The following is a 130,000-nucleotide window of genomic DNA, read 5'->3' as shown; positions in this document are numbered from 1 at the left end:
TCACCCTCATGCCAAATGAAACACAGGTGAAATGTGTTAGTCCGTATATAAATGATATAATATAACACACAGGATATATAAATGATATAATATAACACACAGGGAAGTTGCCAGCACAAATTGGTAGCAGCCTTCTCCAAAACAACTGATGTCAATGGGGATTTTCTTTAGAGTTCCAATACAAAAACACAGCTGAACAATCTCACTATGAATAGAACGACCTACCTACGTTATTTGTTGCAAATCAATCAGCTGTAGTTCAGATTTGTACTGTCTTATAGCCTAGAGTAGGTCTTTTTGGAACTCTGAGGAACATGGTCCCCACTATTCTCGCTGGCCAGCCTCCCCTCCCTTCCGGGAGAGGAGGCCATGCACGGAAACAGGCTGCTGGCATAAGCCCTCCCCTGCTCTACAGCTTCTCTCCCATTGGAGGTGTCCATTTCAGACGCTGCCTGATTTCCACTCCACGCTTAAGAAGCTCTGACATTGGCTCCGTCAATCAGAGCGGCTTCCGCTCCCTCCTCCCTGTGTGTCGCTGTAAATAGTGCCCTGCCGCTGCAGTGAAAACAACAACGCTAACTAGCTAGCAAGCTAACGGCAGAAACCTACACACTAGCTCGTTGCTACACGCTGAAAATGGCAAGTTGGATTGTTGGAAACTATTTTCCAAGGGCACTGCTGCTAAGCGCCGCCCATCGCAATTCCAGAATGGTGACCAGCGCTGCCAGACTCCTCTCATGGAAGGGAGGGGAGGCTGACCAGGAAGACTAGGTCCCCACTGACTTCAACTGGCATGAGGGTGAGAGGAGATGACAGAATTTTCATTTTTGGGTGAACTATTCCTTTAACCTGAAACAATTTGAAGACATTCTGATGTATGAATATATTAATTATGACTATCCTGAGGTCCAATGGAGAGTTTGAGTGTCCCAATGATGGTCTACTGTAAATGCTGTTTCAGAGGCCTTTCCACCCTGACAACAATATAATCCTGGGGGAAACATTAAAATACTCTTTACTTTTTGGTATGAAAATAATCACATTGATTGATGAATGATTGATTGATGAATATCAGTACAAAATTGCATATTTGTCAAACCCTAGTTGTGTTGTGGCGTGTTGAGTATGTTTGTGTTGTGTGTAAGAAGTCAACTGAGAGAGACTGAGAGAGAGTGTATGACAGCATCACTTCTCACTCAATGTGCTTCAGCCTCTGGTCTCTCACTGTGTTTCTCCCAACGCTCTCCCTTTACCCTTAACTTTACCCGTTACCCTTAACTTTACCCTTTACCCTTTACCCTTAACTTTACCCTTTACCCTTAACTTTACCCTTAACTTTACCCTTTACCCTTAACTTGACCCGTTACCCTTAACTTTACCCTTTACCCTTAACTTTACCATTTACCCTTAACGTTACCCTTTACCCTTAACTTTACTTTACTTTACTGAGCTGTACACTTTTTACCCGCAACAATCTTTTTGCGTTTATTTGATGTCAAAGCCCCCCCCCCCCCCCCCCCCCTTATTATCATTTAAAATCCTTTTGCTTACATTGAGCTTTGACTTTTGACTTTCAATGTCATTTGAATTCATTTTAAAGCCCCATTATGTAACTCTTTTACATTAATATAACAGCTTTTTAATCATTTTGATGGTGCAGTGACTTCTAAATAGGGAGAATTCCCACACACTCTGAAAGCCTGTTTTGGTCTCTGCAACCTGACAGTGTCAAGTTGCCTGGAACTTTTAAGTCCATTCCCTGCACAGCTCCTTCAAATTAAAAGTTTTCCGCTGACAAACTAAAGGGATGTTATTTGTGAACTACGTATAGGAAGTGAACGGAATGTGTTTCGCTTGCTAGCTTGATTAGTAGAGAGTACAGCAGAAACAGTATTCACGAGTTTCCTGGTGAGACAGTGGGCGCTTCCATGACACCCTCCCTCCCTGTTTCCAGCTGCCGGTTGCCTGTTTCCGCCCAGGACCGTTCATAGCGAAAGAGACTGAAAATAATCATAATAATAGTTGTGACTTTGTACCTACCTATGTCTTGTAATGATGCCCCCCAGCACAATAATTTCACACGTGCATAATTGTACAACGGAGTGACAATATCTTGAATCTTGAAAGAGAGAGACCGTAAAGCTTCGTTCAATGACCAAAATAAGAGTTCCGGTTTGGACGTTTAGCCTTCAAAACAAAAGCTGCCGCTATGCAACCACATACTATTTTTTAGCAATTTCGGCTAAAATAAGCCCATATAGTACGAGTGAATTGACATTCACCTCGTTTTTGTAAAATATCGCCGCTATGCAACCACACAACGTTACTATTTTTAGCCATTTCGGATCAAATAAGCCAAACGTTCCCACTCTTTGAGAGCAGCGCGCACGTCCTTGCTAGTGAAAAAAATGTAAACAGGAAGTCGGCAACCGCTGAGGATCATGGGAAACGTAAGTCCAGGAATAAGGTGAATAAGGCTGACACAACACGGAATTACAACTTTTGAATTGTAGCATTTAGGTGGGGACGCAGGTTCCCCAAAAAGAAAAAGTGGGGCTTTAAATACTAATTATGATTATTATTTGATAGGAGGTCAGGCCACAATATCAGTAAGATAATAGATAGATAGATAGATAGATAGATAGATAGATAGATAGATAGATAGATAGATAGATAGATAGATAGATAGGTAGGTAGGTAGGTAGGTATGTAGATAGATAGTAAGATTTTGAGGCTTGGTAGATGGGTGATTTTGTAACTGTATAAGTATGACCAGCAGTATTTTGACATTGTGCTTTTGTTCATCATTGATTTTGTCCCTTCTTTGACCTCCATCCATGCTTAAGGCAATATTGCCCATTGAAATTGCTTCAAAATGACCTCCTTCAAACTCAAACTAGAGAATCAGAGTTGTCTTGCAGGAGGGTAGCAGAGCCATATATCTTGAAGAGTTGTGCTACTGGTGGAAGCTTTCATAACTTCAGAAATGTCCAAACATTTTTAAACCTTTGTTGGAGCTAAAACTCTGCTTCTAGCCAAAGGTTTTTTTCTGTCGTGCAACTCATTTAGATAGACAGTACAGCTCTAAAGGATGTTGAGCATTCAGCCAAAAGCCTGTTTCTGTGGAGAGATTGGATATGATTATGATGAGGACAGTTATTTCGTTTGTGGTGTGTGTGTGTGTGTGTGTGTGTGTGTGTGTGTGTGTGTGTGCCCGTGTGTATGTGTGTGTTAATGCATGCTTGTATGCGCATGTGTGTCCTTACCTTTGTATGTTTGTGTATGTCTGGGCTGTGTGTGTGTGCGTGTGTGTGCGTGTGTGTGTGTGTGCGCGTGTGCGTGTTTTCCAGTCCTCACGCAGTTCCAGATCGCCTGCGTCTCAGAGTGAATTGGATCAGCCTCCAGGAGTACGACAGACTGCAGTACGACAAAGAACGACTACGAGACATCTGTAAGACTGAGTGTGGAGGGATGCTGCACCATATTTTTTTTTTTCTTTTATGCGATTATGCTGATCTTTTCCAACTCTTTTGGCCGTTCTATGCATGCATTTTCCCCGCACCTAATTTCAGTGAACTTTCCTGTAGTTCATTGGGCAAAATAAGCAAACTTAGGTTATGTAAAACATGGCATTTTTATTTAGGCTATGTAACATTTTCTTTCAAACAAAACTGTAAGCCGGGGGACATGGCATCTGGTCGAACATTTGGGCATAATTAAAGCGTAATTTGTCATACCGGCCTGGGTGTGGCTAATAAACAATTATCTATCTATCTAAATGTTCATATCGGGCAGAGGCCAATATTTCATTGTAAAGTCTTTATCGGCCGATACGATGCTGTGTCAATACTATCGTGCACCCCTGACTCTGTGTGTGTGTGTGCGTGTGCGCATGCGTGCGTGTGTGTGTGTGTGTGTGTGTGTGTGTGTGTGTGTGTGTGTGTTCCAGCCATCCCAGTGGGCATTGTGGTAGTGAGGGGGGACTGTGACCTGGAGACATGCAGACTTTACATTGACAGACTACAAGAGGTGAGTCTTCCTCTAAAGTGGGATGTTGCATTAAACAAGTGTGTGTCTCCTGGGTGAAACAGTCACTAACCATGTTAACACCAGTGTGTGTCTCCTGTGGGAAACAGTCACTAACCATCTTAACACCAGTGTGTGTCTCCTGTGGGAAACAGTCACTAACCATGTTAACACCAGTGTGTGTCTCCTGTGGGAAACAGTCACTAACCATCTTAACACCAGTGTGTGTCTCCTGTGGGAAACAGTCACTAACCATGTTAACACCAGTGTGTGTCTCCTGTGGGAAACAGTCACTAACCAAGTTAACACCAGTGTGTGTCTCCTGTGGGAAACAGTCACTAACCAAGTTAACACCAGTGTGTGTCTCCTGTGGGAAACAGTCACTAACCAAGTTAACACCAGTGTGTGTCTCCTGTGGGAAACAGTCACTAACCAAGTTAACACCAGTGTGTGTCTCCTGTGGGAAACAGTCACTAACCAAGTTAACACCAGTGTGTGTCTCCTGTGGGAAACAGTCACTAACCATGTTAACACCAGTGTGTGTCTCCTGTGGGAAACAGTCACTAACCAAGTTAACACCAGTGTGTGTCTCCTGTGGGAAACAGTCACTAACCATCTTAACACCAGTGTGTGTCTCCTGTGGGAAACAGTCACTAACCAAGTTAACACCAGTGTGTGTCTCCTGTGGGAAACAGTCACTAACCATGTTAACACCAGTGTGTGTCTCCTGTGGGAAACAGTCACTAACCATGTTAAAGGGATAGGCCAACTTTTTGGGAGATTCGCTTATTTGGCATATCGCCCATATATAAACAAGATACACATGGACCTGAGGAGGGTCAAGGCTCCGGTGACCCCTGTTTCAATCCACGGGGTCAGTGTTGACATAGTGGAGGATTACAAGTACTTTGGAGTGTACATTGACAATAAACTAGACTGGGCTAAGAACTCTGATGCACTCTACAAGAAGGGGCAAAGCCGTCTCTACTTCCTGAGATGGCTGAGGTCCTTCAATGTTTGCCGGACCATGCTGAGGATGTTCTATGAGTCGGTAGTGGCTAGTGCCTTCCTGTATGCTATTGTGTGCTCGGGCAGCAGGCTGAAGGCAGCGGACGCCAACAGACTCAACAAACTGATCCGTAAGGCCAGGGACATTGTGGGGCTGGATCTGGGCTCTCTGACTGTGGTGTCAGAGAAGAGAACGTTGTCCAGGCTACGCTCCATCATGAGCAATGACTCGCACCCACTCCACGGCGTGCTAGTCAAACACAGGAGCACGTTCAGTGAGAGACTTCCACCTAGATGCAATACGGAGAGGCACAGGAAACCATTCCTGCCTGTGGCCATTGTTAAAAGAGCACCTCGGAGACAAGACTGAGCCAGCCGATAGGTTAACTGTGCCTGGCTGAGCCACGTGTAATGTAAAGGGCAAGCCGACTTAATATAAGTCCAGTGTGCAATAACTGCAATTGTCAGGTAATGTATACTTACTCTACTTATTTTGCTTACTTTATACGTACTCTACTTATTTTGCTTATTTTTGCTTACTATCGCATTTTACTACTGTTTATTTTATGCTATGTTGTGTTCTGAGTGCGAGCTACTGTAACCTGTCCCAATTTCCCCCCGGGGATCATTAAAGTCTTTCTGATTCTGATTCTGATTCTGACAATAATGTCTTTATCATCACTCTGCGTGCAGTATACAGTGAGATACAGCCGTCCAGTTAGTTAGTATCGCCAATGAATTGGAGGAAATGGTACAGCTGTTCAAGTCACCAAAAACAAAAAGCTCTATGTACATGTTGTCACTCGTATACACACCATGAGATGAAATATTAATCCAAAATGCCAAGAAACTTTTTTTTTTAAAGGTAAATAGATAGCCGGAACTACTTTCTAAACATGGCCGCCGGGCGCAGTGATTTCACACTGCGCCTCAAACAGACCAAAGCCCTTTTCCCACATGCGTACCGGAAAATTACCTGTAAGTCAATATCGGACATTTCCCTTCACACTTCGGCTCGCGCATGTGGGAATCTATCAGCGAAATTGCCTGTATGTGGGGGGGGGGGGGGGGGGGGGGGGGGGCGGCACTGCAGAGCGAGTGGGGGAGTGACGTGTCGGCAAAACTCTGAATGGTGAAATAAGTTTGCTTGTTTATCCGTTCACCTGCATCGCGTTGAAGCACTTTTTACAGACTGGCTTCATTTGATGTGTCCAGGCTTGCCTTCGCTGTCGGCAACGTAAGCAAAATACTTCCACTTTCGCTTCATGCATTTGCCCTGTCGGGCTGTGACTGAAGGAGGAGGACGGACTGTGGCCAGAGAGCGAGCAGAGAGGAGAGGGGAAAATCAGCACAGCACACCCACACATGAAGCTGACATAGGCTACTGCTCTTATTATCACAAGATCATTTCGCCAGTTTGCTTTAATGTGCGCGAATGATTAGATTATGCCCGCTGGAACATTAAGCAACGTGTGTACACCTCGCCCATGAGAGTGTCGCGGAAAATGACTGCACCCGTTTCTCACTAGTATCCGCTAAAGCGCATACCGCTCTTCTGACAGGCTGGAAAGTGGTGAAATCTCCGCGACGACGGGGTCGCGCTTATACCGGCACGGTGCCTTTCTCACATGCAGGCATTAGACCACGTACCGGTCATTTTGCGGTACAAAGCGCATGTGGGAAAAGGGCTAAAGAGTAACCGAGTATGACTGAAGTTACTTCCTTGTTTGCCTGAGGTGCTGCATACAGCGCATGTGCTGTACACAGGTGCATGCGCTGTGTACAGGCAAACAAGGAAGTAACTTGAGTTTATCTTTGTTTAGTTCTCGGTGTGTGGATTTACTACGGATTTTACTACGGATTTTCACGTAACTATGGATTATTATTTCATCGCTTGGTGAGTACACGAGTCACCCCATGTAGTGTTTGTGTTGCTGTTAGAATGTGTGGTTTTGGTGACTTGAACGGCTGTACCATTTCCTCCAATTCATTCGCGATACTAACTAACTGGACGGCTGTATCTCACTGTATACTGCACGGAGAGTGATGATGAAGACATTGTGTATCTTATTTATATATGGGCGATATGGCAAATAGGCGAATCTCCCAAAAAGTTGGCCTATCCCTTTAACACCAATGTGTGTCTAATAACCAAATTAACAGCAGTGTGTTTGGTGGGGGATGTCTTGGCAGGGTATTTTTTCATGGTCGGGCCCACTATGTATGCCTGATACATAGTGGGAAGCCGGATTTGGGGTACTGTATGTGTCCTGGTCGCTGCACTAGCACCTCCTCTGGTCGGTCGGGGCGCCTGCTCGGGGCGGAAGGGAACTGGTGGGAATAGCGTGATCCTCCCACGTGCTACATCCTGCCGGTAAAGCTCCCCACTGTCGGGTGAAAAAAAGCGGCTGGCAACTGCGCATGTGTCAGAGGAAGCATGGTGCTAGTCTACGGCTCTTCCCAGGTCGGCAGAGGGTGGAGCAGCGACCGGGGCAGCAGGGGGAAATTGGCCAAGTACAATTTGGGAGAAAATGGGGGGAAATCACAAACAAACAAACAAAGAAAAAACTGTTTTCAAATTGGGGGCCGGGGCCGCCAGTAGGGGGCCTAGCAAATTAATGGAGATGTTTTAAAAAACATATTTATGGGGAAGGAAATTATTCCGTTATATTTGTTACAGTATAATAAATAAAGAATATAATATATATTTCTTATTATATTGTATAGTTATATTTATTGTAGTGTTAACAAGTATAATTTAATCCTTTCCTTCCACATAAAAATCATATTTGCCATGCCCCTCTGTCTAATTGCCTGCCAGTCGTCCTCACAGTCATTATCATTTTCCCCTGGTGTGGGTAGGTAATACAGTAGCCTGACTCTGGAACAATGTTTATAATTGAAAACAGAAAGGAAAATATTTGAGATACAAATGTAATTATTAGCTTATTACATTAATAAAAGTAAGGACATATATTCTGAGGATGTATGCAAGTGATTTTTGACATTTTCAATAGTATTGTCAATGTTTTTTTTATATATTTAAATCTTTTCAAAAATATATTGTGACAAGACAACATACCAAACAACATAAAGTACACAACATCAAACAACTATACAGTACAGGTAGATTGAGTAGGTCGGGTGAAATGAAATGAAAATAAACATACATATTTACCCTGTGGGAATCGGGCAGGAGGGGGGGTCAGGGAGGCCTACTTCTGCTGTTTAGTCACAAATTCATGCTCAAAGTAAAAGAGATGGCTGCCAAACTTTGAAAAACCTCTTGGTTGAGCCTCTTGTAGAGTATTTAATTTTTTCCTAGCTTTAAATATGCCATAACACTAGTAGTGAAGAAAAGGCCAGTGCTCAATGGGTCAATGGGTTTTTAAAGACATATTGCAATAGGGGGGCTGTGGCCAAAGACTAATGCTATTTGGGGGGCCTTGCCTTGGCATGGAACATTTGTGGAACCCCTGTATTCATGGTCATGCAAGCCCAAATTCTGAGAGGGCAAAATTCGGTCGCTGGCGGAAATTGGTGGCTGTTTTTCTAAAATGTTGGCCGTTTGAAGCCCGATTTAGAGGAATATCTCATTTTATATTAACATAAGGATTAGACTGTTGTGATGTCATTATTCTGTTTTAACCATCAATATTTGCTCCTTTTCTCATTAGGGTATTTATTCACATAAAAAGACTACCGGTATATCCACAATGCTCATTATTTGTAGAGAACTGCATCTTGACCTGGAGACATCAAATGGAATTCAGTGTTTTGCTAACTACAGTATAACCTGTGATAGTGGTGGTAAAAACTCATAGCTCAATGCCGTAGCAGCTCTACATGACATGTAAACAACATGATTGGATGGCTAACATTACAATGCTAAATTTAGCTGTCTGGTACAAGTAGCCAACTAACTTGCTATGCAAACTATGCCTATAATAACTAACTATAATAAATAACAGCATTTCATGTCCACATGTTTGAAAAGGGGATTGATGCTCTAATGACCGTGACTACTACTACTGACTAATGGCCATGAATTTTGCATTTCCCCCGTCCCCAAAAAAATCTGAGGGGGAATTGCCTCCTCAGTTTCAATGGGCATGATGCCTTTGCCTGTATTAACCTTGAAACATGTCTCCTGTGCTTGATAGGATTTACACCAGGCTCCATCTACTGGCCACAGAGTGCACTATCAGGTAGAGAACGTCTGAGTGTCTGTCTGTCTGCATGAAGGAGCTCTATAGATTTATCCTATAGGGTTCGACCGATATGGGTTTTTGAAAGGTGACATTTTTTAACAGATGCTACTGTGTCTTTAATCTGACCACTGCGATCCAAAAAAATAAAATTAAAAACACAAATAAGATATTTCTCCCAGACTGTTATTCTTAATACACAAGCCCTGGAAAACAGCATAGAGTAAACCATCATGTGATACTAATCATATTGTTTTTAAGTGGATGTTCAGGTCCTTAAAGAAGTTTGACCTGCCTATTCAATGGTAGAGAAAAGTCTAGGTCTAGGATATGGTATTGACTTTAAATTAAGAATTAACCTAGAAAAACCCCCAAATACATGTAATAAATGAATGAAGAAATAATTGCAAGACACCACTGAAGCTGTTGACACACCACACCACACCGAAATTATTAAAGAAATAACAATAAAAACATATTCACTAACTGTGGTCAGGAAAGGAACCTCTCTTATATCAGAGGGTGATGACATGACTGACTGATTATTATTTTTATTGTTTTATAGAATTTTGTAATAAAAGGCCAATTGTCGGCCACGGCCTGATATATGAGTCTAATGCTAATATGATGACAGAATGATGGTGTGTCATCATTGTCCTGATCCTCTGTCATGTCATAGATTTGGTCCTGCTCTCTCTGTCTCTGTTTGCTTCTGCCTTGGTTGCTCTGGTTTCACTTTGACTCTCTGTCTATCGAATTGGAGTAATTCTCCCTTTTTGTGAAATATGTACACTTCCATTTTTGTGTAATGAAGGGATGTTTAAAGCTTGACTGTCTCACTGTCTGTCTGTCTGTCGTCTGTCTCCAGGATGAGTGTCGAGGTGTCCCCCGGACCAATTCAACCAGTAGACTCTCTCCCAACTGGAGCTTCCTGGACTGTGAGTGACTGAAACACACACAAAACACTTTCACTATCCAAAGACTACCCATATGTGACACAGGTATGAACCTGCTCGCCATAAAGTCACAACCACAGTAAAACAATCACATTTTTGTTAGAAATGATGTAGTACTTGTTGGACATCTCTTTTCCAGGTTCTGAGTCAAAATAGTTACTTCATGACATTCAGGAAGACTGTTAATGGCTCCCATTAAAAGTGACACCATTTTTAATGTAGAATAAAACCAAAAACATTGGACACCATTTACAGTGTCACAAGTCTTCCTGAATCTCATGAAGTACTTATTGGAATTTAATTGGAATTAATGCAATTCTACTTTCACATCAATTTCATGATTTTTTTTTCTTCCACTTCGATAGGAAATAATTGTTTGCATAGATCCCAAATAGATCCCATTTTCAACTAATTGTGTAGCACAGAAGAAGAAAATATGCAAAGAGTCAAGGAGCCTGAATATTTTACCACTGTAAATATGACTCTTGATAAAATGTGTGCAAAAACTAGAGATTATGTAAATAAACATTGAGGGTGGGGCAAAGCGGGTAAAGCACTCAGATTCCCATCCAAAGCACATATTTTTGAGCAAATCTGTTTTGTATTGTCATGATTTTAGCCAAGTCCACCTTTACATATCTGCCTGTCTGCTGTCAGCAGCAGCAGACTCTAAAATGGTGTGAACTGACGAAAGGAATAAAGAGAACATAAGAGAATAAAGAGACGGATAGCAATACCTACATACTGTAGTTAACTTTATTGTCTTTCCACCTCACTGAAGTGAAACCAACAAGTTTAAATCATTTGTTAGTCATACTGTAACAGTTGACTTTGTGCCACTAGGGGGGCAACATTGACAATGAATGGGGACTCATCAGTGGTAAAGCAATACAGTTAAAGTTATCATAGATAACATAATAGTCTAAACACGCTACACAATTGGAGACATCAGCCTGGGTTGACGTGTTGAAATGATGAAATCATTTTTATAAATTGTATTTTAGTGTACATTGTGTACAATTTATATTTATTGTGTATTGTGGTTCTTATATTTTGTATTGTATTGAGACAGACTCTACTCACACGATTTGATGTACGTTTACGTACATTTTATTTTATGTCTGAAGAAGAGCGCAAGCTCGAAACGTCACAGGAATAACTCGAAGCAAACGGGAGCTACAGTGTGCTGCAGTGCCTCTACTCTTTTCATTCATGTATGTTTACTGGGAAATAACTGTACAATTTCTGACTCAAAGCCTCGTTCACATTGAAGAGTAAATAATGCTGCCATATCTGGAAATATATCTGGATAAGCCTTTGTTAATGATCCTGTGTGGCTCATTTATACTGTACATACACATTTCTTCATATACGCATTTAAAATAGACACTTTACGCCACACTTGTATGTACAGTATATTGTAGTTAATGCAAAATTCTGTAAATGTTTAAATGTGCATGGTTGTTCTAACTTGTACATACCTTTTTCTGTGTGCGAGTATTTGAGAGCAACACAAACCGCAGTCAAATTGTGATTCTGGTGGAGGACACCATGACTATGTTATCCTGTTATCCTGACCTGTCTGTTGTACTATGTTATCCTGTTATCCTGACCTGTCTGTTGTGTCCCCAGCCACATCAGCAGACCGCTTCTACCGCATTGACAAGGCTCAGGTAGGACAAGCTCTGTTGGCCTTTGGCAGACTACTGCTCTGTCTCCTAACCCTGACACCTCTGCTCTGTCTCCTAACCCTGCACTATGTCCTGTCTAGTAGTAGTAATCTACCTCGTAAATAAAGGAAATTAATGAATGGTACTACAGCAAAAATAACGTCACAGGACTGATTTGCGTTAAACTGATATATTGGGGCATTATCTGCTTCTGTGTGTGTGTGTGTGTGTGTGTGTGTGTGTGTGTGTGTGTGTGTGTGTGTGTGCGTGCGTGCGTGCGTGCGTGCGTGCGTGCGTGCGTGCGTGCGTGCGTGCGTAGGAACACCTCCACTTTGTGACGGAGATCTGTCAGGATGAGGTGTTTATCCTGGACCACGAGGGACCAACGGTGGGCCAGGGCTCGTCCACTGGGATGCCCGACCTGGTGGTGGAACCTACTGCTGGGTAAGAGAGCACGCACACACACACACACACACACACACCACTTTAACCCCTGTGTATGGAAATATTTCTGATGAGTAAGGAGGAGAAAATGCAGATTTTTTTTTTATTATTATTAACCATGGATTATTAATTTGCCATATGCCCAAATTCACATGCTCTGTTAATGAAATGAAAATATATAGGGAAATACATCATCTAGTCGCGTGTGCTGATCAGAGTTGTGATTAAAGGGTTCCGTGTGGGCCCCGGAAGATTTTCAGATTTCAAAGTGGGCCCCGGTGTTCTTAAGTTTGGGAACCCCTGAGTTAGGCTATTTAGTTACATAAATACTGTTCATTACATCAGTGGTTACCAAACTTGGGTACGCGTACCCCTAGCGGTACATGGAGGTACTACAGGGGTGCTGGAAAATGGAAAAATTGAAATGAAAATGTTAAAATGAAATGTTAAAATAAATCTACTCACCACTGCGTTACATGATTCAGTAAAATATCTCTTTAATTTCTCTCTCCAGTGCTCCATTGACTTCTGAGGAACAAGGTAGAACACACGCGCACACACACACACACACACACACACACACACACACACACACACACATTTTTTAAATTTCCTTTCAATTTAAAAATGTCTCAAATGTCAATGTTTCCCTGTGGATAAGTACCTTCTTTCTGACATGTCCAGACATGTTTCAGATACGTGAGCCAGCTTGGAGCCATACTGTGTTTTTTTCCACTTGCTGAGTCAAAGCCTTGAAGACGTAGATAGTTTCACTTTCCCTTCCTTAAGGGGGTTGTTACAGTGCTTTCCTCTCACCATCTGTAGATGTTTTGGAAATGCTGTTGTGTTGCAATGCAAGAGCGCTAGTAGTTGTTGTAAATATGTGTACGGCATATATTTATATATATATATATTCTCATGTGTTTTTGGTGTTTTTGCTATAAGTCTATCTATCTATCTATCTATCTATGTACACTATGTATCTATATCTATCTATCTATGTACACTATGTATCTATCTATCTATCTATCTACCTATCTGTCTGTCTATATCTATCCATCCCCCGAAGATCCCCACAGGGCTTAGTGTTAGTGATGGGAATTACGGCTCTTTGAAGGGAGCCGGATCTTATGGCTCCGTTCCTTTCTGAGAGCCGTTCAAAATAGCGGCTCCTCGTTCATTTTTTTTAATGGGGCGCGCACTACTGTTTCTCTGAGAAATCACTAATATAATGATATGGTATGATTTGGATCAGATTTGATTAGACCCACCACTATTTCATTTTGCATCAGTGGACTGCAGCAGCATTAAATTACTCATACAGTATTTCCAGACCTAATGTCAATAAACTGCATTGTAAACATTACACAAGGTGACACCATATCATCTGCTTATTTAGTCAGTGAATTTACTGACTAAGCTGAAAGTTGGCTGTCCTTGATGCAATTCATGCAACACTTCGCTACCCAGAAGGTCGGCAGATGCACTCCGGTTTTGATAGCTGAGTCCGCTCACCCAGGCCAGCTACAGCATGCGCCTAACGAGTGCACCCGACCTATCCTCCCTGCCCCATGCTCCCTGCTCAGCGGACTAGCAGAGGGAGGGAGGGAGGTCTAACCTGTGTGTGTGCTGGGGAGCGGCAGGCAGTGAAATTTGGGCACAGCATTAAAACGAACGGCTCTCAAGTAGGACTCGGTTCCCTTCGTTCATAGCAAAGAGCCGTTCAATAGATTTGGGTCGTTCGCGAACGTCACAACACTACTTAGTGTGAGTAACTCTAGCTAGCGGGACACCCCACCCTAAAACAGAACTCGTGCTTTTCCTCTTAGATAGTTACTCATGTTCACTTGTCCTAACGTGTGTGTGTGTGTGTGTGTGTGTGTGTGTGTGTGTGTGTGTGTGTGTGTGTTCACTTGTGATCATGTCCTGTCATGATCTTTCTTATACTCTTCAAGAGGAAATGGGCAAGCAGCTTTAAACCATGCTGGTCACTATCACACAGTAGCATTACCCTTCACACTTCCATCTGGAAGAAACCCCCGGGATGGAGATCTGCTGCTTTAAAATGAAGAATAAAAAAAAGAAAAACGTATGCAAATCGAAAGTCTGTCTGGAGAGATTTCGTTTTAACCAATGACTCCAAAAACATGCCAATTTCAAGTCCTTTAATTTCAAACAAGGCCTACCAAACAAAGCCATTGAATCTGATGTCCAAGTGCGTTTTGGAACCCTGCTTTGTGAGTTGATCAATCTTACCTGAACTTTGATTCACCACCACTCACTTGTTCACTCTGAAGCCCTCAAACTTTTTCACATCAAGGACCCCTAAACTGACACACATTAGATTAGACCACAGACTTCCACTTGATCAGATTTGTCCCAGGGACCCCCGTCTGTTTTTGTTTTGTTTTTTTTTGCTTTTAGAATGTTTTATTACAAATAAAACAAATTATTTTTACAAATTAAAAAATAAATAAACTTAAAACTTAAAACTTAAAAAAAATTACAGAAAGTGTATGAAACCCATGACCAAAATACTCATACATTCTGTCATTGTGTAGTGTTACTAGTGGAAGGAATTATAGTGAAAATAAATGATTCCCCCTTTTGCTGGGGACCCCCCTCAAGGACCCCTGGGGGTCCCCGGACCCCACTTTGATAACCACTGCCCTAGTCTATAAATGGTTCACTAACATACACAGAGGTACATGCAAGGCAAAGCAGAGCCAGATACTGTGTTAGTTACCTCCGCCAATGCATACACACACACATGCATGCACACACACACACACACACACACTCACACACACACACACACACACACACACACAAGCTTGCTTAGTGATGAGTTGGATGGCTTTCTAAAATCCCTGAACTGTATTCAGACTGTGTCATCAGAGCCGGTGCGTGCAAAGTAAACAATGGAAAAGATATGTAGGAAGGTACTGTGTTTACAGCTAGACGAGAAACTCACAACTCACATGACATCAAGCTTGTCTAACCACTCTGTGTGTGTGTGTGTTGTGTGTGTGTGTGTGTGTGTGTGTGTGTGTGTGTGTGTGTTGTGTGTGTGTGTGTGTGTGTGTGTGTGTGTGTGTGTGTGTGTGTGTGTGTGTGTGTGTGTGTGTTGTTCGTTGTTTGTTCCACAGCATTGCTGACAGCTGCCAGTTCCGGGGATCTTTCTTTGGTAATAACACTTGATGTATTCACACAAACATACACATGACTGCACGATGCACCTGTCTGTATGTGCTACACACCACTGTCACCTACAGACAGGCCCGTAGCTACCATTGAGGACACCGAGGTCATGACCTCGGTATTTTCCACACACACAATTATTATTATTTTTTGTAAAGTGATGTTTTTTGTAAAGTGATGTTTGTGTAGATGGGCCATTGTATTTAATTGAGCAGTATTCTGCCATGTGACCTGTATGCAGAATATAAATTATATTATATGGGGAGACATTTCTTTTTTGTATCATTTTAAAGCAACAGCACAGTAAAGAGGATATTAATCTAACCTGATGTCTGTAGTTCTTTATAGATCTAGCCTCTTAATTTTGCTCTCAAAGTGCACCAGATTGAAGCATTTCACTTTAAAATGGACAACATTTTCTATCTGGGGGGGCACAGCCCCCCCTGGGCACACCACGCCGTGCTAAAATGACCTCAGTATGCCTACAGAGACTCACTTAGGCAGTCGGTCATACTTGGGTACCTCTTACCTTTACAATTTAAAGTAATTATTATATGCAGTGCATGTATATAATATCACTGTATGATAATTATTACTGTACATTCTTTTTTATATTTACCTACACAGTTTGCAGCTGCAGATGAGAGCTCTGTATTTTCCCCAAAACAGTTGTAATGGTTGAGCTGCTGCAGTGCCGGTGGTGAACAGGGCAGACAGGGCCTTCTGTAGCTACAATATAACATACAAAGTAACTGGTGTTTGTCCTCCCTCTCTCTCTCAGCTGTCAGAGTGTGTGTGTCGCGGAGTCACTTTGTTGGTTCGGGATTCACGTGGCTTTTCAGCATTACATATGGCTGCCCAGAACGGACACACAGAGCTGGTCAGCTATATCCTGCAACAGGGTGAGTGTGTGTATGATGTTAGCGGTGCTGTGTGTAGCATTTTATCATCAACAATCATCATTACCACATTCATTTCCACAAACAACCACAAACAATCGCGACCATGGCTGAGAGGATTGACAGCCTCTAATCTAGCCTCTACTCTACTCTAGCAGAGTAGACAGTAGAGAGTAGACAGCCTCTACTCTAGCCTCTACTCTACTCTAGCCTCTACTCTACTCTAGCAGAGTAGACAGTAGAGAGTAGACAGCCTCTACTCTACTCTAGCAGAGTAGACAGTAGAGAGTAGACAGCCTCTACTCTACTCTAGCAGAGTAGACAGTAGAGAGTAGACAGCCTCTACTCTACTCTAGCAGAGTAGACAGTAGAGAGTAGACAGCCTCTACTCTAGCCTCTACTCTACTCTAGCAGAGTAGACAGTAGAGAGTAGACAGCCTCTACTCTAGCTGCTGGGTGGTATTTGGCATGAAATCTGCTGGATTGCTTTACGGCACAAAACAGGAAGAGGGCGCGGTTCTTCCAGAGCGAACAGAGCTAAAGCTTTCCGAGTTTCTGGCAAAGGTAGATAGTGGAAGGAGTGAAAGGCAGATGAAAAAATCTCCTCCATGTTTATCCTCTTCAGCAGAGGGAAGCAGAAAACTTCTCACCGAAGAAGGAACATCTTCTTTGTGCTAGGAAGCAACAGGGTTTGTGGGGAATGTAGGCTTAATATTGAGAAAAACAAGCACTAACAATAGACTGTAAATTGTGTAAACATTAAGGATGCACCGATTGAACATTTTGGCCGATACGATAACCGATATTAACATTGGTGGTATGGCCGATTTCTATGATAATAACATTGTGTACATACTGAAAAACACATGTATGTAAACACTGAATTTGAAAAAGTTATGCATTTCTTTATTTCCAAAACATTTGGAAAAGCCCATAAATCATAGATTTATCACAATGTTTCCTCTCAATGGGGACATTTTGGCTCATACCGATAACCGATATTGCAACATCGGACCGATGCAGTGTAAGGCGAGCTCTATTCTACAACACTGTTCCCATCCCTTACACAGTGAATTCCAGCTCCTTCGCTCTGGCCGGCGGTTTGCGGTCCCTCGCTGTAGTAGGACCAAACGCTACAAAAGCACTTTTGTACCTGCTGCCATTGCACTGCTAAACAAAGCTGTTACGGGATGATTTCCTTGTTTTCGTTTTGTTTTCTTTCTTATTCTTTACTCCGCACATACTGTACATGATACTCTGAGCGTCTCATGAGTATCATCACTGAGGATACGTCCCAGTTGCATCCATGCAATGTTTTCTCTTTATAAGTTAGCCTGGCTTAGCCAGTGACTCATAGGAATAGACTACATGACAACCAGGAATAGACTAGTGACCACTGGAGAGACAGTTGACAGCCGGAACAGGGACGGCACCCGGGTAGAAGTATGGGTTAGCGCCCCAGCCTGCGTCTTCCGTGAGGAAGAAGCCCAACAATCCACGAGAGGCCTTTTAGGAGGGCCATTCAAGCCGCAAGTGGAGTCTGCAGTGCCACCAATTACTGGTACTGCATGGTATCCACCAAGATACCATCACGTCGGAATGAGATGTTTGGAGCGGGGGAGTCTGGTGCAGCGCACAGGTCCTAGACCTGGTGAGACGAGGGAGGAACCCGGCCGGGTGGCAACCCACAGAGCCCGGTCCCTCTACGTATCAGAGCCCTTCTCCCCCCCGGTCCCGGCAGAGTAGTTCCGGAGCAGCGGATTGAGTGGCCCTGACCACGTGACCACCTTCGACCCTTCCTAGAGGGCTGACCGTGGGTAGCTACTGGGACGTAAGTTGGGGCTTGGCCAGCCCCGGCTGGGTCACCTGGGCGAGGGTGTATGATGTTGCGAGACCCAAAACATCCTATGACCCCAGGGTACATCACTGAGGATACGTCCCAGTTGCATCCATGCGATGTTTTCTCTTTATAAGTAGCTACAGTACATGTTTGTGTGTATGTGTGTGTGTGCGTGCACGAGTGTGCGCGCACAAGCGTGTGCAGAAGCACTTTAGTCTTTTAGCACTTTAGTCTCTTGTCACAAAGCACTTTATCATGGTTTTACTTTGATCTTACTGTATTTTAATGTGTTCTATTGTAATGATGCTTGTTTTAATGTCTTGTGATTTCGTATGTTTTGTTTTTATCTTCTGGACAGCTGAACTTCCCGTCTGCATAACTATTTTACCCTCTGGTACTAATAAAGAAACCTTGAACCTTGAACCTTGATATGTTAAAAAATGACTAACATCTGCCCATACCCATATGATTGCCGATATATGGTGCATCCCTAGTAAACATCCATTACTTGCATGCTTACTACTACAAAATAATAAGCCCATATCTCTTCCTCGTGTCTCCCAACTCAGGCTCCAAAGTGTTGCTGGATCTGACCGACAGAGACAAGTATGTTATCTTCTTAGTGTTACAAAATAACACTTTAGCATAGTGAAAAATACTTTTATTTGTGTCACCTTTATCTGTATTTTAGCCCAGTATCATGCCTGTAATGTTGATCTGTGGACTGCAGCAGTTCATTTGAGATCTGAGACAGTTGTCACCCTTTACATGGCCTTATAGCTACTGTACCACCGCTTATCTGATCACTGATGATGTGTGTGTGTGTGTGTGTGTGTGTGTGTGTTTGTGTGTGTGTGTGTGTAGAGGGGACACTGCCCTGCACAGAGCAGCCTCAGAGAAGCAGCATGTTGTGTGTCGATTGCTGGTGGAGGCCGGGGCTTCCCTCAAAAAGACCAACTTCCAGGTACACACACACACCACACACACACACACACACACACACACACACACACACACACACACACACACACACACACACACACACATCCACATAATTTCGCTCCTGCTTCCAGTAGGTCCACCAGGCAGATGACTCATAGTACTGGAGTGCAGCATGACACTGTTAATGATCTACTGACCAATCAGATTACAGTTTACAGTTCTGACTCCTGCTGTTAATGATCTACTGACCAATCAGATTACAGTTTACAGTTCTGACTGCTGCTGAAACCAGGCAGGGTGCGGCAACTTCATTTTCATATGCAGTGTGTGAAAGATTTGCACCACATGAGTCAACAATGTCTTGATAACATAAAAAAGAATGCAGTCTTTTTTCTTGCTGACTCTGGGAGAAAGTTGCCATATTTTGTCATATTTTCCATGTGATGCATGAATTAGGGGATGCATAACACAATAGCATCTGCCAAAGGGTAGAAATAACAATGAGTGTCATTATGTGCCGCTGAGTAGCTCTTTACTATACTTTTGTATTTGACTGAATTTATTATCTCGCCATAAACGTCACACCAAAAACTGGCCAGTTGCAATCATGCTGACGAATCAGATCGATTAACGCTTTAATTTGTTTAGTAAGGTAATGCCTGAGCACATATGCAAAGAAAAAGAATTGAGACCATTCATTTATCTTTTCATGCATTTTGCAATCAAAATCTAAAGTTTTTCACGAGCCATAACTCAGTTTCCCTGGTAACACCTGACTAATACCACAATCAATAGGTGCTTTGGGACCAAACAGTTCTGGGGACTCCCTGAGAGGAACTGAGGACTGGGAAGGTCCCCTGAGAACTCATTCCTTCAAGAGCGCCAATACGTAACGTACTGTAAGCTGGTAACGTAACGTAAGCTGGCCGATGGTTAGCATGCTAACCGCTACTAGTAGCTTCACATTAAAGCACGTGAGAGTTCACGGGGGATTTGATACTACTTTGGCATTAGTAGGGATGTCACAATATATCGTCCCACGATATATCGCGATATCAAAACGTGACAATATGTATCGTTGAGATGAAATCTCATATCGTGAGAAAAAGAAGCTGAACATGGTGGCACTGATCTGCATCTGATTGCATGCTCGCTCTCCTTTTCATTGCTTTGTTTGAACAGACGAGGGACGTTACAGACACGGCGGGTGAAAATGGTGAAATTACTCAAATTAGCGTGGAGGATGCCCCCTCAACTTACAAATCGATCGCAAAAAAATATTGTTAAAATATCGTATCGTATCGTTATGGTGAACCCAATATCGTGTATCATATCGTGAACTGAGTGTATCGTGACGCCCCTAGGCATTAGTGATGATATTACCGCCTCGGGCATTTCTAGAAGTTCGACCAATTAACGTACACTTGCGTCTGGACCACTAAAGGTCCTTCTTGTGCTGGTAAAGTACGATACATACCCTGAAGTAGGAGCTGAAAAAGTCCCTCAAAACGGCATTCTCAGAACTACGGTGGTTCCCAGCTCCTGCAGTGCGGAATTTCACTAACAAATGAGATAGGCCATGTATATTGTCGGCAACAGCAGCAAGTTCAGTTAGTTAGTCACCAGCCTGTGGTGTACAGAGGAAGCACTGGACTACCCGACAGCCGCATTCATTTAGAACGGTGAACAGACAGTTTCACTGGAACTACTTTGTCATGTAGATGTCCATTATCAGAAATTAATTGGACACCCTGCAGCCAATCAGAATTGAGTATTCACCCAGACCATGGTATAATGTGCTTTATTTAATTAAAAACAAGATTACCAAACACTTGTGATTGAGAAAAAGAGGATGGTATTTCAACATACTGTATCTGTCTCTTTGTTTGTCTCTGTGCGTGTGTGTGTGTGTGTGTGTGTGTGTTCATGTTGCGTGCGTGTGTGTGCGTGTGTGCATGTTGCGTGTGTGCATGTTGCGTGCGTGTGTGTGTGTGTGTGCATGTTGCGTGTGTGTGTGCATGTGTGGATGTGCGTGTGTGCGCGCGTGCGTGTGCATGTAACCAGGGGAAGACTCCAGCGGACTACGCTCAGGTGGAGGGAGACTCTGAGCTGGCCGTCTACCTGAGCACCCAACAACACACAGCATCTGTCACTAGCGAAGACCTGGAGACTGCCGTTTGAGACACGAGCATACACACTCACTCCAACACACTCACTCTGTCTCTCTTGACTCTGCACACACGCGTAGTGGAGAAGAAGCTCGGAGACGGGCTCTACAGATGGAGGGATGAGTCTGTGGAGGATAGAGGGATGACTCCAGACAAGAGGGCGGGATGGGTCTGTGGATAGAGGGATGACTGTCCAGACAAGACGGAGGAGTGAACTGCTTCAGGTTACAGCAGCTGTGCAGCGGAGAGAACCTTTCATCGGTCGACTATTTATTTGTATTTATTTATTCATATTCTATTTATTGGTTGGTTGTACTGATGCGAGTGACTGATTGTAGGAGAGTTAAGGGTTCAGGCTGCAAGTGCACTTTGATCAGCCGTCATGGGTCGAGAGTTCACCTGTTAAACCGAATGAGAAATTTAGTCTGTCATCCTTTAGTGGACTCGTTTTGGGTCGCAAACCATAGCTTAAGAAACTAGGCGTCGTGGGGTTTACTCGGTAAGAGGTCTACCGTTGGAACCCAGTTGACAGTGGGTTGCAAAGGGCTGAAACAGTTGAAAATGGTGAAAATTAAGTAGAAGCCCATTTGAGACCCGGTTGAAATCATGTATGTTTACCCCACAACACCTTTGTGGATTTCTCACGTGCCAAAGACACTGCGCTGGTGCAGTGTCACATCTATTCTGTTCCCACCACAGTATCACAATGGTCTTCAAACTCTTTTCACATTGGCACAAATCCCCAAACTAATTAGGCAATATTATAAGCCTATGTAATCAAATGTATCCAGTTATTTAGAGATAAGCCTGTTATCATATGCTGTTTTATTTAGCATACCTGAGATTACTGGCTCACCGGACGGTCATGGCCACATGAAGCCAGTTTTTTTTTTTTTTTTTTTTTTTAATATACTGATTTCCCCTGTAACTGTATTTTGGGCCATTGTTTTAGAAAACCATCGGATTTTATGGTTTCCAGTTTGCCCGCCTTCTTTAAATAATACGCACAACCTATTCTTTCTATTCCATTCCACCATGTCTGGGCCGTGTTGGTTACACAGCAGCAGGGTTTTGACCCATATAGGTTTTGAAGGCCGATACTGGAATTTTTGGGGTAGCAGCTGCTGATAGCTGATATTTTGTGCCGACATTAAGTGTCTTTAAACTTGACCATTGCCAGTGCAAAAAAAAAAATAATGCTAATATTCGGTGTTTCACCATAGTTATACAGTATTCCTCCTGACTGCTGAAACAACATTTAGACCATCATGGGACACTAAAACCCTTTAGAAATAATAGAACCCGCACACACTTATGCTCCAAAGAATGCTTTACTTAAAAATCAGACAACGTTTTGAGCCTCAGCTCTTCATCAGGTCATCTTACAAATGATGAAGAGCTGAGGCACGAAACGTCTGATTTTTAAGAAGTAAAGCATTCTTTAGAGCATAAGTGTGTGCGGGTTCTATTATTATTTCTACTTAATTTGTATCTAACCCAGCACCCCTCAAAGTGATGTGCGTATTTTTTCATTTTTCAGGACACTTAAAACTCTTTAAAATGTAAATTCATGTATGCACTTGTGTGGGAATGTAATCATGTCACATTAGAACCAATTCAAGTTAAGGGGTTTGCATAGACAACCAGTGTAGTATTGATCAATTCTACAATCAATATGTAATCAATCAAACTGCATCATATCATAGGTGGGCAACACTGACTGAACCAGATCTGATTTTGAATAAGACACCAATATCGGCCTTATATATCGGCAACAGTGTCGGGCAGTAATAGTAACGCACAGTAATATTACTTTCCCCAGTAACGAGTAGTGTAACAAATTACTAATACAATTTCAGTAATAACATTATAGTTTGTATGCCTCCGCCAGCGATAGCCAGACGGGAGGCATAATGGTTTTGGGTTGTCCGTATGCCCGTCCATGAGTAACGAGTAATGGGTAAAGAAAAATAGTAACAAGCCCAACAGTGATCGACAAAGCAACATATCTGTTTAACCCTAAATCATACTACAGGTGTCCGGGCGACATCAATAAGCTGAGCCAGTTGGGTTTGGAGGGCAGATCTGGGTGTCTCGAGCATAATCACCCTCCAGTTAGTTAGCAGCAGGCGCTCCAGCTGCACTGCTCACAGCCCCTCCACTCTGAGAAGGCTTTTCACAGGATTCCATATCACTTCACACTTCTAACTGTCATGGAAACAGACTCAAGCAGAGGACAAAGACGCTTTCTGCCCTCTGTGCAGCATGTACATAACTATACTGTGGTGTATTCTAAGTGTGTGTGTATGTGTGTGAACATGGGAGAGTGTTTGTATGTGTACCACTACCTGTGTGTGTGTGTACGCATGCCTGTGTGTGTTTGCAGTGTGTGTGTGTGTGCAGCATTTATCCAAGAAAGAGAGAGACAAGAGAAATTCTGAGCCATATTCAATGCAATATGAATGGATGACTTCTTTTTGCATTTCTCTATTTATCGTTTACATTACATTAATGTTTTTAACATTTGTCCATTTAGCACCAAGGAGTATTGAATGTGCAATTTTACTACTGTGCTGGTTGGGTATATGATTGTCTTGTTCTTTTTTTTTCTTTTGTGTGCATGTATGTCAGTGGATTGAAGTAAAAAAACAACAACCTGTGAGATCTTTTGATATAACCTATTGTAAACTAAATTGATATACAGTAGTAACTACATAACTACATTCCTAAGTGGATGTGGGGACAATGATCATTTTAAAGAGTTAGATGTAGCCATTGTAGAAGTCCAAGAAGAGCTTGTTTCTCATCCACTATATGAGACCAAAAGTTTAATTTTTTTTTTATCTTTCTTTTTCTTTTGATGTTTTTCTCCCCAATTGTACTTGGCCAATTCCCCTGGGTCTGCTGTCCCAGTCGTTGCTCCACCCCCTCTGCCGATCTGTGGAGAGCCGTAGACTAGCACATGCTTCCTCCGATACATGCCCGCTGCTTCTTTTTCAACTGACAGCGAGGAGTTTCACCGGCAGGAGATAGCGCATGGGTGGATCACACTGTTCCCCCACCCCTGAACAGGCGCTCTGACCGACCAGAGGAGGTGCTAGTGCAGCGACGTAGGATTGTAACGTCTGACCAAGCTGGGAGCACCGCTGCCGGGAATTGAACCCGGGTCTCCGTGGTGGAGAGTGCTTTTACCTCTGACCCAGATGCCCCTACGGTACCTTACAGGATTTCTGTGTTTGAAGTTCATATTCTTCGACAGGACAGAGAGTTGTGATGCAGGACTTCTACCATGGCTACCACTGTAAACATCCAGCTGAGTTTAAGGAATAGAGAAATGTCTACAGATGTCACTCATTAAGGTTAGGGTCTAACCCTGTAAATGGTGATCATATTTTCTATGACGTAACTGTATAAGCTAGGCCCATTCTGAATGACATACACACACACAGTAATATCAAACATGACTTTTATTAACTTGTGTCACTCATCAGCATTGTTTATGCATGATGTTTTCTTACCTCCTTGGGAATACTTTCTAATAATGGCATAAAGAAATGGCATTATTATTGTTGTTTTAACTATTCTTATTAAATTATTATGGTTTTAAATGTTTTATACCTCAGTTTCTGCTTAGCCTGGAGATGTGTTGGCTGTTATTTTTGGACTTTTGTATATACATATTTTTTGTTCTGATGATGATGATGATGATGGGATTACTTGAATGTTTGTTTTATTTTATTTTTTAACTCTGTAAAAGAAGACGTGCCGCTGTAGTTTTTGGCTCTGATATTGTTTCTTGTTTGAGTGGTGAATGGTTATTTAGGAAGGGGCGACAGTTAAACCCAAACAAACCAAACACCCTCCTGTTACCCCACTCCCCCCGACCAAAATGTGTCAGAGATGTCATGCAAATATTCACTGCAAAATAATGTGATTTTATGTTCTTTTGTGACCAATCAGAGGGTTTCCAGCCAGTGTGCAAGCAGTAACAGAGACTGAGTCAGTTTGACTTGAAGGCAGGATTACCCACTCCCTATTTGCTGTCAGATAAAGAGGAGTAGAGGACATTGCAACAGACCTGCGTGAAATATTATTTGCACATAAATCTAGTTTGTTTTAACCTACTTTGAGTGCCACGTGGGGCGGGCGGGGGGCTTATGCATCTAAGGACAGTTCAGACTTTCAACTATTCTCCTGAGATTGTCTAAACTTTCTGGCACCTAAGTAGGCTAAAACAAGCTATACAATGATAGCCTATTATAAAGACTATTTTACCCAGGGTCATCTTAGTTTTCTGCTTTAACCTGCAAAATTGTTCTGAAAAGGTTTCAGTCTTACCAGGTCTCAGGCTGGAATGCTATCAGGGTCAAAAGGTTACTTGGGAATTGTAAACCGATACAAATGACTAATCGCCTGTTTATTATTATAAACTCAGTAATGCAATTACTTCCAATAATGACCTCCAATATCCACAGAATATGCAGCTAAACATTCAATTATCATTTAGAGACTGAAATTTGATTAACGTTCTCATAATCGTTACCAACCATTATTTCAGGGTGTGTCAAATTACTTCAGTTCCGATTATCTTACAATCTAAATGCTATATTCCCTTCAGTTACCTTCTTTTTCATGAGCACCTATGATGTGATCACTTCTTTTTTACAGTGAATGTAACAGATGAGAACCCTGTAGTCCCTTTACTGTACATGTCATTTACTGCTACACTGAATGTGTTTACATGTACGTTTGTGTTGTTTGGGGGTATTCAAGTTGGCACATGTAACTACCATATCAAAACTTTGATAAGAGCATAACCTGATGATAAGAAGGCAGAATATGAGGTAGGATAGCTGTTATCTGTTACCATGTTAATATTCAAAATATCCTGTTTATTATTTGTGAGTGGGATATGCAGATTCATGTAACATCTTGTACCAGTATGACCAGGATATGAACTATTGCCCAGAATGATCTAGTCTACATGTAAACACGCTCAGTGTGACAGGAGTGTGTGAGATTTCTCACATGGTCGTGAAGATGAACACAACGTCTTCAGCTATTTGACGTTCCCGCTGTCACAGCTGGGATTCCCAAAAGCATTTGACCACCCAGTCATCTTTTGTCCACATTGAGTCATACAGCGCTTCCCCTCTAAACAAACTTCCAAAATGCAGCAGTACAGTATGTTGATGAAATATTCAACAAAGATAAGAGTAGGTGTGACCGGTTAAGAAGTGTTTCATTCAACCTGATTTAGCAGATATATTCATGATATATTCATGATATGAGTATTTCAGTGAATTACAGCACCAATTACAGGTTTACAGAGTGGTAGCCTATCATCTAATGGATGCTTTGCGAGGTCACACAAGGTGCCAGAATGTAGCAACCTTTAATTCTGTTGAGGCAGACATACCCAAAGCTGTATATTATACGAGTTTGGCAAACCTAATAAAAAAATATGTCCAAGTAATTTCTAAGATCTCTATCACTGAAAATAATGTGCAGTGTGTATGATTTTCAACCTTTTTATTTGAGATATGGCTCTTTGAGTTCACGAAGCAGGTTTGCGTAACTCGGACAGCCGGTTAGATTGGTGAGTCATTCTGACGACATGGCTTGGTTCATGTCACATGGGCTGGTTAGTCATGTAGGCTATGGAAGGTCACAGGTGTTTTCCTCCGATTTGAACCGAGGAACTGTGCCCCCAAGTCACCAAATCCAACAACCAAGCTTGCAGCATTGTGATAGATTATTTTTCCATTTCCTCTAATGGAAATTAAGTGTTTCATCATTTCTTCCAACAAGGGGTTGCCTCCACCCTCCATCCTTCATCAAAACAACCTGCCCCTGTAGTTTTAACAGCTTCAGGTGCAGAAATGAATGCTGCTCCTAAAGTTTTCAGCATCACACCCAGAGTGTATGTGTGATGATTTTTGCCCTAGTTTGAGAATGCAGCTGTGTGGTGAAATGTCAGTGTGAAGATGTAGAATAACTCCCTCTTTTCATTTACACACTGATTGTCACTTTCCATTTTCTACAAGGACTCCTTAGTGCCATATTCAGAATATATATATATTTAAAAAAAAAAGTATATATTAAAAAAGAGTAGCTATTTTGGTGTTATTTTATCACTGAAATCTGATGCAAACCAAAAGCAACTCTTCACTGTTTTCCCCAACACTAGAACATTCTAGAAAGTTCCCAAAACAAAATCCCCAGTCTTTATCCTGATGTCCAGCAGGTGGATTTTCTTTTTTGAATATTTGTGGAAAATATATATACAGTATATACATTTGAGAGGCATAATGACAAAGCATGCCAGATTGTACAGCTGTAACATCAACTGAGTAACCATCATTTTAGAATAAATAAAATCAAGTTTGAAACACTTGCTTTGTCATTGTTTGATGTTGGGTTTCACTTTCAGTTGTCTGTCATATTGAAGATCGTCTATGCTGACGATGCCTCTTCTTGCCTACTGCAGTTGCGTTCACATTAAAGACACTACATTTTGTCACATTTGTATTTGTTTATTTAAATTGGCATACTAATCTGCCACGCCCACGCATAAAGCAGACTCATATTCACAGACTAGACGAGAGACGAATTAGAATATGGTCCGTTTGGTTGTACCCCGAAATGGCGACTGAGTGAGACCTCTTCATACCATCTTACGATATCAGCCGCCCCATGACGTGAAAGAAGAAGAGTTTGTGGAGCTCCAGGCTCCAGCTGACAGAGAGAAGTCGAGCAGCCAGCGAGCAGGATAAAGAATTCAAACGAGACATTTACACATCTTTGTTTTACACATCTGTTCACCTACGGCGACTGTAAGTAGCCTATGTTGTCTGTGTTGACTAGACTCACTGAAGTTATAGATTTAAGATGATTATTATGATTATTCCATTCAATGGAATAATCTGGAAGGCTAGTTATCGGGCAATATTGGAGTAAAGTAAACTTTAACGCGGTCTCAACTTTTAGTTCGTATGCCACCGCCCACCCGGCGGTTATAACTTATTTTGGTGAATGTTGTCGGAATAACCGCTGAAACAATTTCCATACAGTATGTTGATATTTTGTGGATAACACGCACGCACACGGACACACACACACACACACGCACACGCACACGCACACGCACACACACGCACACGCACACGCACACGCACACGCACACGCACACACACACACACACACACACACACACACACACACACACACACACACACACACACAGTGTACACCCGCACACAAGTCCTTCGATACACACTTGGTTTTTGAACGTAGTTGTGAGAGAGCATAAAAAACTGCTATGCCTATATTCATTTTGCTACACTGGTTTATTTCTTAAGAAATAAACCAACATAACTATAACTATAATTATGTTGTTTTTTGTTTGTTGTTGTGGTCTTCGTGCATTGTAAAACTGTTATTTGCCTATATTATTATTATTACTACTACTACTACTACTAATAATGATAATTATTATAATTATAATTATAATAATAATAATTAAGAAGAAGAAGAAGAAGAAGAAGAAGAAGAAGAAGAAGAAGAAGAAGAAGAAGAAGAATGTATTTTCCCCAGATTAAAATGTATTTACTCTAGACACATTGTGGGGTAAACAGCCAGAATAGATCTTTGGCACAAATTAAATTAAATCGTTTAAAGAGGCAAAAAAAATGCACCAAGTTTACATACTGGTTGATCTGTCTGCAATATAAGTTTCAACACAGACGAGTCGTATGGTTTACAAAGTATTCAGGCAGGTACTTCTTTCTATTCTCAACGATGCTTGTGTTTTTACATTCAAACAAATCATGGTGTTCATCCCACAGTCAGTTTTCATTACATAAATTACAAAACCTTTTATTCCTTTCAGACCGTTCTATCTTCCTGTTATTTGAGGATTTCTGCTCAAAAATTAGAAGCTCAAAAATGACAAATAGCCTGGCCATATCTCCTGTTTTCACAAAGTCAATACTTTTCAAACTTAAAATCCTCTTTAAATTGACAAGATAAATCACTTGATGGCATAAAACTGAACTTTTAACATCTGCTCAACTGCCGGCTTCTTCTCTTAATATGCAGTCACATACAGTATGACTGGCATGAGTCACAGCTTCTCCTTTCTCAGCAGAAACAGGAAGCCAGCATGGACCTGGGGCACCCGGGCGGCCCTGCCAACAACAACAACATCGACCGCATGTCTGAGCACAAACCCAGCTCAGACGCAGACAGCATGGAGGACACCGCAGAGTTCAGGCTCATGATGGCCTACGCACAGAGGCGACAGCACAGAGGGGACGCTGGTAGGGCTGCAACAAACTATTATTTTCATTATCGATTAATATGATGATGATTTTCTCGATTTTCTCGTTTGGTGTATAAAATGTCAGAAAATGGTGAAACATGTCGGTCAGTGTTTCCCAAAGCCCAAGATGATGACCTCAAATGTCTTATTTTATCCACAACATATTCCGTTTACTGTCATAGAGGAGTAAAGAAACCAGAAGTATTCACATTTAAGAAGCTGGAATCAGATCATTTTACTTTTTTCCTCGTAAAAAAAATAAAAACGATTTATTGATTATCAAAATAGTTGTCGATTAATTTTCTATTGATCAACTAAAGGATTAATCATTGCAGCTCGAGACGCTGGGTCGCCAGATGCCCAGATGGGCCCAGGTGTGTTGTCGCCCCAGAGCCCTGCTGAGACAACAACAGACATGAAGCCGGACAAGCAGAGGAAGAAGAGCGTTTCCAAGAAGAAGAAACTCCTGCTGAGGCTTCTCCCATGTGTGCGACCCCAGAAAGGAGAGCCAGAGGATACGAGAGGGGAGAATGGCAGAGCAGCTGGTGTCGGCTTCAGATCCGGGGATGGTGAGTATTGGGGGGAAGGAAAGCTGACTGTCGTATAGCAATATGTGCTAAGGCTCCGATGACTCCGGTCTGTTCAATTCTCGTCTGTATGGAGAGAGAATATCACACCAAACCGCATTCAACTGGACCAAGGAAGGTAGATGGCAGAGGAGTAGTCTCACGTAGTCAGACCCACCGTCGACGTCATCAAGCTTCCAGCGACGGAGGTAGATATCATCTACGGTTGACACTGCGAGACTAGCAGAGGAGTCACTATTGCAGGATCAAATAAACATTGAATCGTATTCCCACAATACTCTTCTACCAAAATGTACCATAGCCTGTCTAACCTGTCATGCAAGCATTTTCAGGTGTCAAACCAATATCAAATACTATCTGTGATTCTAACCACATGCAGTGTTCGGCCTAGGGCCCAAATTATTTTGCATTATTTTTGGTTTGCCTTTAATTTGAAGAAAAGATGATCTCTTGTTCTAATCTATGGGAAAGCAAAGAAACTTATTCTGAGTCAGCAGCACCCAGAATTGAATTGCTAAAATACTAGTGTCTGTTCCTGTGAAGGAGCTATTGTTGTAGTCTTCTTCTTATCGTGTCCACAAAGAAATGTCAGTTACAATGCTAGATGTGTTTCAGCCACAGCTGAACACACTGCTGTCCTTTCTCATTAAACTCTGCCAAATCCGATGCTGTGCAGGGGTGTTCCAGCAGGGGGCATATCAGGAGGTGCTGCATGGTTTGTGGTTCGGTGCCGCAGTCACACACAACGTCCCCGTCGTTCAAATATCCCCATTTTGCGAGAGTGGCTTTTGCTCGTCCAACACCAGATCTTAGTCTGTTTAGGCATTTCCACACTGCATAGTTTGTGTCTGCTCGAGGGGGCAGTGCCTCGCTCGCCTGGACAGACTGGTGAACAGCTTCTTCCCAGAGGCAGTACGGTGCTTAAATGAATAAATAGCACAATTGCACCTTTTTGTTTTAATCTGTTATTTTTATCTTATTTTTATTTATTTTTAGATCTGCTGCTATTACTGTACTATTTTATTATTTTATCCTTTTATTTTTTCTTATTTTTGCACCATGCAAGCGTGCCATTATGGCCTAACAGCACTTTATTACGTCGCCTTATAATTATATTTTGTACTTTTACCATGCACTGTGCCGACATGCTGAATGTATCCATGTCTACCATGTTTAGTGTCTGTCATGTGCTCTCTGTATTTGTGTTTCTCTTTTCATACCACGATGGAGGTGTGGCTTGTGAACAAGAATTCCAATGCATTTTAATGTAAATTTCTATGCAAATGGAAAATAAACTAAACTTGAACTGTAGCTCCATTGTTGTTGCTGGTGGGAGGTTGTTAAGTCTTTCTTCCCACTGAGTGACTCTTTCACTGCTTGTGCTCGATGTTCCGAGCGGCGTGACACTCGATCTTTAGCAAGCTGTTTCTAGATTTAAGGCGGCTTTTGGTTGGCACATAATAATATATATAATAATAATTGGATTTATATAGCGCCTTTCCAAGTGCTCAAAGCACTTCACAGAATCATTATTCGTTCACACCATTCGTACCATCATTCATGTCTACATTCATATGAGGCAAGGAGGGTTAAGTGTCTTGCCCAAGGACACAACGACAGCAGCTGGGAGGGAGCGGGGATCGAGCCGCCAACCCTTGCGTCATTGGCCGACCCGCTCTACCTCCTGAGCTAAAGCCGCCCCACATGGCCGAAGAGAGGATGTTTTGGATCTGTAGTGTTGTAGTAATGCTGCGTATGAGGACAATGTCAGAGGTCAGAATTTCCCAGTTGAAATTTACGATTTCTGACCTCCAAGCGTTCCAGGTGCATGATACTGTTGTGTGTTGTGTGACGTCAGACAACTGATTCTCTGTGAAATCAGCGTAGATGGATTTACCCCAACTTTACAAGTAGGAACTCCGACTTTGAGTGGTTTTCCAGTGTACTTTTTCTAGTAGGAGGTAGGAAAATCTCAACCTCTGAGTTGTCTGGAACACAGAATAACTTAACCTGTAGCAGAAACGTGCGGATTGGGTCACGATGACTCATGACAAAGTGATAACACCAAAACCAATTTATCACAGTCATGATTAGATTAGATTAGATCTCTTGAATGCTGTTCTGTTGTTTGAATGGGGAAACCCATAGACTAAGGATCAGTTGGTTAATTCATTAGTTGATCGAACTGATTGATAATCGATTCACATTTTCGTAATTTATCAGTTAAACATTTGCTGGTTGTAGCTCACAAATGCTAAGATTTTCTGTTTTTCTCGGTTTCTATATAATTATAAAATAAATATTCTACAACGGCATGAGTGAATACTGGATTCTGATTGGCTAGCAACAGTGGTAAATACGCCAACAATAGACCCTTCTCACGGGGGCCATTTTGGGTCGAAAAGACAGGGTAAACACAGGTGCAAGCAACACACTAATGAGGGTTTCCAACTTCCATTGATTGGAATTTGGAAACCCTCATTAGTGTGTTGCTTGCACCTGTGTTTACCCTGCCAATTTGACACAAAATGGCCCCCGTGAGAAGGGTCTATCTACAGTTCGGCTCCAACCGCAGTATCACTCCGCTCCCTCTGACTCCGTTCCCTGTGCTGACTCCGCCCACTGTTAGCCTGCAGTCTGGAAAATCTTCAACAAGGAAATGGCAACACAAGGAAATGTCCGATTTCGTAGTAACGTTTGATTTACTGGGTGGATTGAGTTTTGAGCAGTGGTTAGATGAAGATGAAGGTGAAGTGAACAAAGAACGACATGGTGAAATTGGGGAGAGAGAACTGGCTGAGCTTGAGTTGTCACGAGTTCGGACTAGCGGGAGGTCGGACTTGCGGGAGGTCCGACTAGCGCCCGGACCCCGAACCTGGGACTGTCAAACAAACAAACGCCCTCTGCCGTCACCAGATATCAACACACCACCACCAAAACGGGCTGCTTTAGATAACTGTTTAAATAACTGTACTTTTACAGGCAATGTATCAATAACTGTGAATCCCGTTAAGGAATAGGTTAGTTGTTTTTTGGCTCAAAGGCAACTAAATGTTTAGTGCAATCATTGATCTTGTGTATGGAACTATATTCTGCGGCGGAAGGATAAATGTATTCTGAAACCAGTAATGATTATAAATAAATGAATTGGATGTTACAATTGTGTATTTTTTATATTATTTGGTAGCCGTTGTAGAAAACAAATTTAACACTCGAGATCGGGGGTTGTGGGCACATTTACCACTGGAACAGGGTTTATAGCACTCTGCTTCGCCTCGTGCCACAACCCTGTACCAGTGGTAAATGTGCCCACAACCCCCTCTCTCTCGTGTTAAATTTGTTACATTTTGGTTTTTGGGCTGCTGGTCAGACTAAAGTCGCTTTTACATATAAGCTGTTTAGTCCGCTTTAACTGCGCCAGAGTTCCCTCGGATAGTGCGGTTCGTTTGGGGTGTGAAAGCGCAAACGAACTCTGGTCCGCTTGAAAACGTGGGTCTCGGTTCGCTTCCAAGTGAACCATGGCACGGTTCGTTTGTTGTGTGAAAGCAACCCGGACTAAACACAAGAGCGCCAGTGCATCTGATGCAGTCATGCAGTGCATCTGATGCACTCATGCAGTGCATCATGAGTAGAAGATAGTGATGTAACATTTGCGAACGATCCAAATCTATTGAACGACTCTTTGCTATGAACGAAGGGAACCAAGTCCTACTTGAGAGCCGTTCATTTTAATGTTGTGCCTAAATTTCACTGCCTGCGCTCACCACCAGGCCACCACACACAGGGTAGACTTCCCTTCCTCCCTCTGCTAGCCCGCTGAGCAGGGAGGATAGGTGCGCTCGTTAATTCCTACCGGCGCATGCTGTAACTGGCCTGGGTGGGTGGACTCAGCTTAATATCAAAACGGAGTGCATCTGCCGACTTTCTGAGCAGCGAAGTGTTGCATGAATTGCACTCAAGGAAAGCCAACTTTATTTACACAACACATTTCATAGAAGAAGTAAATTCTCTGACTAAGCAGATGGATAATGTGTCACCTTGTGTCATGTTTACAATGCAGATCATTGACTTAAGGTCTGGAAATAATGTATGAGTAATTTAATGCTGCTGCAGTCCACAGATGCTAAATGAAATAGTGGTGGGTCTAAGATCAAATCTGATCCAAATCGTACCATATCATTATCCTAGTGATTTCGCAGATAAACAGTAGGCTAGTGCCCGGTTACATGCTGCCACTCCGACGTGCTGCCACTCCGACGTTCTGCCACTCCGAAATATCGGCACTCCGAAAGGGGGTCTATATTCCCCGTTTTTCACTAACCTCTCCCAACCCCCACGCCAAACCTAACCTCCCCCTATGCCTAAACCTAACCTCCCCCAGACCCTAACCCAAAACCTAACCTCTCCCACCCCCACGCCTAAACCTAAGGTCGGCATTGCGGCTTCTAAGGTGAACGACCGCCAGTCCGAATGATGGAAGTTAACGTTCGGAGTGGCAGCATGTCGGAAAGGCAAAGGAACCCCCTAGTGCCCGCCCCCTAAAAAAAGAAAAAAAAGGGGAACGAGGAGCCGCTATTTTGAACGGCTCTCAGAAAGGAACAGAGCCATAAGATCCAGCTCCCTTCAAAGGTAATTCCCATCACTACTCCCAGACATGCCCAGACATACCCTGTCTCCTGCCCTCCTCCCAGACATGCTCAGACATGCCCTGTCTCCTGCCCTCCTCCCAGACATGCCCGGTCTCCTGCCCTCCTCCCAGACATGCCCTGTCTCCTGCCCTCCTCCCAGACATGCCCTGTCTCCTGCCCTCCTCTCAGACATGCCCAGACATGCCCTGTCTCCTGCCCTCCTCCCAGACATGCCCTGTCTCCTGCCCTCCTCCCAGACATGCCCTGTCTCCTGCCCTCGATCCTCCCAGACATGCTCTGTCTCCTGCCCTCCTCCCAGACATGCCCAGACATACGCGGTCTCCTGCCCTCCTCCCAGACGTGCCCAGACATACCCTGTCTCCTGCCCTCCTCCCAGACATGCCCTGTCTCCTGCCCTCCTCCCAGACATGCCCTGTCTCCTGCCCTCCTCCCAGACATGCCCAGACATGCCCGGTCTCCTGCCCTTCTCCCAGACATGCCCGGTCTCCTGCCCTCCTCCCAGACATGCCCGGTCTCCTGCCCTCCTCCCAGACATGCCCTGTCTCCTGCCCTCCTCCCAGACATGCCCAGACATGCCCTGTCTCCTGCCCTCCTCCCAGACATGCCCAGACATGCCCTGTCTCCTGCCCTCCTCCCAGACATGCCCTGTCTCCTGCCCTCCTCCCAGACATGCCCAGACATACCCGGTCTCCTGCCCTCCTCCCAGACGGTTACATGCTGCCACTCCGACGTGCTGCCACTCCGACGTTCTGCCACTCCGAAATATCGGCACTCCGAAAGGGGGTCTATATTCCCCGTTTTTCACTAACCTCTCCCAGCCCCCACGCCAAACCTAACCTCCCCCCATGCCTAAACCTAACCTCCCCCAGACCCTAACCCAAAACCTAACCTCTCCCACCCCCACGCCTAAACCTAAGGTCGGCATTGCGGCTTCTAAGGTGAACTACCGCCAGTCCGAATAATGGAAGTTAACGTTCGGAGTGGCAGCATGTCGGAAAGGCAGAGGAACCCCCTCCCAGACATGCCCTGTCTCCTGCCCTCCTCCCAGACATGCCCAGACATGCCCTGTCTCCTGCCCTCCTCCCAGACATGCCCTGTCTCCTGCCCTCCTCCCAGACATGCCCTGTCTCCTGCCCTCCTCCCAGACATGCCCAGACATGCCCTGTCTCCTGCCCTCCTCCCAGACATGCCCAGACATGCCCTGTCTCCTGCCCTCCTCCCAGACATGCCCTGTCTCCTGCCCGGGGACACCTCGGCATTCCGAAATGTCGGCACTCCGAAATACCGGCATTCCGACAAAATTGAGATCTGTCTCGCCATTGCGAAAGAACCCTCCCCCAGACCCTAACCCTAAACCTAACCTCTCCCACCCCCCACGCCTAAGCCTAACCTAACCTCTCGGCGAAACATTTTTTGGAGATAAAAAAGGGCCGCCTCTCCGAAAGCATAGAAGTCAATGATCGGAATGCCGACACTTCGGAATGGCGAGGTGTCCCCCTCCTGCCCTCCTCCCAGACATGCCCTGTCTCCTGCCCTCCTCCCAGACATGCCCAGACATGCCCTGTCTCCTGCCCTCCTCCCACATGCCCAGACATGCCCTGTCTCCTGCCCTCCTCCCAGACATGCCCAGACATGCCCTGTCTCCTGCCCTCCTCCCAGACATGCCCTGTCTCCTGCCCTCCTCCCAGACATGCCCTGTCTCCTGCCCTCCTCCCAGACATGCCCAGACATACCCTGTCTCCTGCCCTCCTCCCAGACATGTAGGCTAGTGCACGCCCCCTAAAAAAATGGGGGGGGGACGAGGAGCCGCTATTTTGAACGGCTCTCGGAAATGAACGGAGCCATAAGATCCGGCTCCCTTCAAAGAGCCGTAATTCCCATCAGACGGTAGAAGGGAGCAAAACAAACACTGCGGCGTGCACACGTGTACAGTACCTGCGCGCCGCGTCGTGACGGGGACTGCCCCCTAGTCCGACACCTCACGAGACCGAATTTGGGTTAGGGTCTGGGGGAGGTTAGGTTTAGGCGTGGGGGTGGGAGAGGTTAGGTTTTGGGTTAGGGTCTGGGGGAGGTTAGGTTTAGGCGTGGGGGTGGGAGAGGTTAGGTTTTGGGTTAGTGAAAAACGGGGAATATAATGCCTCTTTTTTCGGACTCGTGAGGTGTCGGACTCGTGAGGTATCGGACTCGTGCCATGGCACCGTCGTGACATACGTCGTCATAACAACAACACATCGTTTCTCAACAGCTGGCTTGGCTATCTCCTTCGGTACGTAGGCTACTTGTCTCATCTGTAGAATGAAATGTTCAACAGCTTTCTGCCTCATCTGCTACTCATATTGGGCACATTCTTGTCAAATATTGATTTGATAGTAACACCAAAGTAAAACAAACAATCCCAATATTGCAGGTGGTGTTGCTCCATGGTTTGTGTTTTGCGGATTCACTTGTGTTGTTCAGTCAGCCCTCAGCCAGGCAAGAGCGCGTAGCATATTGACGCTTTGTCCCGTCCCTTGTGCGTCGCTTGTTACTAACATGGTACCCTTGAGCGACACATGAAACGACTTGGGCTTTCCGACTAAACTCAATGCAAACCCATGGAAGTAATCTTTGACGCTTATGGCAACTGCTCTCCCATTAGCCTAACTGCTCCCCCATTAGCCTAACTGCTCCCCCATTAGTCAACTGCTCCCCCATTAGGGTCTGGAGGAGCTAACCTCTCCCAGACCCTAACCCTAAACCTAACCTCTCCCACCCCCCATGCCTAAACCTAACCTCCCCAAGACCCTAAACCTAACCTCTCCCACCCCCCACGCCTAAACCTAACCTCCCCCAGACCCTAACGCTAAACCTAACCTCTCCCACCCCCCACGCCTAAACCTAACCTCCCCCCAGACGCTAATGAGGGAGCAGTTGACTGATGGGGGAGCAGTTAGGCTAATGGAGGAGCAGTTGCCATAAGCGTCAAAGATTACTTCTATGGGTTTGCATTGAGTTTAGTCGGAAAGCCCAAGTCGTTTCATGGGTCGCTCAAGGGTACCATGTTAGTAACAAGTGGCGCATAAGGGGCGGGACAAAGCGTCAATATGCTACGTGCTCGGAGTGAGAACGTGTTGGATATTTCCCTTCTCTATTCTGTCCAATAGACGAGTGACAGTTTCGACCACGTGACATAGTTTAGAAAGTTTGGTGCGCTTGTGACAAATTGCTGTGTGAAAGAGAACCAGACCAAATGAAAATCGCAACAATGTTGCAATTTCACCCCCCTGAATCGCACCGAGTCCACCAGCTTATATGTCAAAGCAACCTAGGTAAGCAATTTTAAGAATCAGTTTAGGCTCATTTGTCATTATTTGTGACATTTTATAGACAAAGGACTAATTAATTAACTGATAGATTAATCAATAATTAAAATAATCATTAGGTGCAGCCTGGGCCGGATTGGTCATTGATCTTTGTGTGTGGAAGTGTGTGTGTTCAAATGCTCTGTGATTGGTTTGGTGTTTTTTCCAGATGGAGGCAGCGACGGCGAGAATTTGGAGAAGGTGGCTGACGCACTGACTAAGATAGTGGATGATGTCCCCCCGCCCACTCCTTCAGATATAGAAGCAGATGGAGTAGAAGGTAGGTTATGGGTTTCTGTCTTTGACCTTTGAGCAGCAACAGAGCAAAGACATTCTCTCCGTGTGTCCTTTCACTTTCACTTTCATTTGATTGCATCTAGGGGTGGCCGACAGCCGACTCTCATTAACCGACAATATGGAATTGTACTACAGTAGTTAGAATGCTGCTGCATCGTTCCCCCTGCTGGCCAAGTTGGCTCGGCGCTATTAGTGCCTTCCAACCCCGGACAGCTGTTCCCCTGGGCGGCGTGTGTGTTTCAGTGGAGGGACTGACTGTCACCTGGCTGCAGGGTGGTGTGTGTGTTTCAGTGGAGGGACTGACTGTCACCTGGCTGCAGGGTGGTGTGTGTGTTTCAGTGGAGGGACTGACTGTCACCTGGCTGCAGGGTGGTGTGTGTGTTTCAATGGAGGGACTGACTGTCACCTGGCTGCAGGGTGGTGTGTGTGTTTCAGTGGAGGGACTGACTGTCACCTGGCTGCAGGGTGGTGTGTGTGTTTCAGTGGAGGGACTGACTGTCACCTGGCTGCAGGGTGGTGTGTGTGTTTCAGTGGAGGGACTGACCAGGGACGTGCACAGAACATTAGAGGGGCAGGGGCTCAAATTCATAAAAGGGCACTACAGCCGCCGTCCGGAGGGCGGAAATTTGAGGCAATTTGAAGGCCAATTTAGGGGTATAACTCATTTTAAATATTCCGATTTTAACCAGATTTAGAGGAATATCTCATTTTAGGATGAGACTTGTCACGGAAAAATAACTCCATAACTGAATAATATTAGTATATAAAAGTTGCATGCTGTTGCAATACTGTTGTGAAATCATTTAAGCATCAATATGTATTTGCTCCTTTTCTCCCTTTAGGTTGTTGTACTACAACAGATAGCAACACAGGCAGAAACATTGAACGATACTGAGTGAGGCTTGTAATATACCATGCATTTTAACCATAATTCTAAAAAGCAAGACAGAAGATTTAGATAAGGTGTATTAGATTTTTTTTTATTTTTTGCGGATTCAACAACACAACATCCCTTTCCAATAGTGTAAAGTAAAAAATATTTTCAAGAGCAACAATTCTGCATTTGTTCCCTATATTTTGGTTATTTATTTATTGGGTGGTTCATTTATTTATGTATTTATTTATTCATTCATTTTTGGGTTCATTTTTGGGTTGGTGCCTTCAGGGGCAGTTTAGAAAAACACTGCTCCATGCAGAGGCCTATTACAAATGGTGCATTCAAGGCCAAGAGAGCTCGGAAAAGGCATTTCTCTTTGAATGCTGCCTTCAGTGACGGCATGGAAAGGGCAATTTCCATACAAAGCACCATTAGAAATGCATTCATGGTCAGGAAAGGGCACTTTTTATTTTATTTTTTAATGTGTCTGAGCTGTTTGTTTTGTTCATGTGTTGTTGGAATGAAAATGAAAAAATGTATTATAATTAAAAAAAAAAAAAAAAAAAAAAGGCACTTTTTACAGACTGAAAAAAAGGCAGGGGCTCAAGCCCCCTTTCATGTCTATGTGTGCACGTGCCTGGGACTGACTGTCACCTGGCTGCAGGGTGGTGTGTGTGTTTCAGTGGAGGGACTGACTGTCACCTGGCTGCAGGGTGGTGTGTGTGTTTCAGTGGAGGGACTGACTGTCACCTGGCTGCAGGGTGGTGTGTGTGTTTCAGTGGAGGGACTGACTGTCACCTGGCTGCAGGCACACTAGACTAATCTCTGACTACATAGATACGCTCTTGCATAACGCAAAGCCACTAACATTGAGTGCGTTTACATGCAGACAATAAACGGATAACTGAGAATAATCAGTTTATGGCAATAATCTGATTTCTGCGTTTACATGCACTTTAATAATCCGACAATAGGAGAAACCCGGGTTTACATGATTCAGTCAATTAGTCGGATTTTTCTCCAGAAAGGCAGCATTAATTCCGCAATAAAACAACAGAATATAGTTGCAAAATGCAAAATCACATTTTCCTAATTTATTTGTCCAGCGCAGAGGATGGTTTAGGTGAAAATTAGGTTGTGTATCTCGTCTACTTTACTAAAATTGGAATAGGCATCGCGTCGCTTTGGAAGTGCATCTGTCAATAATATTTCCAACTTTACCGAGCACACAGCACAGAGGCAGGCAGGTGAGGTGACTCAAGCACGTCAAATGTTCATGACCCACAACGTGTGTTGAATTGAAATACTCTACCTGTCAGAAAACGGACAGAATTTGTCACGGATATTAACGTTATGTGTGTCTTGTGTTTTGAACGACTGAGTCTGTTGTCCGTAGGCTACGTGTTTTTTTTAATCTGTCATCTGAAAAACATCGTCACGCACGCACCTTGGACAATGCGTTTTATTAATAAATTCATCATTCTATTTGCAATCCGAGACAAATGTTCGTCCCTGTAATGTTCACGGCATGGCACTGGGGACTTTATTCATGCAAGCAGACACCACAGTCGTCTCCTGTAGAATATCGACATTTCAACATGATAGTGCAGTGCAGCAGCGGTGCCTGTTAGAGGGACACCGGGGGAGAGAGAGCAGAGCTCCCCGCTCCGCTCCGCTCTCCCCCCGCTGTGGCCGGGGGAGAGGGAGGAGAGAGGGGCCAGTGAGTGCAGCGCGTCTCTCCCTACCTCACGCGCTCCTGTGCATCTCTCTCCCGCAACTCGTACATGCGCAGATATATAAACCCGAAAGAAACCCGGTTAAGGTGTATACATGCAGAGAGAAGACCGATTATTGGCCAGAAACCTAGGTGTGTTTATCGGTTTATTCATAACCCGTTTATGACCATAAACGGATAAAGCTTATCGGTTTATGCTGTTTACATGACCACTTGAATAATCAGGTAACTCAGAAATCCGCTAATAAACAGTTTATTGGTGTGCATGTAAACGCACTCATTGTGTGCGACCCCACCCATCCCTCTCATGGACTTTTCTGCCTGCTTCCGTCTGGGAGAAGATATTGGAGCCTCCGGGCCCGCACCACCAGACTAGCTAACAGCTTTGTCCACCAGGCTGTCAGGCTGTTAAACGCTCTCCACTCTCTTCCCTCTGCCCCCAGTCTGGACTTGAACCCATATCCACACTCAGCACCAGTCACTTTATGCAAAATGACTGTGTCGCTTTGTTCATTTTATTGCACTTTTCTGCCATCACTGTTTGCACTATCTGACTTTTATTACAGTGATTACAGTGACCTTATTATGTAGCCTAGGTAAACCCAGCCTCCACGTGACCTGCTCTCTCAGTTCCCAGTCAGAACAGGTCTGAGAGCAGGTCACGTGGAGGCTGGGTTCACCCAGGCTACTTATTATGACCCCTACGGTAGTATTTTATTGTATGTTTTTTTTGTTATCTATTTTATCTTCGTATTTTATGTCATGTGTTGTCTCCTATCTGTATATGGAGTGCACCGTGGATCATGAGATACGGAATTTTGATGCTCTGTATGTCTTGTACATATGGTAGTGATTGACAATAAAATTTACTTTGACGTTTCAGAAGTCATAAAAGTGGTCCGCGTTTGTGAAGATTATCTTGCTGAACACAAACTTCGCTGTTTGATAAACATTCATTAACCACAGTCTGGTACCATATGAAGCTAGAAGCCCTAAGGCATCCCTTGGTACCAACATGCCATGCTAGCAAAGGGGGCTAAATGACGCTACAAAATTAGGCTAAATTCTGAAAATTGTGTAGCGACTTGATGACTATGGAAAAATGAGGGTCATGAGGCTAAACCAGTTGAGAACCACTGTTCTAGATGATGTTGATCCATTCTGCTCTCTGTGTTTTCTAGACGACGTGGAGAAGCTAATCGGCCTGCTGCTGAGGGAGAAGGGAGACAAGTTCAATGAGGAGGTAAAAAGTAGGGTTGTCACGATACTAGAATTTGTAACGATACCCAGGAAAATATCGATACTCCTTACCATTTTTGATACCGGGGGGGTGGGGGTGTGGGCGGGGCGGGTGGTGGGGTGATGACACATCAAGAGTCATAAAAATAAAGGAAGACAGATGGACAGACAGACACACTCTTCTCCATAATCTAGGACCGATAAAACTCATTAAAAACTTTACACAGCAGATGACCCCATGTATCAGAACCATTTATCTTGTTGAAGCAACAGATACCCACCAATGATAGGGAGGGCAAAATCTGTAGTATGTTTGATATGTCATTAAGAGAAAGTACGTAAGTGTTTTAGTATTGATACTGTTGCAAATGAGTATTGTATCTGATACAATCTGTATCTAGTACTGTCCCCTAAGATTTTGCATTATGCATAGGAACTGCTTGTGGAATTCATGAGACATGGTAATAATACCTTGGTCAAGTTGTTTCCACAGGCCTTCACACGGCACCAGCGTTTGCACAACATGCCCATATTACACCATGTCTAGAGTTCACAAATGCCTCTGCTTTTATTGCAGCGCACCGCGTGTTGTTGACTGTGGATGACGTCATGGTCATGAAACACTAGAACACTCCACTTGTCATGTCGATTTTGTTTGCACAAATCTAGAATCAATCAATTAAAATAAATGCTCTTTTAGATGGGCTTGTATGTGGCCCATTGATTGCTCACCAGTTATGACACATTTTTTAGTTTACCGGTATGTTGTGAATTACTGCTATAGTCCACTAGGTGTCGCCAAAGTCTCACACTGACTACCTGTCAATGAGAAAAGGAGCAACAAATGTAAAAACTAAAGACAGAAATCCTCTCCTCTTTCACCAGATGCTGAAAGACGCCTCTCTGCCTGGGCTGTTTAGGAACTACAGCATCTTTGAGAGCTTAATATCGACCTTCCTGAGCAGGATGGGCTTCGGGACCTTTGACTCCGATACTCTGGGGGATCAGGGGTCACCCAAGACCCAGATCGCCTTGACCTGTGAGGTAATGATGTACAACACTGTATTCATATTTGAAGGGGATTCATTCTTAAATGCTTTTTTATCCCTTTTCATGGTAAATCATTTTCAGTAATGCAGTCGAATAAATCCTCTAAAAATGTGGCTGTCTGCAACTAGTATTTCAAAAATATGATTCCGGGTGGAAACACTGAATCCTGATGATTGTTGGAATAAAAATGATTAAATGTGATGCAAAATATTGTCACAAAATAACAGTTTCAGTTCAAAAACCCACACTGGTTAAGTTCTAGTCAGAATCCAGAGGATGAGTTGAGCTGTTTTCATGCTTTCTACGCAGGTCTGGAAAAGTGTTAAAAATGAATTTGATCATTTTCAGGTCTTGAATAGTTTGGGAATTTGAAAAAAAGTTCTGGAGAAGTATGGAAAATGTGGTTCAGACACACACACACACACACACACGCAATTCTAGCTTTTATGATGATGTATTGTAGACCCACTTTAAGTCCACACTTTTTGCTGATGTGAAGAATAATGTTCAGCCACTGCATTGTATTAAATACCCACCAAAATCAAATCCAGTCAAGAACATAGGGTCTGTGAAAAATATGGAATTTTATGATGAGCCGACTGTTGGGCTTCAATAACCACTGGTCATATTCCTCCTCAGGTCACCAGCCGTCTGTCGGCGGTGGACACTCTGCCGATGAACCGACTGCTGGGCTTCGGAGCCAGATACCTGCAGGACCATTACTCCATCTGGGCAGCACAGCAGGGGGGATATGTATGTAGCACACACACACACACACACACACTGATTACACCACGTCGAGATGATTCACCTTAAGTCGTATCCAACACAAAGAGTTTTACAAATGTCCTCCGATAAAACATTCCCATGTCTTTCTCCCGTCCGGGCAGGAGGAAGCCTTTCATAGTGATGATGATGAGGAGGAAGTCAACTGAGCAGGAGTAGGGTTTCCCCACCTAGCTCCGCCCTGATGATGATGATGAGGAGGAAGTCAACTGAGCAGGAGTGGGGTTTCCCCACCTCGCTCCGCCCTGCAGCACCAAGTGCCAAGCACAAGCTCAATCCAATCCACTCATCCTGACACTTGACACATGGTCACAACAAGACACTCACTGCCTTTGGGCCTTTGGCCAGTTTGACACAGAGTGGACTCTTTGGGCTTTTGGCCAGTTTGACACAGAGTGGACTCTTTGGGCTTTTGGCCAGTTTGACACAGAGTGGACTCTTTGGGCTTTTGGCCAGTTTGACACAGAGTGGACTCTTTGGGCCTTTGGCCAGTTTGACACAGAGTGGACTCTTTGGGCTTTTGGCCAGTTTGACACAGAGTGGACTCTTTGGGCCTTTGGCCAGTTTGACACAGAGTGGACTCTTTGGGCTTTTGACCAGTTTGACACAGAGTGGACTCTTTGGGCTTTTGGCCAGTTTAACACAGAGTGGACTCTTTGGGCTTTTGACCAGTTTAACACAGAGTGGACTCTTTGGGCTTTTGGCCAGTTTGACACAGAGTGGACTCTTTGGGCTTTTGGCCAGTTTGACACAGAGTGGACTCTTTGGGCTTTTGACCAGTTTCACACAGAGTGGACTCTTTGGGCTTTTGACCAGTTTGACACAGAGTGGACTCTTTGGGCTTTTGACCAGTTTGACACAGAGTGGACTCTTTGGGCTTTTGACCAGTTTAACACAGAGTGGACTCTTTGGGCTTTTGGCCAGTTTGACACAGAGTGGACTCTTTGGGCTTTTGGCCAGTTTGACACAGAGTGGACTCTTTGGGCTTTTGGCCAGTTTGACACAGAGTGGACTCTTTGGGCTTTTGGCCAGTTTGACACAGAGTGGACTCTTTGGGCTTTTGGCCAGTTTGACACAGAGTGGACTCGGATGTGGGAAATGTTCCAAAACCGTACGTAGGATTAGACCGAGGTTCTTCCTCTATTTTACACCTCAGGGATCGCCGTCGAAAACCTGACAGGAAACAGATCTATGAAACTATCTCAACCTGCCTGAAGGAGCTGCTCACCCACCGAACAAATATTGTTTTGGTATCCGTTTCAGTGTCCCATGACAGTAAATGTTGTTTCTACCCTGGCAGGGATTATTATTGTTTTGTTTTTTGCATGAAAATGGTCAGAATTTAAGATGTTAAAATGTCAAAAGGTTCAGCGATATCCAGAAACCCGTCTCAGGTCAACCTTAACAGCAGGGACTTTGAGTGGTACTGTGGGGTTGCTGGCTTGGATGAGGAGTCATCTGATGGCCAGTGGGTATCGAGTGTTCGTAGTCCGGTGGATCACTTGACAACTTGCTTCATTTGTATTCCATGGTGATTGTGTGGAGTGGCTAAGGAAGTCAGGAAGCAGGGTCTGGGTCTGAGTGCATCTTGTAGTAAACGTGATGCAGATTCAGTTGACACCGCTCTATGACCTGACCAGCGTTGCCATATCAACACTCCTGTTCTTGAAAGCTTTATGTGTAAGTAAGAAAAAATCAATCATCTTTTTCCTTTCATTTTTTTGACCTTGACAAGACAAATATCGTATTTATTTATTTTATTGCTCAGGTCTTTCTTTGATGATGCCAATTGCATCAAAGGAAAAAAATGCACATAAACTGTGTCTAATTCATTTAGTTTTGTCAGTGTTGTCAGCGTGAGAGTTGGGATATGCATATAATATAGGGATGTATGAATTTGTTTATGAATGATTTGGGGGCAGGACTCGATAAGCCTAGGCTTCTTCCTGCCCCTTTTCAAACAGTTCGCCTTTTTTATGTTTGAGTTTACGTATTTTTTATAGTAAGTCTATTAGACTTATGTTTACAGTTTTTTTTCACTTTATGTATTGTTTTAACTGTTTGAAATAAATCGTTTCAATCAATCAAAAAAAGTGTTTTACATATATGGATTAATGCTTCAGGAGGGCCAAAAAAAGAACATTTTACAGGTGACATTTTGCCACATTTTTGATGAATAATTAAAGCTAAATGCTTTCATAACTGTTGTTTCCAGGTGGTGTATCTGTTATTGTTAATGGTCTTGTATATGGAAGAATTACTGTTCATACCGTTTCATTAGTCTTATCAAAACGAAAGGGTTTTAACGTGGCTCTTCCATGCTACCCATGTTAAAACTTGATGCCACCTCCTACCCATGTTAAACCTAACATGCTACCCATGTAAATCTCCCTGCGTCTTCCAAGTTTGAACCCGGTGGCCCCGGTCTTTGTGTCTAAAGGGCAAGGAGTAACACAGCCAGGCAGGTGCAACTGCAAGCAAAATATGAATGAGGGTTTCCAACTTCCAATCCATTTAGGTGCCAGGGTCCTCATTAATGTTTTGGTTGCAACGTTTACTTCCTGGCCTGCCTTTGAGACACACAACGGCTGCTGTGAAAAAGGCGAATGGTCCGTGGACGTCTGTCACTGAATTGGCTACAACCTATACAGTCTATGCTACAACCCTTAAATACAGTCAATGAGACCATTTACACCTGGCACTAACATGCGTTTTCTGTGATCAGATTGCAATCGGATAGTGCTTGACCACATTAACCTGATTTCATTTACACCTGGTATTGATATGTCTTTTGTGTCCCCTTTGAGATCCGATTGCGATCGCATCACGCAAGCTCCATAGTGTAGAGCAGCAGAAAAACAGTGGCGACTGCTGTTGTATGTGGATTGAGAGGACGTATTGTATTTACACTTGAGTGCAATGTGGTCACACAATGCACACGACCCTGACCACCTCCAGAGGTGGTATGGCCGATCAGATTGCAATCCGTCCTCAATGTGTCTTGGGGGCGTTTACACCTGTACTTTCAAGTGCTCAAGCAATATCCGATTACAATCTGATCACAGAAAACACGTCAGTGCCAGGTGTAAATGGCCTCATTGTATTCCAGGGTCAATTCTATTCTATTCGACAATTCTACTCTAAGGATTTTGTTTACCATCTGAAAACATTAGTTAGTGCTTGTCTACAAACTCTATGAACGTGCTGTCATCGTTAGGTGAATGGACAAAATGCAAATTGACCTTGCTTGATTAACCAAGGAAGGCCACAAGCAGAGGGCTGCTTAAAATCAGTCTGCGGGCCGCAATTGGCCCCTGGGCTGGACTTTGGACATGCCTGCTCTCGAGCCTCGGGTTGAGTATCACTGCTCTACTGTTTCTTTCTGGCTCGGGTGTGGACTAAATTAGGGTCCTTGATATGAAAAAGGTTGAAAATCACTGATTTACATAGCATACAGAGAGACAAAAGAACACACTTCCACCTTCCAGTTGAAACAGATTCATAGTTTCATGATTTAACATAAAGACGATTAACTCGTGATTTTGACTACAGTAGATGGAGTGAGCATCTCGTCGTTTCAGGATATGAGCCTCAATATCTAAAATCGTGTTAAAAATTGGTTTACAGCTATTCAGTCAGTGAATATCAAAAAACACTGAGCTGTCCTACAAATAGTCTGACTGGGTTGAAGCAGAATCAGAATCAAAATCACTTTTATTGCCACAGTATGCAAGTTACATACGAGGAATTTGTCTTAGCAGCATGGTGGACTTAGCTCTCCCATTGGTGCCGACCATTTCAGTCGGTGCCGGATGGAAATCCCATTCCGCTCCCTGCAAGCTCTGCAATTGGCTCCCACCCGCTCTCACTGCGGCTGCGACCATATTTGGATTTCCCGTCCACCCCACCCGTGTCGAATCGGTATGCCTCTGCTGCTGTACGTGTCGAATCTGCCGAGCTCAAATGCCTGTGCCGCTGCCTTTGAAACAATAACAACAGCAGTGCTATCCGCTAGCTTGTTGCTACATGCTGAAAATGATTGATGTGGATTATGCAATGAAGCCAGCCAGGCCCAGCCTGCATGGTACGTTCAGTGGATGGCTGTAAAGAGCCTTTTTCTCCTCTAGTCCACAGTGAAAGCCTTCCCCAGCCAGACTCTCCTGGCAAGCAAGACTATCCTACAAATAACAATGACTACAGAAATACAATGAAAAGATTCCTCACCCCTGACTATGATTCTAGCAGTAGAAAGATAAATCAAGATCATGTGCTACACGATTGAGAAAAATCACATTTTATTAATAAAAGAAAAATATTAAAACCGTATAAAGTGTTACATTTTAAAATAAAACATTAATGTCAGAACAATACAACATAAATAAAAACCGTATAAAATGGTAAAACAAATTAAAATGTTTAAAACAATCTCAATATCAACAATAATGCATAAATACTGCAATAAATTGTGAACGTGACCCCAGCCTAAGCCCTAAGGTGAGTCATTGTAACGGGATGGGGTGGGGGGGGGGGATCCTCAGGCACTGAGTGGTCCAAGGCTGATGCTGATGGCACTGTAGGGTTCAGCCTGCTCTACCGTCAGTCGTCTTGCCATCACCCGCTCTGAGGGGGAGGGGGGGGGGCATCAGAGATTAATACAGTTTCACTATGCAAGTCAATGAAGAAATGTGACTAAAAGCCCTACTAAAGAGTGCACCCTCTGTGATTTCATGAATGGAAAAATTACAATTTATTATTTTTCTTTGAAACCCCATTTTGTCCCGCTCAGACTCTCTAGACTGTAAACTACTATAAACCACAAAATCAAGAAAATCAAATGAGGTGAATACTTCTTTCAAACCACTGTGCCAGTGATTGTCTTGTAATTTTGGTTGTACTGTAGTACCTAACTCCGGAAAACATTCATTTCAACTACCGGTATTTCTTTGTTGTTTATTATGACAATTTTACCTTAATTACAAGTACTGTGATAGCTGTGTTAAGTAAGAGAATTTGGGTACGGTATATAATGACGTTTTTCTAATTTACCAATTTCTTTAAACAGCACTCAGTTATTTATTTTTTAACTGCAGATAATAGTTAATTCTGATTCGCTCACCCAGCAGTTCATACAGTTTGTCAGCTGCAGTCTTGCGTTTGGTGGTCTTTGGGGGCAGCAGAGTGTCAAAGGTGACTTCATCATCCCTCTGGAGGTGGGAGAAGATCAAACTGGACAAGAAGGCAGGGAGTGAGTGAGTGGTGGACGGTACAGTGTTGTTGCAATTCTTGGATAACAGGGATCACTCTCCTATGTGGTACGCCAAACTCAATACAACAACCTGACAGTTTTACTGTTGTCTTGCTTGTCACTAAGTGCTATAACATGACTTTAGACTTTTGTAATATTTGGATTAAAACCAAAGCTCAGATAGACCATGTCTGTGTCATTGATATACTCATTGTTTTGACCTGCTGTGTGCCCCATAATGTCAGGGTGTCCCCAATGAGCTTTTGAAGGCTGATATGATATATTTGGATATTCAATAGCTTTAGATTTCATGCCATGAAATTCCAAAATGTTATACGGTATATTGTTTCCCGCAAAAAACCTTTATTGTTGGTGGCATTTCAACACTAAACCTCTCCACTGAAGCACAGGATACTCCTACTACTACTCCTACTACTAGTGCTACTGCTTCTACCATTGCTACTACTATTACTATTACTAAAACATACTGGCCCGGATTTATCAATGTTGGCAGACACGGCAGTTTCAGAAGCCTCTTACAATAGGGCTCGTGTTATGAAGCATTTGTATCCTGCCAATCACAGCATAAGAAGGAGCACTCATTGATAAACCCAGCGGCTGTAATCTATCGTCATTTAAATATCACGCCCCTAATTATTCTCCTTTGAGAGACCTCGCCCCCTGATTTCACATCATTGTGAGGCGAAATACATTCAAAAGAGACACTTCTCTGACCTTGAAATATTAAATATAATGTTGCAAGTCCAATTAGTTTTATTTGGCAGCATGAAATGTGTCAGTGAAGAACTCAGAAAATGCTACAATGAAAGGAATCGCGCTGCGGTCATTACAGCCGTTTCCACGCACAGCGACCCATCTGAACCTTAATGTTTCATTTAGACTATACGAATACAATATACTGTATCACTTGTAATAGTAATTATAATAGCATGTAAAGCATAGTTCCCCCTCAGCCATCTGCCTTTGAGCAACCAATTCACCAAATAGCCTATTTCACTTCCCACACAATTAACACAATTTTGTGTCTAAAAGGGAGGAGGTAAAACAGGTGCAAGCAAGACATTGATTAGGGCCCCAGCACTAGATCACCGAATTGGAAGTTGGAAACCCTCATTAGTGTTATGCTTGCACCTGTTTTACTTCCTGCCTTTTAGATGCAAAATGGGTGAATTGGGTGGGAAGTGAAATAGGCTCATGTCATTTGTGCTGTAACCTGCCTGTCTGACCTGGCGATATGGGCTGATCTCCTGCTCGGCTGAGTGAATTTCTATTCCATGAGGATTTTTCTCATTCAGATATTTATTTATTTTATCACTAGTTAAATTTCATGATTTGAAATCAGAGGTTCAGGTTTCTGTTCCTGCTGCACCCCGATGCTACAACTCGCGAGTTAATTGCAAATAGTTCAAATAGACCTCGAAGGGCGAACCAACGAGGCACAGTAGGTAGAAATGAGTGCCGCCCGCTCAAGCACGAGCAGCGTGCTAGACAGGAGCGCGCCATATTTCTAGTCTATCTAACCCAGTCCAGTAGTTGCTAAATTGCTGATGAAAATCCCTCAATCCCTCAAACTTCAAGCATCACAGGTTGACCTACATGCTTACGATGTTTGATGTCTGCTTGAAGCCTTGAAGCAACACATGTATTCTCAACCTTACACAGCCTGGTGGGAATAATGTCCGCTCTAAATTCTGTAGCATAATGGTGAAGCAACAAGACACGGCCTGTACTGTATATACACATGATATTATATATATGTATATATTACATACATCTTTGACATCAGCCTAGCTTTTACCATTCAGGGTCAGAATAGGCCACAGCCAAATCTCTTTTAAAGTGTGTGTATGCAGTGTGTCTTTAAAGTGTGTGTATGCAGTGTGTATGCAGTGTGTGTATGCAGTGTGTATGCAGTGTGTGTATGCAGTGTGTCTCTTTTGAAGTGTGTGTATGCAGTGTGTCGCTAACCAGTGCTTTTCTCACATCAACTGTGCTTTCAATACATCACAGAGTTGACATGGAAAGCTGTGTAAGCATCGTTTTTGTACAAAGGTCCATGATGTTGTGTGGTATTGTAGGGTCAAACTGTGACAATATGCCAACCCCAGTGTGTGTGTGTGTGTGTGTGTGTGTGTGTGTGTGTGTGTGTTAGCTTGCTGATGTCCCTGTGTGTGTATATTTCTGTGTGTCATACGTCATCAGGCTGGGAGCAGCTCTCTCTGATTCAGTCTGAGCCTCAGGCGGCTCAATGTCCTCCTCCATTATTGGCTGCAGTGTCACCTGGCCACCCTCCTGGGGAGTCCTACACACACACACACACACACACACACACACACACACACACACAGACAGAGATGTATGTACACACACTAAATGATCTCTCTCTTTATCCGTCTATCTGTCTGTCTATCTGTTTGAGACTCACTGTTTGTCAACAGGGCTGATGGAGCGCGCCAGGCGGGATTTGTCCCCTTTGGACTTATCCAGGCTAGTATCATCTGAGCCAGCTGTTCACACACACACACACACACACACACACACACACACACACACACACACACACACACACACACACACACACACACACACACACACACACACACACACACACACACACACACACACACACACACACACACACACACACACACACACACACACACACACACACACACACACACACACACACACACAGTAATTAATGGCTTTGTCACATTTCAAATGGCCAGTGAACACAAAACCTAAGTTGTAATATTAAAATTCTCTGGCTAAAAACACTGCTGCCAAAAAGCTGTACTGAAATTCTTCTATTAACACATTGACTGCCAGCCGTTTTTTTTTGCTGTAGGTAGCTTCTGCCAAGCCGTTTTTTGAGGATTCTGGCTCATTTTACAAGAGCCGAGGATTCGTTTCAGCTTGGACTTTGTGAACATACAATATCTCAAAAGTACTAATAGAATGTGTACTTTCTCTGTCTAAAAGAGTTAGTTTGTAGAGTTAGTAGTTATGTAAGCATTAGCAGTTGAATACAGCATGGTTTTAGCGTCAGAAAAAATATTCAGAGATAAACGGCTTTTTGTGAAATTGGATAGAACAGTCACTTTAACCATTCATTTTTGGCTCTCTCTCTCTCTCTCTCCCTCCCCCTCTCGCTCTCTCTCTCTCTCTCCCTCCCTCTCGCTCTCCCTCCCTCTCTCTCTCTCTCGCTCTCCCTCCCTCTCTCTCTCTCTCTCTCTCTCTCCCTCTCGCTCTCCCTCCCTCTCTCTCTCTCTCCCTCCCGAGGGGAGGGAGACGCACTAGGTTTAATCCTAGTGAGAGGGGGAGAGGGAGAGAGAGAGAGAGAGAGAGAGAGGGAGGGAGGGAGAGAGAGAGAGAGAGAGAGAGAGGGAGAGAGCGAGAGGGAGAGTTGCTTCAACTCCTCCCTCCGTGGGCGTTCTTCTTGGCTGCAGCGCCGTGTAACAAGCACTTTCCTACCTGTGCAAATTCACTTTCTCATACTCTCGACCTCTCAAATAAATTTCTGAATAGAAATTAAATTACTCTAAATTAGAGCGAAAAAGAAACAAAAAAGAATGGGTTGAAAATCCCATTCTAAAAGCCTTTTATGGCTGTTTCCAATTTGGTGCTATTTTGCAAGGCAAAATGGCCTGCTGCTTGTCACCAGCCTCACTGCCCCGCTGCCGCTGTGCCTGGCTGTGCCTGTCTGCGTGGCCGCTCCCCGAGGAAGCCCGGCTGGACTCGCCCGCCTCCCGGAGCCCTGGCCGAGAGCTCCGATGAAGCCCCTGCGACTCTGGTCATATTTACGCTGCGTGCCTCAAAGTGTGCTCCATCCGCAATCCACGATGCAAGTTTGCAATCCCGCACCGCCAGCAATCAACGCGAAAACGAAAGCGCCTCCGCCAATCCATTTTCATGAGAATGGAAATGGATCACACTGCTTTTTGCTTGCCTTCCTACTTCCTTGTCGCCACTTAGTGGGTCGGTGGAATGGGTTGTACACGTTGTACACGTCCAATACTTATATAAGATATGTAAAAGGGTTAGATGCACAACCCACCGTCAAAAAAAAAAAATCGATGCCAAGAACGTGTTTACACGTTGTTGGCAGTCAACAGCTGGATTCTGAAAACGTGTTTACACGTTGTTGGCAGTGAATGTGTTAAGACAACACTAGTAATATCGCCACCATCTGGCAGAGTCAGGCTACTACACTATAGTGCTAAGAGTATCATTAAACACAAAAATAGAGAGGGAAAATCCTACATGAGCCCTCTGCGGGATGCAGCGCTGGTGAGTCAACCCTGGGGATCTGAGAGAGAGAGAGAGAGAGAGAGAGAGAGAGAAATACAGTGAGTGAAGGAACCATTCCATATGATTGAATGAGATCTATAAAATGACGAGTCTTAATCTTAGTAACAGGAGTAGTCACTCACTCACTCGCTCGCAGAGCGGCTCATGTTTGAATACTACAGCAGTATGTCCAGAGCCAATGAGTGGCTGTGTTGATGATGCTGGGATTACTTCTGTTATATAGTATTGTTAAATGGCACTTTTACAAACCATTCATGTTCCCGTGGTATTTAATTTAATGAATGGACATAGCTATGTGGCTGGATTATTTGGAAGAGAGCCAAATTGGTGAGTAAACGAGTCAAAGTTGAATGGTATCTTGTCCACCCTGTCTGCCTGTTTCGGGAGTCCCCTGGGATTCCCGGGGGAGTGGGAGTAATTTCACTATTAATCCCGGGATTGGGACGGGATGTGGAAAAAATGAATGGTCAATGGGAGTGGAATCATGACAACAATATATCAGTTTAAATATGGCCAAATGGTGTGAATTAAAACTGCAGCAGAACACAAAATAATCTAAAAAGGAGGAGAACATCAAATCAAAATCCTTGCGTTCCCTAGAGACTAAAACATAAAAGAAATAAAACTAAAAATGGGAGTGGGATGGGACAGGATTTTTTTTTACCCTGGCGGGAGTGGGGCGGGACGGGAATATATTTGTGGGAGTGGAATGGGACAGGAGTGAAAAACCACTCCCGTGTGTCACCCTCTAGTAAGAGGGTGTCAAATCGCCAATTTGAAGTAGTAATTATTACCATATTTCCATAAACTCACTCAGGGACCTAATTAAGACAAGACTAAAGAATCAAAAGACAGGCACACTCCCTCTCCCTCTCACACAAACACTGACGCACACCTCATGGTCCGACACCTGCTCTTCCCCCTCTTCCTCTTCCCCCATAATGATGCACGGCTGGGCGCTCTGTTTCCACAGCAACTGCAGGTCAGCGTGGAAGAGAGCTGTCGAGGGGTCAAAGGGCAAATCGGCTGTCAAACTGACAAGGTTTGGTCAATATTTCTATGGTCGATAGCAGAGCCGATGTGGAAAAGTGAAATGGACTAAAGTATAATACTGGATACAACATTTATACTGTAAATGTTCGCTTTTATGGCATTGCATCTCAGTTACATACAGAGGCACTACAAGTTTTGCTAATGATAAAGCTAAAATATAAGCAGCTAAATCCCTCAGATGTAAACTGATATTCCTAGGTGTTGTTTTAATTTACTATAACTTGGATTTGCTATTCACAGAAAGTTTTTTCAGTACTCATTACACTTTGAAAACGTTTCAGGACTGGTCAGGTTTTCTCTGAGCACAGGAACCCTGTCACTATGCTCAAAGCCTTTGCTCCAGGCATTGCAAAGCTCAGGGTGAAGCATACTGTAGCAGTGGGATACTAACAGCCAGTGGGGCCGCTGAAGAGCTGAGCAGGAGTGGCGTGCCTGGTCACAAAGGGCAAGTCCACCAGTACCTGCGACTGAGAGCAAGATCCAAGAGTTAGTTTGATGGGACATTTTCAAAGAAGATTTCTGATTTATTTGAGAGGATACAATGCAAAGAGAGAGGGGGAGGGAGAGAGAGAGAGAGAGGGAGGCATTGATTGTGCTTCAGAGGAAATTAAAGAAATGGTAAGGATGAGAATGTTGAAGGATATACATAGTACACACACACACACACACACACACACACACACACACACACACACACACACACACACACACACACACACACACACACACACACACACACACACACACACACACACACACACACACACACACACATCAGGTCCATAAATAACACAATTGTCATCATTTTGGCTCTGTACACCACCACAATGGATTTGAAATTAAGATGTGCTTTACGTGCAGACTTTCAGCTTTAATTTGAGAGTATTTACATCCAAATCAGGTGAACAGTATAGGAATTACAACAGTTTCTACATGTGCCCCCCCACCCCCTTTTTAAGAGACCAAAAGTAATTGGACAAAGTAACATAATCATGCAATCATCCAATGAGTTCTGAAGCATTTGACTGAATATGAGCAGATAATATTGTCCGAAACACTTGAGAATTTATTCTGCTGCTGTCGTCAGCAGTTGCATGTAACATGTAATGTAATTCTTACACTGTTCATCTGATTTAGATGTAAATACCCTAAATTAAAGATGGAATTCTGCAATGAAAGCACATCTTGATTGTTTAATTTCAAATCCATGTATATATATATATATATATATATATATATATCTCCTCTCCGCTCCCCCTGCTCTCTCCTTCTCCCCCCATTCTCCCCTCTCCCCTCCCTCTGTCTCTCTCTGACATAAGATTGTTCAACCATGTTGTTATTATTATTATTATTATTATTATAGCTAGATTTAGCTAGACATATTCTCTGTAAAGCCCCCTGAGACATGCTTGTGAGTTAGGGCTATACAAATAAACTTGACTTCACATATATGTGTGTCCATAATGCTTTTCTATCTATGTGTGTAACTTCCCATGTGACTCTGTGTGTGGGAGAGTCACGCGTGTCGGCAATCGACACGCGTTGGGTTAAGCCGATCTAAAATAAAGGCTTTTTAAGTGTTTTGGTGCCTTGGATTTTTTAGTAGGGCCCACTGCCTACTTTCTTATTTCTTAAATTATATTTTAATGTAGTGCATTTAACATTGAAAATGTGTAGATGAGTGAGACCCTGTGTCTGTGTGTGTGTGTGTGTGTGTGTGTGTGCGTGCGTGCGTGCGTGTGTGCGTGTGTGTGTGTTTCTATACCATGCTCCGTGTCTCGGCCAGCGGGTTTTGAATCTGCTCTCTAAAGGCGTTGTCAGATATCTGGGTCTCTGCGTCTACAAAGACCAGCTGACGCTTGCGGCGGGGCTTCCTGGGAGGACGAACAGCCACCTAGTGGCAGGGTGAGGGAGACAGGACTTCAGCGTTACATTTGAACACTTCTGAGTCTTGAAGATGCCATCACACTCATGCTCACGGGAATACACCTGCTGGAACTTATGAGATGACACACACATGCACGCATGCACGGACACACAGACACACACACACACGCACACACACACACACAAACCAGAGTGTTTTCAATAGGCAATGAGAAGTTCTGATTTGATTTGATTTGATAATCTTTATTTTGAACTTGCAGGTAAAACAAAAAAATAAAAACATATCAATGAAAGCCATGATATAAAAATTAAGCAACAAAAATAAAATAAAAATAACAATTAAAAAGAAAATGCAATCATTGATCAACCTCAACATGTTCAAAAAGGAGTAGGAAGAAGTAAAGACTTATATACTCCTACCCCCTTCTTATAACATCAATATCCATATTGATAATTACAAGTATAAATGTATATCATAATTTCTATGATTTCTTAAATATATCACTATCTGTATGTAACATTATATAATCCATAAAATATAAATATATTTTCTATCTATCTACCTATCTACTATATATCTATAAATAATACTTATTAATAATACACTCATAACTATACCCATACAATACCGTGTATGAATTTGGCATCATATAGACAATCTACTCTGATCACTAAATTACTTAAATAAAATATAAAATAAAAAATAAAAAATATAATCAACATAGCCCTTCCTCAACTCTATACCCCCTAAGTATGTTTCTTTATACACCCTTTTAAACTGTACCATGTTGGTGCTTTGTTTGAGTTCCAACTCCAGACCATTCCATAAATTTACCCCACAGATTGAGATGCACTGACTTTTCAAGGTGGTGTGAATAAGTAGTTTCTTTAAATTGAGCTCCCCTCTTAAGTTGTAACCTCCCTCTCTGTCAGAGAACATCTTCTGTATATTCCCCGGCAGTTCATTGTTTCTGCTTTAAACATGATTTGAGCTGTTTTGAAATTTACCATATCCATTAACTTCAGTGTATTTAAGTGTAAAAAAAGAGAGTTTGTATGATCCAGATATGCTACATTGTTGACAATCCTGAAGATGCCATCACACTCATGCTTCACGAGTCACGAGTCACGAGTCACGTGCTTCACGAGTCACGAGTCACATTGTGGAATGTAAACTTAGGCCACGTTTAGACCACAACACAGTCCCTGCATAAAATGGAAAACTGTTGTTGCATTCTGGCCTATTCCGCATTTATACAGTGTTTGTGATAACGATTCATGTGCAGACTGGAGCCGCAAATGTCAACACCAACTGTGAGCAGCGTCAAGTGAGCCAGAATAAAACAGAAACTTCTGTTTAGAACCATCACAATAATGGCAATTAAATAAAGTAATAGTAGATCCACTTTGCAACATTTTTTTGTTTGTGATCCGAAATACACAGAATACATAGAATACAGACAATTAAAAGTCCATTTTAACCCGTAGTGAGTCGACTGTTCAGTTTTGTATTTACCAAGTAATCAATTTTCGCTTTTTTTTTTAAGGTAAAACGCCTAGCTTCCTGTATTCTGTGAATTATCCACATCATAGAGTGATACAGAAGTCAGTAATGGTAATAAACTGTTGCAGATTGGTTGCAATACAGAATATAAACCCAGTAAAGCCCTATGATTTTTTTTTTCTTTGCAGCACTTGGGACTTGAGAAAATCAATGTATCTGGCCGTGAGTTGTATGGTCATTTAATTAATTGAGGTTAACGATTAGATAATTTAATGTAAATAGGGGGCAGTTATTGCCCATTATGTATTTTTAGCAACTCGTTAACAGACTCTGATGTCATGATAGTTTGTTGAATGTCAATGCATTCACTTTATGCCATTAAGGCTATATTGATAGGCTAGTGAATGCTCGGACTATTGTCTTCCATGCATGAAGTGGAGCTGTGTCGTCAGTTTTGACAAAAATTGCCACTTTACATTTTTTGCATTTTCAGGCCTACGGCTTACTGACTTTTGTTGTATCGAACAAACCGGATGGTCACCCATTCACACACACATTCATACACCGAGGGCAGCAAACTGCCACGCAGGGTGCTGGCACGGCCATCGGGAGTAATTTGGGGTTCGGTGTCTTGCCCAAGGACACCTCGACATGCAGACTGGATGCGCCAGGGATCGAACCACTGACTTTCTGATTGGTGGACGACATGCTTTACCTCCTGAACCACAGCCGCCTCCTGGGCAAATGGCGGGGGGGTCATCTCCTTGGCAACAGTTGCCGGGGTAACTTCCATAGGCTCCTGGTCTGGCCTGGTAACACATAATTATACACAGATTATTGTTACCTTCACCAAACCTGTTTCTCTGTTGCACAACACAAAGTGTGTTGTCACAGCTGGGTGGAAGGTTCCTTTGTTTGGCTACTGGGCCGTCCATGTAGTGTTGCAGTACTCGACACCAGTCGTCTCGGACTCGCCCTCCCTCGGTCTTGGTCTTGACTCGTCTTGGACAAGCCGGACTCTGGCTTTTATTTCAAGACCAGTCAAGACCACAACTGCAGTGACATCATTACCTGTCTGTGTATTGTCTTTTTTTTGTACTGTGATTGGGTGTAAAACATCCTCCCTTCAATTGCAACCAATAACTTTGCAGTTTGAAAGTTTTCCCACTGAAACCACTCACCTCACGTGCCAAGGAAGACAACACAAGGAGACAAGGCACGGAAGAGCAGAGCAGTGGCTTCAGAGATCTCTTCCAAATCATCAGTCATACCACTTGCTTATTATACCAGTGGTTCCCAACCTTATGGTCACGAATTCAGAATGCATTATTTGTCCTCCGTATTTCTTAAATTGAGATTTTCAAGTAGGCCCTGAGTTGGAAAAGGTTGGAAACCGCTGGTGTAAAAGTGAAGCTATAATTAGAGTCATGGTCTTGAAAATGGTCTGGCATTGGACTGGTCCCAGTCTTGGTCTCGCCCCCATCAGCTCCGTCTTGGTCTTGACTCAGTCTTGGTTTAGGTGGTCTTGACCACAACACTACAGTACGTCAATGGCAAAGTGAGATGTTACCTATATCGACTACATTTCTGGGGACAGAGGGGAGCAATGAGTGATGACAAGATATTATTATTTGGTCAATGTGACAAATTATGGGCCTCTATCTTCCGACAGGCGCTATCTCTAAATAGCGCTTTGCGCACTGTTTGCGCATGCCTTAAGGCACGGAAGATAGCGTTCCGCCTTGCGCCGTCCGCCAGGTGTTCTGCCGAGTTTTGCTCCACCGCCGAGCAGCAAAAAAAACATCCCCACCTCACGGGAGCTACTTGTAATGATTTATACAGAAATGTAACTGATTCAAAGTGATATAATTGTCTGGTAGACGCGACCTCCCTGATTTTTAAGTTAAAACAGCCCCGAAATATGTTGGGGATGCAATTCTCGGCGGGCACGTTCACGGCACCTGTTGCAAATTAGAGCCGTGCCAATTCTGCCAAAAATCATCTGCGCCCCAAAATGCCTGCGCAAACGGGATTTTGGCAGTCTTAACTACCAGAATTATTCACAGGCGTGGCCAGGCAAGGCTGGGCATTACGTCAATCAAAACCAATCAGATTCCCGTCTCGCAATGGTTGTTTGCGCGAGGCATGCAATATGCTGTAATTCTCTCCATGCGTAATAGAGTGTACTCACTCGTGCGAGGACAGAGGGAGCTTATTGACAGATCGTCTGTGGTGCCAATGACCCTTCGGGTTATGAAGGTAAATAGCCTATGTCCATTGTCCCACAAGTGTTCTTCTCAATTAATTTCCCTCTTTGCGATGTGATAAAAGTTTCTCAGTGAGTTATAGTTGATTGCCTCACTGAATTATCTGCTAATACTCAATTTTAGCAGCATAATTTCATGTCTTGGCGTGGCAAGGCTGTGCTTAATGACATATCCACAAGGAATTCCACTTTCCACTCCGCAAATACCTCTCTGTGCTGAGAGCGCAGCCGTAATCTCCGTGCAGAGCACCCCGCGCAGAGGTATTTGCGCATAAGAGGTCCTTTTCAAAGCTCTTAGCGCAAAGTAATTGCGCGCTGCTGACGATAGGGTAACGCCATCTATCCCCACATTTTAGCACTGAAACGCCTGCTTTGGCATGGGGCAGCCAATGCCCAGTACAATTATCACAGGAATGCGCTTGTGTCCGCCCCCAATTTGCATTGCGCACGGCGTTAAACGAGCGCAAACGCAAAATTAGCGCTTTTGGGAAGATAGAGGCCATGATGTTATCCATGTTTGCATATTTTCCTGTCTTTGCTGCACACACTGTGAAATGAAATGTAAAGAACAAATGCTAATATGCACAAACACAACACTCACTGGGCATCCGGCTGCCTCTCTCCCTCCTGCTCGTCCTCATCTGTTACACACACACACACACACACACACACACACACACACACACACACACACACACACACACACACACACACACACACACACACACACACACACACACACACACACACACACACACACACACACACACACACACACACACACACACACACACACACACACACACACACACGTGTGTAAATAGTGTATGGACACACACCCAGAGTGTCAAAACATATAAACAACACATGGACACACAGATACAGAAGTTCAGACAAACATCTCATTTGCCCTGAGAGAATGATCTGGTGTGTAGAAAGCTTGCTAACGGCGATAAGATTTTAAATTGATTTTTATTGGCAAAGCAGATCTATTAAGAAATAATTATTTCAATTATTGATTTACTGCTGTTTTAATGAAGAAAGGGAATTTAAAGTGAATCACCTGTGCCCCACTCAACACACACTATTGACATATTTTCCTTATGCTGATGGCGCTGTCTTTTTTGCTAAGGAGAGGAGGCAGTCCAAGCTCCCCTGATATGAAATGGGGTCCCCAGAAAATAAACGTTTCAGGTGACCCCTGGCTGAAAAGGCATGAATGACAATTGCTTTTATTACCCAATTATAACAGTGCCACAATGAGTTTGGCCAGGTTGACCGGTGCTGACACGTTTCAAGACAGTCACACAACAGAAGACAATGCAGGAGCTCCCATTTAGTGTGGACAAGACCTACTGCATGTAGGCCCATATGAAATATTTTATTATTATTATTATTATTATTTAGCATTTTGCCTTTAGTGGATAGGACAGTAAGCAGACAGGAAAGGTGGGGGGAGAGAGAGGGGATGACAGGTGGCAAAGGACCACAAGTCGGATTCAAACCCGGGTCTGCCACGCAAAGGACTAAGCATTTGTGGTACGCGCTCTACCGGGTGAGCTACCGTGCCCAAAATCCGTTTTATTTTTTTCCAAATTCTGTTTTGTCTATTTTTATTTTTATTTAGGGGTTAGGATCGTTCTTTTTAATGACTTGGCTCTCTCAGACAGCCTCTTCGACATATTTTTTAAAGTGAAAACCAAGGTGTGAGGTGACATAAGGGTCCCACACAAGACAGACCCCCCCCTCTCAAAACACCCCAATCGAAAACGGAATAGTTTCTCTAGATCTATTTTATAATTATAAAATTATTTAGGTTACTACAATAATTAGGTCTACTTTTGATCATTTGGCCTATTTTTTATCCATTTCAGCCAATTTATGGAAAATTCTGCAAATTCCATGTTTTACATTTTTATTTTTATGATCAAATTCCATGATTCCGTCCATTTTCCGTCCAGTTTTGCGGAAATCATATGGCCCTAAAATAAATCATTAGATTAAACATAAACACACTAAAAATACACATTCAAAGTTTATCATTCAGAAATGAAAGAAGTTGCAAGACAGAAACACAAAGACACACACCTCCAGGGAAGAAACCTGGTTCTGCTATCAGCATGTCAAGTTCTCTATCCGTCAATTCAGGAAGTTCCTTGACTCCGTCAAAAAGCTGATACAGGATAAGAAGAGAATGACAGAGAGAGACGGGGGGGGAAGGGGCAGAATTATAGCAAAATGAGTGTGTGGATATCATGATACAGGGAAACAGAGAGTTGGTTAAATGTATAAAGAAAATGAATAAAATAATGAAAATAAAGATGGGAGGAGAAAAAAATAAATGTGCGCAGGCGAGACGAACGTAAACACAAAGGTGGTTGTAAAGAATACCTCCTCATACAAAGGGGCAGATGAGAGGACACAGAGGACAAAAGAAATATAGTTAATTGATGTTTGTATCTCTATAAACAGTACAGTGTGAGTGCAGGCTGATGTAGTGGAGTCAGCTCTTATCAAGGCAAAATGGATTTGGTCAGCTGGTGATGCTTGTGGAGGAAGGGCGGGGAAGGTAACAGTGTGTAGAAGCACAGCTAGACTTATTCCTGATAAACATGTTTCATGCGTGAGAGAACATCCCTCTCCTTCCTTTTGACTGTGGTCAATCTGTCAGGGGTCACACACTTCACTCCCCTATTCACCTTATGTAGCCCCGCCCACTTGACCCAGTTGTGTTACGACTTCCGTAATGGCTGGTAACGCAGCCGAGCTCACTGATCCACCAGGGTGCGCTGCTGTGCCTAAAAATGATTTAAAAAGATTCCCTGGACTCTAACATAATTTACCTCATCAGTGCGGCGGATAATCGGCTCTGTGATGGTGATGGCAGCCGCAGGGGATGTGTTAGCTAGTTTCACACAGCAGCAGGACATGGGAGACATACAGATTTAGCACTAGAATGAGGTAGACACGGCCATGAGTTTCACCACACTTGAATGATGCGTTATGATAGGAAGTAGAAAACAAGCTGGGACAATGACAAAAACATGGAAAATGTGTTGAATATGTCTTTTTTGGGGTCACAAAATAGAACTAACAACATTCTCGTGCTGAGTTTGAATTTTCAAGAAAATCCACTTTGACCATTCATATAAACCCTAGACAGATTACCTTGGGTAGAGAGGTCTGAAGCTGACACTTTCATCCATCCCTAGGAATAAACATCAGTAAATATAAGCTGTATGGTACAAGCACAGATTCATAGTGTGTGTGTGTGTGTGTGTGTGTGTGTGTGTGTGTGTGTGTGTGTGTGTGTGTGTGTGTGTGTGTGTGTGTGTGTGTGTGTGATACAGCAAACAAGCTTGTTTCAACCTCTTGGATGATTCAGGAGAATGAATTGAACAGCACCAATACTGCCTTTTCACAGCCAGAGGCAAGCTAATTGCGAGTTTGGGGTTGTTAGAAAAAAAAGAGAGATTCAGAACAAATCTGTTTTTGTTAGATAAATCTAATTAACTTATTTTGATTCTATGTGTAGAAAAGGCAGAAGATCAAATTTATCTTCTTTGATTCCTGGGAATGTGACATGTGGGCCTCAGTATTGAATTGTAATATTTGGGAAACTCTGATAGCCTGAAACTGAACAAGCACAAATGCTTAAGTACAAAACGGAATCTAAATATAACATTCTCTCATTTGCATTGTGAAAGTCACTGTGCAGCCCAGTTCAGAGACCCTTTTAAATCTCATGTTCTACAACAGCATGAGTGAATACTGGATTCTGATTGGCTAGCAACAGTGGTAAATAGGCCAACAATCTACAGTTCGGCTCCAACCGCAGTATCACTCCGCTCCCTGATGCTGACTCCGCTCCCTGTGCTGACTCCGCCCACTGTTAGCCTGTCAGTCTGCAAATCTCTAACAAGGAAATGGCCGATCTCTAACAAGGAAATGTCCGATTTCGTAGTAACGTTTGATTTACTGGGTGGATTGAGTTTTGAGCAGTGGTTAGATGAAGATGAAGGTGAAGTGAACAAAGAACGACATGGTGAAATTGGGGAGAGAGAACTGGCTGAGCTTGAGTTGTCAGGAGGTCGGACTAGCGCCCGGACCCCGAACCTGGGACTGTCAAACAAACAAACGCCCTCTGCCGTCACCAGATATCAACACACCACCACCAAAACGGGCTGCTTTAGATAACTGTTTAAATAACTGTACTTTTACAGGCAATGTATCAATAACTGTGAATCCCGTTAAGGAATAGGTTACCGTAATTTCCGGGTTATAAGCCGCACCGGAGTATAAGCCGCAGCAGCAAAATTGCCTGTTTGTTACATATATAAGCCGCACCGGACTATAAGCCGCGGGTGTTTTAATGTTTTTTTTTTTTTTTTTAATTGTGTTTTAATGTTTAATTACCATATGTAAGGGTTCGTGCACAGAGGGGATTGTCGGGAAAGAGATGGCTGTTTGAGGAAGCTCCCATTTATTAACATTTCAACAAAACAACATAACACAACACCACCTGTGTTTTTTTTTACAGTGCACACAGTGTCCGCGGTGTGGTGAAAAGAGGGCAAGAGTTTTTGTTTTTGTCCTCCAGTGCGCTGATGCGCTTTTCCGCATTAGAAACTCTGTTCACGGTTGCCTTATTTTCTTTAGTGAGTGAGTGGATGGACTTCTGCACGTTTTCAAACTTGTTTTCAAGCTGCTCAAAACCTCTGAGCGATGTCGGACTTAATCGATAGTGTTTCACGGAGTAAAAGTTAAGCCCAAGCCGTGTATCTCCAGCCTCCAGCAGGTGAGTAATTTCCTCATTCATGGCGGTGATTGCTTCGTCTCTTTTCTTTCTGCTTACTGGTTTTCAGTCTTGTGCTTCTTCCAGCAGACATTCGCCCCACTCTTTAAAGTTATTCAGTTGGTTCTGGTCACCTTATTCATTTTAGATCAGATCGCTAAAACATATTGTTTGGTCTGGTGTAGCAGCTGTCTAGCTGAGCGCCATGTTCACCGTGATGCCGGTTGATTTCCGCCAAATGATGTCAAGTCAAGTCAAGTCAAATTTTATTTATATAGCACCTTTCATACACAAAGGCAATTCAAGGTGCTTTACAAAAAAAGAATCGAAAAAACAAGCAGCAAAGCAATGCACATAAAATGTGCAGATGAAGCTGTGTAACCTGTAAAATCCATAGATTTTGGAGGTTCCCGAGTGGCCGTTTGCTGGAAAAATCCATAGATAAGCCGCACCGTTATATAAGCCGCAGGGGCCAAAAAACGGGGAAAAAGCCGCGGCTTATAGTCCGGAATTTACGGTAGTTGTTTTTTGGCTCAAAGGCAACTAAATGTTTAGTGCAGTCATTGATCTTGTGTATGGAACTATATTCTGTGGCGGAAGGATAAATGTATTCTGAAACCAGTAATGATTGTAAATAAATGAATTGGATGTTACAATTGTGTATTTTTTATATTATTTGGTAGCTGTTGTAGAAAACAAATTTACCACTCGAGGTCGGGGTTTGTGGCCACATTTACCACTGGTACAGGGTTTATAGCACTCGGCTTTGCCTCGTGCCACAACCCTGTACCAGTGGTAAATGTGGCCACAACCCCCTCCCTCTCGTGGTAAATTTGTTAAATTTCATATTGTTGTACTAATTATAGACATACAGTATGGGAGGCCTCGTTTGTTAAGATTATCTTGCTGAACACAAACGTCGCTGTTTCATAAACTTTTGTTAACCACAGACCTTATTTCATGCATTGAACCAGAATCCCCATACTAAAATCCCATTGCATTTGACACGTATGAGACTCATTCCTGCGGTCCTCTATTTGGTATATACGTACAAAGAGGCTAAACATGTGTCGTGTTCAACACATCAGTGTGGCGAGTTTGGCTCGACGTGTGTGCTACTTTTCAACAACATAATACATTTGATACACTAGTTGGGTTTCCATCTAAATGTATCACACACTGTCATTGAATTCTCAGAAAATCAGCAAAAGAAAATGCGAAATAATGTGCGTTTCCACTGCTATTATAGAGCGGTCAATCACCTCATGTTTGAGGATGTCTGCCTCTGCTGATCTGCCTTTATTAGATATGACAGGTCAGTAGACAGACAGGAAGGGTGGAGAGAGAGAGAGGATGAGATGCGGCAAAGGACCTCGGGTCGGATTCTAACCCGCGTCAGCCGTGTGAAGGACTGAGCCTCCGTGGTATGCGTGCTACCAGGTGAGCCACCAGGACGCACCAAAACATCTACGTTGATAATTTAAAGTTTCTTGATGATCTACAAAGGTACATAGACCATGAGCTGCAATTTCTAGATTACCAGGTGGCAGTCTTCAACTCAGCAACATAACGTTATAATCCACAGAGCAATTCTAGAAGTGAGTCGCATTAAAATTAATCTCAGTCTTCTTCTGTTTAAACACACCACGGCGGTCTAAAAATGTTCCTGTTTATTTACCATTATTTACCTTCAACTGTAGCCCTATTTAGTGTAGGCTACGCCGACATGTCAACATGAAACTGCGTGGTTTTTGAATGGAGAGACGAAGGAAGATTCGCTTCATCTGTTTCCACTGCATTTATCGCAATTACCATTTATCGATTAAGCCAACTTTTCCACCTTCCCCAAGCGTGAAAACCTTTTTGCGATAATTGTAGTTTTTTCCGCATTTTCACTCAGGTTTTTTATGCGCAAATTGAAAATGTGCATAAAAACAGGTGGATGGAAACCCAACTAATGAATAGAGCTGGGTATTGGTTCAAATTTCAAGAATCGATTCGGTTCCGATTCAAAAGGTTGCGAATCGATTAATTCCGATTCGATTCGATTCGATTCGATTCGATTCGATTCGATTCCGATTCGATCAATTTCAATATTGATTTGGTTAGTGATACCAAAACGTGTTTTTTGAGCTGTACCCTGAATTACATGACTGTCCAGTTATGTAACACAGGGGTTCCCAACCAGCCAAGTAGATACATGGGGAAAAAAAGTTGCAGACCTGTTGTCAATTTTAATGGTTTTAGTTACACATATATTTACTCACCAGGTGGTGACAAAGGGTAAATAACAGCCTTTTCATCTGTCAATAAAGACACTTTCACAATTATGCACAGTGATTTGATTTCAGCCTATATAATTTCTAAAAGTAGATATTAATGATCAAACATTTCCAATCATGTAGCCTACAGTATTTATGTTTTTGTTTCAACTACAAACATAAATAAACGTCAACTTGAAACTATGTTTCAACTACCACACACAGCATAATATTTTAGCCTGTTTATTAACTCATTGAGTGCCAATGACGACTTTAGTCGTCAATTCATTTAGTGACGTAGAGTGCCATTGACGACTAAAGTCGTCAATTGTGTCTATGTGTCTAACCTATTTTACAGAACCCTTAGGTGGCGACAGTGCTCTCCAGATTACAGAAATGTCAGGAATACAGCCTGAAAAAGCCGTGATCAAAGCGAAACTGCTCATGCTGCAGCCCAGAGCCATGTAGATTGCTCTGGCTGCTGCTTGACGGTGCCTGCCAACAGCAATCAATCCGCGCACACAACTGCCTCTGTCTGTCTGTCTGTCTGCATATAGTTTCTCCACACGATTACCCACCAGAAAGGCAGCACCCGACCCCGAAGGGCCAAACCTTTACCTGCAGTCCCGTTTGGCATTTCCTTGTCGCGCTGTGAGCTGTCGCAGCGCTGTCGCGCTGTGAGCCGCACCGCCCGCAAAAACGGAGGCTCCGAAAATAGACTGGGTGCGTGTGGGGAGGAGTTTGCAGCTCAGTGGGGGAGAGGGGGGTGGGGCACGCAGGCTCCACAGAACTACACCAGGTCACTACATCAGAAAATATTAGCTAGAGTCAGTGAATGTGCTTGAAATGCTGCCTTTCACAAAAGGGTGAATATCTCAGCTTCTAGATAGAAATGCATGTTTTTGCTGTTTTTGACCTATCTTCTCCGGCTGATAACTAAAGAACGGAAAATGGTATCAATAAACTTTTTTTTGCTGATGATACAATAGAGTCTCCTTGTTCTTTTTGCGTGTTCGGTGTTTACATAGTAATATCACACAATATTCTGTGGGCCTCGAGAAATCACTGAAAACGCTCTGAAACTCTGGCACTGGGAGCGTCCGTTCTCCAAAAGTGGCTGGCACTCAATGAGTTAAAAAAAAAAAATCGATCTCTGGACATATGAATCGATAATCGAGGATTAAAATAAAAATCGATTAAAAATCGGAGAATCGATTTTTTGAACCCAGCCCTACTAATGAATGCATGAAACAATGCTTCCTTTAGGACAGGAGGGTTTGGGTTTACTATATCAGCTGTATTTTATACTGGAGGAGATGGGCAGCTTCTTCAGACAAAAGACTGGGCCAGACATTCAACAGTGTTGAGATGATAGGCAAAGAGGATTTTTAACTGTGATTGTTTATGAACTTTTAGAAATAAAATATGCTTGGATAAGAGTAATTGATTATTGGTCTGGTATGCAACAAAGAAGAACTAAGGTATTTCCCAACATTTGATCAAATTACCCTGGAAATGATCTAAAATGCCCCCAAAACAAGGGCAACAAAGAAAAGGCAAATAGCCTGTGTTAAAAAAAAATCCTACCCTGGGACTGGCTACAGGTATGTTTGCTCTTTGTGAAGTAATGACAGGTATAAAGTTGTATTTGGTGTGTGGTTTGCCTGCAGTGTTTGACATCAATGCATTCAAGTTGTATAGGTGTGTAATTGTACCTGGTGTATTTGATCGGGGCTGGGCAACTCCTGCTCTTTCATGAGCCCGAAGTAGGGGTTAGCCTCCTGAGTCATCAGAACCATGTCAGGCAGGTCCAGGAGCAAAGGCCTGCCAGGTAGAAGGTGAGGGAGGGATACCAACGTTACAGCTCAAATCCTATGGAGCCCTGATTTAATTTTTACTTTGAGTGTTCTGCTCTGCATATTTTTCAGATGTGTGCTGGTGATTTGATTTATGAGAGTTAAAAAAGAAGAAGATAGAAATGAGATTAATACAGTAGTAAGTAAGTCATTGTAAATATACAGGTCAATGTGGGGGGGCAGACTATGTACAAGTGTGTGTGTGTGTGTGTGTGTGTGTGTGTGTGTGTGTGTGTGTGTGTGTGTGTGTGTGTGTGTGTGTGTGTGTGTGTGTGTGTGTGTGTGTGTGTGTGTGTGTGAAGACCTTTCAGGCTCAGCAATGTCAATGAGCGTGCATTTCATAGCAAGTGTCAAGCGGTCAATGGTCTGTTGAATCTCCTCTGCAAAACAGAAAAGGACAGGTAGGAATTGCACGGTCAAGATGTCTCACATATACATGTACACACACACACACACACACACACACACACACACACACACACACTTCATAATAAGTGCATTATTTCCTCTGCAACAGAAGCAGAAAGGCAGAGGCGTCACCCATGGGTCAACTTGGTATAAAATATACGACATGACAATGAAAGTAATGAATGTGACCATAATGACTCATCTATACAGAAGGCTGGTTCAATGGGAATGAAGCGTATGACATCCTCTCCAATTTTGGGCTCAAGAAAGCCAAATCGAAGCCAAAGTTTTTTCAGTTTTGACTGAAAGAATTATCCTGTTGATAAATTATCTAGGTTGCAATCATTTTCCTTCAAAAGCTACAGCTAATTTCTAGCGTTATCCAAACTATAAATGCCTGATGCCATATAAAGAATATTCATGTTTTTTTTGTCATATTCTTTGACCATATTCAATGATAATTATGTACTGTATGTGAAAGCTTTGGGATGTTCTGTTCTATTCTACAGTATATCAGATTCTGCAGCATAATTTGAACATTATGTGGATGTGTGATGCAACAGCCCCAAAAACACTGGAGCAGCTAGGGCTTACTTATTATTCATGGGACTCGCTTTTACCATTTTGTTTACCAATTTGTCCCAGTTCAGCGTTATCGACCACGACATCTTAGAGGAAACTGTGCAAGGCCTTAAATCATCTTCGTGCTGTCTCGATACCCTTCCAACAAGCTTTTTTAAAAGCGTTTATAACTGTCTGTCGTCGGACCTATTGCAAATAGTTAATAGATCCCTTGTGACCGGCACTTTTCCTGAGTCCCTGAAAACTGCAGTTATTAAACCCCTACTAAAAAAGCGTAGCCTTGATGCATCGGTAATCAGTAATTACAGACCAATATCTAATCTCCCCTTTATAGCCAAAATAATTGAAAAGGTTGTTTACCTACAACTCAATAGATTCCTAACCTCAAATGATCTCCTAGATAAATTCAAATCAGGCTTTCGCCCCCATCACAGCACTGAAACCGCGCTTACTAAAGTCATAAATGACATCAGAATGAACACAGACTCAGGCAAAAATTCGATTCTAGTGCTACTGGATCTTAGCGCTGCATTTGACACTATTGACCACTCAATTTTATTGGACAGACTGGAAAACTGGGTTGGGCTATCGGGTACGGTCCTCCAGTGGTTCAAGTCCTATCTTCAAGACAGGAAGTACTTCGTCTCCATTGGCAATTACACATCTGACCTAACTAGGATGACTTGTGGGGTGCCTCAAGGATCCATTATGGGGCCCGTTCTCTTCAACCTTTATATGCTCCCTCTAGGCCTAATTATGCAAAAAAACAAAGTAGCCTATCATAACTATGCAGACGACACTCAGCTGTATATAACTCTTTCCTCAGCTAACTATGCCCCCATAGAATCATTGTGCCAGTGCATTGATCAAATAAATAACTGGATGTGCCAGAATTTCCTACAGCTAAACAAAGACAAAACTGAGGTGATCGTGTTTGGCCCCAAAGAACAAAGGCTTAAAATCACTGTACGCCTTGAGTCTCTATCCCTGAAGCCTAAGGATCAAGTCAAAAATCTTGGAGTTATTATTGTTTCCGATCTCAATTTTAACTCCCACATTAAGTCAATTAGAAAATCTGCTTTTTATCATCTTAAAAATATAGCAAGAATTAGGGGATACATGTCCAGACAGGATCTAGAAAAACTAATTCACGCCTTCATTTATAGTAGGTTAGACTACTGCAATAGCCTTTTTTCTGGTCTCTCCAAAAAAGAACTTAGGCAGCTTCAACTTATTCAGAATGCTGCTGCTAGAGTTCTAACGAAGACTAAGAAAGCTGATCATATCACTCCAGTTCTTAAGTCCTTACACTGGTTGCCAGTGTGTCAGAGAATAGATTTTAAAATACTGTTATTAGTCTATAAATCACTTAACGGTCTAGGCCCAAAATACATAGCTGAATTGCTCCCACGCTACGAACCGTCTAGAACTCTTAGGTCAACAGGGTCCAGCTTATTAACTATCCCTAGGATCAAATCAAATCACGGGAAGGCCGCATTTACCCACTATGCTTCTGCTAGCTGGAACAAATTGCCTGAAGACCTCAGATCTGCCCCAACCTTACTTACTTTTAAAAATAGACTAAAGACTTTTATGTTTACCGTCGCTTTTAACTGCTGACAGCTACTATGCAAACCCAATGAGTCCTCTATAAGTTTGAGCTCTTTCTGCAACTGCTGCGCCTGTTGCTTATTGCACTTTTTATACTCTTTTTTTTTTAAAGTTTTGTTGTGATGCTTTTAAATCTTTTATTTTCCTGTCAACCATTTTATGTGCTTAATGAATGCATTTTTTATACTCGTTTTTTTTTGTGATGCTTTTAAATGTCCATTTTACTCTCTTCTTTTCTTTTATTTTCCTGTCAACCATTTTATGTGAAGCACTTTGAATTGCCTCTGTGTATGAAATGTGCTATACAAATAAACTTGACTTGACTTACCAGAAAACAGCATTTCTGAGATTTTAGTTTTTTTTTTACATCTTGTAGTTGACACAGATGTTAGGCTTTAATGTCAGATCAACATAAAACAGTTTCACTTTTCATTTCAGCCTAACATGGAAAGACAATTTACACAAGAAAATAAGAACTGTTGTTATCCTGCATACCTTGCTGCCTACTCTGATTCACTGTGTCTACAACAGTGCAATCACCACCTTGTTTGAAGCCAGCATTTAAAGCCAGCTCACTCACGCCCACTCCCTTGTTTCTACATGTGATTATGGTACGTGCCGTCAATTTAAATGAAACACATTTGGGTTTTGTCAGTACACAGAGAAGCAAACACCCTCTCCTCAGTCTACTCTTTCTGTTCCTTTCTTTAATCTCAGCAGGTCACCTAGTTACATTGAAGACCATGTACCTTGGAGGACAGGTAGAAACAAGTGCCACCCATCCTCTCCCCCATTTCCCTCCCATCTACCTTTCTCTATCAACTAGCAGGTAACATCTCTCTGTCCACTGTCTCACGGGCTTTATCTACAGTACCTCAGAAGACACACAACCATGAGCCAGCTCTCCTTTTATTCTCCATGTCTCTTCCTCCCACTCTCTCCTGTCCCCCTGTCTTTTGTCTCACCTAGCAGAAAGCCACACTGCTTGTGGTAGACGATGATCAGTCCATACTGCAGTTGAGCTGACAGGTAGAGAGAGAATCTCTCAGTCTGGTTGGGCTGCTGCACTGGTAGAACCTCAGCTGTCACATGGTCGATGAGGTGCTCACTGCAAAAGTATAACAAAAAGGTAGAATGCCAACGCCACTTTACCTTGAAACGTTAAGTCATGCTATATCGTGTGACTTAATGTTTATAAACAAATAAACCTTGAAACGTTAAGTCATGCTATATCACGTGACTTAATGTTTAGAAACAAATAAACCTTGAAACGTTAAGTCACACTATATCACGTGACTTAATGTTTATAAACAAATAAACCTTGAAACGTTAAGTCACACTATATTACGTGACTTAATGTTTATAAACAAACCTTGAAACGTTAAGTCACACTATATCGTGTGACTTAATGTTTATAAACAAATAAACCTTGAAACGTTAAGTCACGCTATATCCCAAATAATACAAAATGTTCATAGAGCAAGTAGTTTGGGCAGTGGCTCAAATAGAAAATTTCTCTGCCATTTTCATACCAGCCACTTTACTTTGCATTCAAATCCTAGCTGTTGAGAAATTGAACACTAAGGTAGACTGCAAACTGCTTGTGAGCTCGGGCTCTATGAACCTTGGTGAAATTATGATTACAAAATTAAATGAATAAACAGTAGTAATGTGTAATAGTAATAGTAGTAGTAGTAGTAATAGTAGTAGTAGTAGTAGTAGTAGTAGTAATAGTAATTGTGCTGCACAGCCAGAGAATGGTTAATTATTACAATGAAACAAACATGTGTAATGTGTACTTTTATTAGCCCAGAGAGTTGCCCACAATATCTTATATCTGGCCTAACGTTGCATCAATCACTCACATCACCAGGCTTACTAATGTGTGATCATGCTAGCTAGCTACATCTTCGCTATAACATGAATCATTTGGCTGTGGGTTTTCTTACCATGTTTGCAGCACATTGACTCGGAGAAGGTTTCTCCGAGTCAGCTTGATTGCATTGGTGGCTGCCAACCTGGAAAAGAAAACAAGATTGATTCATCAAGCTTTATTGATGCACACAGGTCCATAGAAAATACAAAAAAGAGACAAGACAGGACAAATGTAACACTGATTGATACATACAGGCTCTTCAGCCAGTGCTCCCCTAAGCCTGGATGTGTATCAGGAACATACATTGCATACATTTATACATTAGATTTCTTAAAACAGCATGAAAAGTGCAAAGTCCAACAGTGACAAACACTTCACTCACACTACACCACCTGGGTGTTTTGAGGAGTATTCTCATTGCATCATTATACAGTATGCTACTTGAAGCAGTATAGAGCGGAGTGCAATATGCTCTGAACAAAGACACCTTCACTCAAACTGAGCACATGTCAAACCTGCGCACAAGAGTGTTGGCATGGGCATATATCCTGTGGCATTGCCTGTATGTGTCTACATCATCTGTCAACCAGGGGGGTTCCTCCGTATATAACCCCCCCCCCCATTAAAAACATGCAGAAGATCAGATCGTCATCGTCACCCGACCAGTGACGACAACATCCGAAGTCGGTCCCCGGGCGCCTTACGAGAAAAGCGACCACTGCTCCTGGCCTGCCCCCCGGAGGAAAGGACAAAGCCAGGATGGGTTAAATGCAGAAGACAAATTTCACCGGCCACCCATCAGCATGTGTGTGTTGTGGCCCTCCGTGCATGTGTTGATTGTAATCGTGTGACAATAAAGACGGGCTTGTCCGTCTGAAATCGTGTTTTTTCTTTTTTTAACTGATCAGTAATAAAATGCCCAAGATTTAACATTGTTACAGACCTCAAGATTATTGTCTGACAATTTGAAGTCAGGGAACTTTTGATATTTGTCCTCTTTAGTTCTACATATATTAATAACACAGCATTCTTACCGGCATTGTATAGAATGTCATGCTCCACACCACAGTACATATAGCAATGAGCTGCTGTAGAGCAGCACTGCTCAGACTAAAAATCACAAGGTCATCTGCATACAAAATATGATTCACTAACAGATCACCAATCCTGCATCCAGTATTACAGGCTCTTAGCCATTCTGACAGTCCAACATCAATTCAACAGTGCTGGTGACAAGATTCCACCTACTCTTACCCCATTACTGACCCCAAATGGTGCAGAGACACTATTGCCACATTTAACCTGCATAGTCTGGTGGGCGTACCAGTAAGCCAGAATTCTGACTATATGCCCAGGCAGCCCTCTTTGGGTCAGTTTGACAAACAGCTTTCTGTGATTGACATGGTCAAAGGCTTTAGAGGCATCTATAACACATGAGGACAGATGACTTTTGCCCTCTATATTTGTTTAAAATTTCCTTTAGGGCAAATATACACAGGTCGGTACCATGTTTTGGTTTAAAGCCCAACTGCTTATCTGAAGAGTTAATACAATCATAATCCCTCAAGATTCTTCCGAGGACCTTGGACAGAATGCTGGCTAAAGCTATGGGCCTATGTCCAGGCTGCCAACTTTTCCAGCTTTGTCCTTAATAACAGGGACCAACAGAACAGATAACGTTGAATCTGGTAGCAAGCCATGAATCATAAAACCAGTGAAACTAATCGCAAGAAGGGAAGGAGAGCTAGCCTCACACTGGCATATTATTTCAAGTGTTCAGCAGTCATGTGGTCCAAGCCATACACTTTGTTATTGGATCAGTTTAGCATGGCTTGGTACACTTCATGTGTCATAATTCCTATTGAGTGATTACTCTCAATGTGGTCAGGCATACAGATCACTTTTGATACAGTTAAATAAGGAACTATAATCAGGGCCGCCGCTGCTCCCTACACGCGCACAACGCACTGAGCGTAGGGCACCAAGTGTCACCCAGGGCATCATCCAGAGCAGGAATACCACGGTCAAACAGACGGTGGATGCCCCGCAGTTTGGTAATCAATGCCCCTTCTCAAATTAACTCTCAGCACGGGCCAGTTTGGCATTTTTGAACTGGCCACAGCGCCTCCTAAAAAGAAAGTTGCGGGATCTCCTCGTTAATTACATGCGACGCAGTAAACAAACTCACGTTTTCCCTCAGTCATCAGTCATGCTGGACATCAGTACAAGTGCGAGATTCCTCCCATTCCCGCAAATATGTAACGCGTAGCCTACGTAAATACAGTGTTGTGTAGTGGAAGCCATCATCTTGCTCTATAATGATCAGAACGGGTGTTGTTCAAACTGAACATTTATTTCTTCAACATGCTGCAGCAGGAAGGGAGATAAACAGCAGACTTTTTCAGTCCATCTTGCGAGACACTATTTTCGTAGTTAAGCTACTGTACTTCCCTGCATAGGGCAGATACTTCCTTCTTGGAGTTTCAAAATAAAGCGCCTCTGCTTCTAACATGAAATAATTCAGGCATCTCAAAACATAAAACATAACGGAATTACTATTACCAGATTTCTCAATACACACACACACACACACACACACACACACACACACACACACACACACACACACACACACACACACACACACACACACACACACACACACACACACACACACACACACACACACACACACACACACACACACACACACACACACACACACACACACACACACACACACACACACACACACACACACACAAGATTGCATTTGTGATTTTTTTCTTGGGAGGGGGTGTTTCATTAGCCTGACTCCGCCAGATGGGGGCGGCATTGTTCCACAAATTCACAATCCTGAACAATGTGAACGAACTCAACCATCTGGCAGCGTCAGGTTAGTGTTTCATTGGCACAATGAAAAAATGTACGCTTAGGGCACCCAAATGGCCAGCAGCGGCGCTGACTATAATGCTCTCGCCAAAGCCCAGCAATAGTATCTGTAGCCTACCAGAGATGCCATCTAGAGTGGATGGTATTGGATGCCTTACAAATGTTTAAAAGTCTCACTTCGTTACAAAATCCAACATTATTATTGAGCAACTTATTGGGCATGGATGAAATGAAGCGAATGGCCTGTTAACAAGGACGCCGAAATGAAACCGTGTGGTTTCAGCAGCCCGGCTAGCGGGGAAAAGGTTTCAGCCTGACTTTGGCATTGCTTCGGCGGCGTATGGTGTGAACGGCCACGAGCTAGCAAGCTTCTTAAGCTGCAGGCCCTTGACCTGGGTCTGCCTGCCACAGCCCATAACTTAAAGGCATCACAGCTTCTGCATGTAACAGCGACATGCTCCTTCCATCCAGGCCTGATGTTAAATCCCTTATCTTTCACTTAGGACTTGGCTTGCTGCTTTCAGAGCACCCATATAGCCTACATGATAGAGCACAATTACAATTAATATCCTTAGCACATAGCATCTCTAGGGAGATGAATGTTGAGATATCTGTCTGTACAAGCATAGTCAATAGTCTTCCTTGGTCCAGTTTATCTGTGTAATCAAGATACTACAATTTCTAGATGTTGCAGGTAGATCAACATTTATTGACACATTTCTAAAACTCGACAATGCTCTTTTCACCAGCTAATGTTGGCTCATGAGCTAATCTGTCATGGAAACCTGCTTGCGGTTGCAGCCAAATTAAGTTACAGTAGTTAGCTATCAACTTTGTATGCACTATGCAAACTAGGCAGTAGGCAGCACTTTGCTGTGAACTCACCAAACTGTGGCAAACGTCCCATAGTGGCGGCGGAGGCCTGCGTCGTAGAAAAACATTATTTAAAATGAAATTATTTGAAATGTGATTGAAAAAATACAGCAATCTTCTCTCCGTCTCTTTCCCGAATCCCCGTAGATGAGACTCCGCCCCTACTTCCCGCCGTCAAATCTATGGCCCAACCAGTTGCGAGAGATGGTATCTCGGCAGAATCACTGCCATGGAGACCAATCAGGTGCGAAAATTATGATCGTATCTGGGCAGCATCACTGCCATGGAGACCAATCAGGTGCGTATCTGGGCTGAATCGCTGCCATGGAGACCAATCAGGTGCGAGATTAGCCACCAATCAGGTGCGAAGTATCTGAGAAGAATACAGTTATGCTGCATTCAAGTAGCCTACTGGAAACTCGCAAAACCGGTCATCACTAGCCTGATATTCAGACTGAATTGTCAACTCGTAAACTAATTTCCGCTTATAAAAAAAATACACAGCTTTGGAGTGGGCGTGGCTTCGAAGGTCTGGAACCCAGAGTAGCCTTTAAGAGTAGCCTAGCCTATGGCAGTAGCAGATTTCGCATTGTTTGTGTAAGTTCTTGATGACTCCATAATAAAAATTCCATTTCAGAAATTTGACCTGTTTCACTTTCTTTTGCAAAAACCTTTATGGCTTGCTGACATGTCAATTTCGCTCAGTTTACCGGTTTTGTTGTTGATTCAACAATGTTGAGCCTGTCCGACAATGAGCATGCCGTTCACTATCATAACTAAATTACTTTACGACCTGCCACACGTGACACCTATTGTAGGCTACACCAGAGCCGTGTACATCAGTTGCTCTGGGGGCTACACATGTGACAGCTGTCACGTGTTTACACTAACGCGCTGCCTTGACGAAAACAATAAGCTGTGAGTGCGACCTTACCTACCCCAACATTACACACAGATTCAACTACAGATGTACTATGCTTGTCAAATGGACATAATGCGATTTCATGGTGTGGCCCAAGACAAGCAGTATCATTTGCCGGCTGTGGAGAGATGAGCCCTTTGAAACTCTTCCCAAGGCTGAGGCCTTCCTCATGGACCACCTTCCAGAACTTATGTCACTGCAGCTGCAAAGACCCCCACCTGGCTAATATATTTGCCCCATCTCAACACAGAATACTCATAAAACAATCGGGCAATAGCTCCAATTGCCCGATTGCGTAATTTGCGCATAAAAGGAGAGATCGCCAGTGCGTAATTTGTGCGTAAAATGAGATGAGAAAGAGAGGGGGGAGCAGTCTTACCCATTAATGTGAGGTATGTGCCCGTCTCTCGCTGCACAACTTGTCGACCTTTGGACCACTGGATACACATGATTCAAATATGTGAGGCAGAAATTCAGTTCCACAAATAAGTGTGCTAAAGTAGTATCTCATATTGGCCTATAAAGTCTTATTATTCTTCCGTTTGGGCTGTACCACACATCACATAGGCTACATACAGTACATACATCAGAGCAAGTGGTGGACACATGACTTTACCCCGACCAAAATCCAACTACATGGAAAAAGCAATCATATACAGGGCTATTATGTCATGGAGCTGTCTTCCAAGTAATATTAGTTCCATCAAAATAAAGGCAAGGCATATTTTAAGGAAACTCAGATCCCACATACACTCTTGTCTCACACACTATCCTGATGTTTATCACAGCTCCTTCTGTCTGATTTGTTTGTTTTGCAAAAAATGTGCTAATGGTAGGCTATATTAAAATGTTGGTCTACGGACTAGCTAGAGGGCTAGCTGACCACATGGTTTTAGATTTGCTTTTTTCTTTTCCATTCTTTAATTTTTATTTTATTCCAATTAGTTTTTGTTTTATTTTGTGTAGCCTATTTTATTCATTGCGTGTCTGTCATGTAATCCATGTATTGTCTTGGACCCCAGGAAGACTAGCTGTCGTCTAGGTGTCAGCTAAGTCAAGTTACCAGAGTTTTTCCGGCTCAAGCGGATTTGTCACCAGTGATGTCACTGGAGCAATTGTCATGTCATCAGTGATGTCACTGGAGCAATCGTGATGTCATTAGCGATGTCACTCAAGCAATTGTCATGTCACTCGAGCAATTCATGGAACCAGGCCACATAATAGTAATGTATACACCGAATTAAAATAGTAATCCATATCACTGGACTAAAGACTGACTGTGGAAACATAAAACCTTAGAAACCTTTTATTCAATGCAACAGAACGTGTTGAACCACCACAATTCCACCCACACCCTGGCAGGTCAGGTAGCGCTTCCAGCTGCGGAGGCCTGGAGAGTTTTGAAGCGGTCGGTGGCCTTGGACAGATGTCAGTGTTTCACGTCATTTCACATAACTCATTAAATTTGGGTAGCCCACCCAGGGAAATTGGACTATTACAGCAGCAAATACTGATACAGCAAAGAACATTTTAACATAAGAGTAGAATAGAATTACACTAATGTAATCAACAATTTGAACAAATGTTAAGTAGAAAAATAACTGAACACGGTGCCCAATCCCCCCCCCCCCCTTTTATTCAATGCAACAGAACGTGTTGAACCACCACAATTCCACCCACACCTACACCCTGGCAGGTCAGGTAGCGCTTCCAGCTGCGGAGGCCTGGAGAGTTTTGAAGCGGTCGGTGGCCTTGTGTGTGCTGAGGAGAGTCAGTCCCATGGTGTCCAGGCTCTCCTCCAACCCCTCCACGCTCTCCACCTCCACTGTGTTGTCGTTGGCCTGGGGGTGAGCGCAGAGAACTCGTCACACCACGTTCCACAACATCAAGATCAAGATTCAATAGTTTATTGCCATATCAATTAAAATTGATTGGAAATTGCTTTGGTGAGTGCTCTGCTCATTACAGGCAAACAGAACAGACAGTAATGACAAAGTAATGACAACAATGGGGTGGCTGTAGCTCAGGAGGTAGAGCGGGTCGTCCACTAATCGCTTTGGATAAAAGAGGTCGGTGGTTCGATTACCGCTTCCTCCATGTCGAAGTGTCCTTGGGCAAGATACTGCACCCCAAATTGCTCCTGATGGTGTGCCAGCACCCTGCGTTGTAGCCTGCCGCCATCGGTGTATGAATGGGTGAATGTACCTACTGATTGTAAAGCCCAAAGCGCTATATAAATGCAGGCCATTTACGATTTACAATCCCACATCCACAGGGCAATAGAACTACATTTCTGTAAAAATGTATAAACTAAAAAAAAATCCGTAAAAACGACGGTTAGGTACAGTATATGGTACCTTTTATAGTACAGTAAGTTTTACAGAGCAAAATGAACTATGTAGAAAAAAGGCACAAGTGCAATAGTACAGATAAAAAGTAGAGCGCGCACATCCACTCAAAACAGCAGGTGCAGGACTAAGAAGCAACAATCACAAATAACAAAGTAGAGTCCGTACACACTGCTTAAATATGTCTCCCAGTAGATGTTTCGGTCTCACGATCTTCTTTATTGTTGTTGTACAAAATGCGAAGGTAAATTATGAACTTCTCAGTAGCCAATGTTCATAGACGTTTTGCACCAGGACAGAAAGGGGAAAAAAGTTTATTCCCACTGAGACATGAATGGATTAATAATTAGGGATGCACGATATATCGGCAATCATATCGGTATCGGCCGATGTTAGTCATTTTTTAACATATCGGTCATATCGGTATCGGTCAGATGTTGCAATGTTAATATCGGTTATCATTATCAGCCAAATTCTTCACATTGATATGAAATAATGCAGTAAATCTATGATTTATGGGCTTTTCCAAAGGCTTTGCAAATAAAGAAATGCATAACTTTTTCAAATTCAGTGTTGTGTACAAAATGTGATGATCATAAAAATTTGGTTTTATACAGATCATATCGACATCGGTAAATATCGGTTATCGGCCATAACAGCAATGTTAATATCGGTTATCGGCATCGGCCAAAATTTTCATATCGGTGCATCCCTATTAATAATAATAATAATAATAATAATAACTAATTTATATAGCGCCTTTCATAAAAGCCAAGGATTGCAGGTTGTATAGGTGGTTGTGAAACCGAATCATCTGAAATAAATCTACTGGGAGACATCTTTAAGCAATGTGCGGACTCTACTTTTTTATTTGTGACAAGTGCAATAGTAGAAACGTAAAAGTGTGGTGCATAAAAAGTGTCTGGTGCATGAAAGACCCAACTACTACTATATTATATTTACTACTATATATTATAATGACTACAATGTTATACTTACAACTATGTTTAGATTGGGGTCGTGAACTGAACAGCTGAGGAGGAGTTAAGGGCCCTAACAGCTTCAGGGTACGAGCTGTTACACAGACGAGTGGTTCTGCTCTTGATGCTGCATACCCTTTTTCCTGAAGGAAGGCGGGCAAAGAGAGCATTGGCTGGGTGGGAGGGGTCCCTAACTGTCTTCAGTCCCAGCTTTAAAATGCGGACACCATAGATGTCGCAGATCTTTACAGATGATTTTTGATGCCGTTTTCACGACCTTGTTCAGCCTCCCTCTGTCCTCAGCTGAGCAGTTACCATACCAAACCAAACTGTGATAGAGAATGTGAGCACACTCTCTATCATAGCTTGATAAAAGTGACACATCCCTGCTTTTGATACCTTAAATTTCTTGAGCTGATGGTGGTCCCCAGGAATTTGAAGCTCTCCACTATCTCAACAGCCTGATCATTTATGACTAAAAGTTGGAGCTCGACTTTGTTTTTGTGGAAGTCTACAACCACCTCCTTGGTTTTGGAGAGGTTTAAGTTGTTCTGGGCGCACCACTCAACTAGTGAGGAGACTTCTGCTCTGTAAGCCGTTTCATCATTACAGGAGATCAGACCCGTCACAGTGGTGTCATCCGCAAATCTTAAGATTTTAACCAAGTCGGAAATAGAGATCACGTAGATGACAGAGGGGCAGATCAATCCATATGATAGCAAAGACAGTATGTTAGATTTGATGTAAGGCGTCTTGAATTGGATAAATATTGTAGTATTTACCAGTTGGAGTGAGGCCACCATGTACTTGCAAGCTTCAAAGTTGTCCAAGCCGTAGACAATGGAGGCAAAGGACCTGCTGCTGCCCACGCCGTTTAAAGCCGCTACAATCCTGTCCTCGTAGTCATGGATGTCAAAAACTGGACGCTCCTCCTAGAGACAGAGACAGTAGATGACAGGGGGGACAGATGTCAGTGTTTCACGTCATTTCACATAACTCATTAAATTTGGGTAGCCCACCCAGGGAAATTGGACTATTACAGCAGCAAATACTGATAGAGCAAAGAACATTTTAACATAAGAGTAGAATAGAATTACACTAATGTAATCAACAATTTGAACAAATGTTAAGTAGAAAAAGAACTGAACACGGTGCCCAATCCCCCCCCCCCATCTTGCATCACATTATTATATCTGCTTCACAAAACTAGCAATAATCAAAGGGAGTATAACAGAATTTGCAAATATAGCGAGTGTGTTACGGTTACATTCAATGTACAAAAAATGCAACCAAAATACAGCCTCCTCCTCCTCCTGAGATGAATAGACGGGGCACTAAAGGTACAGAGCATTCAGACTCAGGTACAACAGACTCAGTGTTGTACCTGTATTGCCAGTTTAGTACGGATCTTGTCCTCCCAGTCCTTGACTCTTCTTGACATCTCTGTTTCCTGGGCGTAACCCTGCGACTCCACCAAAAACTGCTCCTGCAAAGAGTTTCATCAACAAGCCGTTATATGCACCATTCTTTGAAAGGATAGTTTCATAAGCTACCAGTTACTGCACATCTGAAGAAACTGTAAAGTTACGGCAAAGCTTCCCTCATGACAAATATAGTTTGGCTTAACTTAAGTTACTTAGAAACTAGTTCAGATACTACTTGCAGATTTAGACATGACTAGAAATCATTTCTAGCATGGCGTGCTCACCTGCTCAACTGTTGAGCAATCGAGCAAGGCAGCCCCGGGCCACCTTATTATAGTTGTGAGATCATTTTTACAATGTAATACATGTCATGTAATACAAAATTTGATTTTATTTGTAATAAGTGACTAATAAAGTGAATGTTGACAGTTTCAAAACTAAATAATCTTATCTAGTTTGTTAACACTCTGTTGGATATGATGTAATGTCTACCACTCATACATTATACTCAATCTGGACGTAGTGAAGCAAAGGAAAATCATGAGGTAATGGCATTAGGGATGAAACGATAACTGGTTTTAATGATAACCGTGATACAATTCCTTCTGATAACCGTACCATTTCAAATTTTTTATTACCTTTAAAACCATGGTACCATGATTACCGTGTTACCATGATTACAGCGCTTTGAAAAACATGGTAAATACTGTCCATCATCAACCAAAGTTGGCAACCGTCTCCCAGATGCAGACGTGCAGCCTTGAAGAAATGATTTCAGTGAGTGTATCAGTCCTTTTTGGCTCTGAGTTTTCAATATAAAACTTGGTGAAATGATTTCCGTGAGTGTATTAGCACTTTTTAACACCACTTTTTGGAATTCTTCAGCACATTTTAACAATACCGTGATAATACTGATAACCGTGATACTTTTGGTCACTATAATCATGATTTTCATATCGTTTCAGCTCTAAATGTCATGTGACAGAAGATAGCCGGTTTCTATAAGACACCGAATGAAAATCACGAGGTAATGTCATGTGACAGAAGATACCCAGTTTAAATCATTAGGTAATGTAATGTGACAGAAGATAGCCAGTTTCTATAAGACACTGAATGCGTACCACACTTTGCCTCACAAGGTCTTCATAACTCAGTGCATCCGGCTGGGCTTCTGGAATCATAGAAAGACAAAAACACAGTGAATCACTAGTCTACAGCCGAACACACTTCATTAGAAATCTGGTGCCATGAGATGATGTGATAATTTACCACTTGCCCAGAATGTTTTTGTTTTGGGATTAAATTGGTGGTTTATCTGACACCAACAAACAAATAACTTGCCCAAGTACTCCTCAGGTCTTCACATTTTTTTTGACAATCAGAATGACATAAACATGACCATAAAATGCATTTCAGATACTATGTATGTATAGATAGTAGGGCTGTGGCGATTCACTTATCTCCCGATTCGATACTATCACGATTTTTGGGTGCCGATTCGATTTATATTGCGATTCTTAAGTATTGCGATTCTACGATTATTGCGATTCGATATTACGATTTATTGCGATTTTTGTTTATTTTTTTCTTTTCTTTTTTCAGTTTGTTTGCTTTTTTACACTAGATTAGAACATGGGAAAAGTTGAATCATACACTAGAGACTGTATATTATATATCATGAGTAGGGCTGGGCGATATAGTTAAAAACAGGGGCGGACTGGGATCATAATTCAGGCCGGGCATTAGATACCAAGCAGGCCAGGCCGATATGGGCCAACGCGCGTGAAATTTGGGCCGTTTGAAGCCAGATTTGGGCCGTTTGAAGTCCAATTTTACAATGAGATGCACCCACTTTAACCCTGAAGTGTAATTATTACTTCAGACTAACTAATAAAGTAATAAAACCACTAGTAAACCAGTAGGCGGCGCCTGGCCTGCTGTTCAGTGAGTGGCCTGACTGCAAGCACCCAAAAAAAAAAAAAAAAAAAAAATTATTTTTTTATTTGCGATTATCGATTCTGGAATAAAAGATCGATCCAAAAAATCGTGACATTAAAAATCGCGATACTTAGGTGAATCGATTTTTCCCCCCACCCCTAATAGATAGTATTCAATCAGTGTCATCACGGTCGCTGTGGCCATGTTGTTGACATAGCACAGCTCTCAACTAGTGACAGCCTATGTGAGAGTAGCCCCATAATGTTCCGCTATGTTCTCCATATACACTCTCGAACTAGCGTCACAAAGACTTCCATAAGTTAATTGGGGGACTCAGCTGTTCAAAACGCTCTCCTACCAGTCTCCGACGTCCGATTGCTGATCCGAAGATATAATAATCCTCCTACGGAAGCCAGTAGTTTAGGCATGGGGTTTAAAATTATATTCCTGTGTGAAACAACCCGTTTAAAAGCAGTCTTTCCACAGCCTGTGCTGAATTTACAGCAGGGTGTGTTAGTTTTTTTTGTATTTTATTTTTTCAATTTCAATTTTAACAAAAGACAAACAAAACAAACGAACAAGCTCAGACACAGGAAAGGAAAGAGAAGAAAAAAACATATCGACAATAATGTGGTGATACCGTCCATATAGGGGTCGAGGTAGGCCAGAAACGGGTCCCAAATAGTTAGAAACTTATGAAGTGAGTTGTTTCTCAGGGATCTGAGCCTCTCCTCCATCCTTATGACCGAGATCATGTCCGTCAACCACAGTTGGAAAGGAGGCGGAGAGGGGGACTTCCACTCTTTCAGGATACGTTTTTTGGCAACAGTTGTCCCCAGTGTCAGAGACTGTTGAACGGCTGTGGGGAAGCCCAGAGAGGTCACCGAGCAGCCGAAGATGGGCGAGTCCTGCCTCCGGCTGAAGCGTTATTTTGTAGACCTTAGAGTACCAGTCAAATATTTTAGCCCAGAATCCCGTCAGTGAAGGGCAGAACCAGAGGGCATGAGACAAAGTGCCCTCTGACACCTGTCGCACAGTGGTGAGACGGGAAGAGGGGAAGAACGTGTGCAACTTATGCTTAGAATAGTGAAGGCGATGAACGACTTTAAATTGAATGAGCTGGTGTCTACTATTAACTGAGCATAGTTGTACCACAGACAAAGTCTTTTCTCATACAATGTCAGGTAGATCAATACAAAGTTCCCCCTGCCATGGTTCTTTAATTCTCTCAGTAGAGGCCATGGTGCGGTTATCAAACAGACATACAAATCTAGAAATAAGATGTTTGGAGTGAGGTGGGCTCAGCAAAACATCAAAAAAGGCATGTTCATTTGGAAGCGCTTCAAAGGCGCGGATCTTGGATCGAACATAATTTCTGATTTGCAGGAATCTGAGCCAGTTTGTGTTAGGCAACTCAAATTTCCTCTTCAGTAGATCAAATGATGCTAAATTATCATTTATGTAAAGGTCTTTGATGGAAACTAGCCCCTTCTCACTCCAGGCATGATAGTTTCTGTCCGACCACGGAGGCAAAAAAGAGTGATTAAAACAAATTGGTGTATGGACAGAGACATTTGGTAGACCCAAAACATTCCTGACCTGGTTTAGAATTCTGAGGGATTTTTTCACAACAAAACCTAAATGCTGTAAAGTCCCAGGCTTCTCTGGCTTATAAAATAACACGGCTGGTAAAGAACAGGTGGCAAGAGAGCTGGCCTCCATTTTCAGCCACAGGGGGGCCCCGAGCATTAAGTCGCCAGGAGTCCCTTGCCGCCAGAACATTAAAGCCCTAACATGCCGCCAGAACATTAAAGCCCTAACATTGGCAGCCCAGAAGTAGTGCCTAAACACTGGTAAGGCCAGCCCTCCTTCGGACTTCGGTTTCTGCAAGTGAAACAGCAGGGTGTGTTTGATCTCACTATCATGGTGCACCACTTGCATGCAGTGAGCAGTCACACGGAGACGGCGGCACAGTGATCAAATCATCAAATCCAGCGCACCTGGGAAGCAAAACATGTCATGAAATACTCAAAATCCCAAGGTTCCTCTCGGCACTGGGAAGCTTCTCCTCTCCTAAATACGGCACAGGCTGTAGAAAGACTGCTTTTAAACGGTTGTTTCACGCAGCAGTATCATTTTAACCACCCGCCTAAACTACTGGCTTCCGTAGGAGGATTATTATATCTTTGGATCAGCAATCGGACGTCGGAGACAGGTAGGAGAGCGTTTTGAACAGCCGAGTCCCCCAATTGACTTATGGAAGTTTGTGTGACGATAGTTCGAGAGTGTATACGCTATATGGACAACATAGCGGAACATTATGGGCCGGGGCTAATGTGAGAGCAGCGCTTATATAGGAAGCTAGCCGCCATTAGCGTTACCTTACCTCTATCGTTCCTGTTGTGTTAGGATGGTGGCCTGTGTTATACATGGCTGTAGTAATGATAGCAATAAAGCCCTGTGGTTTGTTTCTATGCCATCTCTACCGTCTGCAGACGTGAAGGGAGCGAGACTGAGGATACGTCAGCACAGGAGAGTGGAGAGAGGCAGGTGAAACAGGTGAAACTTTCTGCCAGCTCCTCACAGCAAAGTCTGTTCACCTCGTTTTTCTTTTGCTTATTACAGGCATTAACGGCAGCATACAAACAAGCTATTTTGTAATAGACCTTAACGCAACAGAAACAAGAATAAGGCTGTTACTAGTTGTCAGCTGAAGCACTGTGTGTGCAGGACGGTATGTCAACAATGTGACCGCAGCGACCGTGATGCTGCTGATCGAATACTATCTATACCATACAATTGTACATCATATATTCATGATTTTACGATATCCTTACAATATAATCTTCAATTCAAAAAAGGGCAGGAAAGATCATCACGGAACTCCTCCCCTCGGGCAGACGCTTCAGAGCTCTGCACGCCAAAACCAATAGACGCAAAAACAGTTTCTACCCACAGGCCATTACTCTGTTGAACACCTAAACCACTTAAACCAGCCACTCACTTAATTTATGTTCACTGTGTTCACCATCAACTCAAGCCTCGTTCACATTGAACAGCATACAACTGTACCGTGTACCGTGTAATATCTGCATAATCCTTGTTGACTAAACTATGTGGCGGCGTTGCACATTTTACTGTACACATTTATTGTACATTCCCTTATATATTCATATTTAAAATGCAATCCCTGTATAAGCCTTGTTTACAAACCTATGTAGCGTTGTTGCACTACTGTACATCCCCTTATATATTCATATTTAAAAATGCAATATCTGTATAAGCCTTGTTCACAAACCTATGTAACGTTGTTGCACACTTACCGTACACTTTGACTGTACACTCCCTAATATATTCATATTTTAAAATAGCCACTTTACTACATTGTATATAGCACAGTCACCACATTGTATATAGCAGTCACTGTAAATGTTTTGCTTATGTCCAACAAAGTATTCCTTGATCGCCTTGACTATGTGTAACCTTCTTTCTCCTTTTTTTCCCCTCTATATGTGTGTACTTGTGTACTCTGTGTGTACTTAAGAGCAAAGCTAACCGGAGCCCAATTCCTTGTATGCGTTTGCATACAGTACTTGGCCAATAAAGCTGATTCTGATTATCTTCAATCTATGAAGATAAAATCAGGCCTGTGGGGCATTGCATATAGTCAACCCATTTTTCCGGAACTGTTCCATCCTATGTTTAAAGCGGGACTTACCCCCCCAGATTTCCTGCAAAACGGCACTCCACTCGATCCGAAAACCCCGCAGGCAAGATGGCCGCCCACACTCCCCTCCTTACCTGGCAGAATTCCTCCCCCATAAACTAACATATCTTGGCCGATAAGTATGTAACATAAAAAACAAAACAACCCGTAATATCTTAATTTTATGTAGAATGCAGAGGACATGTAACTGTTTAGTTAAACTTGCATTCCAGGAATATTGTGCTCTAAAGATGACGTTAGTGGCTCGAGACTGTTTCGTCCTGAAACCCACACGCTTTGCGCCAGCGTAACCTATGTGGGATTCGAAATAACGCATCAGATAGAAAACGTTATGAATATAGCCACGTTATAAACAACAAACTAACGCTGGTGATCCGTATGGAAACAGTGTTACTCGAAATGGTTAAAAGTTATATCAATTTGGTCATTCAGTGGCATTTTACTGCCATATAACATAACTATCGGCTAATATTAGCCACAGTAGGCATTACCCAGGGATGCATTGGTCTTAAAGGGCTCGCGCCGCGTGAACTACAGTAATAATAAATGGGGAAAAAAACTATTTTTCACATGAGTGGGGCGCGTGCTAAACCCACCGTGACGACACGATGTACCAAGTATCCCATTCATTTGAGGGCACAAGAAAAGCAGTGTCATAGAGGGAACTTATGCTGCTGAAAAATGGTACAATGGTAACAGTTTGGTCTCAAATGTGGAAATTTTGACCAGAATTCTTCACACACCACCCCAAGTCATATATATTGGTTAAAAGCTGAAAGAAAGTGTTTTGGGCGTAAGTTACACTTTAACAAAGGCAGTTAACTTCTCCATATTGTAAATGTCATCAAAAGACATCTTCCTCTGTCCGTTCCCTATTTCTGCTTCAACTTTGCTTGACAGAACAGAAACATTCATACTGTCTTTGATGCTGGCAGACTGTTCTGTCTGATAATTGACAATATATGTGATATGAACGTAATGGTGTTGTGTTGTAGCTTTTCCAGTAAAAGCAGCACTTCCCGCTTACATGAGAACTGTTAAAGGTGTTCTTGTTCCTACAGTAGTTGGATGTTTGAGCTTCACTGAGCAGAATGTCTGCAGAGTATCCACAAGAGTCTGCTGAAAGTGGACATTTTCTCTGAGCTCACTGAAAAGGTGATCCCAAACATCCCCCGCCCCATCCCATTTTCTCCCCAGTTGTACTTGGCCAATTCATTAAAATTAAGAATGAAAATAATCCCAGTTCCCACTAGAGCTGTGCATCTTCACTGATCTCACGATTCGATACGATTCGATTATACAAGTCTACGATTCGATTCGATTCGATTCGATTATACGATGCATCTCGATGCATCGCGATGCATCTTAAATCGATGCATCACTTTTTCCGCAATACATGATTTATTTTTTCTCACTTTCTTTTTTCTCACTGTGTGGCTACTTTTAAAATAAAAGTGCATTTGGAATTGCATTGCATTATGATCCATAATTAAAATAAACAACTGCATGTACTTACATTCTATTTTATTTGATTATAAAAAATAAAAATAAAAAAACTTTTTTTTTTTTTTTTTAATAATCGATTTTTGATATTTGTTAATCGATTCAGAATCGTCCTATTAAGCATCGCGATGCATCTCTGAATCGATTATTTTCGGCAGCTCTAGTTTCCACATACAGTATTAACTCATTGAGTGCCAGCCACTTTTGGAGAACGGACGCTCCCTGTGCCAGAGTTTCAGAGCTTTTTTCAGTGATTTCTCGAGGCCCACAGAATATTGTGTGATATTACTATGTAAACAATGAACACGCAAAAAGAACGATGAGACTCTTTTCTATCATCAGCAAAAACAGGTTTATTGATATCATTTTCCGTTCTTTAGTTATCAGCCGGAGAAGATAGCTTGATTTAACAAAAAAGAGCCTTTTTTTTCTAGAAGCTGAGATATTGGCCCTTTTGTGAAATTAAACATTTCAAACACATCACTGACTCTGAAGCTAATGTCCTGCTGCCTGGGTCTGTCTGGGTGTTGTGTGTTGTGTGCTGCTCTGCGCCCCCCCCCCCCCCCCTCCTCCCACTCCTCAACTGCACACTCCTCCTTATGGGAGGTGGCTCTCTGCTGAGTTTGCTCTGCAAGGGTGCGCGACCGTCTATGTGCGCGGCATCCAGCTTTTTTACAGCTTCCGCGTGTGTTTGTCACCGGCTCCTATGCTTCCAGTTGAGAATAATAACAAATCCACGGCTGATCATGCGAATTGGCTGTTGCAGCGGACATGGAGGAACTCAATTGTGGGAGCAGATTGGCTGCTGCTGCTGTAGGCACATCTAACGTTAAAACGCTTCATGCATATCGATGCATACGGATGCGATGCGATTTCCGTTTCCCCAACGACTTATTCTCTGTTTTTCTCTGCCTTTCTGTTAACCTGGAGAGCACTGTCGCCACCTAAGGGTTCTGTAAAATAGGTTATAGACCTCCAATAGCTATAATAGTTGTACAGGAGATGCGGAAGGCTTTGATCGACGTCCCACCGTCAAAAAACGCATTGGACGTCGAAAGACGTCCGTGGCACTCTACGTCACTATTTAATTGGACGTCGAAAGACGTCCATGGCACTCAATGAGTTAAGGGGCTGGTGCCTGTATCAGTTCCTTTGGGTTTGAAAGAAGAAAAAAAAAGAAGAAAAAAAAGGCAATTCCAGCCGCACAGGCCCGCGCTGGAATTACGGTCTCGCTGGCCGTAATTTGCCCATGTATAATAGTATCCTTCTTTGCCTTGTATATTTTCTTAATTTTGTCTGCTTTTTGTAAGGTATATTTAAAAAATAATAATTGGCCAAATCTTTGCCTATACTGTATATTCAAGAAAAATATTGGTATCGACATAATATCGGTATCAGTAGATATCCAAATTCAGGTATCAGAATCGGATCGGAAGTGAAAAAAGTGGATCGGTGCATCCCTAGATTAAACAGCTGTCATCTGGTGCATTTTAGGCCCAGGAGAAACAGAGTTGATCTGGTTCATTTCTGGTTGAGCAATGCAATGCACCTCAAAATAAAGTAAGCCATTTACAGTTAGTTTGTCAGTAAAAGGTTTGATGAATAAATAAATCAAAAGCACTCCACTACTGCACTGGTGACAGTAGCTGTCGTATAGACAGGGGGAGTGACTATCAGCTACTGTCATCAACTTAATACCAACATACTAGTTTAGTTACTTTCAAATGCATGGAGGGGAAAGTTACGACTTATCAACTTTGAAGCGTTATTTACCCCCCCTTACCAACATGCTAGGTTGACATGCTTGGTCCCAATCGATTCCTTAATTATTCTACTTTCATATGGTATAAAGACCATCACTCTAGCTTTAAAAATGAGCTCGCTGTCAGCCGTAGATGTACCAGCCAAATTCAGTTTAAAAATGTGGGAGTTTAAGGTCGCCGTTTTTATTTGCATTTTGACAGGCTATGCAGCATGAAACATATTAATACGAAAAAAGAGCGCTGCTTGGTGGACCATTTGCACGCCGAATTTAGTAGAAGGCCCGGATAACTTGAACTTAATTGACTCACTTGCACAATACATCCATGCCGTCTGTAACCGCGTGCAGCCGAGACGTTGCAGTATCCCAGTGTTTGCGGAGACAGAAATCTGCGGCCACATACCGTGGCCGCCCGCAGATCTAAACCCTTGTTGGCTTGTGTAATACAATGCAACGACTGCCTGGCTTGTGAGCTAACTTACTGCTTGATAAAATAAAAATAAAAATAAGAAGGGGCATATAATATGCTGTTACTGTCGTGTAAATATATCTATTACTGTCAGGTCATCACAGCAAAGTGGAATTTTGATGTCATCATCATTCACTTCCTATAGTGGAGCTGAACCTCCACTGATATATATATATATATATATATTGATGTTGACAAAAGTTTATAATAAACAAGCAATGTTATGTTTTGCAATTTTTTCCCTTACTGTATCGAAAATGAATCAAACCATGACTTCAAAACTGTACCGACAGGTAATTTTTGTGTACCGTTACACCCCTACTGTCCAGTATTCAGCACTTAAAGGAACACTCCGCCCATTTTCAACCAGCTTTGTATCATTAGAACATCAGTAGTATATCAGAAAACTGTAAACTGTTTTGAAGTCTGTCATTTAATTTGACAGTTATTGCGTGTTAATGTGTGGACCAGTGACATCACTGGTCCACACTAACTCAAATTAATGACTCATTAACTCAAATCAACTCTCAATAACTGTCAAACTATTCATCATTCATCTAGTTTGACAGTTATTGAGAGTTGATTTGAGTTAATGAGTTTTCTGATATACTACTGATGTTCTAATGATACAAAGCTGGTTGAAAATGGGCAGAGTGTTCCTTTAAAGCCCTTGTTTGTATGCTGTGATTGGCTAGTTACGTTCTAGATAACCCTGAATGGTTGCTTTGGAATTTTTAATCAGTCAGAAGGAACGGAGGGGGAATTGTAAGGATTTTAATCGGATAATTTAACATTTTGTGTGTGGGAAACAGACACATTATTCAAAGTAGAGTATTTTATATACATCTTAAAACATGCCTTTAGAAGTCTAAGTTTGAGTACCACAGCTTATTTTTACCTGGTGTTTGTCCACCTGCAAACTCTCCTGGAATATCATCAGGAAAGGGCTCGTCTTCATAGTCCGAGTTGTCGTCACCTTTATCAAAGGTGCAAATAAACATGAATCATCTTACACTGGCCATCTAACTCTCTGAAGTAGTTACTGCTAAATGTCAGACACTTCCCATGTCCTGTCCCCTCCTTTAGACCATTACTCAGCACTAGGGGGCAGAGTGTGCAGGAAATACAATGGCCGAATCCAAGTGTCCACCCTCCAGACTTGTGGACTTCAGTCATACATACCATGTTCAATCTCATCACATCAAGTCTGCGAGGGCGAGAGACTACAAAGCTATAAACAAGCCGCTGATAGACAGGCCTAAGGACCACAATAATAAAATGCAGTTGACCTCTAAGACCTGTACTACATATTTCTGTGTCATGATGTGGATAGTCTCGCTGGCCAGCCTCCTCTCCCTTTCGTCCGAGGAGTCTGGCGCCGCAGGTCTCCATAGTGGGATTGCGATGGGCGGCGGTTAGCGGCAGTGCCCTTGGAAAATAGTTTCAAACAATCCAACTTGCCGTTTTCAGCGTGTAGCAACGAGCTAGCGTGTAGGTTTCTGCCGTTAGCTTGCTAGTTAGTTAGCGTTGTTGTTTTCACTGCGGTGGCAGGGCACTATTTACAGCGACACACAGGGAGGAGGGAGCGGAAGCCGCTCTGATTGACATGGTCGGAGCCAATGACAAAGCTTGTAATAAGCTGGGAGCGGACATCCGGCAGCGACTGAAACAGTCGCTTCAATGGGAGAGCAAAGTAGAGCAGGGGAGGTTTTATCCCAGTTATGGAGACCTGCGCGCCAGACTCCTCGGACAGAAGGGAGAGGAGGCTGGCCAGCGAGACTATGATGTGGATGAACATTATTTCTGGCCTACATGGTTCAAGTAACATTTTAATTGTTTTACAAATTCAGAATAGTTTTTTTTGTTCGGCAAGTGGAAAAACTACCGGTACAATGTCACATCCATATTGCAATGAATTGTGGGTCATTAAATCAGTGACGTGTGGGTGAAGTCTGCACTCCAAGCGGACTCTCTGGAAATCTGCAGAAAATCCACTTGGACTGATGAAGTGAGGATTTGGTGACCTCATCACTTGCAGACTTCCCGGGAAAAGCGCCCACAAAGTCCATGAGTCCACAAGTGTGGTGAGGTCCAGACTTTTGGACTGAGCCTAAGAAGTATGTTAACAGCATGGGGGATTACCTTGCAGGTGGGGTTGGTAGGGCTGCTCCACCTCTGGCTGCAGAAATGTCTTCTCCAGCTCCTCATCAGAAACGAACAGAGCCTGTGACGATACAGGCTGCATCATTAGCTGCCTCACACAGCACCACATACAGTACATACTGTATCTGACGATAGGTACATGCAAACTCCCCTACCGCTCTTCTCAAGATCCTCTTTCTGGTCTTCAACTTCTCTTTCATTTTACTCAAATAAATGTAGTTCAGGTCTGCAAACAAAATGTAAAAAAATTATTGAATAGTCTCAAGTGTACTTTCACATATATAAAGCATAATGAGGTCAAACGAAGTATGATTTAAGTTGACATGTTCATCTCAGTTTCCAAAACTTTTCTCTATAACTTTTCCTTTTCTAGAAGAACCACGAACTGTACAAACCAGTTTTGTTCGATTTTCTAAATTGACAAAATCCTTTTACCTTTCTCATGTTAAATAATTTAAACATTTGGAAATTTTATGTAAGAGTTTTGATTTTTCCCACATTCAAACTATTGTCATTTTTGTTATAGAGCTCAACAATCATGTGACGTTTCTTGCCCCAGAAGTGAATTCCACATTCATTTTCTCCATAGACATTTGGAAAAATCCTTGTATAATGAGTTTTAAGGCTTGAACCAAGCCAACCAGTCTTCCAGAAAATCGTGAGTGACGATTCTCAATCTTTTTTCCCCGGCATTTTTTTGTTTTTGCTGAAAGTGAAATGTTTTATGGTCACTCACGATTCTCACAAGGATTTTTCGAAATGTCTATGGAGAAAATGAATGGGGAATTCACTTGTGGGGCAAGAAATGTCACATGACTGTTGAGCGCTATTCCCATTTCATTTAATTAATTGATTTCCCCCCTTAACCCATTTTCTCTTGAATGGGCTTCGTATTTTTATGTCCTTATGTGTTTTCTTTTCAAGTCCTTTGTAAACTCTGCTTATAGGCGAGTACTACACAAATAAAGATGATTTGTTTTGTATTATTAGGAAAGCATGTGAGACAGAGTCGTTACCTGTAAACGTGGGCCCATTTTTTAACTTGTGCTCAGGGGGGTCAACTGCAACAAAAGGAAACAATTTTGTGAAGTCAGGACCAAAACATCATACCATCGGTCTTACCTTAGACAGTCTAATAAGAAGCATAAAAACACAAACGCAGTCCCTTACATACTCCCGTGAACCAACTGTTAAAGTCCTGAAGTGGAGCAGGACTCTCCCGTTTCCTCTTTCCGCCATCATCCAGACCTCCAGGAACCTTGTAGCTTTTCCCTAGGAAGCCAAGAGTCAACACAAGTCTATAAACCTGCGCTCTAGCTTTTATAGAGAATGCACAGATCGGCAACACGTCATTTTGTAGTAGGCTCGATAGTCCACGCCCCCCTTTTAGGGGGAAACTCGCCATTGGAAGAGACTGTACAAGAAGCCGAAAACACTTCAAACTATTTAAAACGGTTTAAATTAATATTGATATGCCGAAGAGTTGCTGTGTTGTTGGTTTCACTAACAATAAATCAGAAAAAACGGATCTCCAATGTTTTTTCTTTTAGATTAGGGGTAACAGTGTAAATGTGGACATCGATGCATGTTGCCTGGTGGAAACTCACAAAATTCAAAGGCCTTATTTTGATGATTTCAAATTTAATACTTTTTTAATACCTTAAGACCTCCGCAGGGACCCTGACAGTGGGCTGGGATCTGGATATAGCATAAGGCAAGTAGTAACTAGCGCATAATATTAGCTTGCTTCCAAGCTTCTTCCCCGGCAGTCAAAAGTCTGTTGCCATTTTGCAGGAAGCTGGAAAGAGACCAGCTAAACGTTAGCTTGCCCCATTTCCTTATGTGGAGGAAGTCACACTAAACTTCATTCAGAAATCTGGCAACTAAATGTGGCCTTGCTTATCAGAAAAGTAGATACCGCCAGAACATAATTTACAAATCTGTAGATGCCACTCTCCAATTCGGCATACATATAATTATCCCCCAAGAAGCACTTGGATGTCAAATCTCATCTTTTGGAAGGGGTTCACTCTGCTGGGGGGAGCGGATCATGGGCGAAACATTTCTAAGTGTTTAAATATATTTGGAATGCTTCTTATTGGAGTATGTGTATGCCCATTCAGAGACAGGCTTACCAGTATTCATAAAACACATATTTCCATCAAACGTCTCAACTCATATTCTACCATGTATAAACCATAAGTTGACGACTTTAAATGGAGCTAGCCACCCATGAGAGACTGACCAGGCTGTGACTAGGTCAGTTGTGAGGGCATAGAAGGGACATGAGTCACATAACTTAAGATGGACCAAATTAATATTAATATTTTTCACAGTCTATGGCCTGCCAAGTTGCAATATATTGTCATGTCATGGTGTCTTTGGGTCATTGATAAACAAAATGTATTGTTTTTTTCCTACCGATGTTTTGTCCTGCGATGTGACATTCAAGTTAATGGCGAGTGTCTTGTGGTTTCCCCAGAAAAGGGAGCGGGGCCATGTTGCCGTTCTGATGGTGCGATTTTTTTCCCTACTGATGGGATCGGGATGATCACGCCCCCGAACTCATTTGATTGGTCACTGCAACTGCTTATTCCTGAAAATGTGGTTAAGATTAGGGTTGGGGGGGGGGGGGGGGTGTTAGGGTTTGGGTATGGTCGTGGTTAAATAACAAAAACCCTAACCTTAATCTTTATTCTTTTTTGTTCAAAGTTTTTTTATTTGTTTTCTGTATATTATACAAAATACAAAATACAAATTCAAATACACTTGACACTTTTAAACAAAAACCCATCCCACAAGAACCCCTGGCCTATTACACCACATACGTACATCACAGTATATCAATACACAAATACACACAAAAGAAAAAGAAAGAAAAGAAAAAACATACAACAACAACAACAAAAACAGATTAATGAAAATAAATATGAGAAAGGGGGGGGGGGTAAATCTATATATTTGAAATGCTTTTAGCGTCCATTTTCTCTACCTGGTCCAGGACTGGCTGCCAGATGGTATAAAAGTCGAGGGCACAACCCCTTGTAGCGTATCTGATTTTTTCTAGGGTTAGATGATACATGAGATCTCTGACCCAGTGATTGAAAGTTGGAGGAAACTTGTCTTTCCATTTAAGGAGTACAAGTCTTCTGGCCAGAAGTGTACCAAACGCTATCATCTTTTTGCTGCATTGGTTGAGGGAGAGATCATGCGGTATCACACCAAAGATTGCAATTATGGCAAGAGGTTCAATGGATATTTCCAGTATATCAGAAAAGAATTTAAATATGGAATGCCAAAAATCTACTAATTTTGGGCAAAGCCAAAACATATGTGATAAAGTGGCTGGGGTTGTTTGACAGCGATCACAATTGGGATCCATGTCTGGTGTAAATTTGGCCAATCTCGCCCTGGACCAATGCAGTCTATGTACAATCTTGAATTGTATGACTTTATGTTTTAAACAAATTGAAGAGGAGAATATTTTTTCTAATATGGACTCCCATACATCCTCAGAAAGATCTGTATCTAATTCTTCCTCCCTTAATCTTTATTCTTAACCACATCTTTTTTTACTTGCCGCACGTTTTCAGGAAGAAGCAGTTTGCGACGACCAATCAAATGAGTTCGGGGCGTGGTCATCCTGATCCCATAGTAGGGGAAAAAACATCTCGCGTTCTGATGTATACCTGTGGCTGTGAGTAGTGCTTCCTTACCCGGTTTAAAGGGCTTGTCCCCGCCCAATACAGCATAAGGGTCAAGAGTCAAGATCCACACATTCACCTGAAACAAAACAAGCCAACAAGCCAATTGTATTTCTTGATACAGAACAGATTAGAACCCAGTGCCCCAGTGGCGTGCCGTCCATTAGGCGAACTAGGCAAATGCTAGGGGCACTTGAGCCGTTAGGGGCGCCAGAGAGGGTAAAAAATAAAATAAAAAATTTACAAATACTTTTTCATGATAATAGGCCTACTATTATTTTACAATAGTAGACAAAAAATAAGCAGAACAACGTCTTAAGTCTTTAAATAATAGTGAAATCATTCTTCTAATTCTGGCTGCAGCACTTTCACCATGGTCCCTAATCCATACCACCCCACCCCCTGCGTGGCCGCGCCCCCTTCTACCTGCTCGGAGCTTTTTCCCAGAGTGGGGGAAGGGAGCTGGAAGGTGGGTGCTGAGGGTGCTGCAGCACCCCCTGGTGGCAAGAAATGGGATTTTCGAAATTGTTGGATTTGGCTGTCTTGTGTTTATACCACCAACAAACACCAAAAAACAGTTTGTGCTTCCCAGCTCTAATCTTATTTCATACGCTCTCTCATCAAAAGTGTTTGATTTTCATCATAATCTGGTTTTCCATAATAATAATAATAAGTTCAGTGTTTATGCCTGTGTTGCTGTCTGTTGTAGTGTAAAACGACTAAAGGGAGAGCAGGTGCTTACATGAAAGTGAGTGAGAAAAGGAGAAGATACTGAATAATGACATCACAACAGTATAATCCTAATGTTAATTTAAAATTAAATATTCTTCTAAATATGGATGAAAGTCCAAAAAACGTCAAATTTTCTTCGGCGCTGCCCTCGCGGGCAGCACCGAGATTCCCTTCCTTACAGCACCCCCTACCTAAAAGTACTTACAGCGCCACTGGGGAAGGGCGATTATATTTTCTTTGGGGGAGAGGGGAGGGGGGGGCACCAGCAAAAATCTTGCCTAGGGCACCAACTTGGTCAGGCACGCCACTGCAGTGCCCAATTGTTTTCTTACTTTTCATATACAGAATCAGGTATTGTGTGTTAATTTCAAACTTGCTGACAGACTCACAATGGATCAAGTTTGTAATTCACCATGGAAGTGTTAAGAGAACTCAATACATCCCATGTTATGGTCCCAAAATGTTACCATCCAGTGTGATGGATGACCCTTACTGATCCACCCATGGTGAATTTTACAGGCATTTGGTGCTTGGAGGGTGGTAATTATCAAACCCTAAAAGAAACATTAGCTTACAGCATGTGTTGCCTCCTCCTCCCTCTTCGGTTTGTCAGCGTCGACGGCCTGTCTCTCTCGAAGCTTCCTGCCTTCACTAGAGACCTTGGAAAGAACACGGGAGAAACAGGGCTGGGTTCAAAAAATCGATTCTCCGATTTTTAATCGATTTTTGTTTTAATCCTCGATTATCAATTCATATGTAAAGAGATTGATTTTTTTATATATATACCGTAAATTCCGGACTATAAGCCGCGGCTTTTTTCCCGTTTTTTGGCCTTTTTTGGCCCCTGCGGCTTATATAACGGTGCGGCTTATCTATGGATTTTTCCAGCAAACGGCCACTCGGGAACCTCCAAAATCTATGGATGTTGGTATGAGGCAGAACGAGAGCAAGACAGACATTATGAGAGCGAGACCCTGATTGGATGATGTTGCAAAAAATGTGCCTCGCGACCTGATTGGAGCACTGTGCCACTACTCTCTCTCAGCCACTACGGTAAAACACCCTCCCTCCTCCCTCGCTCCGGGGGGAAAAAGGCAGCGATTGAGCCTGAAAGACAGTCTGAATGAAATTGAATGTAACATTCCCAATTCTATGTATTACATTCTAAAAAACTAACAGCAACATTTTGGAAGGCTAAGCCACACAACTAGCTCGTTGTAATCTAACATCATGCTTCAAAAGATGGAGAACTGGCTGTGTTACGACGATGGCGGCGATTGAGCCTGAAAGCCATGTCTGAGACAGTAGCGAGACAGGAACAACAACAACAGCAGCAGCAGCAAAGGATCATGCACAAACCCGAGACGAAAGGGACTGTCCGTCAGGGCGCGGACGACTGTGTCAGCAACTCCCTCCCGACTACCAGGAGAAAATTACAAACTTCGGCGAATTCACACAAAGAAAGATCAAGGAATATTCCATCGGACCGGAGCAGATCATAAATATGGATGAAGTGCCTTTGACGTTCGACCTGCCTCTCACTAGGACTGTTAACAAGAAAGGTGAATCGTCCATCACGTTGAGAACCACAGGTCACGAGAGAACGAATTTCACTTGTGTTCTTGGCTGCACAGCATCTGGAGTAAAGCTCCCGCCGATGGTGATTTTTAAGCATCTCACAATGTGTGATTTTGTCTGGGGATTAGTGACCTGACTTTTGTTTTGTTGAAATGTTAATAAATGGGAGCTTCCCCAAACAGCCATCTCTTTCCCGACAATCCCCTCTGTGCACGAAGCCTTACATATGGTAATTAAACATCAAAACACCCGCGGCTTATAGTCCGGTGCGGCTTATATAAGAAAAAAATAGTCAACTCTGAAGGTGCGGCTTATACACCGGTGCGCCTTATAGTCCGGAATTTACGGTATATAAAAAAAAAAAAAAAAAAAAACGTTTTTAAATAAACAGGCTAAAATATTATGCTGTGTGTGGTAGTTGAAACATAGTTTCAAGTTGACGTTTATTTATGTTTGTAGTTGAAACAAAAAATAGTAAATAGAAAAAAGGAGCTTCTTGATGCTTATAGAAGGATTTAATAAAGAAGTAATGTACAGTTATACTTCAGTTAATACAAAGTACATCTTCAAGATAGGACAAGGGCACAAGGGACGCAACGCGTTTCAACCTCTGGTCTTCGTCAGGCTGTAGGCGGAAAAAGTTGGTTGCCGCACCTGTATAAAAGCAATACGTGGCACACGGAAATGATACTGTGACGTGTGAGCCACGTCAAACAACAGAAATGTATAGGATAGAGACAGATACAGCCCTAGAAATAGCACACTGGATTCTATACAGAAGTAGGCTATAAGTCATATCACATGGTATGCAATAGGCTATTGGCAAAAAACACACATAGGCTATAAATAATAGTGCGACTAATGCACTGAAGTGGAGACATCAAGCGGATACACAGCACATCACAAAGCAATCTACAGTTAGAACATGTGAAGCATGTTAACGGAGTTTGTAGTTGAAACAAAAACATAAATACTGTAGGCTACATGAATGGAAATGTTTGATCATTAATATCTACTTTTAGAAATTATATAGGCTGAAATCAAATCACTGTGCATAATTGTGAAAGTGTCTTTATTGACAGATGAAAAGGCTGTTATTTACCCTTTGTCACCACCTGAGGCCTGTACTACAAAGCCAGTTTAGTGGTTTAGCGAGGTAACTTCAGGTTTAAACCTGGTTTGGCCGTACTACAAAGCAAGTTAACTTCTTACCGACATATATTTCCATAGCAACTTATGCTTCACACTTAACCTGGTCCGTAGCAGGTTAAGTTGCAAGGATAAGATTAGACCTTAGATACACCGCCCACGAACCAATCGAATCAGCAGTTTGGAAAAATGGCCAACCCCTTTCTGGACAAGTTTCCCATCTAGGAAGGAGCACGAATTGTAATGTTGAATGAGTAATGTTAATCAATGTTAATGTTAATCAAGGACTAAAGCCTTGCACTTGTTGGCTATTTTAATTAAGCCCTATACCACTTTGGAATATGTTTTTATATATTCATTTTTGTGCTCTCAAGTAGCCTAGATACGTTGTTTGATCCCGCTGATCGATTGCAGCTGAATAGTGAGTGGAGAAATATCACTAAACAGGCATAAAAAGGTTACATAAACGTCTCCAAAGCGCACGGTGCCGTGTGCGCAACGGAGCTGAGACTGACGTTGGGTTGGAATTGAAATAGTCATAGCTTACATGCTGGAATAGCCTACTACATGTAAGCAATTTAATATGGGATCACCTGCACACAGGCGATCCCATATTAAGATGATTCATATCTAGGCTACTCCTGCATTTTGCAGCTGCAAGTGTTGCTTTTGGCCTGTATGATGTGATTGAACTTCATATTTCCAGCATCATTATATGAAATATGGAGATATGCGACTCTGCTGACAATATATGTGACCACAAAATAGGCTATTTTTTATAAATGAAATCTATGCCCGCACATACCGTGTCGTTCAGAAGCCTCTTTTAATTTTATTATCATTCTTTTTTTTATTGATAGCCTATAGGAATTATTCAATCAGTGCGACTAAACATGACATCATTATTATTCGTTGAGCCTAAATGGTCTATACATACGGATTTTGGACTGAGACATTAGGCTACACATTGCTTCCACTCGCAGTTTATTGAGAGGGTGAATTCAGCTGCTGTAGGATACGTGGAGGCAGAAACCGCTCTTCAAATAAATGACTGATGTGAATAAAAGTGGTAACTTTAGACAGTCATTCGGGAACAGACTAAAAATATCCAATGCGGATTTTGATTCTGACATAGTAGTAGATGGCTTTGATGAATGAGGAAATAGGCGTGTCTGGCGCTGTAAAAGCTACGGTTCTGAGCTGAGCGGTCCATATTGCATTGTGATTGGCTAGTTGTTAAAAACCACGCCTCTTTTGCGGGCACGAGCTCGTGTGCACGGGCATTTTCATGTGCACGCGCAGTCAACTTGATTAGAACAACCTGGTTCGAGTTAACGACTGGCAAACGAGGTTCGTAGTACAAGTTAACTACAATCGAGCTGATCTGGTTTAGACAAACCAGATCAAGGGACAGATCCTGGATCTTCTTATCCAACATTCGTAGTACAGGCTACTGGTGAGTAAATATATGTGTAACTAAAACCATTAAAATTGACAACAGGTCTGCAACTCCCCCCCCCCCCCCCCCCCCCATGTATCCACTTGGCGCAAAAAAAGGTTGGGAACCCCTGTGTTACATAACTGGACAGTCATGTAATTCAGGGTACAGCTCAAAAAACACGTTTTGGTATATCACTAACCAAATCGATATTGAAATTAATCGAATCGGAATCTAACCGAAATTAATCGATTCACAACGTTGTGAATCGGAATCGAATCGATTCTTGAAATTTGAACCAATACCCAGCTCTAATTCCAGGGCATCTGGAGGTCGCCAAATTTAAAACTTTAAGCTCTTTTAATGCCGATCTGGGATTTAATTTGAGACCAATTTAGAAGCAAACCTTACAAAACATGCCTATTTCTGATTGAAGAAGAAAAACTGGAGGGGCAAACCCGTCTTATTTGTCACACGACGACCCACAACACAATCATGGCATGCTTGACGGTGGCTGGTGAAATATAATCTCTGCATTTAACCGCAAAATGCGGCCCCAGGGCCGGACCTGGCCCCTGCCCTGGACCATCTCAATCCGGCGAAAAGTGTTGGCAGGTATGATGTCCAATGTGTGGCCCTTGGCTTACTTGATGTAAGTCAGTATGGCCCTCTGGAATTTTTTTTTGCCCGCCCCTGATTTAACCCATCCAGGCTTGTCCTTCCTCCGGGGGGCAAGTGGGCAGCTTTCTTGTGTACGGCGCCCGGGGACCAACTTCAAACATTGTATCGTATGGAGGAACCACATACAAAGAACATAAACTCCCCACAGAAAGGCCCTTTTGACGAGATATCCCGCCTGGGCAGTAGGCACTGAAGACACGAGGGGGGACACGCCCCCTCAGTGCCGACAGCGTCCCAGGCGGGAATCAAAACCCAGGACCTTCTAGCTGTGAGGAGACAGCGCTACCACTGCGCCACCGTGCACACAGAGCATAGCTAATGAAGGTTATAAAATGGGCAGATCAACAAAACAGAAAATGATTGTCAAGGGACATGAAGTCCAGCTGTGTTTAGTAAAGCAGATACGATACATATTGTAATACTAACAGGTCACTTACATCACACCCTCAACATGTCTGTGGATGTATACTTATTCTATGCACTGGACAAATGTCTGTGTTAAGGGTCAATTTATAAGGTTTATGCATTTGCATTTTTATCATATATCTTTTGCCATTTGTTAATTTGGTGTGAGTGATATACCTACCCCCTGTCCGTCAATGTGCTCGTCTGGTCTCTGGTCCATTTCCACATCATTGTCCTGTATCGGCAGAAAGTTGTCCTCTCCATCATCGTCTCCACCGTCATGGACGTTGGCCACACCTTTAATGCCCAAGATAGTACTACCATAACCAGAACTGACTGCACCTCTGATGTAGCACAGTCAGTCTGTGTCAATATAAACTGAATGGAGAGACAGACTGAAAGGTTGTCTCCATAATCCAGTGAAAGTTATTAGTCGGCTAATGTTGCTAAATGAAATGTCAATAGACGGCTGCTATCACTCAAAATAATGTATGCTAAACTGCTAGCATGGAGGCTACAGTAACACATAGTGTATGTTAACTCATTGAGTGCCAATGACGACTAAAGTCGTCAATTGAAAAAGTAACGTTCAGTGCCAATGACGACTAAAGTCGTCAATTGCGTTTTTTGACGGTGGGACGTGGATCAAAGCCTAATATATCTCCTGTAAAATTTTGGGGCATGTTGAATGTGTATAAGCTATTTTACCGACCCATTAGGTGGCGACAGTGCTCTCCAGATTAGAGAAAGTTGAGTAAAAACAGCAGAAAAAGCCGTGATGAAACCATTCTCATGTCATGCTTTTCGCTGTCGCGCTGGGAGCCGGCGCACAACGGTGGGGGGCTCCGAAAATAGACTCTGGGTGCAGCACACTTTGAAACGCGCAGCAGAAAGCCCAGAATCGGACGCAGCTTCATCCCAGCTCACAACCGAAACCCCAGAAACGAGCGAGCCCGATCCAGACTGCCCCGACGAGCGGCCGCCATCCAGGCAGCAGAGACTCGCCTGACACAAGCAGCAGTCAGAGCGAGCAGAGCCACCAGAGACACACCCACGGAGGAGGAGTTTGCAGTAGAGGGGGGTGGGGGTGCTGTTATATTGAAGGAAATTACTGTTCAGATGTTTCAGGTCAGAAAATATTAGCTTCAGAGTCAGTGATTTGCTTGAAATGCTATATTTCACAAAAGGCTCAATATCTCAGCTTCTAGATGGAAACGCCTGTATTTGCTGTTTTTGACCTATCTTCTCCGGCCCTAAGTCATCCCCTAAGCCACTAAGTCACCAACCCCTAAGCCATCCCCTAAGCCACTAAGTCACCAACCCCTAAGCCATCCCCTAAGCCACCAAGTCACCAACCCCTAAGCCATCCCCTAAGCCACTAAGTCACCAACCCCTAAGTCACCCCTAAGCCACTAAGTCACCAACCCCTAAGTCATCCCCTAAGCCACTAAGTCACCAACCCCCCTAAGCCACTAAGTCACCAACCCCTAAGCCATCCCCTAAGCCACCAAGTCACCAACCCCTAAGTTCATCCCCCAAGCCACTAAGTCACCAACCCCTAAGTCACCCCCTAAGCCACTAAGTCACCAACCCCCCTAAGCCACTAAGTCACCAACCCCTAAGCCATCCCCTAAGCCACCAAGTCACCAACCCCTAAGTTCATCCCCCAAGCCACTAAGTCACCAACCCCTAAGTCACCCCCTAAGCCACTAAGTCACCAACCCCTAAGCCACCAAGTCACCAACCCCTAAGTCATCCCCCAAGCCACTAAGTCACCCCCTAAGCCACCAGCCCCTAAGCCACCAAGTCACCAACCCCTAAGCCATCCCCCAAGCCACTAAGTCACCAACCCCTAAATCACCCCCTAAGCCACTAAGTCACCAACCCCTAAGTCATCCCCTAAGCCACTAAGTCACCAACCCCTAAGTCATCCCCTAAGCCACTAAGTCACCAACCCCTAAGCCATCCCCTAAGTCACTAAGTCACCTACCCCTAAGTCACTAAGTCACCAACCCCTAAGTCATCCTAACTCCTGGAAACAATCTACTCCCCATGGCTCGCTACATCAGGCTCAGGCCTCAGACTGGCCCCAGCGCCAAGTTGGGAAGCCACTAAGTCACCCAGGCCAAGTCGGGTCACCAACCCCTAAGTCATCCAAGTCCAGCGCCCAGTCGGGAAATCTCTAAGTCACCCAGGCCAAGTTGGGAACCCCTAAGTCACTAAGTCACCAACCCCTAAGTCATCCAGCACCTCAAGAGGACGCTCCAGCTGGTCTTCATCAGCTCTCCAGCTACACCCGCCCGGAGCAGGCGGCCATACCGCGGCCCAAAGAACCCTCCTTCCTCAATCGGCGAGCATGGCAACAAACAGTGTCCCGGGCTCCGTGCCAAAATGTCTCGTTGGTGGTGGCTCCCCGAAAAGCACAGCGCCCAGTAGGCGCAGTAAATCTCCCGGATCATTTTTGGGGGAGAGAGAGAGTCGAGAGAGAGAGTCAGGGTCAGTCAGAAGGCCAAGTCGTGCGGCGCGCAAGGCCCGACCGAGCTGGGAAGCGCCAGCCGCAACGCAAGTAGGGGGGTCAAGATCGAAGGCCCGACCGAGTTGGGAAGCGCCAGCCGCAAGTAGCCATAAGTCGTTAAAAGGTCGAAGGCCAGAAAAGTACAATCAACTACCGGTGCCCGCAGATCTCAATTAACCTCCGGTAATCAGATCTTCCTTTTGGGGGATCTCCTAGCCTAAGCAGATGCCCTCCTCTTGCCTCAAGAGCAGCGCCACTGGCTAATGGAGTCATGTGCCAAAGCATTTGCCATGCATGCCGATTGCTAAATAAAGTTTGTTAAATCCTACGAACTGGCCTCTCATGATTGAAGTGAGGTCTCTAGACCATAGTTCAAGCAGAAGGCCATTCGTGCATAATCTAATCCGATCACCCCTGACGTCAATCAAGTTCTAGTATGACGTGGTCAGTCAAAGTCTTAGTATGACGTCCGTAATGACGTCAGATATGACGTCAGTTAATTCTCATATATATAGCAAGGGTTCTACGTCACCTCTCTCTCTCTGGCCGATCATAACAGCAGCAGCTTCACAGCAGTCCATCTCCCTTGAGCCCTCCTCCGGAGCGTTGTTTTGCCCCACCCACCTCCCCAGTCCGCCACCAACGAGTCGTGACTCCTGATCCCCCACGGGGGGGGGATCTCCTAGCCTAAGCAGATGCCCTCCTCTTGCCTCAAGAGCAGCGCCACTGGCTAATGGAGTCATGGGGATCTCCTAGCCTAAGCAGATGCCCTCCTCTTGCCTCAAGAGCAGCGCCACTGGCTAATGGAGTCATGCGCCAAAGCATTGCCATGTTAAATCCTACGAACTGGCCTCTCATGATTGAAATATCACACAATATTCTGTGGGCCTCGAGAAATCACTGAAAACGCTCTGAAACTCTGGCACTGGGAGCGTCCGTTCTCCAAAAGTGGCTGGCACTCAATGAGTTAAGGTGTTCGCATGGGGCCAACTATCTACCAGGGACCTCTATGTCAGGAACATGTTCTCTTCTCATCAGTTAAAGTTTAAATTGACCAGCGGGACAACCTCCCCAAATCCCGGTGTATTATTGCTTGAACACAACCTATGGTAAGGATTTGCAGCAGCATCTACTGTATCTCAGTGAACTAGTTTTGGTGCACCTACCTTGCTGCTGAGGGAGCGGGACTTCAGCTGGGTCATTTCTGTGCTCAATGCAAGCTGGACCCAGGGTGAGGAGAATTAGATCCTGCTCGCCTGGGATGAAGGTGTTCATCCGGAAGTCTTTATGGCTGTCCAGGATCTCCCCATTCATGCTGTCGCAGACCAGAAAATAAATAAATAAAAGTCTCGTAAGTAGGTTATCTGGAACTTTCAGGAAGTCAACTTTAAATTAAGACAGTTTAGTGCTACCTGGGGGGAAGGGGTATATATATATATATATATATATATATATATATATATATGTATATATACACACGCACACTTGAGCTGCTTAATATGCTGCCATATTTACCCTGAGGTTAAGTGAATGGATGCATTCATTAGTATACACATATGTATGAACTCAAGTAGCATGCATGAGCATCAAGAAGTTATAGTACCGTAGTTTACTACAGTATGTACCGGTGTACAAAATCCCCCCACCAGCTCAGCCTCACCTAATCAGCTACACCTGGGGCCCTGATTGGGCCGCACCTGGGCTCAATAAAGGACGGCTGATTGGGTGAGGCTCAGTAGGCTCCAGACAGCAGTGGAGGAGGCTGCTTTGGCCTTCCCTTGATGTTCACCAATGTGCAGATGCATCATTGCCAGTAAGTCTTGTTATAGTTAGTTATTTCCTTTTGTATATTTGAATTAGATGTATTATTACTTTACAGTTGAATGTTTTCCCTTGTTTGTTTGAAACCTTTGTTAATACCTTTTTGTGTTTAGGTAAAATCATCTGTATCATCTGTTTACATCAATCTACACCTGTCGGATATTCCATCACACACCAAGGAATCTGTCTAAATAAAACCCTTGGCATATGTTCCTCTGGTCCTCCTCATTCTCACCGATGCCCCACTTGCTGAGGCTATACCTTTAACCAACACCTCAAGCAGTTTCTACAACCGGTATATGAATATTTTTCCTCATTATCATGCAAGTTTATGCAGCAAGGTGCTCCAAAATCGAATGAGTTACTCTGCTCTATAGGTGGAACCTGCATGGTGCGACGTGTGTTATTTTAAATGTACCATTGTTGCGATGTTTATTGTTGTATTATGCATCTTGTAAACCCATGAGGGCTGGGCACCGTGGAGCGCATTACACATAAATAAACAAATAAATTCATGGTGTACGTATGACATTGCAATCATGTGTTGTTCTGGAGTTACCGTGTGTGTTCACTAGGGATGGGCATCGAATTTCGAATTTTCGAATAATCGTTGTTATTATCAAGGTCGACTTTAACACTTTAAGTGCCACGGCCCTTGGGCAAAAGGTTGCTTGCTGTGCCACATAGGCCGCAATGCATTTTAAAACAGTCATATAATTTCTTTAATAATTACTATGTAAACACTGAACACGCACAAATAACGATGAGACTCTCTTCTATCACCTGCAAAAAAAAGTTTATTGATCCCATTTTCCGTTCTTTAGTTATGAGCCGGAGAAGATAGCTTGATTGAACGAAAAACAGAGCTTTTTTTCTACGAGCTGAGATAATGAGCCTTTTGTGAAATTAAACATTTCAAGCACATCACTGACTCTGAAGCTAATTTTCTGATGTAGTCACACCTCAAAAATAATTTCCTTCAATAAAACAGTGAAGGCAAGGGAATTTTGTTTGGAAGAATAATATTTTTAGCTGAAACCAGCAGCGCTGGCGCCTGCATGCGCTGCTGGTTGCAGCTTCTTGCTGATCTTTTGCTGCTGGTGGGCATCGGATATTCTGGCTTGCGTTTGCCAACCCTGTCCTGCTGTCTGGGTCTGTGTTGTGTACTTGGCTCTGCGTGCCCACCTCCCCCCCTCCTCCTCCCCCCCCCCGTTGTGGGAGGAGTGTCTCTCTGCTCTGCTGTTTTCTCTGCCTGTGCTCAGCACTGAAAAAGTCCGCTAGATCCTGCTTTTTTACAGCCGCGTGTACCAGCTCCCATGCTTCAAGTTGAGAATAATAACAAATCCACGGCTGATCATGCAAATGGGTGTTGCAGCGGACACCGAGGTGCTCAATTGTGATAGCAGATTGGCTGCTGCAGGGGCACAGCTAAACGTTGCTTCAATGAAGCAGCTGCATACGGACGGATGCGATGCGATTTCCTGCTTTTCCCCAACGACATGGGGACTTCTTCTGTGTGTTTCACTCCACGTTCTCTCATCTGGAGAGCGCTGTCGCCACCTAAGGGTTCTGTAAAATAGGTTAGACACATTCAATACCTCTGATATTGTAAGAGGCGATGTAAGAGGCATAGATCGACACCCCCCCGTCAAAAAAAAAAATTCGAGTTATTGACGCCATTTGGCGTCGCTGGCACTCTACGGTAAATTTCTAATGACGCCATATGGCGTCGCTGGCACTGAATGTGTTAATTATTGAAATTGAAAATTGAAAATTGAAAAAAAAAAAAAAAATAGTGAAATGTTGCATTGTCTCCCCTGATTCTAAGTATAGTCGAATCGCTTGGTTTGAGCAAGTAAAACAATTTTTATAAGCATTTTAAGCAAGGTTTATGGAAAAATGAATGGCGGATGAAATCCCATGAAGAGGGAGAGGGGGTGACTTTGGCACCCCTTTGGCACTCAGACCTGAGCCTACTAAATATTTAATGAACTCATGATTGTCAAAACTGTTTTTTATTTTCGAAAATGTCAATGTCATGTAACATGTTCTTTACTTCAGTGGTGCAATGCTTGTTTGAGCTAAAAATCCACAGCAGAAGCTTTTTATATTAATAAAGCCGTAGACTTAGAATCAGGGGAGACAATGCAACATTTCACTCACCAAAAAAAAAAAAAAAATTACATTTTTATTTTTGAATTTCGATTAAAAGTCGACTTTGGCCAGCGAATTTCGAATAGTGTTTTTGCTAGAAATCATCCCTAGTGTTTACAAGAATGAATCTACAGACAGACTAACAATGTCGCACCACCATGATACATAAGACCTCTAGTTACTGTATTTAAGATATTTTAATGTGTTCATTATTATTATTATTTACTGAGCCACAGCATGACATGAGACTCACCTGATGAGAGGGAGTTTCTGCCTCTCGTGGGTCTCGGGAAGAATGAGAGACTTGGGAGGGAGAGGCACCACGTGCACAGACTGAACATACAGTGGACAATAGCAGATAAACACAATTAATCTATACTAATTATATAATCACAACAAGCTATTCCAGTCGCTCTTAATTTGACTTTACAATATAAAATCTCATTTAACTTGTGTTTCTGGGAGATATACTGACCGTGTTGGAATCTGAATCAAAAGTGGATATGTCTACAGCAGTAGTAGAGTCCAAACGTTTGAACTGAAAGCAAACAAACAGAAGACTATTTTGCTCACAATTTCCACTCTTATACAGTTATATATCATGGACCTGTGATGTAGCTGCATTGGAAATATGCCAAGGTGACGCCTTGTCTACATTAGGCTAGTTACACACATGAACCACCACCAAATTACAAAATGGACCCAGAAATGCAAGGTAGCTTCTAGTTCTTACCCCAGCACCGTCATCTTCATCATGGTGTGTTGACGCCCCCTCTTCATCGCACTCCGGAGAGCCCGCTGGCTGTTTAGCACGTCTGTCAATAGAACAGCATGAGAAAAACAGCGCGCCTAATACTTCTGCACCAATCCTGACAAAATGTGTCCCCGATGCAAAAATATGTTTGAATTCAATGATAAAAAACCCAAAACATTGCCAATCTGTGTATTCTGTGCCCACACAAATATAACAGCTTACTTCTTGTTTCTGTCATTGATGTAGTCCAGGGTACTGAATACAAGCCTGTACAGGAGTTCCACCTGAGAGGATAACAGTGATATGTAACACAAGTCTAATAAGGATTAGATACAAGTATGTGTTTTGCATGGATTGGATTTATTACTTGCAGTATACCTTCTTGCTGTAGATGCATGTGGACCCTTGGATTATAAGTGCGGCTTCTGCAAAGTTCAGCTTGATCTGCCCTCCATCAAATGTGATTTTAATTTGCTCCAACTATCAGGGAAGAAAGACAAGACTGTTTTGTAATGGTAGGGAAACTCAGGACCCAGCCGTTTTTAGGTGGTAAAGCAGGTGTAACCAATACAATTAATTATGGTTCCGTGCCATTTTCGGGTATCACCTCAAAAGGTTGCTGTGAAAAGAGCCTATATATTTGTAATATCTAATATCCATAAAACTAACCTTGCGTCACCAGGCTCTTCTCGGCGAGAAAGAGCCTGGCTCCCGCCCACAATTGATTTTGTCACCCTACCTGGTTCCGGCCTAGAGCCCGCCCTAGACCGGATGGGCAGCGTTTCTAGCTCGTCAACTTTTACGTTAACTTGACAATTTGACCCAAGTATCAGAACGGCAAACAACAAAACAAAAGATGGACGTACCGAACGAAGTTTTTGAATAAGTTCTTTTAGAAACATTGCGGATTCACAATCCCACATCTTTTAAGCCGATACAGAAGCTTTGCATCAGACAATTAATCGAGGCAAGAGACGTCAAGCTAACGGCAACAAAGACGTTTTTTTGGCGCACTGCCTTCCGGTGTTCATTCTGGTTCCGTGGTTTACGCCCCATGACAAAAAGCGGGATGAAAGGTGCCCATACTACCATAAAACATGCCCAGATGTAGTATTCTCCCCCAACATGGCACAATAAACATCACCATGTGATTGTGTATCACTGTGCACTCATATCAGGGAGAAGATACAGGGTTCCAAAAGCACGCACAAATCGCTTGAGGAACAGTTTCTTCCCGCAGGCCACGAGACTCCTTAACATACACAAATAGTGCAGTAGCCGTACTGTAGCTGCTACCATTACGTATGTCTAATGTTTAACTGTATGTTTAATAAGGAATATGCTATTTGCACCCGTATGTCAAATACGCAGAATTTAAAACGCAGAGTTTAATTGTATGTTTAATAAGGAATATGCTATTTGCACCTATATGTCAAATACGCCGAATTTAAAATGTTTAAGCACGGCTAAAGTATGCACAGGACATGTGCACCTATGTGCAGTGAATATGCCACTGTCTCTGACTTGTCTTATCACTATACTGCCTTATTGCTTGTTGTGTCTCTTGTTGTTTTTGCACTCATATGCCCTACATTTGTACTATGTTGTAAACGGAGTCCACAGCACAAGAATTTCACACGTGATACTTGTACCATGGAGTGACAATAAAAATCTTGAATCTTGAATATCATTGTGAAAACAAGGAAGGAACTCATACCTCTTCCAGATAATCGTTCAGTTCAGAAGCCACATCAATGTCCCAGTTTTTGGTGAGCTCACGGATAGGCTGCAGCAAATGGAAGAATCGGTTCTCTCTCTCCATGGCTTCTCCTCACTATGAATTAGAATGTTACATTATAATTCACCAAGTAACGCTACCCTGGTTAACAAGATATATTGATATCCGGCAATCTGTTGAAAATTAGCTACCCAGCTAAAACTGGCACATTTGCAGCAATGTTGATTGATGTGCATTGTCCCTGTACAACTAAACTATTCTGTTACATCACCACACGGCCTAAAGTGATTACAATCAGACACCACAGGCAGCCAATAAGCTGGATGGGGGCTAGCGGTTGTCAACACGCTTTGTTGTTATTGTTGTAGCTAGCGGTAGTTTGTAGCTAGTAAGTTGGACCCTTACCAACCTGACAACCCCATTCAAAACGTCTTGGCAACCTAGTGTGGTCTTGCTTATCAGCACACGTAACTGACGTTCAACAAAAAGCTAGCGTTATATTCTAAAAAACGACCCTCAACATTTGGAAAGGCTAGTTAGCTAGCTAAATGTTAGCAGTTAGTTAGCTCTCTGTCAGATGTCAATAAACGTAGTTATTAATGTGGGTAATTATGTCTAAAGGCTGCATTGCTTGAAAAGTCGGAAAACGCACTCACTGAGACGGTTGAACAAATCATAGTATAAAGAGCTCACCAATTCGTGTTGGTAATTTGACTAAGCGCGCGCGATATTATTCGTTCTGATATTTCCGGGATGACCCGCCCTACTCTGCCTCTGATTGGCTTTCCTATTCACCCTAACATTAACCAATCATGACGCCTCATACCGAAACGCATCCAATGAGCGAGAGCCTGTAACGGCCCTGCCTGTAATGGTAACAGCGAGGTCAATCTTCTTCTTCTCTGGTGTTTAAAGGTCCCAATTCGTGCAGCTGTAACCTCTTAAAAACGTGTGTCTCTGGTCCATAAAACATGATTCTGGATTAATTTGTCGAAAATATAGCAACCCCGTTTGTTGTGACGGAGTTGTCCCTTCCTCATCTCGTTGCGTCCCAAGAATGGTGTTTCTATAATATATTCAGAACTAACAGTTCCCATTGGCCGCTGAGGGAGAGCCCGCCCCAGGCTCCCAGCGGCCAATCAGATTAGCGTCTGTGGACCAGCAGGCTGTGTTGTGTCCACAACTAACGCTATCGCTAACTTAACGTTGCTACGCTAAAGAGGACATCTCAAAATGCCTAGACTTACCGAATGCACCTCCGCAGTTGCTGGATCACGTACAGTTGGCGTCGCTCCAGCTAGAAGTGTTAATTTTGTGGCTATAGACAAAATGGTGCAGATAGCTTGTGTGAGAGAGCGCAGTATGCTTGAGGACCATCGTGACGTCCCCATACCCGTCTGGGGAAACAGAGCGTTTGGGGGTGTGGCTTGAAGGAGACTGCAGGGGGAAGCTGGATAGGGACAAATCCAACTGTGGCAGTTCTGAGGTTGTGACCACTCATTACAGGGAGGGATGACAGCAGTATATATGCATTTACAAGTAAAAACAGCTTTTGCACAGAATGGGACCTGGGAGTCGGCATCCACATTATTGCATTATAGTGCCATCTCCTGGAGTCAACTGAGCCATTAGTGTCCTGAATGACTTCTCCCCACACTTCTCACTGTCCACGTCTCATTTAATCCAGTGTGATCCAATCTGTCTTGTTTTGATTTAGTTTCATTATAGTTCTTTGTTATGACTGAGTTTTGTATTTTGTGATGCCCCCTTCCTTTCCGGTCTTCCTCATTTTCTGCCTCATATCCATTCCTTCCCCCTTAATTAGCCTATTTCACTTCCCACCCAACTCACCCATTTTGTGTCTAAAAGGCAGGAAGTAACACTGGTACACCTAAATGGAGTTAAAGTTGGAAACCCTTGTTTTGCTTGCACCTGTGTTACTCTGCAGTCAATGCTCCCTGCCTTTTAGACACAAAATGGATGAATTGGCTGGGAAGTGAAATAGGCGAATCACTGCTTTCCCATCTCCTTTTCCAAAAGGACCTTGTAAAGAAGGTTTGAAGCCACAGGCAACTGGGGGGAGAGGTAGCTGTAGCGGTTTTCCATGTATGTGGCAATCACACAAAAAACAGCAAGTACTGTTTTCAGTGTTTTGCGTGTGTGATTGCTACATGTATGGGGGGGAAAGGCCGATGTAAATGGAGGTATCAGTGGATTTTGCCTCCGCGAATCTGAGACTGCATTGAGAATCTGTTGAGGCGACACTTTTCTTAAGTTTGGTTTTACTGTTCAACCGCTTATAAAAGCTTAGTTCAGGGTTAGCTTATTGGTAGTGCATCCCACCACACAGCAGCTTTTAGACATTTTGATTTAGTTTGTGAGCAGACGGAAATGACACGGAGGCACCGACCTTCACGCAATAAGGAGAGCAATATCATGTTTTCCCCTAAAGGGTTCACTCGGTCTCTGTACCATACAGTATACTGCATATAGGTCAGTTTCTCAGTATAAACCCAAACTCCTCTTTCCCTATAGTCTTTACTGAAACATGCAAGGGAACATGATGTTCCACCCGGAAACTGTAGCAAAATGGTGCACACCGTTTTCAGATTGAACACACCCCTCCCTGGTCATATGTTGCACTGAAGCATTTCACACTTTTATTCCCATCACCAGAAATTAGGGTCATTCTTTCACAGCTCCAGTTCACCATGTACAATTGCATTACATTTATCCCCTGTATAACAGTTGATATTTGTACAATATGACTAACTAATAATCAACAAAAAGTACCACAATGAACTATAAAGAATAGCACAAGTGCTTTGTGGCACTGTATTGTAGTTTGTGGCAACGAAAAGGCCCAGATTAAATTGTGAGACCTGCACACTTTAACTCTAATCCAAGCTATTGTTACAGAACATCTCTGGTGCTCTCTTCCTCCATCCTAAGGCACACACTGGTCCGGCTCACTTGCCTTAATCACACAGCAACAGCCAACATGAGGGTCGCAGGTTCGCGCCCCCGTGTTACCTCCGGCTTGGTCGGGCGTTCACACAGGCACGATTGGATGTGTCCACGTGTGGGAAGCCGGAATGAGGGTATGTGTCCTGGTCACTGCACTAGCGCCTCCCCCAGGCTGGGTTGGGCCGCCTGTTCAGGGAAATAGCGTGATTCTCCCACGTGCTACGTCCTGCGGGTGAAGCTCCCCGCTGTCAGGTGAAGAGAAGCGGCTGGCAACTGCACATGTATCGGATGAAGCATGGGTGTGTCTACGGCTTTCCCCAGATTGGCAGAGGGAGTGTGAAGGCGACCGGGGCAGCAGGGGGAATTGGCCAAGTACAATTGGGGAGAAAATGGGCGGAAATTAGAAAAAAAAAATCACAGCAACAGGGAGGCCATCCTGAGGGAAGCCAGCTAACAAGTTCAAAGCTTCTGCCTTGCTTGTGATCTGGTGAGTTTCACTTCTACGTACAATATCATCACCAAATGCTAAAACAACATAGCCTGGTAAACCAGCCGGTCACGTGAACTCACATTTAATTTCGTTCTGCAGGACCGTCTGGCCTCAAGCCCTGGGAGGGCTTTAAGCAGAAACTGCAAAGCGGAAGAACCAATCAGCGACTGCACTCAGTGCTCTGTGATTGACAGCGCAAGTTGGCCTCCTTGCCTGTCCGTCTCGAGGAGTAATGTCGATGTTTGTCGAGTTTAAACAGCTATAAAGTGCAGTTATTGCAGAAATAGACTCAATAACAATTAAACAAGTACAGGAGTATCGTCGCAACAGCGGAGTTCCTGGGTGGAAAATGTGTTTTTGCCGTTCTCCTGAGTGGATTTGGGTTTGACTGCATCCAACGCTGATTGGCTGAAGGAGTTGTCTGTCAAGACAAGTCCACCCGCCCAACCTCCGCCCACTGCAAAACACTGGGTGAAGGCTTCAGGCCAGACGGGAACGAAGAACGAAATGAAATGTGAGGTCACGTGACCGGCTGGTTTACCAGGCTAAAAACAACAAGCAACACAACAAACACTTTGTAGGTCTCATCAGTAGCCTGAACATTTAATCTGGAATGCCTTTGAATATTCTACAACCATGATCCGACACCAGATTCAAAGTGCAACAATCAGGAAAATCACTAGAGTAGTACGGTAATCAGATGTGGTAAAGGCCTCTCCATCCATCCATGCATCCATCGTCAGTCGTGTGCCTTCTCCGCCTTGTGGCTCCACACGGGCTTGCGTTTCTCGATGAAGGCCCGGATGCCCTCCTGGCTGTCTCAGAGAGCCAGGTTGTCCACCATCACCTTGGAGGCAGTGGCGTAGGCTGCGTCTCGACCCTGCGCCATTTGTCTTGTGGGGCGGAAAAACCACACGGAGGAGAGAGCGTGTCAACCTGAAGCTGATTCTACTTTAAGAACCACTGACATCATCATTATGCGCATTGCACAATCACTATAGAAAGACACAGGCTGATGAGGGTCCTCCTCACCGGTGGAATGTGGCCTTGCCGAGGGCCACGACCGGCCGGCTGGCCTGGCACACCCGCTGGGCGATGGCTAGTGTCTCCTCCTCCAGCCGCTCCTCTGGCACCACCTTGCTGATCAGACCGTGCAGCAAAGCACTGCGGGCCGAGATGGGGGCGCCTGTGAGCAGCATCTCCATGGCCACCTGGGAAAAAAGATGTGAGAGCAAAGGTGAGTTGTAGACTAGGACATGCTTCCTCCAATACATGTGCAGTCGCCACCTGCTTCTTTTCACCTGACAGCGAGGAGTTTCACCGGCAGGACGTAGCGCATGGGAGGATCACGCTGTTCCCCCCAGTTCCCCTCCACCCCGAACAGGCATCGCAAACGACCAGAGGAGGCACTAGTGCAGCGACCAAGACACGTACCCTTAATCCGGCTTCCCACCTGCAGACACGGCCAATTGTGCCTGTATGGACACCCGAGCAAGCCAGAGTTAATACAGGGGCTCGAACCTGCGACCCTCATGTTGGGAATCTATTGGGCCCTTCAAATGGGGTCGTGTTTATGACATGAGTCCAATGGAACGCCCCTGTCGTGTGGTCTTCATGACATGGTAAGTGGACATTTTCTGAAAGCTTCGAGTTCACGACTTGTGACGTGTCTTGTGACATTTTCAGAAAATAGCAGAGGCTATGGACGTGGATGGAAAAGTTAATATAGCCTACTGAAATTTTAGCCGTATAGAGTTTTTCATAGTCATTTTATTACTGTATGTCTGAGGAAAATGTTGATGTTCTCAACGGTCTCATCTTTTTTCATTATGCCTTTGCATTTCCTGCATTAAAATAGTTAGCCGCTCACTAGCTGACGTCAGAGCCATATAATAGAGGAGTTGCGACATCTCCATTCACTCCAATGGACCAGTTTTTCAACTTTTGCTAGGATTAAGCAGCGCTGTCGAGTTGTAGTAGAATGGACCGTTTGTGATGTACTTTTGAAAGGGAAAGACATAAAGACATTTGAAGAATCAAATTGTATTATTGCGGCTTAATGTAAAGAGTGACGTCGCAGCTGGCCACCAGCTGGCAACCTGCTGCCGTGGCGATGCCATTCACCATGGCAATCACAGGCACAGGTATGTCTTGTAGCAGAGTCATGACCTGAAACACCAGAGGGAGTGGATTTAATGTGTGTGTGTGTGTGTGTGTGTGTGTGTGTGTGTGTGTGTGTGTGTGTGTGTGTGTGTGTGTGTGTGTGTGTGTGTGTGTGTGTGTGTGTGTGTGTGTGTGTGTGTGTGTGTGTGTGTGGCTAACCTCTGAGCAGCTCTGGAACACCTGTGTGTGATATTCTCGGCCTTGTGTTGACGTCAGCTCCTTCAGGTCATGCCCAGAGGAAAACACTGGACTGTTCGCTGAGACACGCACATACACACTGCCCAGTTAGAACAACATATCTTTCTCTCTCTTTTTCACACATACACACACTACACAGTTAGAATAACATATCTCTCTCTCTCTCACACACACACACACACACACACACTACACAGTTAGGATAACATCTCTCACACACACACACACACACACACACACACACACACACACACACACACACACCTACACACACACACACACACACACACACACACACACACACACACACACACACACACACTACACAGTTAGAATAGCATATCTTTCTCTGTCTTTTTCACACACACACACACACACACACACACACACACACAGACTGACACACACGACACACGCATCAATATACCTGATATGATAATAACTCTGAGGTCATCACTGTCGACATCAGTGAGGATGTTCTCTCTGAGTGATTCCAACATGGACAAGGACAGAGCATTTCTCTTCTTGGGATTGTTCAATATAATTCTCCTGCGGAAGAAAAGGCATTAAAGACCAGCTGAACCCAACGGAACCCAAGTGGCGCGAGGGTCAGAGACCTTTCAGACTGAAAACAAATCTTGTCTGAGATGACAGAGGGTTGAGAGGCGGGCCATAGCATGTCGATGATTTGATTGGACAATTCTGGGGACTGGATTTAGCATTGGCCAATCGTGGCATGTTCTGCCCCCAAATTGAGTGGGATTCAGCATGTTGTGGGGCTACGCAAGTGGGATCCGCAGAGGACCAGGCATGCATTAATCAGCATGTGATCATTTTGTCTTGTGTTGTAAATCCAGCACACAACTTTCCCTTGCAGCGATGCGCTCCCCCATTCCGCCAAAGCTCAAGCATGCTGTGTTTAGTTTCAGCTTGAGTCGGTAGCAGGGAGCCATGCTTATGGGCATAGGCTATTCAATGTTTGGGGTCTATGTTAGCAGTAGTAAAGCATAGACATAGGAACTCTATTACAGCCAATATGAATACTTCAATTTTTTTTCACCTTTATTTATACAGGGGGAGTCTCACTGAGAGCAATGCTCTCTTTTCAGGAGTGCCCTGTTCACATTCACACACACATTCATACCTGGAAGCTGACCAGTACAACAACAGTCTGATCGGCTGGCCACTAATCAGCTCCACTGGAGCAGTTGGGGTTAAGCGCCTTGCTCAAGGGCACCTCAGTGGTGGTAATATTCGTTTATCGCAAGTAATATCATCATTGCAATATTGAGCAATGTTATCACACATTGCAGATTTGTCCCCTATGGTATAGTAGACGGTTTTAACTTGACAACAAAAACATTCTAAATTGAACCCCAGCTCACTTCCTGTTGCAGTGTTTGCTATTGACAGGAAAAAGGAAAAAAGAGAAGCAGAGCAGGACTGACAATTCCGTGAAAACCGTCTATAGGACTATGACCAATTAGGTCTATATTCTGACCTGGAACTTGTACTCCAGCTGACCCAGGTCTTCCTGCACTGGAGAATCTCTGAGGAGGCCTGTGACCTGCTGGACAGTGAACAGGCACTTCTCTCTGAGCAACACAGCACCACACGTCTGATTCTCTTCACAGGCATGCTCAGGATTGGATGGGGGGTAATAGGCCACCACTCTCTGAAGACCACCTGCAGGGGGAGACACAGGGGGAAATGATGTTGGGATATTCACGCAGAGCAGCACACACCAATGTTTCTGAGAATGAACTGCATGCACTTGCTCAACCCATCGGCTCAATCCAATACTTCAAATAAAATGTGCTGCACAAAGACCAGATGTCTCACTGTACATCTAGCCTATAGTGCTTATTATAAAACACACACATTGATTTGAATGATCCATAACAATTATCATTTCCATTCATTTCCATAAAAAACACACAAATTGATTTGAATGATCCATAACAATTATCATTTCCATTCATTTCCATAAAAAACACAAATTGATTAGGGAATTATTATCATTCCCTAATCAATTTGTGTGTTTTATGGAAATAGATGACAATAACAAAGGCAAATGACAACATTTAGAATTTTGGACGGTTTACACTGACTTAAAAACGGTTTAAATTATTTTTCGGGATGGTTCCGGTGCAGCCATGTCATTCTGCTGCTGCAGTTATTTTGGTGAAAGTAATGCAAAAGTACTAGTAGTGTAGCCTACTCTACACAGACAGTAATATTGTAACTATTGTTACGTATTACTTTCAAATGAAAGTAACTAGTAGCCGGCTATTATGTAGTATACATTTTTAAAGTAACTTGCTCAACACTGGTATAGTGAAATTAAATCCAACCCATACACACATACCCGCACACCCGGCTCTCCGCATCCACCTGCTGCTTACATAGCCTACTAGACAACACAGACGGACAGACTTCCAGAGGACACTCACTCACTCACCTGTCAGTCGCCGGGGCGCTCGCCGCTCACAACAGCGAGTTCACCGTGGAGGTGACATGACGTCCGGGCCGGGCACTCTGCAGTCTTCTCCCAGTGTGCGGCATCTTTAGTCTGCCTGAACGCAATGATGCACCAGGCTCGGAAATACTCTCCGATTCATTTCTCCGTCGCGGCCGACTCCCCGTTAACCGTGCAGGGGGTCGTTAGTAGACCCAGATCTCCGGCTGCGGCGAGCGGAGCCCCGGAGAACCCGTCGCCGCCGCTGAGCGCCAGGATGCGGCTCTCCAAGTCCAACAAGCCGGGCCCCGCGGTAGTGATGAGAGCCGTGCGGCGGCATGCGTCTCCTCAGCCGCAGAGAGAGAGCCTGGAGGCGGCCTGGGGCGGGAGAGGGAGAGGGCACCCCGAGGTGACAGCAGCGGACGGTTCACCGAGAAGAACGGGGCCAGAAGTCTGTGGGAACGGGGTGGATGTGAACGGCCACGGAGGAGCGCCTCGGAGCAGGAAGAGAGGGTTCAGACCCCCCGAGGTGACAGCAGCGGACGGTTCACCGAGAAGAACGGGGCCAGAAGTCTGTGGGAACGGGGTGGATGTTAACGGCCACGGAGGAGCGCCTCGGAGCAGGAAGAGAGGGTTCAGACCTCCCGACGTGAGGACCATCTTCAGTGGTGGAAAGTAACTACATTTACTCAGCCTAGTACTGTACTCTACAATTTTGAGAAAGTCTACTGCCTGCTTTACTTGAGTTTCCATTTCATGCTACTTACTCCACGTAGGCTACTAGCCTACATCTCAGAGTGAAATATTGTAGTCTACTTTTTACTCCACTACATTTGACAGCTTTAGCTAGTTACTACAGATTTAATTAGTTTACAATATCCTAAATCAATTAATACATTGTGGTATATTTTATAGGATAATAATACCCAATAATACATTTATATTATAAAAGGGAGCAAGTGGGCAATGCTCTCTTTAAATTTTTGTCCCGGAAATGATATAATCAGTGATGTCATAAGCGCAATGGATATGTCGTCAGTGATGCAAAGTTGTGACATCATCAGGTTGTGACATCATCAGTGATGTCATAAGAGCAGCGCTGCCTCAAGAGGGCCCGGAAAATAATCAAAGACTCAACCCACCCACTCACCAACATGTTCTCCCTTCTACCATCAGGGAGGAGATAGAGAACCCCAAAAACCCAGAGGAACAGTTTCATCCCCCAGGCCACCAGACTCCTAAATAATAAATAAAACACACCTCAAACCCCTGGGCAATATGCAATACCATATAAGAGTTAATTTGCAAAAATGATCTTTTTTGGATTTTTTATCATTTTATTTTATATATTGATGTATTTATACTGTAATTTATTTATTTTTGGGAAATTTTTATTATCAATCATAACTAAAACATATTCATGTGATAATTTTCACATAAATCACCTCAGTAATGTTTTCTATGTGCACTCCAGGGAGTATCAAACAGATGTTTGTTCATTTTAAGAATGGCGTTTAGCTGTTTTTGCAAATTAACTCTTCACAATAAACATCTTGTATCTTGCAAATAAAGGCATTTTAACCTGTGCCTTGGAGTTTTTTGTATTTCTTCAGCCTATATGTATCCCTATCCAAAGAACACCTCAAACAACCAACTTTTGAGTCCAGGAAGCGCTCCTTCCCAAAACATTTTAGCACCACATTTACCAGCTGCAACATTAAAGTGATGAACATATGAATGCATTAATAATTGTAGTCCAACGAGATTCTGAAATGAGCCATTCTGCACATAATGGCTTGTTTTGGTTTTGCTACTTATAGGGTATATTTTGATGCTAATACTTTTTTGTACTTTGACTTAAGTAAGAATTTGAATGCAGGACTTTTACTTGTAACAAAGTATTTTTACACTGTGGTATTGCTACTTTTACTTAAGTCACTCACTAACCATCTTCTCCCTCGGGGACAGGGACCCCAGGGTGAGGGAGGAGAGGGGCGAGGGCCACACCTTCCACACCGGGGCGGCGGGCACCTGGTGTGATGTGTGCTGCCAGTACATCCTTCACCTTGGCCTCACCTGCACAGGTGAGTGGACAGCTGATGTCTGTGTGTGGGGGAATGAGGGGGGGTGGGTGGGGGGACGGACGGACGGACGGACGGACGTGTCACCCACCTGGATTCACTGGCGGGTGCAGGGGCCTGGGGCCACATACATCAGGGGGCTGTGAGTGTTAATCAGTTATCATTTCAGTCTGTTCATAGCTAATCAGAGATGTTATAGACTAGAGCAGTGTTTCTCAACTGATGGGTCGCGGGCCATTTTGAGTGGATGTGTGCGGCTGTGGATGAGTGGATGTGTGCATCAAAAAAAAAATCTAATCCTTGAGGACGCCGGCGTCCATGGCTGACATTACTGTCTTTCAGAGTCTGTAGCGGGCTCACTTGTAGTTAGAGTGATGATTCTGCTATCATATGAAACTAGAAGACCAAAGGCATCCATTGGTGCCAACCATTTCAAGCAAACCTGTCAGGAAGGGGCTAAATAACACTCCAAATGTAGGCTAAAACTAGCATGGCCATTTTTCAAAGTGGCCCATATCTGAAATTTGGGTCACGACTTAACTAAGGAAAAATCACGAAGGAAAAATGTGGGTCGTGAGGCTAGACCAGTTGAGAACCACCGGAGTAGAGGGTATACAGTTCGATATGGGACTTTGAAAGCAGATACTGATATTTGCACGGATATTCAATATCTTTGTGTTTGACCATTTTCATGACCACAGATTTTTAGAAAGTGGCAATACGTGTTTCCCCCAGATTCGTTTTTCTCCCATTTTCTCCCCAATTGTACGCGGCCAATTCCCCCTGCTGTCCCAGTTGTTCCACCCCCTCTGCCGATCTGGGGAGAGTTGTAGACTAGCGCATGGTTCCTCTGATACATGCAGTCACTACCCGCTTCTTTTCACAGCGAGGAGTTTCACTCTCAGGACGTAGCGCGTGGGAGTATCACGCTATTTCCCCCCAGTTCCCCTCCCCCCAGAACAGACCCCTCCCCTGACCGACCAGAGGAGGCGCTAGTGCAGCGACCAGGACTCATACCCCACCGGCTTCCCACCTGCAGACACGGCCAATTGTGTCTGTAGGAACGTCTGACCAAGCCGGAAGTACCGCTGCCCTGAATTGAAGCCGGGTCTCTGTGGTGGTGGTGGTGGTGGTGGTACTGTAGGCGAGTGCTTTTACCTCTAAACTACCAAGACGCCCCTTGTAGTAGTCTTCCTGGGGTCCAACCAATTATTAGGATTAGTACAACTCTCTGTACTTTAGAAAACACACATTTAGAGCTAATTCAAAGTGCTGTGACAAAGATCGATGTGTGTGAGATAGCGTGTATGAGTGCAGATGGGTTCTGAGGGGTTAAAACAAGCCCTCCCTTTGATGGAACAAACACCGCTTGGTAGACAATTCCAAGACGCTGTATAGATGTACATCATCATCTTCATCATCATCGTCATCATCATAACACATTCATACTGTAGTACTACCTTTTTGGTCACATTAGAATCAGTTCAGTTTAGGTCACAGTAAATATGTAATGACTCAAACTGCATCATAGCCGTCATATCAGAGGCGAACCACAGTGACTGGACCAGATCTGACTTCTAATGAAATGTCAACATCAGCTCCACATATTGACAAACTGATATGTGCTGTAGGTTTAACCCGAAAGCCAAGGGTAAGCCCACCTCAACCTCAAATGGAGTTGACTTGGCTCTACCTATTTCAACAGTAATCATGGGATACATTACAGCGCACAGCATCACACTGGTGTAAGTCACAGGGAAAAAAGGGCATTTTCAATCAACTAAACAATACTTTTCGAACAATATAATTGAATATAATTCATTAATAGTCAGCGGGATAATTGTGCTAATTATCATTCCTCATTGCATTTTGGTTCTGGAGATAACCCACAGCAAAAATTGGAATTGACTGTATGAACTATAAGAAGTATGAAAGTAGGCAGTGGGCCCTACTAAAAAGAATCCAAGGCACCCGTCTCCATTGAAGTTAAAAAGCCTTTTATTTCAAGTGGCTTAACCCAACATGTGTCGGCACTCTGCCTTCATCAGGGGTGACTGTATGAACTATTGAGGAAACGAGGCATAATCATTTCATGTATGATATGAGACTGCTAGGAAATCATTTGAATAAACAAGGCTTTATTTATTTAAATGTTTTGGCACTTGGAGGTTTAGTGAAGAGCAGACGGTTATGCGTCTGATGGTATGATTAGACAGTGTAGGGCAGACGGTTATGCTTCTGATGGTATGATTAGACAGTGTAGGGCTTGGTACTGTAACAGTGCGCGCTATGCAGTTGGTATGCAGATAGACTGGTTTCATCCTAAAAGGAAGCAAACCTCCTGAGAGTCTCCTTTAGCACAGATTCCTCCGTCTCTGTTCACTGCTGTCTGACAAGCAATAGAAATAGAATGAGTAGAAAGGACCTATGTAGAAAGGTTTGGGGCCATGTGAGAAATGTGAGTTCTGAGATGAATAATTCTTCGTTAGAATTCTGAATTTAAAGTCAGAATTCTGAGTTCTGACTCTTTTTTCCCCCATACTTTGACATACTCCATACTTGTTTCATAGGCTACTTTTCCTCACTTGCTTATTGTATTATGTTGTTTAAATATATCCTTTGGGGGGGCAATGCCAATAAGGTCTACTGATATTGCATTCAATAAATTCGAATTCTTTTTGTCAAATATTAGACTACAGACGACTACAGGGAGCTGATTTGAATAGGAAGAGCCATTCTATCTGTTGAAGCTCTGTGTTGTGTTGCGGACTCCCTCCGTGACTCGCCTTTAACAGCCATCAGTTATGAAACCACACGTCGCTCTAACACATGAATTCCTCCCTGACTTAGGCCTATGTTTAGAGCACTGATTGCTTTTTTGCTCACAGGGGTTTGACAATATCCGGCTTATTTTAGACATAAACTCAAACACGTGTACACAAGAGCTCAAATTATATTTATATTGGGGTTTGCAGAAATCTTTTTCATACCAAATATTCAGGGTTTATCATTGAATGCTGTTCTTGTCAGGGTGGGAACACCTCTGAAACAGCATTTGTTGTGTCAGCTAGATCTAGCTAAACATATTCTCTGTGAAGTCCTCTGAGACATGCTTGTGAATTAGGGCTATACAAATAAACTTGACTTGACTTGACTTGACTTGACAAGCCCTGGGACACTAAAACCAGGGACAATGGATTGTAGAGACAGTGCATTCCAGGCTCTGCCAATAATATGAAATGGTATTCTTCCGGTCTCCTAAATGGCAGCTTTTGATAGGTTGTCTCTCCATGTTATGAAACATCATTGGCTCCTAAGTCTCCTAAGGGGGCGTGGCAGTGGTGAAACAGATACAGGAAGTGACTGGAAGTTGCAGTCTCTCTATAATTCAGTGGACAAACCATCGCGACCTAATTCACAATATAAATAGCGAGAAGAGCAAATTTGTGCATAAATAAACGTTCCGGACCATTTTTACTGCCATTTCCGTATCACCTTATATTATCTTGAATTGGCATCTTGAATTTTTTTGGTAAAGAAAATTGGCCAGTTCTATTGAAGCCTATGGGAGATGCATGAAGAACCACACTCAAACCCAACATAATCTACATCCTATGATGTTTGATGAAGAAATGCCTCTAGCAGATGGAAGAACACAGTTCAGAGAAGAGACTACTGACTGATTTTTCCTAATGTGTGCGTTTGTTTATTTGCTATTGGTTTGCAAATAGTATCCAAACAGGTGAAAAGAAGTGGCTGCCGACTGCACATGTATCGGAGGAAGCATGTGCTAGACTCTACGGCTCTCTCCAGATCTGCAGAGGGGGCGGAGCAATGAGCGGGACAACAGGGGGAACTGGCCAAGTACTATAGAGAGCCGCAGTAACGAGTCCGGAAATCATCGATGCTAACAGCCCTGGTTCTTCACTGTTTTCGCCTATGGGAGTTTTGAATGGGTTTTTGGCGCGATGCTTCTAATAATCTCTCTGGGCAATGCTGGCTTAATCAAACGCGAACCAGTGTTTAGTAACATCATCTTCACACATGAGGACCACTTTTATGAGTTTTGAAGCTTTTATGTGCCGTTAAAAGGGTGGCTAGCTAGCAAACGGCTAAATGAGACTCCACAGTTGAGTCGACGGGGATATATACGTCAATAACGTCACCACTCAAAGGACGAACACGGAAATTCTCGTTCAGCCCGGGGTAATCAGTGCACATCAACAAAAGTCCAGGTTGAGTGCTGATGTGACGTGGAAGCCTATGCGACAGTGTGTAGTTCTGGATTAGCTTAGCTCGAGCTTTTTACTTCTAGGGCTCGCATTTACGCTACAAAACTCATGAAAGTGGTCCTCATGTGTGAAGATTATCCCGCTGAACCTTGGTTCACGTTTGATTAAACTTGCGTTGCCCACAGACATTATTTGAAGCATCGCGCCAAAAACCCATTCAAAAATCCCATAGACAGAAACAGTGAAGAACCAGGAAGTTCGGGACTTCCGCATTCAGCCTACAAAAATACGTCATCCCTGCGGCTCTCTATTGGGGAGAAAATGGGAGACAAATCTGAAAGAAATCTATCTGAACAATGGGCTCTGTGTTTCCTCTGTCATTTTCAAGAGCAGTGGTGATGGTGTGTGTGTGTGTGTGTGTGTGTGTGTGTGTGTGTGTGTGTGTGTGTGTGTGTGTGTGTGTGTGTGTGTGTGTGTGTGTGTGTGTGTGTGTGTGTGTGCGTGCGTGCGTGCGTGCGTGCGTGTGTGTGTGTGTACTTTAGCTAAGTGTGAGGTAGTGAGCTGATTTGTCTGCCAATTTAAAAAGCCTTTCAGTGGTGGATTCCCTCTCAGGAAGCCTATTAAAGCCCCATTACTCGATCCAAGTGTCAACAAATTGTGAGACCCCGCCTCCAACCCCGCCTCCAAATGCCAAATTATGACAGGAGTCCAGAGACATTCCAGGATTTGACCAACCCAACACTGACTCATGCAGTCCAGCAGGCATGTCCAGTTCAGCTACTGGTTCAGTCATTAACAGCCAAAACCAGTCACTTATGAACTGTTTTTTTTTAATATATTTTATTTTCAATTTTTAGAGAACAATATCCGAAATATAGCCGCAAGTGGCAATAGCAGGGGTTCAAGCCTTGCCCAAATTGAACCCCTAATAGTCCTTGAGGCAAATTTGTAGAGCACGTTCAGGTGAATGTGTGGAAAAAAGTTGCTTGAAAATTGGAGAAATGGCATGGGAGTTATGGCCTTTCAAAGTTGGGATTGTAATTATAGCGCCCCGAAATATTTCTGGAGCTAGTAATAGAGAGGCAAAGTGAACGTCACTTCCTGCTTTTCTCCCTGTACCAGCGCTGAAAAAATATGAATGTTACTTTTTTGATCCTGTTTGAATTGTGCCACAGGGTGCCAACGTTAATTTTGTCAATTTAAAACATAACTTTGCATGTCAAGAAAGTCGCAGTTTGTCGCCAAACTGTTGCACTAAAAGTTATAAATCACAAAGACTACATACATACTGTACTAGGGGTGTCAAAAATAATCCATTATAAGATGCATCGCGATGCGGACCTGCACGATTCTGCATCGATTCACAAATGTCAAAAATTGATTATTATATATATATATATATTTTATATAATCAAATAAAATATAATGGAAGTACATGCAGTTGTTTATTTTAATTATGGATCATAATACAATGCAATTCTAAATGCACTTTTATTTTAAAAGTAGCCACACAGTGAGAAAAAAGAAAGTGAGAAAAAAAATCATGTATTCAGGAAAAAAAGTGATGCATCGATTTAAGATGCATCGAGATGCATCGATAATCGTTATCGAATCGAATCGTAGCCCTCTGAATCGTAATCGAATCGAATCGTGAGGCCAGTGAAGATTCACAGCCCTAATACATACACTTTCGCCTAAGTGACGTCACTTTCTCTACCGGCAAAGTTGAAGACCGGCGAGTCAGCGACATGCCACGAGCTTCCACAAGCTATGTAGTTTTTATACGAAACTAACCCCTATGTTTCAGTTTGACAACAAA

General features: G+C 43.2%; 5 protein-coding genes and 1 long non-coding RNA gene across 8 annotated transcripts in view; 2 read left to right on the top strand and 4 right to left on the bottom strand.

Annotated features, from left to right (window-relative positions):
• dgki (diacylglycerol kinase, iota) overlaps positions 1-21,375 on the top strand; it is a gene marked incomplete at both ends in the record, with an annotated part of 156,072 nt that extends 134,697 nt beyond the window's left edge. Inside the window, 12 exons of the mRNA XM_083661748.1 lie at positions 3,351-3,451; positions 3,950-4,029; positions 9,198-9,242; positions 10,111-10,180; positions 11,831-11,871; positions 12,188-12,312; positions 12,827-12,852; positions 15,462-15,499; positions 16,295-16,415; positions 18,822-18,858; positions 19,117-19,216; positions 21,259-21,375. Coding sequence (XP_083517874.1) covers positions 3,351-3,451; positions 3,950-4,029; positions 9,198-9,242; positions 10,111-10,180; positions 11,831-11,871; positions 12,188-12,312; positions 12,827-12,852; positions 15,462-15,499; positions 16,295-16,415; positions 18,822-18,858; positions 19,117-19,216; positions 21,259-21,375 — 901 coding nt within the window. The remainder of the gene's footprint in view (positions 1-3,350; positions 3,452-3,949; positions 4,030-9,197; positions 9,243-10,110; positions 10,181-11,830; positions 11,872-12,187; positions 12,313-12,826; positions 12,853-15,461; positions 15,500-16,294; positions 16,416-18,821; positions 18,859-19,116; positions 19,217-21,258) is intronic.
• Positions 21,376-28,098: 6,723 nt separating this feature from the next.
• Positions 28,099-46,240, top strand: LOC310772035 (uncharacterized protein). Of its 3 annotated transcripts, none has more exons than XM_083631966.1 (8): positions 28,099-28,198; positions 29,509-29,683; positions 30,021-30,254; positions 38,432-38,542; positions 42,353-42,414; positions 43,296-43,454; positions 44,100-44,213; positions 44,351-46,240. In XM_083631966.1, the coding sequence occupies exons 2-8, from the start codon at positions 29,527-29,529 to the stop codon at positions 44,393-44,395; spliced, it is 882 nt and encodes a 293-aa protein (XP_083488092.1). In that variant the 5' UTR covers positions 28,099-28,198; positions 29,509-29,526; the 3' UTR covers positions 44,396-46,240. The 3 variants fall into 3 exon arrangements, with proteins under 3 accessions (XP_083488092.1, XP_083488091.1, XP_083488093.1); XM_083631965.1 differs by having other exon boundaries at positions 28,113-28,198; positions 29,512-29,683; XM_083631967.1 differs by lacking the exon at positions 38,432-38,542 and having other exon boundaries at positions 28,113-28,198; positions 29,512-29,683.
• Positions 46,241-48,764: 2,524 nt separating this feature from the next.
• On the bottom strand, positions 48,765-51,808 carry LOC310790376. Its single transcript, XR_014553377.1, has 3 exons — positions 51,707-51,808; positions 49,363-49,472; positions 48,765-48,866 (listed from the first exon to the last, which is right to left on the bottom strand). It is a non-coding gene; the product is annotated as an uncharacterized lncRNA (long non-coding RNA).
• Positions 51,809-51,933: 125 nt separating this feature from the next.
• On the bottom strand, positions 51,934-77,755 carry LOC310799169 (meiotic recombination protein REC8 homolog; the record flags this gene model as incomplete). The annotated part of the gene is made up of 13 exons (XM_083661737.1): positions 51,934-52,019; positions 53,776-53,821; positions 54,719-54,822; positions 55,268-55,343; positions 56,642-56,770; positions 58,983-59,076; positions 61,784-61,817; positions 62,622-62,706; positions 69,305-69,413; positions 69,750-69,825; positions 73,012-73,154; positions 73,996-74,064; positions 77,700-77,755. 13 exons carry the CDS (start codon positions 77,753-77,755, stop codon positions 51,934-51,936), a joined length of 1,107 nt encoding a protein of 368 aa, XP_083517863.1.
• A 2,551-nt stretch (positions 77,756-80,306) lies between these two features.
• LOC310799160 (condensin-2 complex subunit H2-like) lies at positions 80,307-113,676 on the bottom strand (the record flags this gene model as incomplete). Its single annotated transcript, XM_083661727.1, has 16 exons — positions 80,307-80,450; positions 82,720-82,869; positions 83,322-83,423; positions 84,483-84,532; positions 93,659-93,736; positions 94,903-94,984; positions 96,098-96,195; positions 98,613-98,706; positions 99,935-100,018; positions 104,792-104,907; positions 108,292-108,440; positions 111,354-111,433; positions 111,834-111,915; positions 112,077-112,138; positions 112,233-112,334; positions 113,572-113,676. 16 exons carry the CDS (start codon positions 113,674-113,676, stop codon positions 80,307-80,309), a joined length of 1,578 nt encoding a protein of 525 aa, XP_083517853.1.
• Positions 113,677-117,811: 4,135 nt separating this feature from the next.
• On the bottom strand, positions 117,812-121,975 carry LOC310799151 (enoyl-CoA hydratase domain-containing protein 3, mitochondrial-like; the record flags this gene model as incomplete). Its single annotated transcript, XM_083661716.1, has 6 exons — positions 117,812-117,942; positions 118,082-118,260; positions 119,372-119,469; positions 119,838-119,959; positions 120,925-121,096; positions 121,933-121,975. The coding sequence occupies 6 exons, from the start codon at positions 121,973-121,975 to the stop codon at positions 117,870-117,872; spliced, it is 687 nt and encodes a 228-aa protein (XP_083517842.1). The 3' UTR covers positions 117,812-117,869.
• Positions 121,976-130,000: the final 8,025 nt, after the last annotated feature.

Source organism: Poromitra crassiceps (genome assembly GCF_964638095.1).
Source record: "Poromitra crassiceps genome assembly, chromosome: 2".
Lineage (NCBI taxonomy): Eukaryota > Metazoa > Chordata > Actinopteri > Beryciformes > Melamphaidae > Poromitra > Poromitra crassiceps.
The sequence above is the reverse complement of the archived record's forward strand: the minus strand, read 5'-3'. Positions and strand labels throughout refer to the sequence as shown.

Coding starts and splice junctions, on each gene's coding strand:
- LOC310772035 (XM_083631966.1), top strand. CDS start 29,527: ATGGACCTGGGGCACCCGGGCGGCCCTGCCAACAACAACAACATCGAC. Junction 30,255..38,431: donor CGGCTTCAGATCCGGGGATG/GTGAGTATTGGG, acceptor TGTTTTTTCCAG/ATGGAGGCAGCGACGGCGAG. Junction 43,455..44,099: donor AGATCGCCTTGACCTGTGAG/GTAATGATGTAC, acceptor ATTCCTCCTCAG/GTCACCAGCCGTCTGTCGGC.